The sequence below is a fragment of the Hyperoodon ampullatus genome (assembly GCF_949752795.1).
Source record: "Hyperoodon ampullatus genome assembly, chromosome: 10".
NCBI lineage: Eukaryota > Metazoa > Chordata > Mammalia > Artiodactyla > Ziphiidae > Hyperoodon > Hyperoodon ampullatus.
Window position 1 is genome coordinate 54,956,006 of NC_136923.1, and position 144,179 is coordinate 55,100,184.

At 42.8% G+C, this 144,179-nt stretch overlaps 1 protein-coding gene and 1 pseudogene across 5 annotated transcripts; one reads left to right on the top strand and one right to left on the bottom strand.

The window, feature by feature from the left end:
* Positions 1-231: 231 nt before the first annotated feature.
* TGFBR2 (transforming growth factor beta receptor 2) lies at positions 232-104,148 on the bottom strand (the record flags this gene model as incomplete). Of its 4 annotated transcripts, none has more annotated exons than XM_079713829.1 (7): positions 103,943-104,148; positions 64,591-64,759; positions 60,690-60,880; positions 28,833-29,632; positions 27,004-27,145; positions 3,092-3,216; positions 232-411 (listed from the first exon to the last, which is right to left on the bottom strand). In XM_079713829.1, the coding sequence occupies exons 1-7, from the start codon at positions 104,034-104,036 to the stop codon at positions 232-234; spliced, it is 1,701 nt and encodes a 566-aa protein (XP_079569955.1). In that variant the 5' UTR covers positions 104,037-104,148. The 4 variants fall into 4 exon arrangements, with proteins under 4 accessions (XP_079569955.1, XP_079569954.1, XP_079569953.1 ...); XM_079713828.1 differs by having other exon boundaries at positions 3,092-3,219; XM_079713827.1 differs by having other exon boundaries at positions 3,092-3,219; positions 64,591-64,819.
* An 11,501-nt stretch (positions 104,149-115,649) lies between these two features.
* On the top strand, positions 115,650-117,008 carry LOC307058921 (tyrosine--tRNA ligase, mitochondrial-like; annotated as a pseudogene). Its single transcript has one exon. The product of its transcript is annotated as a tyrosine--tRNA ligase, mitochondrial-like (transcript).
* The last annotated feature ends 27,171 nt before the right edge of the window (positions 117,009-144,179 follow it).

Sequence of the window (144,179 nt, forward strand, 5' to 3'; positions counted from 1 at the left end):
GTGCAAATGTTATTGGCTATTGTAAAAATCAATCTCATTTCCTGAGGAAGTGCTAACACAGCTTATCCTATGACAAAGTCAAAGACATAGGACGCTTCCTGTCACCCCCTCCCCAGCTCGGGGGGGAGGGAGCGGCCCCGGGGTTCCAGGAAGCATCGTTCAGGGGCAGCTTCCTGCTGCCTCTGTTCTTTGGCCACAGGGGCAGCCATACTCGGCCGGCTGCCGGAAGAGCTATTTGGTAGTGTTCAGGGAGCCGTCTTCGGGAATCTTCTCCTCCGAACTGCTCCTGCCCGAGAGTCTGTCCAGATGCTCCAGCTCACTGAAGCGCTCGGCCACACACTGCGCCGTGAGCCGGGCCTCGGGGTCGTGGTCCCAGCACTCGGCCAGCGTCTCACACACCATCTGGATGCCCTGCAGGGGGAGAGGGTCCACAGGCCTCTGAGAGGGGATGGCGGCTCCTGGGGGCAAGGCAGCCCCTGCCTTGTCTCTGCCACCATCGCTCTGTCCCCGCCTGCAGGCCAGTCCCCAGCACCATCTGACTGCAGCTGCAGGCGGCCAACGTTCCGGGGCCATCTGATCATAGGAAGTGGGGAAATGAAGACACAGCACAAGGCCCCCCGGTAGGCTTCTGGGGCACAGCAGCATCCCCAATCCTGAAAATTTCCGTGAAGTGGGCTTCTAATGCCATTTCACACCTTTCTGTTTGGTGGGGAGGGGCACAGCTTTAGGCTTTACTGTTGAGGGCAGTTTTAGGTTCATAGCAAAATCAAGTGGAAATTACAGAGAGTTTCTATATACGCCCTCCACCCTCACGGACAACCTCCCCCGCCATCAACACCTTGCATCTGTGTGGTGCACTTGTTAAAATCGGTGAACCAACACTGACACGTCACTATCAACCAAAGTCAACCAGAACACGGTTCACGGTAACGTACAGGACGTGGATTCTGGCAGATGTGTCCATCATCACAGTGTCCACAGAAGGCCACTGCCCTAAACAGCCTCTGTGCTCCGCCTCGTCACCCCTCCTTCCTTCCCCCTCAGCCCCTGACCACCACTGATCTGCTTATTGTCTTAATGGTTTTGCCTTTTCCAGAGATTCTTAAGAGCTGGAATCATGTACACATTTCTATGTAAACAGGACTGAATATCTGAGTGAAGTCCAGGCATTGGTCTGGTTGCATTTTCTGGGTTCAAGTCCCATCTTCCAGCAGCTGCTGAGGAGACCCTCTGCTAGGCCCCTCCTCTCCTGCATCAGGCTGGACCCTGTCTGTCTTTGTAGGTCCTGCAGGCTGTTTCAGAGAGTTCAACCTAACCCCATAAAGGCCCCATTCAAAAGGCCCATCCAGAAAACGCTGCCCACAATGCGTGACAAGGGTCTTCTTTCATGGCTTTAATTTTTATTTTGCATTGCAAATATTTTTGTTATTTCAAGTCATTTTTTGGAACTAAAGCAGGCACAGATTAACTAGAGAGCCCGATAGGCGGAAATAGACTGTGCTCTTGCCAATCAGGGGCCCAGCCCTATCACTGGTGTCCCCTCACACGAGTGGCCAGGTGGGATGGATCAGTCCCAACTCTGCCCTGAGAATGGCACTTTCCTGTCTGCAGTCTAACCAACAACTTTCCCCACACACCTAGGAACCTGACCCTCCCTTCCTGCCCTGTGAGTGAGTTCATGATGTTGAATTAATTGTGTAATTCACCTAATTGGTGGTATTGATTGATGGCCCTGTTAAAGAGTGGAGTGTTATTGTTGGTACACAAGTAACATTTATTTTTTTCTGGCACTGTAATTACAGGCAGTAAATTAAATAAAATATTGAGCATTAACTTGAAATAAATAGGGCAACAAATCTCATTAAGAGAAAAAAATGTATTATGCAAATTCTTTCCAGAATTTTATCATCATGAATAATGGCTTCATTAGAAGAACTGTACAGCAGAGGAGGCAACAAGAGTTTGAAAGAAGCAATACTAGTGCCTTCTGATTTCAGAGTGAGCACAAAATAGTCTTGCATTTTCAAAGTCAAAGAGGCCCTCCTGAAACCCAGGGAGAAGCCCTGGGCCACGGCCTTGTCCACGCTCTCCCCCGGCTTTATCAGGGTCTGTCCGCTGAAGTGGCTCTTGGCCAGGGCTGGCACACACCAGGCTTCCTGCTCCATCTGTCTCCTTGATTGCACCTGACTTGTGGTTTCTGTTTCTTATCTGAATTATTTGCCTTGCCCTTAGGAAACCTATGACTTAGCCCCAGCCTTCCCTGGGTAAGGGAATTCAGCCAAAGGCGGCCATAAAAGGTTTACGTCAATGGGAAGGACAGTCTTGTCAGTGAGCTATGGGCACAAGGCCCCTCTCCCTCATTCACGGCTCTTCCCTGCTGTGCCTGACAGTCCCCAGCTCTCACAACCTATGCCTCCTTCTTTTCCTCTGATTGGGGGCATTTTGATGAGGGGAATTTGGATAGGTCTCCCTGTATGTCAGAACCACTGCCCTGCTATGGATGGATGGCCTTACCTACCATTGCTTAAAAAGAAAAAAAAAAGAAGCCATTAGGAAGTTCTGGAAAGACAGATTTCCTCCTTGTTCCCTTGCCCTTTGCTCTTCTGTGCTTTCCTTTATCCCAGCCTCCTCCTTCTCGACACACCTGCCGCAGCATGAGCGCACAGCAGCCCCTTGCAGGCCAGCTGGCTGCCAAACACCCCTTCTTTCTCAGTAAGTATTTCCTGCCAGAGCTGAAGATTCCCAGAAGAAAACATTTGGAACCCAGAAGGGAACAAAACATAAACTCCCTATAAGAGGTGAGTGGCACAGGCTGCAAACTAAATATTTTAACTCAGAAGCAAGATGGCTTGGACAATATGACAAATGCCCATCAAACGATTCTGTGTGAGCCCTTTCTGAATGGTGGGTAGAACATGCAATAACAAGGTCATCCCACTTTACTGAAACTTCTTTATAAAGAAAAGTGAACAGGGTCATGGAAAACAAAGGGACCTGCCTCAGATTGATGCCCAATAGCCAGGAATTCTCTCCTACCTAAGATATTACTCTGGATGAACTTTACTTGCCCTTCGCAACAGTCACTCCTTACCTGGTGGTTGAGCCAGGAGCTGGGGATTTCGGGTCGTCCTCGATCCCTCAACACGTTGTCCTTCATGCTTTCGACACAGGGATGCTCCCGCACCTTGGAACCGAATGGAGGCTCATAATCCTTCACTTCTGTTGGAGAGAGCAGGCAAACACAGGGCCCTTGAGAAGGGTGTGCACAGCTAAGACACTGAGTGTGATGCACCTGTGATTATGCTAGGGGCAGTTTTTAATTCTTGTGGGTTCAAATATAAGGAAGGGTTGTGGAAGGAGCTTGAGAAGTATTCAACACATGACTGTTGAGTGCCCACGATGTCCTAACAGCTGGGGACAGAGCAGAGAACAAGACCAGCAAGGTCAGGGGATTCAGGTGTTAATGCAGACATCTCAATGGGGCGATCCTGGTTCTTGGGAGGTAGAAAAATCTTACATATTACAATGGTTTGTGGCCCTACAGAGGTCCACAGTACATAAATAGATTTCATATGTGGTATTAAATTTCCTGGGGAGATTCAGCCATAAAAAAAGGAATGAAATTCTGATAGATGCTACAATACAGATTATGCTTAGTGAAATAAGCCAGACACGAAAGGACAAATATTGTATGATTCCCCTTATATGAGGTACCTGGGACAGGCTAATTCACAGAGACACAGAGCAGAATAGTGGTTGCCAGGGGACGGGGGTAGAAGAGGTAGAGAGATATTGTTTAATAGGTACAGGGTTTCAGTTGGGGAGGATGAAAAAGTTCTGGAAATGGATAATGGTGATAATTACACAACACTGTGAATGTACTTAATGCTATCAAACTGTACCACTTAAGTTGTGAATTGTAACCACTTAAAAATGGCTAAACTGGTGAACTTTATATCATGTATAATTTTCCCACAGGGAGAAAAATCATGGGGAGTAGTGATTAAGAAAAAAATGTCTACAAAGGCTCCTTGCAATAGTAATAATGAAAAAGAGGTTCAGAAATGCTGTTTTAGATGACAGAGGAGAGAGACTGATAACACCAACAAACAGAATTTAAAAAGGTAACTTTCCTTCAGTGATACTTGCTAAAAAGAAAAAAAATGAAGGATGATGTAAACACTTCATTAGGACTTCAGGTTTCAACTAAGGACAAAATCTTTTCTTCTTTTTTTAAGGGAAATTCAGGTTGCTGATTTTCTTCTAATTTTTCTTATTGAAGTATAGTTAGTTGACTTACCATGTTGTATCAGTTTCAGGTATACAACATAGTAACTCAATATTTTTATGGATTATATTCCATGTAAATTTATCATAAAAAACTGGCTATATTTCCTGTGCTGTACATTACATCCTTGTAATTTATCTATTTTATACCTAGTAGTTTGTACCTCTTAATCCCCCTCACTCCTAACCCTTTTGGCAAGAAACCATAGTTTGTTCTCTGTATCTGTGAGTCTGTTTCTGTTTTGCTTGTTTTATTTTGTAGATCCCACATGTAAGTGAAATCAAGCAGTACTTGTCTTTCTGACTTATTTTACTAAGCATAATACCCTCCAGGACCATCCATGTTGTTGCAAGTGGCAAAATTTCATTCTTTTTTATGGCTAATATTCCGTTTTGTGTGTGTGTTGTGTGTACACACGTATACATTTTACTTTTGTATGTAGTATGAGAAAGTGTTCTAATTTCATTCTTTCGCATTTAACTGTCCAGTTTTCTCAGTACCACTTATTGAAGGGACTGTCTTTTCACCATTGTATATTCTTGCCTTCTTTGTTGTAGATTAATTGACCAAAAGTGTGTGGGTTTATTTCTGGGCTCACTATTCTGTTCCACTGAGCTGTGTTATATGTCTGTCTTTGTGCCAGTACCATACTGTTTTGATTACTGCTGCTTTGTAGTATAATATGAAGTCAGGGATTGTGATCCCTACAATTTTGTTCTTTTTTCTCAAGATTGCTTTGGCTATTCAGGGTCTTCTGTGGTTCCATACATGTTAGGATTATTTGTTCTAGTTCTATGAAAAATGTCATGGGTATTTTGATAGGGATTGCATTAAACCTGTAGATTGCTTTGAAGAGTATGGACATTTTAACAATATTAATTCTTTTATTCCATGAATATGGAATATCTTTCTATTTATCTGTATCATCTTCAATTTCCTTCTTCAATGGCTTATAGTATTTAGAGTACAGGTCTTTTACCTCCTTGGTTAAATTTTTTTTTTTTTTTTTTTTTTGCTTTATAACAAATTTAATCAGTTATACATATACATATGTTCCCATATCCCCTCCCTTTTGCGTCTCCCTCCCACCCTCCCTATCCCACCCCTCCAGGCGGTCACAAAGCACCGAGCTGATCTCCCTGTGCTATGCGGCTGCTTCCCACTAGCTATCTACCTTACGTTTGGTAGTGTATATATGTCCATGCTGCTCTTTCACTTTGTCACAGCTTACCCATCCCCCTCCCCATATCCTCAAGTCCATTCTCTAGTAGGTCTGTGTCTTTATTCCTGTCTTACTCCTATGTTCTTCATGACATTTTTTTTTTCTTAAATTCCATATATATGGGTCAGCATACAGTATTTGTCTTTCTCTTTCTGACTTACTTCACTCTGTATGACAGACTCTAGGTCCATCCATCTCATTACAAATAGCTCAATTTCATTTCTTTTTATGGCTGAGTAATATTCCATTGTATATATGTGCCACATCTTCTTTACCCATTCATCCGATGATGGACACTTAGGTTGTTTCCATCTCCGGGCTATTGCAAATAGGGCTGGTATGAACATTTTGGTACATGTCTCTTTTTGAATTATGGTTTTCTCAGGGTATATGCCCAGTAGTGGGATTGCTGGGTCATATGGTAGTTCTATTTGTAGTTTTTTAAGGAACCTCCATACCGTTCTCCATAGTGGCTGTACCAATTCACATTCCCACCAGCAGTGCAAGAGTGTTCCCTTTTTTCCACACCCTCTCCAGCATTTATTGTTTCTAGATTTTTTGATGATGGCCATTCTGACTGGTGTGAGATGATATCTCATTGTAGTTTTGATTTGCATTTCTCTAATGAGTAAAGATGTTGAGCATCCTTTCATGTGTTTGTTGGCAGTCTGTATATCTTCTGTGGAGAAATGTCTATTTAGGTCTTCTGCCCATTTTTGGATTGGGTTGTTTGTTTTTTTGTTATTGAGCTGCATGAGCTGCATATAAATTTTGGAGATTAAGCCTTTGTCAGTTGCTTCATTTGCAAATATTTTCTCCCATTCTGAGGGTTGTCTTTTGGTCTTGTTTATGGTTTCCTTTGCTGTGCAAAAGCTTTGAAGTTTCATTAGGTCCCATGTGTTTATTTTTGTCTTTATTTCCATTTCTCTAGGAGGTGGGTCAAAAAGGATCTTGATGTGATTTATGTCATAGAGTGTTCTGCCTATGTTTTCCTCTAAGAGTTTGATAGTGTCTGGCCTTACATTTAGGTCTTTAATCCATTTTGAGCTTATTTTTGTGTATGGTGTTAGGGAGTGATCTAATCTCATACTTTTACATGTCCCTATCCAGTTTTCCCAGCACCACTTATTGAAGAGACTGTCCTTTCTCCACTGTACATTCCTGCCTCCTTTATCAAAGATAAGGTGACCATATGTCCGTGGGTTTATCTCTGGGCTTTCTATCCTGTTCCATTGATCTATCTTTCTGTTTTTGTGCCAGTACCATACTGTCTTGATTACTGTAGCTTTGTAGTATAGTCTGAAGTCAGGGAGCCTGATTCCTCCAGCTAAATTTTTCGTTCTCAAGATTGCTTTGGCTATTCGGGGTCTTTTGTGTTTCCATACAAATTGTGAAATTTTTTTCTCTAGTTCTGTGAAAAATGCCCGTGGTAGTTTGATAGGGATTGCATTGAATCTGTAGATTGCTTTGGGTAGTAGAGTCATTTTCACAATGTTGATTCTTCCAATCCAAGAACATGGTACATCTCTCCATCTATTTGTATCATCTTTAATTTCTTTTCTCAGTGTCTTATAATTTTCTGCATACAGGTCTTTTGTCTCCTTAGGTAGGTTTATTCCTAGATATTTTATTCTTTTTGTTGCAATGGTAAATGGGAGTGTTTTCTTGATTTCACTTTCAGATTTTTCATCATTAGTGTACAGAAAAGCCAGAGATTTCTGTGCATTAATTTTGTATCCTGCTACTTTACCAAATTCATTGATTAGCTCGAGCAGTTTTCTGGTAGCATCTTTAGGATTCTCTATGTATAGTATCATGTCATCTGCAAACAGTGACAGCTTTACTTCTTCTTTTCCGATTTGGATTCCTTTTATTTCCTTTTCTTCTCTGATTGCTGTGGCTAAAACTTCCAAAACTATGTTGAATAAGAGTGGTGAGAGTGGGCAACCTTGTCTTGTTCCTGATCTTAGTGGAAATGGTTTCAGTTTTTCACCATTGAGGATGATGCTGGCTGTGGGTTTGTCATATATGGCCTTTATTATGTTGAGGAAAGTTCCCTCTATGCCTACTTTCTGCAGGGTTTTTATCATAAATGGGTGTTGAATTTTGTCGAAAGCTTTCTCTGCATCTATTGAGATGATCATATGGTTTTTCTCCTTCAATTTGTTAATATGGTGTATCACGTTGATTGATTTGCGTATACTGAAGAATCCTTGCATTCCTGGAATAAATCCCACTTGATCATGGTGTATGATCCTTTTAATGTGCTGTTGGATTCTGTTTGCTAGTATTTTGTTGAGGATTTTTGCATCTATGTTCATCAGTGATATTGGCCTGTAGTTTTCTTTCTTTGTGACATCCTTGTCTGGTTTTGGTATCAAGGTGATGGTGGCCTCGTAGAATGAGTTTGGGAGTGTTCCTCCCTCTGCTATATTTTGGAAGAGTTTGAGAAGGATAGGTGTTAGCTCTTCTCTAAATGCTTGATAGAATTCGCCTGTGAAGCCATCTGGTCCTGGGCTTTTGTTTGTTGGAAGATTTTTTATCACAGTTTCAATTTCAGTGCTTGTGATTGGTCTGTTCATATTTTCTATTTCTTCCTGATTCAGTCTTTGCAGGTTGTGCATTTCTAAGAATTTGTCCATTTCTTCCAGGTTCTCCATTTTATTGGCATAGAGTTGCTTATAGTAATCTCTCATGATCTTTTGTATTTCTGCAGTGTCAGTTGTTACTTCTCCTTTTTCATTTCTAATTCTATTGATTTGAGTCTTCTCCCTTTTTTTCTTGATGAGTCTGGCTAATGGTTTATCAATTTTGTTTATCTTCTCAAAGAACCAGCTTTTAGTTTTATTGATCTTTGCTATCGTTTCCTTCATTTCTTTTTCATTTATTTCTGATCTGATCTTTATGATTTCTTTCCTTCTGCTAACTTTGGGATGTTTTTGTTCTTCTTTCTCTAATTGCTTTAGGTGCAAGGTTAGGTTGTTTATTCGAGATGTTTCCTGTTTCTTAAGGTGGGATTGTATTGCTATAAACTTCCCTCTTAGAACTGCTTTTGCTGCATCCCATAGGTTTTGGGTCGTTGTGTCTCCATTGTCATTTGTTTCTAGGTATTTTTTAATTTCCTCTTTGATTTCTTCAGTGATCACTTCGTTATTAAGTAGTGTATTGTTTAGCCTCCATGTGTTTGTATTTTTTACAGCTCTTTTCCTGTAATTGATATCTAGTCTCATAGCATTGTGGTCGGAAAAGATACTTGATACAATTTCAATTTTCTTAAATTTACCAAGGCTTGATTTGTGACCCAAGATATGATCTATCCTGGAGAATGTTCCATGAGCACTTGAGAAAAATATGTATTCTGTTGTTTTTGGATGGAATGTCCTATAAATATCAATTAAGTCCATCTTGTTTAATGTATCATTTAAAGCTTGTGTTTCCTTATTTATTTTCATTTTGGATGATCTGTCCATTGGTGAAAGTGGGGTGTTAAAGTCCCCTACTATGATTGTGTTACTGTCGATTTCTCCTTCTATGGCTGTTAGTATTTGCCTTATGTATTGAGGTGCTCCTATGTTGGGTGCATAAATATTTACAATTGTTCTATCTTCTTCTTGGATCGATCCCTTGATCATTATGTAGTGTCCTTCTTTGTCTCTTCTAGTAGTCTTTATTTTAAAGTCTATTTTGTCTGATATGAGAATTGCTACTCCAGCTTTCTTTTGGTTTCCATTTGCATGGAATATCTTTTTCCATCCCCTTACTTTCAGTCTGTATGTGTCTCTAGGTCTGAAGTGGGTCTCTTGTAGACAGCATATATATGGGTCTTGTTTTTATATCCATTCAGCCAATCTGTGTCTTTTGGTGGGAGCATTTAGTCCATTTACATTTAAGGTAATTATCGATATGTATGTTCCTATTCCCATTTTCTTAATTGTTTTGGCTTCGTTATTGTAGGTCTTTTCCTTCTGTTGTGTTTCTTGCCTAGAGAAGTTCCTTTAGCATTTGTTGTAAAGCTGGTTTGGTGGTGCTGAACTCTCTCAGCTTTTGCTTGTCTGTAAACGTTTTAATTTCTCCATCAAATCTGAATGAGATCCTTGCTGGGTAGAGTAATCTTGGTTGCAGGTTTTTCTCCTTCATCACTTTAATTATGTCCTGCCACTCCCTTCTGGCTTGTAGAGTTTCTGCTGAGAGATGAGCTGTTAACCTGATGGGGATTCCCTTGTGTGTTATTTGTTGTTTTTCCCTTGCTGCTTTTAATATGATTTGTGTTTAATTTTTGACAGTTTGATTAATATGTGTCTTGGTGTATTTCTCCTTGGATTTATTCTGTATGGGACTGTCTGTGCCTCCTGGACTTGATTAACTATTTCCTTTGCCATATTAGGGAAGTTTTCAACTATAATCTTTTCAAATATTTTCTCAGTCCCTTTCTTTTTCTCTTCTTCTTCTGGAACCCCTATAATTCAAATGTTGGTGCGTTTAATGTTGTCCCAGAGGTCTCTGAGACTGTCCTCTGTTCTTCTCATTCTTTTTTCTTTATTTTGCTCTGCAGCAGTTATTTCCACTATTTTATCTTCCACCTCACTTATCCGTTCTTCTGCCTCAGTTATTCTGCTATTGATCCCATCTAGAGTATTTTTTATTTCATTTATTGTGTTTTTAATCAATGCTTGATTCATCTTTAGTTCTTCTAGGTCCTTGTTAACTGTGTCTTGCATTTTGTCTATTCTATTTCCAAGACTTTGGATCTGGGAAATAGAATCTTGGATCATCTTTACCATCATTATTCTGAATTCTTTTTCAGGTAGACTGCCTATTACCTCTTCATTTGTTAGGTCTGGTGGGTTTTTATCTTGCTCCTTCTCCTGCTGTGTGTTTTTCTGTTTTCTCATTTTGCTTATGTTACTGTGTTTGGGGTCTCCTTTTTGCAGGCTGCAGGTTCGTAGTTCCCGTTGTTTTTGGTGTCTGTCCCCAGTGGCTAAGGTTGGTTTAGTGGGTTGTGTAGGCTTCCTGGTGGAGGGGACTAGTGCCTGTGTTCTGGTGGATGAGGCTGGATCTTGCCTTTCTGGTGGGCAGGTCCACGTCTGGTGGTGTGTTTTGTGGTGTCTGTGGACGTTTTATGATTTTAGGCCACCTCTCTGCTAATGGGTGGCGTTGTGTTCCTGTCTTGCTAGTTGTTTGGCATAGGGTGTCCAGCACTGTAGCTTGCTGGTCGTTGAGTGAAGCTGGGTGCTGGTGTTGAGATGGAGATCTCTGGAAGATTTTCGCCGTTTGATATTATGTGGAGCTGGGAGGTCTCTTGCGGACCAGTGTCCTGAAGTTGGCTCTCCCACCTCAGAGGCACAGCACTGACTCCTGGCTCCTCAATTGGGGATGATTTGTTGTCTATTCATGTATTCCACAGATGCAGGGTACATCAAGTTGATTGTGGAGCTTTAATCCGCTGCTTCTGAGGCTGCTGGGAGAGGTTTCCCTTTCTCTTCTTTGTTCTCACAGCTCCTGGGTCTCAGCTTTGGATTTGGCCCCGCCTCTGCGTGTAGGTCGCCGGAGGGCGTCTGTTCTTCGCTCAGACAGGACAGGGTTAAAGGAGCAGCCTCTTCGGGGACTCCGGCTCACTCAGGCCGGGCGGGAGGGAGGGGCACGGAGTGCGGGGCGTGCCTGCAGCGGCAGAGGTCAGCGTGACGTTGCACCAGCCCGAGGCGCGCCGTGCGTTCTCCCAGGGAAGCCGCCCCTGGATCCCGGGACCCCGGCAGTGGCGGGCTGCACAGGCTCCCGGAAGGGTGGTGTGGACAGTGACCTGCGCTCGCACACAGGCTTCTTGGCGGCGGCAGCAGCAGCCCCAGCGTCCCACGCCCGTCACTGGGCTCCGCGCTTTCAGCCGCGGCTTGCGCCCGTCTGTGGAGCCCCTTTAAGCAGCGCTCTTAATCCCCTCTCCTCGTGCACCAGGGAACCAAGAGGGAAGAAAAAGTCTCTTGCCTCTTCGGCAGCTCCAGAGTTTTCCCGGACTCCCTTCCAGCTAGCTGTGGCACATTAGTCCCCTTCAGGCTGTGTTCTCGCTGCCAGCCCCAGTCCTCTCCCTGCGCTCTGACCGAAGCCCGAGCCTCAGCTTCCAGCGCCGCCCGCCCCGGCGGGCGAGCAGACAAGCCTCTCGGGCTGGTGAGTGCCGCTCGGCACCGATCCTCTGTGCGGGAATCTCTCCGCTTTGCCCTACCCAGGTATGTGGGGAGTTTCTTGCCTTTTGGGAGGTCTGGGGTCTTCTGCCAGCGTTCAGTAGGTGTTCTGTAGGAGTTGTTCCACGTGTAGCTGTATTTCTGGTGTATCCGTGGGGAGGAAGGTGATCTCCACGTCTTACTCTTCCGCCATCTTACCCGGAAGTCTCCTTGGTTAAATTTATCCCTAGGTATTTTAATCTTTTTTTTTTTTTTTTTTTTTTTTTTTTTGCGGTACGCGGGCCTCTCACTGTTGTGGCCTCTCCCGTTGTGGAGCACAGGCTCCGGACACGCAGGCCCAGCAGCCATGGCTCACGGGCCCAGCCGCTCCGCAGCATGTGGGATCCTCCCAGACCGGGGCACGAACCCGCATCCCCTGCATCGGCAGGCGGACCCTCAACCGCTGCGCCACCAGGGAAGCCCTAATCTTTTTGATTATAAATGGGATTGTTTTCTTAACTTCTCTTTCTGATAGTTCATCATTAGTGTACAGAAATGCAACAGATTTCTGTATATTAATCTTGTATCCTGCAACTTAACTGAATTCATTACTCCCAATAGTTTTTTGATGGTGTCTTTAGGGTTTTCTACATATAGTTTCATGTCATCTGCAAACAGTGACAGTTTTACTTCTTCCCTTCTAATTTGGATGCCTTTTTATATCTTTTTCTTGTTTGACTGCTCTGCCTAAGACTTGCAATAATATGTTAAATAGAAGTGACAACCGTGGGCATACTTGTCTTGTTCCTAATCTTAGACAAAAACCTTTCAGGTTTTCACCATTGAGTATAATGTTATTTAGCTGTGGCTTTATCATAATGGTCTTTAAGTTGAAGTGTGTTTTCTCTATACCATCTTGTTGAGTTTTTATCATGAATGGATGTTGAATTTTGTCAAATGCTTTTTCTACATCTATTGAGATGATCATATGACTATTCTTTCATTTGGTTAATGTACTATAAAACATTGATTGATTGGCAGATACTGAACATCCATAACCCCTGGAATAAATCCCACGTGGTCACAATGTATGAGACTTTTTACGTACTACTGAATTCAGTTTGCTGATATTTTGTTGAAGATCTATGTTCATCAGGGATAACAGCCTGTTAATTTTCTTTTTTTTTTATAATGCCTTTGTCTGGTTTTTGTGTCAGGGTAATGCTGACCTCTTAGAATTTGTAAATTGTAAATCTGACCTCGTAGTTTAGAAGTGTTGCCTCCACTTCAATTTTTTTGCAACAGTTTTTGAAATAAAGGCATTAAGTTTTCTTTATATGTTTGGTAGAATTCACCTGTGAAGCCATCCAGCCCTGGACTTTTGTTTGCTGGGAGTTTTTTAATTACAAATTCAATTTCACTTCTAGCGATTGGTCTCTTCAAATTTTGTTTCTTCTTGATTTAATCCTGGCAGGTTGTATGTTTCTAGAAATTTGTCCATTTATTCCATGTAGTCCAATTTGTTGGCATAACTGTTAGTAGTATTATCTTATGATTTTTTTGTATCTCTGTGATATCAATCAGTTGTTACTTCACCTTAATATCTTGTTTTTTTATTTGGGTCCTCTCTCTTTTCTTCTTGGTGAGCCTGGCTAAAGGTTTATCCATTTTGTTTCTCTTTTCAAAAAGCCAGTTCTTAGTTTCATTAATCTTTTCTATTGTTTTCCTGATCTCTATTTTGTTTCCTCTCTGATCTTTATTATTTCCTTCCTTCTGCTGACTTTGGGCTTTGTTTGTTCTTTTTCTAACTCTTTTAGGTAGAAAGTTAGGTTGAGATTTTTGTTTCTTGAAGTAGGCCTGTATCACTATAAACTTTCCTCTTAGAACTGCTTTTGCTATGTCCCACAGATTTTTGAAAAGTTGTGTTTTTATTTTCATTTGTATCAAGGTATTTTTATTACTATTTCTTTGAATTCTTTATATCAGGTAAATTATTTATCTGTGTTTCATTAGGTGTTTATCTTGTTTCTTCATTTGAAATAGAGTCCTCTGTCTTCTCACTTTGACTATTTCTGTTTGTCTCTCTTAAATTAAGTGAAAAAGTTATCTATCCTCATCTTGAAGGCATACCCTTGTGTGCATCCCTATGCAGTCTGCATGTGCCCTTTGTGGCTTTGGTGGGAGAGCTGGATCTGAAGTGAGCATGGACTGTGACTTTTCCTGGAGTGCTGCCTCTGCTCTGGGGCAGGGAGCAAGCAAATCTGTCTGTGTGCTCTTCAAGAGTGGGGTCTTGGTTTCTTACAGTCCTCTGGTAAGCCCCACTGGTTTTCCAACCAGCCAAGGGGGCTTATCTTCCAGTGCGAGACCCCAGGGCTGGGGTGCTTAATATGGGGCTCGAACCTCTTGCTTCCCAGGGAGGATCCTTGAGCTTGTGATACTCCCTCCTCTTCTAGGTCATGCAGTAGGGGTGTGGGTCTGGACAAGATCACTTGTCCTTGCCTCCTACCTGACTTTGTGTGGTTCTTTCTTTATAGTCTTTGTTGTAGAAAAGCTGATCTGCTAATCTTCAGGTCATTCTCAGAGAGATCTGCTCTATATGTAGTGGTAGTTTTGACATGTTCATGGGGGGAGGTTAGCTCAGGGTCTTCCTACTTTGCTATCTTGATCCCCCTTCATGTTCTAGGGTCGATATCTTTATAGAAGCTTCCTTGAATCTCCCCAGAGCCATTCTTTATTAGACATCTGGGGCAGAGTTCTATTTTAGGGTGTACAGCCACTGCTTATCTGTCTCACTCGACCAGACGGTGAGCATCTGCAGGCAGGTTCAGAGTCCCTTTCTCATGCTTGTATTCCTGGCACACACAGCAGGGCCTCCCATACAACAGGCTCTCAATAAATGCTTTGTTGAGCGAATGAATGAATTAATCTTAGATCCTGTCCAAAGTGGCCAACGCATAAACTCTGGGACAATACCCATGTCAGTGCATCACAGGACAATTTAGAAAATAAAATCACTCCAGTACCGAAACATGCCTGAGACAAAAGGGAAAAGTAGGCTGGATTCGCCATTTTCCTCCAAAATAAATAGGACCTTTGGCCTTTACTTCAAAATAACCCTGTTTAATGAGTGAAACTTTCAATAATTTGCCCTTCCAGGCTGAGAATTGAAGAAGCATTTAAGGCGAAATGACATTTTGAAAAGAGATGGCTTGTTCTTGTTTATTTGATTTTCCCCCTTTCCCAGAACCTTACTTGCATATTTATCTTTTTCCGCCTCACCCAACTAGAAGAGCTGGCAGGGTATTTTCTTTTTCCTTAGTTGGGATGAAGGCCTCCCCTCCTCCACCACTTTGAGACAAGCACAGACCATCCTTCTGTGTGTCTGCATTTGCCTTCAAGTGCCCATAACACTTAAGTCTGTACTGCTCTTGGGGTGAGATCTGAACTTGGATTTGCATAGTATTTATACACCTTATTTCTTTCTTCTAGTCCCTTATCTTTTACCGGACTGTAAACTCCTAAGGCCTAAGGCAGAGGCTGAGTTTTGTGTCTGCTGAAATTGTGCCTTATACACAGTAGGCTTTCAATAAATATGAGCTGGCTTGAATTCAAGCAAGAGCTAAGTTCCCAGTAGGGGTTTACTCTGACCTAAATCTTCTTTTCTATAAAATGAATGGGCTGAACTAGATGACCTCCATGTCCCCCTCCAGAGCTATCCTGTAATTCAATCTAATCAAATAATGATGCTCTCTTAGTGCCATGCCCTGAGGTATGTATAATATAATATAATATAATATAATATAATATAATGTAATGTAATATGATTTGCATATGACATAAACTGCTCCTTAGACAATGTATCAGTCCACTGACTCTCCATTTCCAACTCTTTAGGCTGCCATAGCAGATGTGGTTGGCAGCCTGCCTAGACCCCCTTTACCAAGCCAAGAACACCAGCCCCGAGGTGCTGCAAACGCTGAGTTGTAAGGGCTCACAATTTCTCCCTTCTATGGAGAATTACCCTTGGTTGATGGGAGCTTCCTGGCCTGGAGGGCAGTCTGTAGCCAATAACGAATTAATATAGGAGTTTGTTTTTTTTTTTTAATTGGTATAATTGCTTTACAATGTTGTGTTAGTTTCTACTGTACAGCAAAATGAATCAGCTATACATATACATATATCCCCTCTTTTTTGGATTTCCTTCCCATTTAGGTCACCACAGAGCACTGAGTAGAGTTCCCTGTGCTATACAGCAGGTTCTCATTAGTTATCTGTTTTATACATAGTAGTGTATGTATGTCAATCCCAATCTCCCAATTCATCCCCCCCACTTCCCCCCTGGTATCCATACATTTGTTCTCTACATCTGTGTCTCTATTTCTGCTTTGTAAATAAGATCGTATAGACCAATTTGTTCAGATTCCACATATATGCGTTAATATACGGTATTTGTTTTTCTCTGACTTACTTCACTCTGTATGACAGTCTCTAGGTCCATCCACGTCTCTACAAATGACCCAATTTTACTCATTTTTATGGCTGAGTAGTATTCCATTGTATATAGGTACCACATCTTCTTTATCTATTCCTCTGTTGATGGACATTTAGGTTGTTTCCATATCCTGACTATTGTAAATAGTGCTGCAATGAATATTGGGGTGCATGTGTCCTTTTCTCTGGGTATATGCCCGGTAGTGGGATTGCTGGGTCAACACGGAAGTTCTAACAGTCTGTCTTGCCTCTAGAGGAGATGACTACTGTGCAATTTGTGCTCCAGAGCTCCCCCTGGGATAAGGCTGATGGTGGTGGAGATGGAGAAAAATGAGACTGTTGCATTTTTCTTTTTGTGCCTTTGATCAAATAATGTGAAGAACTGCAGAGAAAGCAAGTCAAAAGATGAGTGGGGTTAGTTCAGAGAGTGCCATCTTTTAAAATAAATAACATCTTTTAAAAAATTTGGAAATGCCTCTAAGAAAAAAAAGCAAACAGCTTAGAGAGTAAGATCGAGTTTAGCACTTTTTAAAAAAAGTGCTAATGGTATGCATCATAAGTAGGGGTATTATTTGTTGTGTTTACCCCAGACCCATCATAAACCAGACATGAGGACTTGGAAAAGAGACATCAACTCTTTGTGCCTCAGTTTCTGTATCCACAAAACAAGAGAAAGCGCAAGTGCTGGCCATCATTAACAAAGTCCTCCCTCGGTACTCATGGGGCGTTGGTTCCAGGACCAGAGGCAGATACCAACATCTGCAGATGCACAAGCCCCATATTTGCCCCTCTGTATATGCGAGCTTTGCATCCACGATTCAAGCAACCGTGGACTGTAAACACGGTACAAGATCCGTGAGTGGCTGGATCCGCATATGCCAAACCACGGATGCTGGCCGAGGGCACGCTTACTACCCTAGGACGCTGGCCACAGCGCTCAGCACTCGCGCTGTGCACCCACGCTGGCTCAAGTCCAAGAGGGTCAGGCTGGCAACTGGGTCCACCCTCCCAACGTGCCCCAAGGGCAGCCCTCAATCAGCAGCAGATGGGGGTTGGAAGATAAACCAGGCTTCCTTGAGCCGGGGGTGTGATGCTGAGGTGCACGTGGGCTCTGTGCACTGCCAGGGTCCCCAGTGGGATCATGCTCTGGTTGTCCCCGTGGTGACCTGCCTGCTAGCACAGGGCTCATCAGCTCCCTCCCCTTCCTGACTCACTGCCTGTTCCTTCTCTCTGTGGCTTTTCCTGCCCTCTTTTTCCTGCAGAACGCTCAGCTTGGGCTCCTGTTCCAGGACCCGAGGCACCCAACCCAAGGCAGACGCCCCGCTCACCATGGCAGGACCACCTGCTGGGACCAGGCTCCCTCTCGGGCCTCAGCTGGCTGCCTCCCTACAGGCGCAACAGGGACCTTGGGGTTTCCTTGAGGGCCTCACACAGCCTCTGTTCTAAGAAACTTTTAGATCTCTCTGCTCTTCTTCCCACCCCCATCCCGTCCTCCCCTCAGTCCTTTCACTGAGGGCCACCGCCCCATCCCGGCCCCACAGCATCTCTTTGTCTGGCTGGAGGCTCTCAGGAGAAAAAGTCTGCGGTCTCCGGCTCTGGAGCTCAGAGGGGACCCAGGCAGCGGAGATGCTCACTCCCTGAAAGTCAGCATCTGGTCTGCAGCTGCTGTTTTGATCGTGGTTCCAACTTCATAGAGCCGTGAAGTTGTTGGCAGTTTTCCCCTGAGCACAACCCTGACTTTTATATCTGCCTTCCTTCCAAATTATCCTGCCTGGAAATGCAGGCAGATGAAGGCTGCAATCCCAGGCTCTCTTCACTCCTCTCCCACCCCTCTTTTTTTTCTTCCCTCCTTTCGATTCTTTTGCATGTTTTGTCTGCCTCACAGGCTGCAGCAAGCTGGGGTTGTGTTTCTCCTCTTGTGAAAATACTTGCTCAGCTGGCTGCTGTGTGTCAGCTGCTATTCAAAGGCCGACATGGCCAGGGATTTGGAAGTCAGCCAGCCTGGGGGCCCCGGTTGGCTGGGGTGACGTGAATATTGTGCCTGCTCTGCTCCCAGAGGGGGCCCTGAAGGACCCACCTTCCTCCGCTTCCCACACACCACACACGGTGCAAACACTTGCATGGACACCAGACAAGCTGAAAGCCAGGACAGAGACTTCTTTGTAGAAGAGAACAACTCTCCTGATTTGTCCTGGAGGGATGGTGAGTTCATGGCTTTCCTCCTTCTTTACAAAACAGTAACACACTGGCCACCTCCTTCCATTTGTTCCCTCCTCAAGCAACTCTGAAAAACCTATTTTCTTGGTTTCTCTTTTCTGTACTTTCAGATGACCCAAGTGCCTGAAATAACAACCCCTGTTATTAGCTATCCCCTAACTCTGTTTTGTTTTTCTTTCTGCAATCATCACACACACACCCAGCCCAGCCCTTAAGTTATGATTTTATATCTATTCATGCAGTACTTGTCTTTCTAGCATAGTAGTTCTTCATTAGACACCCAGTCCCTTGAGGACAGGGACTCTTTTTTTTTCCTACTGCTGCATCCTTAGCATTTTCTTTTAATTTTTATTTTAAATTGGACTACAGTTGATTTACAATTTGTGTTAGTTTCAGGCGTACAGCAAAGTGATTCAGTTATACATATACATATATCTATTCTTTTTCAGATTCTTTTCCTTTAGAGGTTATTTCAGAATACTAAGCAGAGTTCCCTGTGCTTAGTATTTTTTTTTTCCTTTGAGGTCATACTGTACATTTCTCAGGTATTATTATTATTTTTTAATTAATTAATTAATTTATTTTTGGCTGCATTGGGTCTTTGTTGCTGCACACGGGCTTTCTCTAGTTGCAGCGAGCAGGGGCTACACTTTGTTGTGGTGCGCAGCCTTCTCACTGCTGTGGCTTCTCTTGTTGTGGAGCATGGGCTCTAGGTGTGCGGGCTTCAGTAGTTGTGGCTCGCAGGCTCTAGAGCGCAGGCTCAGTAGTTGTGGCACACGGGCTAAGTTGCTCCACAGCATGTGGGATCTTCCGGACCAGGGCTCAAACCCGTGTCTCCTGCTTTGGCAGATTCTTAACCATTGAGCCAACAGCAGGTCCTTGTTGATGATCTATTTAAAATATAGTAGTGTGTATATGTCAATCCCAAACTCCCAATTTATCACTCCCTGCCGGCCAGCCTTGTTCCTTTGGTAACTATAAGTGTGTTTTCTAAGTCTGTTTCTGTTTTGTAAATAAGTTCATTTGTATCATTTTTTTTAGAATCCACATATAAGCAATATCATAGGATATTTGTCTTTCTCTGTCTTACTTCATTTACTATGATAAGCTCCAGGTCCACCCATGTTGCTGCAAATGGCATTATTTCATTCTTTTTAATGGCTGAGTAATATTCAATTGTATATATGTACCACATCTTCTTTATCCATTCATCTGTTGATGGACATTTAGGTTACTTCTGTGTCTTGATTATTATAAACAGCGCTACAATGAACATTGGGGTACACGTATCCTTTTGACCCATGGTTTTCCCTGGATATATGCCCAGGAGTGGGATTGCTGGATCATATGACAGCTCTATTTTTAGTTTTGTAAGGAACCTCCATACTGGTCTCCATAGTGGCTGCACCAATTTACATTCCCACCAGCACTGCAAGAGGGTTCCCTTTTCTCCACACCCTCTCCAACATTTATTGTTTGTAGACTTTTTGGTGATGGCCATTCTGACTGGTGTGAAGTGATATCTCATTGTAGTTTTGATCTGCACTTCTCTAATAATTAGTAATGCTGAATATCTTTTCATGTGCCTCTTCGCCATCTGTATGTCTTCTTTGGAGAAATGTCTATTTAGGATCTTTTGCCCATTTTTTTGATTGGGTTTTTTTTTTTTTTTTTTGGATATTGAGCTGCATGAGCTGCTTGTATATTTTGGAGATTAATCCCTGTCGATCGCATCGTTTGCAAATATTTTCTCCCATTCTGTGGGTTGTCTTTTCATTTTGTTTATGTTCTCTTCTGCTGTGCAAAAGCTTTTGAGTTTAATTAGGTCCTATTTGTTTATTTTTGTTTTTATTTCCATTACTCTAGGAGACGGATCAAAAAAGATATTGCTGCAATTTATGTCAGAGACTGTTCTCCCTATGTTTTCCTCTAAGAGTTTTATAGTGTACAGTCTTACATTTAGGTTTTTAATCCATTTTGAGTTTATTTTTGGTGTTAAAGAATGTTCTAATTTCATTCTTTTACATGTAGCATTCCAGTTTACCCAGCACCACTTATTGAAGAGACTGTCTTTTCTCCATTGTATAGTCTTGCCTCCTTTGTTGTACATTAATTGACCACAGGTGTGTGGTTTCATTTCTGGGCTTTCTATCCTGTTCCATTGACCTATATTTCTGGTTTTGTGCTAGTACCATACTGTTTTGATGACTGGAGCTTTATAGTATAGTCTGAAGTCAGGGAGCCTGATTCCTCTGGCTCTGTTTTTCTTTTTCAAGATTGCTTTGGCTATTCAGGGCCTTTTGTATCTCCATACAAATTTTAAGATCTTTTGTTCCAGTTCTGTGAAAAATGCCATTGGTAATTTGATAGGGACTGCATTGAATCTGTAGATTGCCTTGGGCAGTACAGTCATTTTGACAATATTGATTCTTCCAATCCAAGAACATGGTATATCTTTCCATCTGTATGTGTCATCTTTGAGTTATTTCATCACCATCTTAGTTTCTTGAATACAGGTCTTTTGCCTCCTTAGGTAAGTTTATTCCTAGGTATTTTATTATTTTTGATGCGATGGTAAATGGGATTGTTTCCTTAATTTCTCTTTCTGACCTTTTGTTGTTAGTGTATAGGAATGCAACAGATTTCTGTGTATTAATTTTGTATCCTGCAACTTTACCAAATACATTGATGAGCTCTAGTAGTCTTCTGGTAACATCTTTAGGATTTTCTATGTATAGTATCATGTTATTTGCAAACAGTGATAGTTTTCCTTCTTTTCTAATGTAGATTCTTTTTATTTCTTTTTCAGCTCTGATTGCCATGGCTAGAACTTCCAAAACTATGGTGAATAAAAGTGGTGAGTGGACATCCTTGTCTTGTTCCTGATCTTAACAGTGAAAAGCTGAAAGCATTTCCTCAGAGCATGATATTAGCTGTAGGTTTGTCATATACGGCCTTAACTATGTTGACGTATGTTTCCTCTATGCCCACCTTCTGGAGAGTTTTCATCATAAATTGGTGTTGAATTTTGTCCAAAGCTTTTCTACATCTATTGAGATGATCATATGGTTTTTATTCTTTAAATTATTATTGTGGTGTACCATACTGATTGATTTGCAGATATTGAAAAATTCTTGTATCCCTGAGATAAATCCCACTTGATTGTGGTGTATGAAAATTCTTTTTTAGGTAGATTGCCTATCTTCACTTTACTTAGTTGTTCTCCCGGGGTATCTTGTTCCTTCATCTGGGACATATTCATCTGCCATCTCTTTGTGTAACTTTCTGTGATTGTGGTTTCTGTTCCACAGGCTGCAGGGTTTTATTTCTTCTTGCTTCTGCTGTCTGCCCCTGGTGGATAAGGCTGGTTCAATGGGCTTGTGCCAGCTTCCTGGTGGGAGGGACTGGTACCTGCCCACTGGTGGCTGGAGCTGGGTCTTGTCCCTCTGGTGGGCAGGCTTTTGTCAAGGGGTGTGTTTAGCAGGAAGCTATGGGCTCAGGAAGATTTTAGACAGCTTTTCTGCTGATGGGTGGGGCTGTGTCCCCACCCTGTTGTTTGTTTGTCCTGAGGTGTCCCAGCATTGGAGCCTACAGGCTGTTGGGTGGGGCCAGGTCTTGGTGAGAAAATGGTGGCCTCCAGGAGGGCTCACGCCAATGAATACTCACCAGAACTACTGCCACCAGTGTCTCTGTCCCCGAAGTGAGCCAGAGCCACACCCTACCTGCACAGGAGACCCTCTAATAATAGCAGGTAGGTTTGGCCCAGGCTCTCATGAGGTCACTGCTTTTTCCCCTGGGTCCTGATGTGCACGAAACCTTGTGTGCACCCTCCAAGAGTGGAGTTTCTGTTTTCCCCATTCCTGTGGAATTCCTGCAATCAAACCCCACTGGCCTTCAGAGCAGATGCTCTGGGGGCTCCTGATGCCAGACCCCCAGGCTGGGGAGCCTGATGTGGTGCTCAGAACTTTCACTCGTGTGGGAGAACTTCTGCCATATAATTATTTTCTAGTTTGTGTGTTGCCCACCCGATGGGTATGGGATTTGATTTTATCACGATTGCATCCCTCCTACCGTCTTGTTGTGGCTTCTTTGTCTTTGGATGTAGTATATCTTTTTTGGTAGCCTCCAGCATTTTTTTATCGATGTTTGTTCAGCAGTTAGTTGTGATTTTGGTGTTTTTGTGAGGGGGGTGAGCTCACATCCTTCTACTCTGCCATCTCCTGAGAGTCTCTGTACCCTCAGCACTTTGAGTAATGCCTTCCATGCAGTAGGTACTCAATAAATATTGGTTTAGTGAATGAAAGAATGAATAGATATATCTTCAGAGAAATAAGGATAAGGAAGTTATCTCAGACTTCAAGGCACTGAGGCTGTAACACACTACAGCACTTAATAGCCTTGGGATTCTTTTAACAGAGACTTACCCAGAGGTGAGAGGAAAGTCAACCACTGGAAATGTTCAGAAGTGAGGCCATCACTGAATGTTCCCCAAGTGTGTGACTGTCTTGCCAGAAGCTTCCAGAAAGGCTTCGAGTCAAAGGCCACAATACACAGAGTAGCACTGACTACCCCCTTCTGTAAAAATAATAATGGTAGTCCTAGCTGCCATGGGCTATACATGCTCTCCATTGGTCAGGCCAACACTGTACTAGGAAGGTTAGGGCCTGTGGGCCAGAGCCAGACAACAGGGCTCTGATGCTTGTCTCCACAACCTTCCCACCTCCTAAGACCTCAGTTTTCCCATATGTAAAATGGAGCTAGTAACAGCACACCCTTCAAAAAGTCCTTGGTAGATGGAATGAGTTGTTCCATGAAGCAATTGCTTATGTAACAGCAGTTATCGTTTCTCGGTGGCCTTCTTCATCTGGACCAAACCTACTTCTACCAGAAAGTCTTTCCCTTTTGACGACTCTCTTCATTTATGACAACCCATTTCTTGAGCTCCTAGGTGGAATCTTGTGGTAAGGGAGCTGGACCAGCTGGCTTCCAAAGAGTGCTATTACCACCTCTGCATTTTCTCATCTGAGGAGAGTGCGGCTTCTCCAGCGTTGTGTTGTCTCTTGTTTGTGTTTCCTCTGTACTTCTTGCACAGAGAGGATACTTTGGAGCCTCATTGTTCCTTTGAGAGCTGACCTAACCCTCCTTGCCTGACCCTACTGTTGAACTCCCTTTAGCCAATCTGGGCACTCAGTCTCTTGTCCCCTGCCTCGCCTGTAAAAAAGTCTCCTTCAGTGTTCCAGGCCCAGTAAATAGTACGAGACAAAGCCTAGCACTAAGACCTGTGATAAACACAGAGAGAAGCAGGCGAGGCCTGCGGGGCATCCATGCCAAGAGTTTGGGCTCAGCCCTGAGAATAGAACAGAGTCACTCGAGTCAGGAAAGCTGAGATTTCACCTTCTCCTCCTGCAAGACCGTCCTTTGATGCCTAGTCTCCTGCTTCATTCAGTTAGATGTCCTGCTACTCAGAATAAATGGGAGAGAATATCAGTGGATCTATATTGTGAAATAAAATATCAATCTATAACTCATCACACTGAGGTAAGCATTTTCCACATTTCCTTTTCTGAAATGAGACTGTCCGTGAAAAATAGTAATTACATATGCTGTATTTTCAAGTCACAGAAAGAAGTTTAAGCTTCAGAAAAGCCCTTTTATATCCTGCCCTCTCTCTGTATAAATTAAAGTGTAATATGAACTAGAGGAATATTGTCTATTTTATGTGTAAGGTAAGAAATGTGTCTGAATGTGCAAAGCTTTTAAAAGTAAAGGAGAAAAAAAAAAGTCTGTTTCATCAGTAGACAGCAAGCTTCTTCATGGAAATACTTGTCCTTCCATCTGTGTTTGTACAACAGGTTAGAGGGAACACACCCTAACTTCCCTTAGGAGGTACTAACTTCAAGGTACCCTCTAAGTGGCTCTTTAAATATAAAAGTCTCTGTAATTAAGACTAGGCTGAAAATCTGCCTTCGTGGTTTTTGAAGCACAGACACAAAAAAACAGAAAACAAAACAGAAAAAAACAGTACTTTTAAAAGAAGGCAAAAGAAAGGGTTTAATACATGAGTTCATGCACTTAATCAAGTGAAGGGCTGTCTGCTGGACAAAAGTGAGGATAGACAAAGAACTTTGATTTTTGCAGCCTGAGCGGAGATGGGAGGAACAGTACTGTGGGCTTAAGATCAAACAAAATGAAAACCGGGATGGCCTCTTTCCGGTTCCCTAAAGCTGTCTGTTCTTATCCTAAAGGTTATGAAAGGTTTTTTGAGGCTTGCTGAACAAATGGGACCCTGTTCCTTCCTTGGGAAAACTTATTTATACTGTATCCGTTTTTAGACCTTGTAAAAGCTGGTGAACTCGGTTCTTCCCCGTTAGCCTGAATTCTTCCACACTCAGCAAATATCCACAGGAAAGGGCGTCAGGCATTGATAACCATGGAAGCAGGGAGCTCACATCGGGCCTTAAGAAGCTGGCGGCACTGCCAGAGGGGAAGACAGGGACACAGTCTCCAGCTCACGTTTATAGAATGACGGGGCTTGAAAGGATAAGAGAGATACCGAAAATGAGGTAAATTTATTCTGAGACGATGACAACAGCATCATCATCTCTTCTGACACAACTCACACTGGTCTGGTCTAAGGATTCATTTTCGAGCTGTCAAAGCTTTCAAGCACAAATTGATTCTCAGTGGCTGAAACTTGATTAAACAAATTTCACTGTGCAAGAAAAAACTGTTACTTTTGGAAGTGCTATGGGGGAAGACATCTCAGGCAGGAAACCAGAAAATAACAGGGTCAGCCAGACAAGAAGTGCCATCACCATGCAAGGACCCAGGGAAACAGGTGATGGGACAGCAAGGCTCCCAGCAGGACCCATCCTAGAGAGTCAGCTAAGAAAGTTCTCAAAAGGAGGAATTATCAGAGCAGGAAATGGTGCCAACCAGATCCACCTGGAGCAAAATGCTAGGTAGTTTGGCCCAGTGACCAAAGCTGTTAAATCTAAGCGACAAAATAAATATTGGTAATATTAAATACCCATAGAATAAGATATATATCCACAACTTCACACTCATATAAATACATAGTAAAATGAATAAATAAAAGGGGCTGGTGAGAGAAAGGATATTTTGTAAGCAGAACATCTATGAATAAATGTAGAAGGGATAAGAAAAATAAAAAAATCACCATTAGGCAAATATTACAGTAATAATTGTAGCTGGCAAGAACTACTGATGGACCCTAGAATTAGCAGGTAAAATAATGGTAAAAAAACAGGTCTAGTCTCCTTACTAAACAAGTGTTTAGTAGAAACAGGTCAAAGTGCCTTCCCACAAGATTTGTATTAATTACAAATGGAAAAGGTAGTCTTTACAGGGAGAAATGTGGAGACACCTTCACCACATGATGAGATTGGACAGCACACTGGCATCTCCACCCGCACGTGACACCCTGAGTAGGGCTCAACATCATTTCTGTGGTGTTCTTGCCTAAAAATGCACAACCTCAATCTAATCATGAGAAAACATCAGAGAAACCCAAAGTGACAGACAGTCTATAAAATACCTGGTCTGAATTCTTCCCAAGTGTCAAGGTCACGAAAGAAACACAGATTGAGCAACCATCACACATCAAAGGAGACTGAGGTGGCCTGGACACTAAGGTAACATGGAATCCTGGAGTGGATCCTGTTCCCCATTACTAGGGGCTTGGAAATACAAGTTAGTCCTATAGATTAATTAAAGACATGGTACCAATGTCAATGTCCAATCTTCCGCAGCTGTGCTTGGTTTAGGTAAGGTGTTAGCACAAGGGGAAGCTGGGTGAAGAGCGTATGGGAACTCCCTGTGCTACTCACGCAGTGATTCTGTGTGTCTAACATTATTACAAAACAAAGGGTTAAAATTGTTAGCTTGGCTTGACTTAGCATCTAGCCAGGACCAGGTTGGGATACATCAGTTTTCTAAGGTGAGACCTAAGACCCTGACGGAAACCACTGAGAGAAGGGTCAGAAAAGGATAAAGTGATGTGGACATTAGCCAGTCCCATCTCCAAGAAGATCAGGGGACAGTGCTCTCTAAAACGATGACATCCCCCCGTACCCCTGAAGAATACTGCATTCCTCAATAACCTCTCTCCATTAGATTTTTCAAAATCTAAACAAATATGTCAAACCATTTTGCTTGTTTTGTTCAACAAAGGAAAGTTATGTCCATAAAAGTAAATTTTGAGTCAAATCCAGTTCCTGTACCATATAATTCTGAAAAACCTTAAAATACAAAAAGAAACAAAAGTCAGATACTTTTCTGAATCATGGTACCCATTTGATAAGCAGAAATAATTCTTATAAATATTACTAGTGTTCATCTCTTGCCAGATATGTAAATATCTGTGGCGTGATGGGTCAAGAGAAAAGTAATTATAAACTTCAGGAAAGGAGATAAAATGCTTTATGCTCCAAACCTGGCTTTCAGCTATAAAGCCTAGGCTTTTTAGCACCATTCCGGATCGTTCTGGAATAGCTGTGTCCTACCAGCTCTCAATGAGCACTCTGTATCCCTGGAACCACGTGGAAGCAAAGAGCACGACATAGTGCTCGAAGGCACGTGAGGCACCACTGCACCACGACGGTGTCCATGCCTACCTCCCACTGCGCTGCAGCGAGACGTCATCTCCCAGAGCACCAGGGCCATGGAGTAGACATCTGTCTGCTTGAAGGACTCGACATTCTCCAGATTCATCCTGGACTCTAGGACCTCTGGAGCCATGTATCTCGCTGTTCCCACCTAAAGCAAAAACAGACATTGAGGCCCATCACTGAATTCCAGCTGCATACCTATTTTCAAAATATAGCCGATGTTTGTCACCTACACGGGTAGTGGACCTTTAAAAAGCACAATGCTTTTTAAAGTAACAAGACCTGCACAGAAAGGTACAGCTTATGTAATGATTTTTTTTAAAATAGGTGTTCTCTCCCTGAAAATCCTTTAATGAATATAACAACAAAAAAAAAAGCCACAATAAAGAAATGCCAAAACCCAGAGCTGCTTTGTTTAGCCCCGTGACATATGTCATCATATCATGTATACAATAACATCCTTGAACCTGAGTGACCACATCAGTGATATTTTTGATGTTGATTTTTGTTTTTGCAAATTAAATATTTTTTCACCCTTGTAACTCCAAGATTTGTGGTGAAATAATAATTGCCATTAATTTTTTGTCGCTTGAGAATTGTCTTAATCTTCTTTGTTTACCCCATGGCACATTCTAGTGTGCCGAGAATGTCGTATAATTACATAAAATCTCTGCTAAATTGAATTGTATGAAAGTATTACCATTAAGAGCCCAAACCTAGTCATTTTATAATTTTGATGGGCATGCTATGTAGTTTTATTTGAACGATGACTGGTAGTATGAAAACACTGCGATACATAGGAACACAGAAGAAATGCTTCTGGGGAAAAAAAATCACTTGAATGTTTGATAATGCAGCTTGTATAGACTGACTAAATGACAATGAAATCCTACCTTCCCAAGGATCCAGGGAATGTCAAGTGAGTTGATAATATCACCCCAAATAACGCTTCTTACTGGCATGCATTAGAAGAAATTTTTCTTTTTAATAGGTCATTGCATGACTTGTTACCCTGGCACAGTAATCTGTCCATGTTTCAACATGTTTATCTCTACACTTGGATGTGTGGCCATGGACCCGGAGAGCTGCCTGTGCAGTGACTAGATGCTTCAAAAGCACTCCCCTCAGCCTGGTTAGAGGAAACAACGGTGCTCTCAACACTTCACTCTAATCCACAGCCAAGCTTCTGGCATGTGAAACATAGAGAATGACGGTAATGTTAGTATCTAATAGCTCCTTAACCAAAAAGGTTTCAATTTTAATCTGTGAGATGCTTCAGAAGAGGAACTCTTCCTTCACCCAGTCCGTCACTCACTCTACAAATACTTATTGGTCACTTTCCCTGTTCAAGGCCTTGTGATGGATGTGACCAAATAGATGTGGATTTGGACTTCAAGGAGACTGCCTTCTAAAATGGTAAAAAAAAAAAAAAAAAAAAAAAAAAAACCAAAAAAACCAAAACCAAAAAAAACCAATATAAGGACCAAGAGTACAGAGTAGCAAGGGCTGAGTACAACCCTAAGATAAAGATAAGAGATACAGGAAAAAGATAGAGATACAGTACTAGCAGTGTTCGAAGCAAAGGAAAATAATGTCCAAATGGAAGAGAAATGAGGACTGACTCAAGGAGAAATGCCTGGTCTAAGCTGGTAAGGATCTACAGAACCAGGGAGAGAAATGCTGCTAGTTGGCAGAGGTACCCTGGCATGAGAGCGGGGTGCACTCAGGATTAACTGGATTCCCTGGACCAGTGTCAGAGTGCAGGCCTGATGGAGATGAGAGGGAGGAGTGCCAGTAGCAAGGGGAGGGGCCCAAGGGGGCCGGGGCTGCCCTACCTGCCCACTGTTGGCCAGGTCATCCACAGACAGAGTGGGGTCCAGCCGCAGGGAGAGGCCGAAGTCACAGAGGCAGCAGGTGAGGTCTCCCTTGACCAGGATGTTGGAGCTCTTGAGGTCCCTGTGCACGATGGGCATCTTGGGTCGGCCGCACAGCGTGTGGTCGCTGTGCAGGTGCGCGATGCCACGGGCCAGCGAGCCGCCCAGCCTGCGCAGGTCCTCCCAGCTGATGACGTGGCGCGTCAGGTACTCCTGCAGGTTGCCCTTGGCGTGGAAGGCGGTGATCAGCCAGTACTGCTTGCCCAGCTCCGTCTTGCGCTCCTCAGCTGTCAGGAACTGCAGGATGTTCTCGTGCTTGAGGTTGATGTCCGAGAAGATGTCCTTCTCCGTCTTCCAGGAGGCATATTCTTCATAGGGGAAGATCTTGACGGCCACGGTCTCAAACTGCTCAGACGTGTTCTGCCTCAACTTGGCCTTGTAGACCTCGGCGAAGCGCCCTTTGCCCACCAGGGTGTCCAGCTCAATGGGCAGCAACTCCGTGTTGTGATTGATGTTGTTGGCGCAGGTGGAGCTGATGTCAGAGCGGTCATCCTCCAGGATGATGGCCAGGTGCTCACTGAACTCCATCAGCTTGCGCGGCTTGCCCGAGTCCCAGGCCGGGCTCAGCTTCTGCTGCCGGTGGACGCGGTAGCAGTAGAAGGTGACGATGACGGCAATGGCGATGCCCAGCGGCGGCAGGAGGCTGACACCTGTCACTTGGAAGATGACCAACAGCAAGTCGGGGTTGTTGGTGGCGTATTCTGAGGTGGAAACAAAGGAGAGAAGGAGCTGGGTCAGCAGGTGTGCACTGGAAGGAAGTGGTCCACACCCCAAGCATCGTAGGTTTTACCTTCAGCATAGTTTTTGTGGACAGCATATGGTGAGTTTTTATTACAGGCATGGATGCTAGTGTGCACTTGTCCAGTCTTGCCTGCCTCTGGCCATCTAGTCAGTATCTCCTACTCTTCCCTCAGAATTCATCTCAGAAATCAAAACTCAACATCAACCAATCAGAGAATTGTGTACGAGCTAATCACATACCCTGGGATGCCCCTCCCACGCCTGGTCTTTAAAAATGGTTTGCTGGCACTATTCACAATAACCAAGACATAAAAACAACCTAAATGTCCATGGACAGAGGAATGGATAAAGAAGATGTAGTACATATATACAATAGAATATTACTCAGCCATAAAAAAGAATGAAATAATGCCATTTGCAGCAACATGGATGGACCTAGACATGATCATACTAAATGAAGTAAATCAGAAAGATAAAGACAAAAACCATATGATATCATTTACATGTGGAATCTAAAATATGGCACAAATGAACTTATCTATAAAACAGAAACAGACTCACAGACACAGAGAACAGGCTTGTGGTTGCCAAGGGGTAGGGGAGGTGGGAGAGGGATGGATTGGGAGTTTGGGGTTGGCAGATGCAAACCATTACATATAAAATAGATAAACAACAAGTTCCTACTGTATAGCACAGGGAACTACATTCAATCTCCTGGGATAAACCATAATGGAAAAGAATATTAAAAAAAGGATGTAGCTATATGTATAACTGAATCACTTTGCTGGACAGCAGAAATTAGCACAACATTGTAAATCAACTATACTTCAATTTAAAAAATGCTTTGCTGAAACCCTTCGGGAGATTTGGGGGTTTGGGGGTGGGGTGGGCATGAGCTACCTGTTCTCCTTGCATGGCCCTGCAATAAATCTTTCTCTGCTAAAAAAAAGAAAAAAAAAAAAAACCCACAAAACTCAGCTTAAACGTCACTCCCTAAAGGAAATTTAGGAAAACATTCTATTTTATATATTCTCATAGCATGCCACATTTTTCCTGTGCAACAAGTGAGCACAATTTGAGTTAAATAACTATGACTACATTTATTGGTTTCATATCTGCCTTTCCCTACTTTCCCCACCCCAGCAGACTGAGAGCTCTATGCTGCCAGGGACCATGCCTTTCTTCTCCATGACTGTAACCAGCACTTAGCACAGATGAGGGCCTTAATTAGTGTTGAATAAATGGATGAAGCATTTACTGAGTGTTCACTAAGCTCCAAGCACTGCAGGAGGTTTTGGGAATACAGAAAATGACAACTCCTGCCTCCAGAGTGCTCATGTATATGCTATCTCGTGAAAACAGAGAGACAGCCACAGTCCTGCCGCAGTCTGTGCTCTTTTGTAAACTCTAACTTGTCCTGTTCTGCTCAACACCCAGGCTACCATGAAACATCAGCTCTGGGCCTACTGGTCTGTGGCAAGGGTCTCTTTGGAAGTCAGTTACCTTATATCCCCCTAATGTTTCTCTTTTCAGTGTCACGTAATTTATAGCTTCATAGAACAGGGATATTTAGTAGCAATAATGGAAACATTAGTGAGAGAAGTTATAGAAGGGAAGTGCAGGCCAGTTTCCTGACTGGGACCACTGAGGCAGGCTCTGTGGGGGATGGAGAAGAGCTCTTTTCACCAGCTAAGTAACTACAATGTCTTGTTTCTCAAACTTTGATTCATGAGCTGGCCTTGGTTGGCTCTGGTTAAGTAGTTTTCTTCTTGGGAAGAAGAACGTGGATGGAGATGCTCAGTGGGCAAGAGTCAGGGAAACACAGTTCTAGTTCAGGGAGAGCTTTGTGCTAGCCTGTCTCCACTGGAAACGGATGCCAGAATTCTATTACTTTATCAGTCATTCATTTTCTCTCAAAGGTGCCCACTAAGGAGCAGTCCTCATGCTCAGAAGCTAGATTCATTCATTAAACACAGCACTACTGAGGTCCTACTAGGGGATGGGACAGCCCTCAAAGTGGGGATGACCCAGCAGAGAAATTAGGATGTGTCTACACCTGCCTGGCAACATCCAGCAGTCTGGGATGGAAGCTAATGCATGCCCCCATCTGTGTTGGAGTGTGGGAAAGACAGAGAGACAGGGATGGCACAGTGGTAAGGACTGTCAGCTGGCCAGTGAAGGATGGGAAGCAGTCAATGATGGAAGAAGGAATGTTATGTGAAGAAGTAAGAATACAGGATCTACCTGAGGAAGAGCAGGAGTCCCAAACTGACAACTGTGCACAAAGGAATAGAGAGGAAAGTTTGGGTAGGTGGTTTGGGACCAGACATCATGTCCAAGGATGGATTCATAATTATATAATTGGCAGTATTCACCTACTGGCGGTGTATTTTAAAAAGTGATGAGACTACAGTCCAGGTGGAACAGAGATAATCTCTCAAAGGGAACCCATTACCTAAATGGTATTTGATGCCTTCACTTAATGAAGCACAGACAGAAATGAAACTAAGACGATGTCAAGTGGCACTATGATTAACTACCTATTCTTAAGGGAAGTTCTAAGTGGAAATGCCAACTTCCACTGACTATTCTAGATGAAAGCCTTAGGTCTTACATCTATTTATGCCACTAAAAACATGAAAAGTACCCACAAACATCAGAATTTCAGCAACCAAAAGGAAAAAAAAAATCACTATTTTGGAGGAAGATACATGAATGTATTAAAAAGAATAGACAAATTCAACAAGGTAGCAGGATACAAGATTAACATACAGAAATTGGTTGCATTTCTTTACACTAACAATGAAATATCAGAAGGTGAATGTAAATAAACAATTCCTTTTAAAAGCACATCAAAAAAATAAATAAATAACAACTTAGCAATAAACTTCACCACGGAGGTGAAAGACTTAATATGCTGAGAACTATAAAACATTAATAAAAGAAATTAAAGATGATTCAAAGAAATGGAAGATATCCCATGCTCTTGGATTGGAAGAATTAATACTATTAAAATGGCAATACTACCCAAAGCAATCTACAGATTTAATGTGACCCCCATCAAATTACCCCTGACATTTTCAAAGAACTAGAACAAAAAATCCTAAAATTTATATGGAACCATAAAAGACCCAGCCAAAGCAAACCTGAGGAAAACAAAGCAGGAGGCATAACCTTCCCAGATTTCTACAAAGCTACAGCAATCAAAACAGCATGGTATTGGCACAAAAAGAGACATACAGATCAATGGAACAGAATACAGTGCCCAGAAAAAAACTCACACGCCTACAGTCAATTAATCTTCAACAAAGGAGGCAAGAATATAAAATGGGAAAAAGATAGTCTCTTCAGCAAGTGGTGCTGAGAATGTTAGACAGCTGCATGTAAATCAATGAAGTTAGAACACACCCTCACACCATACACAGAAATAAACTCAAAATGGCTTAAAGAGTGAAACATAAGACATGACACCATAAAACTCCTAGAAGAGATCATAGGCAAAAAATTCTTTGACATAAATTGTACCAATGTTTTCTTACGTCAGTCTCTCCCAAGGCAATAGAAATAAAAACAAAAATAAACAAATGGGACCTAATCAAACTTACAAGCTTTTGTACAGCAAAGGAAACCATAAACAAAACAAAAAGAAAACCTACAGAATGGTAGAAAATATCTGCAAATGTGTGACTGACAAGGGCTTAATTTCCAAAATATACAAACAGCTCATACAACTCAACAACAACAACAACAAAAAACCCAACCAAAAAATGGGCACAAGGGCTTCCCTGGTGGCGCAGTGGTTGAGAGTCCGCCTGCCGATGCAGGGGACATGCGTTCATGCCCTGGTCCGGGAAGATCCCACATGCCACGGAGCGGCTGGGCCCGTGAGCCATGGCCGCTGAGCCTGCGCGTCCGGAGCCTGTGCTCCGCAACGGGAGAGGCCACAACAGTGAGAGGCCCGCGTACCGCAAAAAAAAAAAAAAATGGGCACAAGACCTAAATAGACATTTCTCCAGAGAAGACATACAGGTGGCCAACTGGCACATGAAAAGATGCTCAACACTGCTAATTTTTAGAGAAATGCAAATTAAAACTACAGTGAGGTACCACCTCATACCACTCAGAATGCCCATCATTAAAAAGTCTACAATTAACAAATGCTGGAGAGGGTGCAGAAAAAAGGGAACCCTGTTACACTGTTGGTGGGAATGTAAATTGGTGCAGCCAGTATGGAAAGCAGTATGGAGATTCCTCAAAAACCGAAAACTAGAGTCACCATATGATCCAGCAATCCCACTCCTGGGCATATACTCTAACAAAACTATAATTCAAAAAGATACATGCACCCCTATGTACACAGCAGCACTATTTACAATAGCCAAGACATGGAAACAACCTAAATGTCCATCAACAGATGAATGGATAAAGAAGATGTAGTGTGTGTCTCACACACAATGGAATATTAGCCATCAAAAAGAATAAAATAATGCCATTTTTCAGCAACATGGATGGACCTAGAGGTTATCACATTAAGTGAAGTAAGTCAGACACAGAAAGACAAATACCATATGATATCACTTATATGTGGAATCTAAAATACGATACAAATCAACATATCTACGAAACAAAAACAGACTCACAGATATAGACAACAGACTTGCCAAGGGGGAGGGGGGTAGGGGCAGGAAGGAATGGGAGCTTGGGATTAGCAGAGGCAAACTATGGATAAACAACAAGGTCCTACTATATAGCACAAGGAACTATATTCAATATCCTGTGTCAAACCATAATGGAAAAGAATATGAAAAAAGAATATATATGTCTGTATAACCGAGTCACTTTGCTGTACAGAAGAAATTAGCACAACATTGTAAATCAACTATACTTCAATAAAATTTTAAAGAATAGGAAGAAGGAAACAATTTGGTGATTGAATCTTGAAAACCTAAGTTCTTACACTGTCAGGCTTGAGTGGGACCCAAGGCAGGTGGGACTAGAGGCTTCAGTGTGGTGGGACAAAGTGATTACAAGAAAGATTGGAACTACAAGTGAAACAGAAGATCTTGTGCAGAAGTATGGATGGTCTTTCTTGTCCAGCAAAGAATGAACCTGGAGATCAAGACTGAGGGGACAGCTGAAATGATATTGAGATGCAGCAGAAAATAAGGTTCCCCTCCTATAACTCCACCTCTACTATCTGGACTATCCAATGGGCATGTTTTCTTCAGGTGGCCACTTGTCTTTAACAACATAAAATGTCTTATAAATAAATGGGTTTGATTCTCTGATTGCTTGTTCTTCCCATGAAAAAGTAAGCTCTACAAGGGTAAATCCACACATATTATCACCAGGCTCTACCCAGCAGCTGACTCAGGGCAGGGCACTTAGGTACTCAGCAAATGTTTCCTGTAGAAGCTGAATGAATGATTACTTATGTGGGACAATATCCCTCCCATTCTTGTATAAAGAAGATGTGGTACATATATACAATGATGGAATACTACTCAGCCATAAAAAGAATGAAATAATGCCATTTGCAGAAACATGGATGGACCTAGAGATTATCATACTAAGTGAAGTAAGTCATTAAGAGAAAGACAAATACCATGTGGTATCACTTACATGTGGTATCTAAAATATGACACAAATAAATGAACCTATCTATGAAACAGAAACAGAATCACGGACATAGAGAACACTGCCAAGGGGGAGGAGGGTGGGAGAGGGATGGAGTGGGAGGCCGGGATTAGCAGATGTAAGCTTTTATATATAGAATGGATAAACAACAGGGTCTCTATAGCACAGAGAACTATATTTAATATCCTGTGATAAACCATAATGGAAAAGAATATAAAAAAAAGAATGTGTATATATATATATATATATGTATGTATAACTGAATCACTTTTCCGTATAGCAGAAATTAACACAACATTGTAAGTCAACTATACTTCAATTAAAAAAACATCCCTCCCATTCTTTATGCTCTACAGCAGGGGTTGGCAAACTATGGCCCCAGGGCCCACAGGCTGCTCTTATACAGCCTCAAGAGCTGTGAATTTTTCATTTTTAAAGGGTCGTTTAAATACAAAAAGAAACTAAGTAGTTCATACAACAGAGATCATATCTGGCCCAGAAAGCCTAAACTATTTACTGCCTGGCCCTTTACAGAAAAAGTTTACTAGCCCCTTTTCTATTGGTGTTATTTTAACAACCTGCAATGCATTGGCAGAATTTGGAGAGAATTCATTCTGGTCCAATGTGAATATTCTTTTACATGTGAGAAAACAACACAATGAAAAAATTTTAAATATTAACTGCATAATTACTCAGCTATGTCTCCAATTCATTAAAGGGTGTAAAATGTCCAAATGAACTGTTCATGTATCACTGATAATTTTATTTTCTAATTCCTGTCCATATATGTAAAAGGGTCTTCCTTGCTGATTTCTAGTCTTCTTCAGGCTAAGGGAAACAGAAAAACAGAAATCTCCTTTAATTTATTAATTGAAGAAGACTCTAGAAATCCCCCTTTCAATGTCAGAAACCAAAGTATTACTTTCCCCTCAAATTTCCTTTGATTTCTTTTTGAAAACCTACAGGTAAAAATGTGGTGAGGAAGGAATTATCTATTAACATCTGTCAATCTTGAAACTTCAAAGCGGTGGTGAAAAACCCTAACAATAGCAAATCAGGCTGAAAGGAACTTTGGGATGTGGCTTTATCTAAACCAAAGCCACCCACACACTCTCAGAGTTAACCCTTGAGCTGCTCCTAGAAAAACCAACAGCTATAGCTATAGTAGGTACAAGCTAGCTTCTCCTTTACTCAGAGACCAGCAGGAAGTATTTCTTTTTGCCAGCCCCCAGTTACACAGAAACTCATAATTATCGAATACAAATTATGTACTTCTCTGTGTGCCAAGAGTTTTATATAATATTTATATTTAATTGAAAGAAAAACCCTATGAGGTAGATACTGCTATTATTATAAACCCAATTTTTCAGATAGGGAAGCTAAGGGTCAGACAGTTTAAATAATTTCTCAAGCTCTGTTTGATTAGAGATCCCCGCTCTTAACCCCATGCCATACTGTCTCTAAACTTCACATCAGTGGGAGCTGATTAAGAATGACTTCATACAAGCTCTCAATTTGATAAAGTGGTTTTCTTCACTGGGGGCTGGGCTAAGTGATTTCACGGCCGTCCACTAAGGTTTAACTCTGAACTATGGGCAGTTCTCAGACAATGTGTCGGGTGTGCAGACTGTTCCCCTTGGCTCTTAACTAAGAACCAGAGTGGACTAGTGTTCTTGCAAATATGCATCTTTTCCCTGCCTGGGAAGGAAAAGTCTCACACAAGGAAGAACCCTAAAATCTTTCACAGGACCTAGAATGTAGGGCACTCAAGATATGGAACCCTCCATGAATTGTTTCTTGGGCACACAGGTAACCAGTGCTCAAAAGGTGATGTTCACATGACACTCCCTTGTTATGTAACACTGAGCCACACAGAGTTCTGGGGGGCATTACAAACAAGGGGAACTTTTCCAGGGTTCATACACACACAGCTCTCCACTGTTAACAGCAGGCTTTCTTAGCCTGGGCTCCAGAGATAGACTTCTGGGAGTGTGTAAATTTAAATGGGCAAAATGACATCTTTTTATTTTCTCTAACCTTTAACTAAAATTTCACATTTCCCAGCATTAGCGACACCTATGACTTTGTCACCAAGAGAAACCACAGATATTTTCATGCCGCTTTACATGTGTTGCGGAGGCCTCGGTGAATCCTTTATATTCATCGCTTAGCCATTTCAATTTGTTCGATCTGATGCTAGATCTTGTTATTTAAACCATTACTATAGAAGTAAATATTACTACATCACAAATTCATTTTTTTAATATTTGATAATTGTATTACACTATGTTTGATCTTCTTTGAACTCCTGTGTATTCTATTTTATGCATTTGAAGACATCACTGTGAAGAGATCCACAGGCTTCGCCAGACGTCCCAGAAGTACAGGGCACACACATAAAACCAGAGAGCCCTGGGCAGAGTGAAGGCATCAAGCCCTAGCCTCTCTGCCAGGATTTCCTAGAGCAGAGATTTCCAGACTCATCTGTTTCTCTGGGAAGTTAGTAAGGAAGGATACGGGTGCCAGTGACGGACCCTCCGTCATTGGTGGACAAGGGGATCCTATCATGTGTGAGGGGAGCTCTGCAGTGGAAAAGGATGGGAAATTCTCCTCTGAACTCTCTTAAGGACACCAGAGATAACTCCCCTATCATGGGCTTTATCGAACTGGGGAAAGATCATTCACTTTATCAGCAGCATCTCACTTTATTTCTTCAACAGCCAAGTCAGGTTCTGTTCATTGCCCTGGTTTATAGAGGAAGCTACTGAGGAAGGAAGGGAGGGATGAAGGGAGGCAGGGAGGGGAGGAGAGGGGTGGAGAGAGAGGGAGGGAGAGAGGGAGGGAGAGAGAGAGGGAGGGAGGGAGGGAGAGAAGGAGGGAGGGAGGGAGGGAGAGAGGGAGGGAGAGAGAGAGGGAGAGAGAGAGGGAGGGAGGGAGGGAGGGAGGGAGGGAGGGAGAGAGAGAAAGGCGAAGTCGGGGGGAATGAGAGGCAGAAGGGGGAGTGTGAGAGACAGAGAGAGAGAGGGAAGGGAAGGGAAGAAAGAGGGGAAAAAAGAAAGAGAGAAACCGAGAGGAGCCTGTTTCCCACGAGTCTGAGCGGCTCCAGAGCCCTTGTTCTTTCCAAGCCACCAAGATGTCTCCCTAGCAATGAACCAAAAGCCCGTTTAATAATTCCAAAATTTTCCAACCAAATGTGTCCCACATAGAGGAGCCAAACTGACTTGCAAATAAGGAGCCATTTGCAAATATCAGAATCTTGATAAATAAATAGCTTTTAAGGACAAATGTCAAAGATAAATGTTAGTACACCATTAAAAAAACACACACACACACACACTGGCAGAAAACCTCAAGGGGAAATTCCTTGGTATAGGTTCCTCCAGAATGACTTAAATAAGTTAAAGAAAAAAAAAGTAAATAAGTTGCCTAATCACACACACACAGGCGGGCACACACATGCAACACAATGGAAACATGTAGCTCCCAGGCTCTTTCAAGTCCTCTGTGAGGCCCAAATCCAACACTGATTACCAAAAGGAACTTAAAACTGAATCTCTATAATTCTTTTTTTTTTTTTTCCAAAAATCACATAGTAAAAAGGACATTAAATTAAGGCCAAGAGTAAAAATGCCTATGCGGGTTGGTTAATGCATCTTGATAAAAACCAAATTAACAGAGCTGAATTTGACAGATGGGATCCTACTTTAATATTTGAATTAGTTCTGCAATTCCTCCACGCAATGAAGAGTTTGGGCAAAAATTTTCCAAGACACAGAAAGGGATACAGATGCTCGTTTTCTGTACACCTCAGTGCGTTGGTGAACACTGCAAGACAACCACAGAGATGCTTGAAGTTGGCAGTGACACGCTAACCACAGAGATTTTCACACGCCAACATGTTCATCTAAAGCAACAGGCTGAGATCCAAAGAAGGAAACTGTGCTCAAGAGAGATACGCTGGTGGGAAAGGAGAATTTCCTGTCTCAAGTCATTAATTAAGTCAAGTTAATTGTAATATTTAAAAGCACAGCATTCATTTACTGAGAACCTACTAAATGCCAAACACTGGGTTTCACGTGGATTATTTTGAACCCCTGCAGCCACACTGCTAGATCTGAATCAGTTCCCATTTCCTAGACGTGCAGATGGAAGCCTGTGTGTACAGTGAGCTGCGGTCCTTGCAGAGGAGGCTGGTGTGGCAGTTAGTGGCGAGTTGGAGGGGCAGTGTGTCATCCAACAGAGGCTTCAATATGAGCATTTAGACAAAGGACAAGATTACACAACCAAAGAAAAGAGAAGGAAAGAGAGAGTAAAGATGAAAGTTGAAATCAGTGGAATAGAAAACAAAGTTACAAGAGGGAGAATCAACAATACCCTGAATGGGTTGTATCATGATCAACACAACACGTAAACCTCGGTGAGACTGATACATAGCCAAGGGCAAAGGCCCGGAGGAGAAAGAATCATGGGCACAGCCAAGACTCAAGGGATCTGAAAAACTTTTCCAATAAGTTTGAAAACTTAAAACAATATTGGTCAAAGTCCTAAAAGTTTATATGTGTAACTTACTAAAACTGACCCAAGAAAAACCTGAATAATCTTACAAACATTAAAGAAACTGAGTAGTTAAAAATCTTCCACAGTATAACCCTATTTTTTTATCTTTAAGCCTTTTACTGTCAAATTTCTTAGTATCAGTGACTGAATACACACGTCAGAATTTGATTTTTGTGGAATTGTCAACCCCCTAAAAAAACTTCCTACAATAAAAATGCCAGTGGAAATCTTACAAAAATGTTTAATCATAGTCTAAACAACTGGGAACCATCAGATAAATCCAGAATGTGCCTCTATAAAATCAATGGCCCACCTGTTTCAAGTCAGAGTCACAAAAAAAAAGAAACACACTGAAGAGGCAAAATAACCAAATGCCATGCATGGTCCTTGACTGGAACAGCAGAAACCCCACTGCTTTGGAGAAATTTGAATGTGGACTGTAATACACCCACACACCCACCCCCAGTGCCTCCCCACACACATAGAAATGAGGAGATGATAAAATGTTAACACATGGTAAATAGAGAGAAAGGGAAAGGGTATACAAGGGCTCACTGTTCCATTCTTTCAACTTTTCAGAAAGTTTAATTTTTTTCCAGTAAAAATTGGGGGAAAAAGTATCCGAAAACATTTGAGCAACAGTGTTCCCCTTGAAGCCCCAAACACACCTGTCCTAGATGAAGCTGAGAGCCACCGAACTTTCAAGAAGTAGGTTATTTCCATGTCACACAAACTCAGTGAATAGGAAAAGCATTCTCTGAAAATAGGACAACCAAAAGCAGACAAAAAGAATATAAGAAAATTACAGAACAATCTCATTGGTGTACCATGACTTAAAAAAACGAATAATAAATAAAAATGGCAGCAACCCAAATCCAGTCGAGGATATAAAATAAAAAGTATTATTTTAAATTAAAAACAAATATGCAAAGAAAACAACTCCTATCATTGATCACATTAATAATTTAAATGAGAAAAAACTGTATAATCAATTCAGTAGATACAGAGAAAGTATGTGACAAAGCTAAAGGCCTCCATAAGGAATATATATACCAACAATCCTCAGCAAACCTTACTGTAATGGGGACGTTTTAAATGCATTCCTTTGAAAAACAGTTCAGGCACTGAGGCCAATTATAGCTATCTCTAGTCAACATGAATTACAGATCCCAACCAACCAGCACAGTAAGGCAAAAGGGGGGAACCTGCCATACCAGATAAAACAGGTCTATACATCAACAGCCTCATCTTGCCTGGTCCTTTACACCTGTTCAGTGTTTCTTAGTCTCCAGATGTCATTGTGCTCGCTCATCTACTGTACAAACAGATCCACTGACAGGTGGCTGCTTTTCTGATGATATAATTTATATTTAAAGGATGATTTGATATTGGGAAGACAGGAAGTTGACAATATTAAAAGCACCCTTAGGGCTTCCATGGTGGCACAGTGGCTGAGAGTCCGCCTGCCGATGCAGGGGACACGGGTTCGTGCCCCGGTCTGGGAAGATCCCACATGCCGCGGAGCGGCTAGGCCCGTGAGCCATGGCTGCTAAGCCTGCGCGTCCGGAGTCTGTGCTCCGCAACGGGAGAGGCCACGACAGTGAGAGGCCCGCGTACCGCAAAAAAAAATAAAAGCACTCTTACATTCAGTCCCAAAACCCTATTATTTCCAAAGAGACTAACACAAAGTACATTTTTTAAAATAAATTTATTTTATTTATTTATTTATTTTTGGCTGCATTGGGTCTTTGTTGCTGCATGCAGGCTTTCTCTAGTTGCAGCGAGTGGGGGCTACTCTTCACTGTGGTGCTTGGGCTTCTCATTGCAGTGGCTTCTCTTGTTGCGAAGCACAGGCTCTAGGCATGTGGGCTTCAGTAGCTGAGGCATGTGGGGTTCAGTAGCTGTGGCACGCAGGCTCAGTAGTTGTGTCTCGCGGGCTCTAGAGTGCAGGTTCGGTAGTTACGGTGCACGGGCTTAGTTGCTCCGCAGCATGTGGAATCTTCCCAGACGAGTGATCGAACCCGTGTCCCCCGCACTGGCAGGTGGATTCTTAACTACTGCGCCACCAGGAAAACCCACAGAGTACATTTTGTTAAAAGAGCTTATTTGAGGATTTTCATCCCAAGTCTCCTGTATATCCCCAAATCATCTCTCTTTGCCACGCTGTGTTTGCTGCCGGGGGTTTAAGGTCACATTTTGTGCAGGATATTACACAACAGAGACTGCATTTCAAATCCTGAAGTCCCTGCAGCTCTTGGAAGAGGACTTCTCTTGAGCTTTCCAAGTCTACAATCTAAGTGATATACTTTCATGTTACTTCTTTGCCTCTAAACCATGATATGTCCAGACACCACATTGAGCTAAGATTCGATTTCATGATTTTCTCAATGCACACAGAGAAGTTGCCTTCTTTTACAATTTGAAGAAAAAAAAATAGTTCTAGACTCAAACAAGTAATATTTTATCAGGCAATTTGGAAAGCCCTAAGAATAATCAAAGCAGATTCTTCAATTCAAAAATTGACCGATACCAGGAATTCCCTGGTGGTCCAATGGTTAGGACTCTGTGTTTTTACTACCGAGGGCCTGGGTTCCATCCCTGGTTAGGGAACTAAGATCCCACAAGTCATGCAGTGTGGCCGGAAAAAAAAAAAAAAATTTACAGACACTATTCTGTATACTTAGAGGTAGTATAAGTTGGTTTTTAAGAACTTGGGACTCTGAAGCTTTTGCACAGCAAAGGAAACCATAAACAAAACGAAAAGACAACCCACAGAATGGGAGAAAACATCTGCAAACAAAGCAACTGACAAGGGATTAATCACCAAAACATGCAAACAGCTCATGCACCTCAATATCAAAAAAACAAACAACCCAATTAAAAAAGGGGTGGAAGATCTAAATAGACATTTCTCCAAAGAAGACATACAGATGGCCAAAAAGCACATGAAAAGATGCTCGACATTGCTAGTTATTAGAGAAATGCAAATCAAAGCTACAATGAGGTATCACCTCACACTGGTCAGAATGGCCATCATCAAAAAGTCCACAAACAATAAATGCTGGAGAGAGTGTGGAGAAAAGGGAACTCTCCTACACTGTTGGTGGGAATGTAAATTGGTACAACCATTATGGAGAACAGTATGAAGGTTCCTTACAAAACTAAAAATAGAGCTACCGTATGATCCAGCAATCCCACTCCTGGGCATATATCCAGAGAAAACCGTACTTTGAAAAGATGTATGCACCCCAATGTTCACTGCAGCAACTATTTACAATACCCAGGACATGGAAGCAAACTAAATGTCCATTGGCAGAGGAATGGGTAAAGAAGATGTGGTACACTTATAACGGAATATTACTCAGCCATAAAAAAGAATGGAATAATGCCATTTGCAGCAACATGGATGGACCTGGAGATTATCATACTATGTGAAGTCAGGTAGAGAAAGACAAATATCGTATGACATTACTTACATGTGGAATCTAAAAAAATGATACAAATGAACTTATTTACAAAACAGAAAACAGACTCGCAGACTTTGAAAAGAAACTTATGGTTACCAAAGGGGAAAGTGCCGGAGAGGGGATAAATTAGGAGTATGGGATTAACAGATGCAAACTACTGTATATAAATAGATAAACAATAAGGACCTACTGTAGAGCACAGGGAACTATATTCAATATCTTCTGGTAACCTATAATGGAAAAGAATCTGAAAAAGAATATATATGTATATATGTATAACTGAATCACTTTGCTATACACCTTAAAGTAACACAACACTGTAAATCAACCATACTTCAATTTTTTTAAAAAAGCAGGTAGAAGGCCTTGGAGGGAGTCAGTCTGGCTGCGCTAAGAGAAGGGAAGGCAGATGCTTTTTGGCTGTCTGGTTTGGATTCTGTTTTCCCAGAGACAAAATTCAGTTTTATCACGTCTAGTGAAGTGGGACCCAGTTATAATAAAGAAAATGATGAAAGTGAACAAAAGGTACAGATATCCGCTAGACGTTTACTGGCTATGTTCCAAGTATGTTCATTTGACAGACAAAGGGAGCATTACTGAGTCACAGCCCTGGCCGGGCACAGACACGTGGGGATCCCTATAGGCAGAGATACAGGATTGCTTAAGGAGCAAAGCAAATTGCCTCCTTATTCTGTGACACTCCACGTCCTACCGGCTTTCCTGTTACTGCCCATCTCTCACACACACCCCCCAATCCATCACACTGTATGCATACTTTCTAACTCAGGAGTTCCAATATTTTGCATATTTTCTGGTGGCACGGTACAAAAAGAATCTCTTGGCGCCTCCAGGCCAGCAGTATCAGCAGGCAGCACCTGGGAACTTACTGGAAACACAGAATCTCAGCCCTGTCTTACACTGCTGACTGCAGAATCTGCATTTTATAAACTTTCTAGGAGATTCATTTACACAGTAAAGTTTGAGAAGCACTGCTTTAGCAAACATCCCTTGGGATTCTGCCACAGAGTTGTTTCCCTCTTACAGAGAAAATTCACAGTGGACTCGCTTGCAAAGCCCTAGGGCAATTGTATTCAGTGCTAGCCAATGAGAAAATGGCCCATGAGAATGTTCTAGTCAAATGAACTTCAAGAGGAGTGTAGAATGAGATATAATTCCCCATCCATCATCTCAAGAAAAAGTAAACTATTAAATTCAGGCAAACAATAAAAAATCATTTTAATTAAACAACAGAAGGACAGTAGCTTACTGGGCATGCAGGGCTTAATTTAACTTCCAGCATATGGACAGCACTGTTTGACCTTCTAGACAGACTTTGAGAATACATTTTCCCCAAATGATGGAAGAATTCTTCTTTCCAGTACATTTGATTGTTTTATTCCAATTGTACATACTTCAAAACTAAGCTATTGCCTCACCTCACATCCCACTGCAGAGTCTCCTTTAGGTTATTTCCTCCCTACCTCTCTCCCCAACAAAAGGGTCTTAATGTAGTCTAATCCAGTATGACAACCTCTTCCAGAATATTCCTGAAAGGTACAGAGGAAACCTCTGTCATAAGTGTTACGACAGAGGGACTCCACTCCTCTATAAATCATCCCATAATCTAATCCCAACAGACCTATTAGGAGAAAGTCTCAACATTGGGATATTTTTTTTTTTTTTTTTTTTGTGGTATGCGGGCCTCTCACTGTTGTGGCCTCTCCCGTTGCGGAGCACAGGCTCCGGACGCGCAGGCTCAGCAGCCATGGCTCACGGGCCCAGCCGCTCCGCGGCATATGGGATCCCCCCAGACCGGGGCACGAACCCGCATCCCCTGCATCGGCAGGCGGACTCTCAACCACTGCGCCACCAGGGAGGCCCAACATTGGGATATTTTAAAATATATTCTTTATAATCAAATATGGCCTTCCCGTAAGTCCACTTACTGGCTTTTGTGCTATTCTCTAAAGCAAAAGACAATGCAATGACTCCTTCTTCTGTGGGAGGGCAGCTCTCAGACTACTGTTAGGCATTTAACCCATTTCCCTAAATCATCTCATTTTCAAGCTGAACATCTCTGTCTTCTTCAGTCACTCCTAAAAAGACCTATTTATCGGACCCTAAAGTCGGCACGTTTTATCAGACTCCCGCCTGCCAGCATGGAGCAGGCACCCCATACGTGCCGGGTCTAAGTATAAAGTGATCTGGTCTCTGAAATCATTCTTGCTTCTCAAGATTCTCTGTGACGTTTCACCAGACCCAGCTCCAATACGTGGGACGTAATCCATGTAGACAGGTGACAGTAGGACTCTCACCATTCTTACCAATGAGCACAGACTACTGCTGGTTTGTGTGCTCTCGTTCCCTTTTGATTCTCTCCACCAGGTCACCCCAATTTCAGAACAACCTTAAATCCCCTCTAACCCCCTGGGTCTTTATCGCCTGAGCAGATGCCAAGCCAGCTTTCTGATAAGCTGCTCCTTTGCCACCAACTGTGTGAACAGACAGGCCTGGCTTGACGTGTATCTGTTCAGTTTCGTACCTCGGTCATTTCAGGCAGTTAGAACCCTGATCCTGTCCCTGCCGTTAGGCATTCCTTCCCCTCTGTTGATCGTCCTTCCCACATGAAGAGAGAGCCTGAAACATGCCAGGCTTTGCCCACAACACAATGACACGTCCTATGAATATCCATCCTCCACGGGCTGACCTGTGCTCTCAGCAGCAGGATTTTTTCATTTCCTTCTCTGCGTTAGAGTCCTCTGACCACTAACTTAGCTTGGGCTTTGTTAAGATCCCCCAGCTGCCCCGATTCTCTCATTCTTTTCCTGGCTGCCTGTCTGGATCATATCTTCCACCCTGTCTAGGGGCCCTTCATGTTTTCAGGAAACCTGAAAACAGAGAGAGAGGGCTTGAGTTACACCACTATCCTCTCCAACAGGGAGACCCGCCGGCTTTAGAAAAGCACATCAATTATGCACATTATCAATACCTGTCACGTCACCGAAACACCTCCTGCCTTCTCTCTGGCTCCACCTGAACCACACTGTGGTTGGGTTTTGGCACCCAGACCCTGCCATCCACACCTTCAGGTTGCAAATGTGCCTGCCCTGAATGTGTCATTTCACCAGTTCTAAAACCTCAGATGCCTACCCAGCGAGGCCCGCGGCCTCGTTCTGAGGTCCTCGCTTGTAAAGTGTGGCAAAGCAGTGACATCCTGTATTAAGGAATCCTATTATTCTCCAGGGAGGGCGTGACCCAGGTGTGAGCTTGCTTGTTTTTCTTCTCCTCTAACCTGGAGGGCTGAATTTAGCTACTTCCTGTGGTGGTTACTGCTCTCTAATTGTTACCATCCTCTTTCAAGTTATATGGGGAACATGATGAAAAATACAAAAAGATGGGGCAGGACAAACTGCCTTGAATTCAGTGGTTCCCAACATTGGCTGCATATTAGAATATCTTGGTGGGTTGTTGTTTTTTTAATCCTGACACCAGGCCCCAGACCAATTAAATCTGAAACTGCAGAGCTAAGACCCAGTTAATGAGTCATTTTTAAAGCTTCTCAGGTGGTTCCAATGTGCAGCCAAGGCCGAGAACGACGACTTCGGCCTGACGGGAGACTGGGATGGGACCTGGGAAAAAAGAGAAGGCATGGAAGGAATTTTAGTCACTAAATTTAGGATCCATTGTTCCTGACACTGGAGACAGTGGCATGAGGTGTATGTATTTTTTTAAAGTAAAGAAGCAAATATGAATTGTTTCTTTAAAAGTTAATATTAGTTTTCATAAGGCATAATTATTGCTGGGAACACTGAGATTTTACATAATTAGCAACGTGTAAGAGTTATTTGAGGATCAGAAAAGGTTTTCCAAGAGCCAGTCAGCCAGATGTCCAACTGGAGGTAAATACAGCCTCTGGAGTTCAGGACGGGCGGAAATGAGGGTTAGCTTCCCAGTGGTTAGCTAGCTCCAGTGTTTTTCCGCTGGTGGGACACTGAGGTACTTGCAAAGTAGCAAACAATCTCCTGGACCCTTTTTGCCATCACCCATCTGTGTGTTGTTTACAGAACACGAGAAGGCCACTGTGAGAGGAGAGACTGCAGACGTTTCACCACAGCTTTCGCAGCAACGCCAGCCTTCCTGGCTCAACTGTTCTATTGGTCACTCACATCTAGGGGATGGGGTTCGAGACAGACTGTGTCCTTAATGGAGTCCACTCGGCTGTGATTCACGTCAGGATGAGGTTCCAGGGTAGAAATATTCACAGCTGGCAACCACATCTGGCCTCAGAGCATCTTTTTTACTTTGCTGCTTAGGGGGAAAAAAAAAAAAACCCCTACAGAAGCCAGTTGCTTTGCCTGAAGACACTTCAAATACATGCTAAGCCTCACTGGACTGAGTCACAGTGCCCTCTGGCATGTACAATCTTTATGATTTCCTTGGCCAGACATGGGGCTGTATTCAGGGATTCAGAGGATGCTTCTAACTCATTCACAACCCAAGTCTCCTTCAGCACTGAGTCATCCCCTCAAATAACTGATTTCTCTTCCCCGGAATGAGACGAGTGACTTTAATCCATAATTTTCTTCCTCTTCTAACAACTTTTCTCCACCAAATTTCCACACTTAGGTTTCTTTTCCTTTTGCATTGAAACCAGAAAGTAAATCTGGTTTGTTTCTCTTGAAACAAAAAAGCACAGCTGGCGAGCCAGCTATTTTGAGTCATGAGGGCACAGTTCAAAGGCAGCAGCACACCCAGAGCCCAGAGCTGCCAGAGCAGCATCGTTCTGCTGGTTTCTTGCATGCAGGAACTCAGAGCTTCCCCCAAGAAGCCAGCTGCCGCATGCTGGAGCAGAACGAACACAAAATTAGACTGGCAGCACGTCCAAGCCCTCCCCGACTCAGAAACCAAGATGAGTCCATACAGTACGCAAGGCGCGTGATCCACACCCGGAGTGGGTCTGCTGGATGGCGGGAAGCAACGTTATTAAGGTCACAACAGGTCCAGGGGGACCCAGCTGGCTGAGATGATCTGCTAGCAAGTTAAACAGAGACAGGAAACCGCGTGTCTGATATTGTAAAAGAAAAAAATCATTTGTCTTCCTGCCAGCTTTAGGCCTGCAAACCAGAGAGGCTGTTTTCATTTAAAAGAAAACTCGACAACAATGAGAAAGGAAAGAAGGAGCCTTTGTGGCTACCAGGAGTCCCTGTCTCCTCGTCTCCTTGCTCTCTGCCTCTCAGGGTCCTGTGGGGCCAGCAGGCAGCTTGTGGGTCAGCCAGGAGCATTTAACCACAGCAGGTGAACTCTGAGTCAGAATGGTTTCTAGAGTCCCGGTTCCTAAGTTAACTAGATCTAACTGACGTATTTACTGATAGTTCCATCCTGTAAAAAAAAAAAAAAAAAAAAATCTCATGCAACCTAGAGATAGACACAGTAGTGGGGGGAAGACCAAAAAAAAGTAAAAATGGGAGCCCGGATCAAGACAAATGGAAGGTAAATGTAGGAAAACAGGCAAGCAGGGGTGATGTCTGTATGCAAAGTACACGCCCACATATTTGCTAGAAGCATGACTCAAGCTTTTCTGGTAGTACTGTAGGGAGAAATACAACAAAACATGGTCATGTACATCAGGGGTTGGCCTGAAGCCTTGTTCTGTAAATAAAGTTTTACTGGAACATGGTCGCGTCCATTTGTTTACATACTGTCTGTGGCTGCAACAGGGGCTCTCTGGCCTGCAAAGCCCAAAATATTCATGAACTGGTCCTTTACCAAAGAAGCTTGCTGATCCCTGCTCTACTTGAAGCTCTATATGCTTCAAAGTGTCCTTAAGGTCAGACGCAAGTATGTCCTCATGAGGGGAATAATCTTTCCAAAGCAGAGAGCTGAGAGAAATTTCTCCTGGCTTCCTCAGCAAGGTGACAATACAGTGCAGAGAACAGCTTCCTCAACAGCGTTCTTTACAGTCAACCTGTCCCTCTGATTCACAGGACTGTTGCTGATGATGGATGGTACTTACAGACGAGTCAGCAGAAGGAATTTTCAGGAAGGAGAATGCAACACGACATTGGTACAAAGTGCCTCACTCATCTGGCTAAATCCAAAGACAATACATTTGAATCTAGGGGAACAATGGTAACTCTTTACAGCCAAAATTTATCGCATAGTTGTTCTGTGCCAGGTTCTATTCTAAGTTCCCTATATGAATAAACACACTTATCCTCACAAAAATCCTATTCAAAGTGAGCGCTATTTCTATCCCCATTTTTCAGAGGGGAAAACTGAGGTAAATTGGTTCACCCAAGGACAAACAACTCATAAATGGCTTAGCTGAGATTTAAACCCAGAAAATCTCACTGGGGAGAGCACGATCTTCTCAAAAGATGAGCATCCTGCTGAGCATCATTTATAAAGCTCGTTCCTAACAAGCCCATGAATGGTATAGCCTCTGGTTGTGCTGCTTGCCCAGAACTGGCTGAATGGGGAGTCTGGGCACAGATTAGCAACCAGGCTTGTGTCCACAGCCTCACATGGGGGTAAGACTGTTGTTAACAAGCACCCCCCACACACCTGAACGTGGAGGGTTGATGGTACTCCCTGAGAAAAGAGACAAGATTCTCCAACTCTCCTGTGGACAAATGGTGGAGAACCAACTGCGAAATCTTGGGAAATTCACACCACTCTCCAGAAATCCATTTCTTTGTCAGTAAAATGAAAAGTTTGGACAAGCTAACTGCATGGGCTTCATTTCAGCATAAAAAAAGTTACGACTCCAAAAAGACTAAGATGACAAGTCTTGGCAGGGATGTGGAGAAAAGGGAACCCCTTTGCACTGTTGGTGGGAATGTAAATTGATACAGCTTCTATGGAGAACAGTATGGAGCTTCCTTAAAAAACTAAAAATAGAACTACCATATGATCCAGCAATCCCACTCCTGGGTATTTATCCAAAGAAATGAAAACAGGATCTCAAAGAGCTATCTGTACTCCCATGTTCACTGCAGCATCATTCATAACTGGCAAGACATGGAAGCAACCTAAATGTCCACCAAGGGATGAATGGATAAAGAAGGTGTGGTGTATATGGAATAGTATTCAGCCATGAGGAAGAGGGAAATCCTTCCATTTGTAACATCACGGATAGACTTTGAGGACATTATGCTAAATGAAATAAGACAGAGACAGACAAATACCTCATGGTATAATTCACACGTGGAATCTAAAAACAAAAAGCAAACTCACAGAAACAGTAAAACGGTGGTTGCCATGGGCTGGGGTGGGGGGCGGGGAATAGGGAGAGGTTGGTAAAAAGGTATAAACTTTCAGCTCTAAGATGAATGAGTGATGAGAATCTAGTGTAAAACATGGTGACTATAGTTGATAACAGTGTCTTGTACAATTGAAATTTGCTAAGAGAGTAGAACTTAAATGTTCTCACACAAAAAGAAAAATATGTGAGGTGATGGATGTGTGAACTGCCTAGATGGAGGGAATCCTTTCACAAAGTATGTGTATATTAAGTCACCATGATGCACACTTTAAATATCTACAACTTTGTTAATTATACCTCAATAAATTTGAAAAAATGCTAGAACGTGACATCAAAAAAAAGTTATGACTCTAGGAAACAAGGCAACACACCTGAAAGCAGTTAGCACAGGTGGACCAACCACGGCAGGCTCTCACCCCAGGGCAGAGACCATCACTACTATTGTTCTAGGGCTGTCCATGGTCTGGGCCTTGGGCATGGCGCCAGCTCCCCTGCACTTCAGCTAAGGAAGGGGGTGGGACTCTGGCCTTGAAACCAAACTTTTCAGAGTCCAGGCTTGAGTTTAATGCTAATTCCCTTTCCCTCATGGCCATGGAACTTGCCATTTCCAGAAGAAGCAGTTCAGCTCTAAGTCAGGAGGAAAGGTGGGATGGCCAGGGATCCAGCCATCTGGGAGCTGAGAGCAGTCCAGAAGCACACCTCCTTCAATCTGCCAAATTACCATCCTAACCCAGCAGATGATGATAACAAACAACTGAAGAGCAAACAGATTCAGGCGAACTCCTTTTAATGCCTCCCTATTCCTTGTCCAGGGCTCCCCCAGGCTACCAAACAACTCCCTTGTATCAACAGATCCAGTTCAGAACAACATCTTGTGAAATGCTTCTTGAAGGTATTCCTACATGTCTTCTTGCTTTGGGAAATAGTAGAGTATGATCCCATAGATAAAGTATGTGAACATTACCACGGAAACCAAAGAAACGTTCCTGAAAAGGCACCTCATCTTCTCTACGTGGAGCTCCGTGCCGGCACAAAGTTTGTAACGCATAGAAAAAATGACTTCACTATCGCTATGGAAAAACACCCCCATTTCAGTGGGGAGTTCTGTGACACGAAAGGACGGAGTAAAGCATATTTAGCTCATTTCCAAATGACCAGGTTTAAGACCAAATGTATTCCTCTTGGGCTGACTGAGCAGCTGGGCAAGTTACCAGCACGAAGCTGACAAGACCCATCTTTGGTTCTCTGGTTCCATTCCTAGCTGGGTGATTCACACCAGCGCTTTCACACTTCAGTGTGAGAACAGATCACCATGGACACTGTTACAACACTGATAACGGATGCAGTGGGTCCAGGAGGGCCCTGAGGTTCTGCTCTTCTACCAAGCTGCCCGGCAATGCTGCAGCTGGTCTGTGGACACTTAGAGTAGCGAGGGTTCCCCATTCAGAGGAGGGGTTCTCCTCAGCAAGGAGTGCGCTCCTTATCTGGAGGAATGCGGGAGAATGGAGGCGCCTACTGTGTACCAGCTGCCACGCCGGCCCTCCCAAGCTTCACCTCCTTCAATCCCCACAGTATCCCGAGGCCATAGGTATCGCTATCAGCACTAAGTGGTCAACAGCGGCACAGCCATTCAATGAGGCGGCCACGTGGCCCAGAGCAGCTTTCTGCTGAGAAAAGGAAGATGGAGTGAAGCCCTTTGGCAAGAACAGAAGTGCGATCGCCCCAGCACTGACCTGAACGGCACTGTGAGTCCTCCCATTCGTATTTAGCCACCACCTCCTACCGTGATTCTGCATCAGAATAGGAACAACGTGCCTAATGTGTGATATTATCCGACGATGGAGGGATGTGGTTCGCTTTGATTACAAACTGTGGACTCGGTACGCTCCCCCTGCCTCTGTGAAGGCACGTGGAGAAGACAGAAGCTGCTCGAGGCACGAGTTAAAGCAACACAAGGGCTTCCCTGGTGGCGCAGTGGTTGAGAGTCCGCCTGCCGATGCAGGGGACACGGGTTCGTGCCCCGGTCCGGGAAGATCCCACATGCCGCGGAGCGGCTGGGCCCGTGAGCCATGGCCACTGAGCCTGCACGTCCGGGGCCTGTGCTCTGCAAGGGGAGAGGCCACAACAGTGAGAGGCCCGTGTACCGCAAAAAAAAAAAGCAACACAAACCCCTCCCAAACTCTTGCAGCGCGGTACTGACCCTTGCAGCACCACACACAGGAGGTCTGAGTGGCCTGCTGCACACCGTGGTCAAGTCTCCACCGCAGACCTCAGTGCTGCAACACACCAGAGGGCCGGGCGGGCCTGGCTTCACATCTCAGGGTGAGCAAAAGTCCCCATCGGATATAAACCCCCAAATAATACCAGCAGCTAATAGTTAGGGCGCTGTCGTAAGCACTGCATGTAACAATCTAGCCGCACCCCACCCACCCCTCATTTTAGTTCCATTTTACAGACTAGGAGACGTCAGGTAACTGGCCCAATGTGGCAAAGCGAACAAGTGGTAGAATGGGCCTTAAAATTCCGGAAACCCACCACAGACCCATCTTAACCATTACACTGGACTGTTTATTTCGTACCTAAAACAAGCAGAAATCATCTCCTTGCCCGGCACTCTGCAAATGAAGCATCTTTACTGCACTTGGAAACCATTTATGAAATGAAAAAAACTGAGTGGTGTTTTGGATTCTTCAAGGCTTAATGAGCGATTCTAGCCACATTATGATTTTGCAAAGTGGACATGTCATCTGCAAGTGAACAGGGAGCCATTAGCTTGGGGTCCCCACCCCCATCCTGGGCTCACTTTGGTCCAGGAGCCTGACAAGGCTTGTTTGACTGACAGCTGTCACCAGGACATCAATAAGGACCCAGACAAATGCCCTCTCTTCTAACCAGACTCGTAGGGCTTGGTGAGCTCAGGGAGAGATAATGACTTCATCAGAATTCTACACACCCTTCACCAAGCAGGAATCATCAGACAGGACAGGGAGACCTGATTTTTGGAGAGCAGCTGGAAGAGCGGACCCCGGCCTCATTCTAATCTACTTTAGGGAAGCAGGGAGCCACAGGGCATAGCACAAGGCACTGGGGGGTTTTGGGGGAAAAGATAGGTACTGGTTCAAAAACAAAGACAGCAAGGTCTCTTTAATTCCTTTGTTTTGAAACATTCGTTTCAAACTCATGAAAGCTGGCAACGCCCTTCTGTGATTCACATCTGCTGAAGCTTGGTACACATGGCAGGTAAAGGAGAGCTGATTTACTCCCTTCTCCCTCAGTTCCTCAGAGCAGCCCCGATGCCCCTCGGAATACAGACTTCAAACCCTGTACTAGGGACACAGACCTTGGTGAGAGTCTGGAGACCAAACCTGTAGCCCAGCTCTGCCACTAACTAGCTGAGTAACTACAGGCAAGTCCCCTAACTTCTGTGTTCCTGGGCTCTCTGCCATCATCACCAGGGGACAGTAATCTAATCATCTTTCTGGGCCTTAAGACGATTATCTCAACGAATCTTCAGTATCTTCAATACATTCTCTGCACATTTCTCAGGTATAGAACGTAAAGGTGCTTCGACAAGGTGAACAAGACCAGAGGCATACAAGCCATCACTACACACCAACCTCTGGGAACCTGAAAGGAGTGAAGATGGGAGGACTGGTGGCTTGTGTAGAGGCCCATCCTCCCCCAAACCATCTGCCAGGCTTCAGGCTTTATGCCAGGCATACAGACAAGCAACATGGAGCAGGAGAGAAAATCAGTGCTGAATAAGGCAAAGAGTTGGCATTTGTCCCCCCCACATTTTTTTTTTTTTTTTGGTAGACTAGGCCTGGGTGCCTATAGAGGCAAAGGAACACAGTGGTATCTTGTTGTCTGAGGCTGGGCTGTCCCACCTGTCCATTCTTTGGAGGGCTGAGGTCATGGCCTCGGTTAAGTAAACAGAAATCACCAAATACAGGAAGAAAGCAACCAAATTTCTAAAATGAGGATAAAAATCCCAATGATGATGGAAAAAGGGAATAAGGGAATTTACTGGGAGTCACAAAAATGTTCTGTATCTTGATTGTGGTAGTAGTTACACAGCTATATACATTAGTCACAATTCAGTGAAAATAGTATCTTCAAACGGTGGATTTTATTTTATGTAAATTATACATCAATGAATCTGACTTTTAAAAAAAATCTCAATGATATGATTTGCCAAGTTTAGGAGTTCCATGCAGAAAAATCTCTCTGGATGAATGGATGATCACAGACCAAGAGGAGGCTTTCTTTTCACTGTATCCAGTTTGTCAAATTTGAATTTTTTAATATGTACATATGTTATCTGTTTAGAAAGACAGAGATAGAGAGAGTGCAAGAAAGAAGGAAATAAAAAGAGAAGGAAGGGGGGAAAACCCTCACAGAAGTTTTATTTTATACACATTTATACATTATGAATCCTAGCTATGCCACCCACTAGTCATGGGATCCTGGACAAGGTGTTACAGTTCTCTGAGCTCGGTTTTCTCATCCATAAGATGGGGATACTAGCAATGCTTACCTCATGGGGTGGCTGTGAGATTAAATGAGGCCAGGCCATCAAAGGGGCTTAGCAACACACAGCAACTACATTCCCTCTGAATGTCAGCTATCATTCATAGTAGCACTGAAAATAAAGATCTACATTTAAAGAGTAAATCTGTGGCTCAACTTTTTTTCTCTCACATATTTAAGAAAAATGTAAGATGTAAGTAATCATTTTCCATTGTTTGTAGATCAGAAATCAACAAGTACAGAGTGCTATCCTAATAAAAATACTACACAGAACACTCCAGAGAGCTTTTGTGTTCACCATCTTATTTGACTTGGAGTAGAAAAATTAAAATTGCTTCAAGAGTTTTCCCACCTTATAAACCTGATCAAGGAGGTAAAAGACTTATATGCTGAGAACTATAAAACATTAATAAAGGAAACTGAAGATGATTCAAAGAAATGGAAAGATATGTACTCGCTTCGGCAGCACATATACTAAAATTGGAACGATACTGAAATGGAAAGATAACCCATGCTCTTGGATTGGGAAAATTAATATTGTTAAAATGGCAATACTACTCAAAGCAATCTACAGATTTAATGTAATGCCTATCAAATTACCCATGACATTTTTCACAGAACTAAAACAAATAATCCTAAAATCCATATGGAACCATAAAAGACCCAGAATTGCCAAAGCAATCCTGAAGAAAAAGAACAAAGCAGGAGGCATAACCCTCCCAGACTTCAGACAATGCTACAAAGCTACAGTAATCAAAACAGCATGGTATTGGCACAAAAAGAGACATACAGATCAATGAAACAGAATAGAGAGCCTAGAAAAAAAAAAAAAAAAACCCACACACCTACAGTCAATTAATCTTTGACAAAGAAGGCCAGAAAATAAAACGGGAAAAAGTCTCTTCAGCAAGTGCTGCTGAGAAAGTTAGACAGCTGCATGTAAATCAATGAAGTTAGAACACACACTCTCACCATACACAAAAATAAAATCAAAATGGTTTAAAGACTGAAACATAAGACATGACACCATAAAACTAGAAGAGATCATAGGCAAAGAATTCTTTGACATAAATTGTACCAGTGTTTTCTTAGGTCAGTCTCCCAAGGCAATAGAAATAAAACCAAAAACAAATGGGGCCTAATCAAACTTACAAGCTTTTGCACAGCAAAGGAAACCATAAACAAAACGAAAAGAAAACCTACAGAATGGGAGAAAATATTTGCAAATGATGCGACTGACAAGGGCTTAATTTCCAAAATATACAAACAGCTCATACAACTCAACAACAAAAAAAACAACCCAATCGAAAAATGGGCAGAAGACCTAAATAGACATTTCTCCAAAGAAGACATACAGATGGCCAACAGGCACACGAAAAGATGCTCAACATCGCTAATTACTAGAGAACTGCAAATCAAAACTACATACCTCACACCAGTCAGAATGCCCATCATTAAAAAGTCTACAAATAACAAGTGCTGGAGAGAGTGTGGAGAAAAGGGAACCCTCCCACACCGTTGGTGGGAATGTAAATTGGTGCAGTGTAGAAAACAGTATGGAGCTTCCTCAGAAAACTAAAAATAGAATTACCATGTGATATAGCAATCCCACTCCTGGGCATATATCCAGATAAAACTATAATTCAAAAAAGATACATGCACCCTTATGCTCACAGCAGCACTATTCACAATAGCCAAGACATGGAAACAACCTAAATGTCCATCAACAGATGAATGGATAAAGAAGATGTGGTACGTATACACAATGGAATACTACTCAGCCAGAAAAAAGAACGAAATAACGCCATTTGCAGCAACATGGATTCAACCAGAGATTATCATACTAAGTGAAGTAAGTCAGAAAAAGAAAGACAAATACCATATGATATCACTTATATGTAGAATCTAAAATATGACACAAATGAACCTATCTATGAAACAGAAACAGAATCACAGACATAGAGAACGGACTGGTGGTTGCCAAGAGGGAGGGAGTTGGGGGAGGGATCGACTAGGAGGTTGGAATTAGCAGATGTAAGCTTTTATATATAGAATGCATAAACAACAAGGTCCTACTATATAGCACAGAGAACTATATCTAATATCCTATGAGACCCAGCAATCCCACTACTGGGCATATACCCAGAGAAAACTATAACTCAAAAAGACATTTGCGGGACTTCCCTGGTGGCGCAGTGGTTGGGAGTCCGCCTGCCGATGCAGGGGACGCGGGTTCGTGCCCCGGTCCGGGAGGATCCCACATGCCGTGGAGCGGCTGGGCCCGTGAGCCATGGCCACTGGGCCTGCACGTCCGGAGCCTGTGCTCCATAACGGGAGAGGCCACAGCGGTGAGAGGCCCGCATACCGCGAAAAAAAAAAAAAAAAAAGACATTTGCACTCCAATGTTCATTGCAGCACTATTTACAATAGCGAGGTCATAGAAGCAACCTAAATGCCCATCAACAGATGAATAGATAAAGAAGATGTGGTAAATATATACAATGGAATATTAGCCATAAAAAGGAATGAAATTGGGTCACTTGTAGAGATGTGGATGGACCTAAGGACTGTCATACAGAGTGAAGTAAGTCAGAAAGAGAAAAACAAATATCGTATATTAACACATATATGTGGAATCTAGAAAAATGGTACAGATGAACCTGTTTGCAAGGCAGAAATAGAGACACAGAAGTAGAGAACAAACATATGGACACCAAGGGGGGAAAGTGGGGGTGGGATGAATTGGGAGATTGGGATTGACATATATTGACATATATATACTAACTAATATGTATAAAATAGATAACTGATGATAACCTGCTGTATAGCACAGAGAACTCCACTTCGCTGTACAGTAGAAACTAACACAACATTGTAAAAGAACTATACCCCAATTTTAAAAAAATCCCATGATAAACCATAATGGAAAAGAATATATTAAAAAATGTGTGTATATACACACACACACACATATGTACATAACTGAGTCACTTTGCTGTACATCAGTAATTAACACAACGTTATAAGTCAATTATACTTCAATTTTTAAAAAAGTTTTCATTCCTTAATATAAAGAAGAGATGGTGGCAGTAAGAGAAATGGACCCCAAAGTGTTCTTCCTAATACCTGATGTTGTAGGGGAGGAAAATATGCCCCTACAACAAATAGAGAGAAGAGAGATGGTTATTTTTAAGCATACTCCCTGGAGCATTTTAGAAGACTCTGAAATCACTCAAATATCTGAGTCATCAGCTGTGCTGGATTTCTTGAGTTGTACAATGAGAAACCACCTTTATGCTGATTATCTTACCTCATAAGGAAGCAAACAGTCTGATAATGAATAAGAGGGAAAACATGAATGTGGGCCCATGATTATCACATGAGTTGAAAATACACTGAAAACTGAAGTCATAAATCCCTTAAGAGCTTATAGTAATATACATATATATAAAATATATCCAACTTGCAAACCATTTATCAACTTTTGTCCCCTTTGAATGAAATAAATTCTTCCATTCTGGATAAGCCAGTATGAAAAAGGAGAGAAAAGTTTCATAGGTGGTAACAAACATGTCTGGACATTCCACTATTAGGGATTAATTCCTTTGGCTTAGCCTGGGCCTTGTTTTTAAAGGTGAAGTACTTGGGGAAGGTTAACATGGTAAACCAGGATATCAAGGTTACCATGTTTTAGTGTGGTTTAATCTAGTTACAGTGTCCCTCCTAACTCAAATTACATAAGGAAAATGAGAGACATGGAGTGCTTGTAGGATGAAAAAACAGGAGAGGGGAGTGATTTTGGAAAGTGTTGCGCTGACAAGATGTACATGCCTGCCTTTGTACACTGAGAACTTGGCACAGGTGGGGAGTGGAACAGGAAGGGAGGGAAACTGGCTGAAGGACACATGGAGAGCAAGAGGTGGGTCTGCAATGCCCATGAGCACCATACCCAAAGCATGAGACTCATCACTTTCCATATTTGGGACACACACAGTAGCAGGGATAGTGTGTCGACCCAGCACTTGTGTTCCAAAAGGATTTTTTATTGAATTGGACCTGTTTGGGGCTAAAATAACCTTTCCCCATGCTGAATTTATATTCCTAAAACCAAGAGAATATTATTTGCATCATCAGCCTGGAAAAATTAAAAGGCTTATAATCTCCAGTGCTGGAGAAAGTAGATGGAAATTCATATGCTTATATATCTTCTGGGGGAGGAGAACAATTTAATAGTGGCTATCCAAATTTAAAATGTGCATACCTCTGATCCAGAAATTTCATTTCTAGAAATCTATCTTGCAGAAATACTAGCACAAATGTATAAGATGTTTTTACAAAGACAGTCAATGTAGCATTAAGTGGAAAACTGGAGACACCTAAAATAAGCTACCAACTTATTTGGGAATAAGTTAAGAATGGTTAAGTCACTCATAGAAGATATGCCATATTATGCAATTCTGGACAACAATTAAAAGGTGTACAATATATCTACATATATTGTCTTGTTTAGAAGAGAAGTAGAAGTGGGTGGGTGAAAAAAATATTGCCAGGTAATATTTATAGTATGATCAACTGTTTGCATGGAAAGATGGATGAGTGGGTGCAATGAATGGTTGGACAGATGGACAGATAGATGGACAGACAGATGTACAGATGGATGGTGGATGGACAGATGGACTGGTGTTTGAGTGGATGGACAGATGGACAGGTGTTTGGATGGACAGATGGACAGATACATGGATAGATGAACAGAGAGATGGATGGACAGATGGACAGATAGATGAATGATGCATAGACAGATGGAGAGATGGATGGGCAGATGGAGAGATGGAAAAGTGGGTGGATGGATGGATGGGCAGATGGATGATGGATGGGCAGATGGAAGATGGGAGGGAAGGTAGGAGGGAGAGAGGGAGGGAGTAGGGAAAGAGGGGAGGGAAGGAGGGATAATATTGGGTTGGCCAAAAAGTTCGTTTGGCTTTTTCTGGAAGATGTTACAGAACCCGAATGAACTTTTTGGCCAATAAAATATGCATGATGGATAGAGACAAGTGTGCATCCAACAGGCTATCATTACTGAGGTTAATGTACTTTCCCCTTTAGACAAATCCTTGGGAGTATGTACACACAATAACTTGAGTTAAAGCAAGTCTCCCTCCTGAATCATACAGCCTCCTCCCAACTCTGGACCAGTCGTTCTCGAACTTGAGCTGCCTCAGAATCACCCTGGGCCCGCACCCAGAGTTTCTGGTTCCACAGTCAGGGGTGGCACCCCAGAATCTGCATTTCTAACAAGTTGTCAGGTGATGCCACTGCTGCTGTTCCAGGCACTGCACTTTGAGAACCACTGCTCTGGGTGACACAAACTATTTCTCAGTGACAAATCATAACGTGGGCCCCGGGAGCCAGATTTGATACAGACCAGAGCCAACCCTGATACCCCTTAAGTCCCTCTTTCCAACAGGTGAAGGGGGTCTGATCCCCAGTGTGAGCCCACCATCCAGCACCAGCCAAGAAGGGATGTGCCCTGAGCCTGCAGACCATCCCGAGAGGAACACTCACCTTCGGAGAAGATGATGTGGTCGTTGCACTCTTCGGAGCTGCAGGAACACATGAAGAAAGTCTCTCCAGACCCCTTCTTTTCCTTCATAATACACTCTGGAGAAGCAGCGTCGTCAAGGACAAATCCATGGTAGGCGATCTTGGGGTCGTGGCAGACCGTCTCCAGTGTGATGTTCTCATCATTCTTTCTCCTGGGGTACAGAGAAGGAGGGGGTGAGTGTGGACCCACAGGGAAGCAGTCTGGGCTGTATCTCCATCAGGACATTGTTTCTAACAGCAGCGCTGCCTCCTGTTCTCCATCACTTACAGGTTGTCCCGTCACATCCTGTGCTTTTCCACGCACTTCAGTTTTTCCTTTGCTTATCTCAGAACCCACTTAGGATCATAACATGAGGGCTTTCCTTGGAGACAAACCTGTCAGAGAACTTTACACGTTATGCCTTAATTAAATCATTAAAGGGAGGGCGTGGGGAAACAGGAGATCGCTAGGTCCTCGGGGTGACTCCAAACCTTCCATCCTGACTGCACTGTGAGGCTAGCCTTGCATCTCTAGTTTGTTGGACAGAATCTAGCTAAATATTACTCAGTCATAAAGAGAACAAAATTTTGCCATTTGCAGCAACATGGATGGACTTGGGGGGCGTTACGCTAAGTTAAATAAGTCAGATAGAGAAAGACAAATACTATACGATATCACTTAGATGTGGGATCTAAAAAGTACAACTAGTGAATGTAACGAAACAGAAGCAGACTCACAGATACAGAGAACAAACTAGTGGTTACCAGTGGGGAGGTGGGGAGAGTGGGAGGTACCAACTATTGGGTATAAGACAGGCTCAAGGATGGGAATATAGCCAATATTTTGTAATAACTATAAATAGAGCATAATCTTTAAAGATTGTATAAAAAATTAAAAAGTAATACATTTTGGAAAAAAAAACCACAAAACCCCTACCTATCCTTAACCCCCAAGCTATTGGAAAGTCTTGGCAAAAACAGTGGCCATGAAACAAAAGGACCTCCCTCCCTGCCCCCATAGTTGTGTGCCCACCTGTGTAGGTGGGGGTTTGTGTTTGGTTTTGGTAACAAAATAAAGCCGTGCTGAGTCCTCCGGGATCCCAGGGAAAAGCATGGTGTCCCTGCCTTGTGAAGCCTCCAGAGGCCCCGGGATGGGACAAGGAAGAAACTGTGAGCCACGAAGGAAAGCTGCTCTGCAGCCCTGGGGCAGCCCTTTCAGAGCCCCCTGCCTTCCACCCCCCACTGCCTATAGAACTAGAATCAGAGGGAGGAAACTCAACCACAGTACTTGAGGCTCCATAAGGTCCTCAACTGCTTCCTCCACTCAGTGCTGTAACGGTGTCTCCTGGACAGGCAGGGCCCACTGTGCAAAACATCTGTGGGTACACTGGAGCACAGAAAGGGAGGATACAGTGAAATAAATACAGACTTCTTTGTCCTGCTACTGAAGAGGCTGTCAATATCTGCGACAAAAGAACCACAGTTATGAAATTAATTTTGGTTCTAAAATATTTCTATCCTTGGAAAGGACTTAAGCATTTCACGTGGTAAGAGTGCACAACTGGCATTAGTTCAATAAATGAATGAATCAGCGAGTGAATGAAAAGAACAGTAAAACTGATCGTGAGAGAGTACCACCACAGAGAGCAGAGTCTTTTATTCCCCCACTGGGCTCTTCCTAAGATAGCCTAGTGTCCGAGTGTGCGTGCCCTGGACACAGACTCGGAGGCTGTGAGATCTCTGGATCTCTGTGCAGGAGCTCTAGGGAGATTCCCCCGCGGGGCCAAAGGGAGCAATGCTGCACAGAGAGGGGAGGGGGGTCGCGATGAGGCTTCTGCTGACCTCTGGGCAGCTGGGGGCTGGGATGGCCCATCAGAGCTGTCCCAAGCTGAGGCAAAGCGGTCAGGCGTTTGGGCCCCTGCACCAACCAGTCCTGGGATGCTGGCTGCTGGTACAGAGAGGCTGAACCTGCCGGACTCCAATGAAGCAGCTCGGGAAGCAGAGGGGAGGAGCACCCCTGGAGGGCTTGGGGTGATCCCTCAGCCCAGGGTGAGCGCCTCAGGGCTGCATGGGCAGGGGTGCAGGACAGCATCCCTGGCACCATCCAAATGTGTCTTTGCCCAGAAAGGTAAAACTAACGTTCACTGTATTTAATCTTTAGGGCTGAGACACAGGGGGCACAGAGAGGCTTCCCCACAGGCCCGCATCTTCTGAGACAGCAAAGCTTCAATGCCAGGGATGTGTGATTCACACTCCACCCCTTGGACTTGTACTGGGGTAAGGAAACTATCTTTAATGAAAAGAGCCTGTTTGGGTGCAGAAGTATGTTCTCACCTCCAGTGGATATTTAAGTAAAGACAGTCAGCAGAAAACAGAAATGAAGAGGAGCCTGGGGTCACCTGGTCTAGGGTCTGAGGCTTCCTGCCCCAAACCTGACAAGTGGTCCTCCATCCTCTCGAACTTGGTCTGACCCTTCCAGAGAAGGAAGCCTCTCCCACTGGCAGGAAACCACGACTGAGAAAATGTTTCAGCTGACCCTGAGTGCAAGTCTGTCTGTCCCCTTGTAAATGCTGTGGGTCTCCTTCTGTCCTGCAGACTTCTGCATGACAAGTTTACTATATTTTCCACTTGAGAGCCCTTCAGATCTCTCAGCAGAGCCCACGTCCTCTTTACTGGACCAGCCGTGGCTAACTGCCCCCAGCAGCCCTCAGATGGCACGCTTCTGAACCTCTGATCACACTCGTGCCTCTGCTCTGGACACCATCTCTGTCAAAATCCCTTCTTCAAAAGCACCACTCAGAGCTGGACACAAGTGCAGCTGGCAGGTATGGCAAGCTGCCGTGACAGATCTTCGCCGTTAACATTCCCTTAGTTCTTAAGAACCTAATTCATGTCCTGGTACGTAGGGAAATGTGCCAGGGTTTCAGATTTATCATCAAGGCTGAGTATACACGGTCTGGAGAAAGACTCAAAAGACTCCTTCCAAAAGGAGCGGGCAAGATATCTGGGTTTACATTCTCATTTGCAAATGGCCAGGAGACACAGAGGTTACTTTAAAAAAAATAGCTGATAAATTGAAACCATCAGAATAAGGCTTCAAAATGTTATATTTCATTAATGAATGTGTAGTTTTTTTATAAAATAAGGACTCTCTTAATGATCTCTATTTTTTTTTAATCTCTGGCTTATACTCCCAATTCATAACTATGAGTTAATCAAATGATTCATGAGCACCCACTGTGTGTGTGTGTGTGTGTGTGTGTGTGTGTGTGTCTGTGTGCGTGCATGCCTGGCAAGACGGGAGGATGAGGGAGGGAGGGAGGGACGGAGGGACGGAGGGAGGGGTGGTGAGAGCGAGGGAGAGAAGGGAATGTGCTCCAAGAGGAAGATGTGGTCCTACTCCCAGAGGCAGACGCAGTGTTTGGCCCAGCAGTGGTGTGAGGCACTGGCCAAGGCTTCTGACTAAGGAATAGGTTGTCTCCTGATGCCGAGTCGCTTCCCCCATTTTTGACAAGTGCGTCACTCTTGCAACAGCCACCTTTCATCTCCACGAAACAGGACTCAGTTTGTGTCAGAAGAACAAAGCTCCTGGCGTCACTACGGGGATCCCAAGGGGTCTCAATTAAATGACTAGTAAGTGGCAAATCCCTCTCCTTGACACAAGGAATGGTTTCTGGACTTATAAATAGTCAAGGTGCATGTGTGTATTTGAAAATGTATAGAGTATCTCTAGAAATTACACTGAAAGACTGAAAAAGAGATGGTCTAAAGGGAAGGGAATTGGACAGATGTCGAAGTTTCGGGCATGGAGACACACGACTACGTACCACAAACGCACACTGCTTATAAAAGGGGAAAGAAAGGTGTTACAGGGCAACCTTACCAGACAGCCACGCAGACCTCTTGCGGCTTCTCACAGATGGCCGTGATGCTGCAGTTGCTCCAGCAGGACTTCTGGCTGTCACAGGTGGACAATCTCACATCACAGAATTTACACAACTGCGGCAACTTGACGGCACCATTGTCGTCAGTGACCATCATGTCACTGTTAACTGGGAGGGAGAAGAGATGCATTACATGATTAACCAACATAATCAGCTGCCAGTGGATTCCTGATACGATGCAATTTCAAATGAACCTGGTGTCAGAAGAAAGAATGCAGAGAAAGGCCACATAATGCCTCCACATCAGATGAGAATTTGGTAATGAAAGCCAGGGCAGGGTGGAGATGGCTGGGATGGAGGAGGTTTGGTAACTTCTTGCCTTTGTCAGTGAGTGTCATAAGGCACTCTTTCTACAAAACCCTCCTCCTTCAATCCAGAGACAGAGCTTGCGTCGCCCCACTGCATGGTGCTGGGTGCTGGTGAACGTGCCCTTAAGGAAACTATAGTTTAGCTGGTGGATGGATACGAAAACAGACCAGGGCAGGACAACCCAAAATAAAGAGAGGCATGGAAGACGTGGGAGCCAGACGAGTCACCACCACGTGGGCAGAGAGGGGTCCCGAGGAGCAGAGCTGTGATGTGGGGAAAGGGGGTCAGCCAGCTCGGAGGAGACCCTGGGGGTGAGGCGGGACCTTGCCATCGCTTTCCTGACCTACACCCGACAGAGCTATCCGGGCCTTCTTTGCAAGAGCCTGGCTCTGACTGCTTCCTGTTGCCTTGAGGCAACTCAGTTGATAAAGTGTGTCTCCTAGACACACACACACAGGTGAGGCCTCGAGTCCCACAGGTGAGTGCCAGCAAGCTCCATCTCAAGGGTCTGCTGTCGGCAACCTCTCTGACCTCATCCCTCCCACCGCCACCAGCCGCCCTCTTATTCTTCACTCACTACCTTTTAAGACACACGGGCCTTTCCTGGAAGAAGCCAAGCTCCTGCCTTCCTCAGGCCCTTCCCTCGCTGTGCCCTTTGCCTGCCTTCTTGTCACCTTCCTGATCTCCGGTTAAATGTCACCTCTTCATCCTAAAGCAGCCCACAAGGAACCAACATAGGGTTTTGTTTGATCTTCTGCACAGTCTCCATCACTCACTGGCTTCTGCTCCACCCACCAAAATGCAAGCTCCATGAGGCCTTCTCTGCCTTGTTTCCACACTGCTTCTCCAGGGCCAAGAAGAGGGGCTGTCACATAGAAGACATCCAAACAAGTGTACTGAATCAATGGTGACTAGCTAATACACGAAGGAATGAACACAAGAAGTTCACATCTGGCCTTGGCGCCAGGTGGGAAGGGACAGAGAGCTTCCTCCCTCCCCTTGGGGGAGTGTGATGATACATACAGTATTCACTCACATTCACCAGTAACACACTGAAGACAAACTGTCCTCGGCAACACATACCTGCATGCTGAGAGGTGCTAAAAAGGTATAACACCCCTTCCCTCTTTTTTTCCCTCAATGAGATCCTTTTCCATTGGCAATGGTGGTAACTAAAGGCATGAGTTTGGAGAGTGAGACCAGGCTATTGTCAACAAACGTGAACTCAAAGACACTTCTTTGCTAGACTAGGAAAGATTAAGCACCCAGACATCAGGGGGCACTAGACCAGACTCCATCAGGGAGCGGGAGGGTGCTTCTCCCAGGGTCACCATTGGAAAGGCCTGAGCAAATCCTCCTCGTCCTCTCCTGTGTTAAGGACGCTCCAGCCTAAGTCCCGATGCACAGCTTCCAAGACCTCCCATGGCCGCTCCCTGCCCGTGAACTCTAGTTTCTGTCACTGACACTTTGCCACGCAGACGTCTTTGTTGCTTGGGCATAGCACCTGTTTCCTGGGTCTCTAAAAATATAAACCTATATAAATTTAAGATTTGCTTTCTTGTGGTACATTAAATATAGAAGCAAAAAAATAAACCCATTCATCCCTCTCAGGCCTCAAGTTCATTTCAGGAAGTGTATTTTTAGGTAACGAACTATTTTGAAATTCTCAATGTCTCCCAAACCAAGAGCTCTAACTAAGCTTAGCTAAAAATACAGGCCACAATGCTCTCTGAATCTTGTGTTCCATTTGGGACTAAGACAACAATGAATATATATATATTTTCTACAATGGTTAGATTTGGATCCATTTGTGAAACAGCTAATTTAACCCTTCAGGCTTCCCTACAAGACATGGGCAAGGCAAAATAAAAAAAAACAAGCTAGGCCATGTTCTGTTTATTTGATTTTTTTAATAGAGTAGTTTCAGACAAACATCTATTTGCTGGTTAGAAAGTTGCTGTTTTTAAATATAAAATCAAGCCTCCAAGACTTGGAATTCAGCCTTCCAGCATTTTAGGATTTTAGCCTCTATTAGTGGTTATCAACTTTGGGGCCATGTTGGAATCCATCACTTAGAGCGCTTTAAAAACTCATGAAGCAGTCCCACCCCCCGGACATGCTGATTTAATTATTCTGGAGAGTGGCCTGGGCACCAGGTCTTTTAGAAGCTGCTCAGACAATTCTCGATTCTCACGTGCAACCAAGGCTGAGACCCTGACCTGGAATTAGTTGGAAACGACATAACTGGCACAAAACAAATCAGCACAAAAATACCCTCCCTGCCGCCAACACACAAACACATATATAATGTAGGTGACAGTGGTGGGGTAGCCTCTCAATAAAGCTGGAAGATGTTTCCTTGTGAAAAACACACACCTAAAGCCACGTGACTAGCACTTTGACACACTGCTGATGGAAAGGAGTCCTTCCCTGGGCTGGCAGATCCTTTTCTAACAAAAGCTAAGAAGTGTGACAAAAGTGGCAGAGTCAGGAGTGATGGGAGAGAAAAAAAAAACAGATGTGACTGGTGCTGGGAGCTGCAGCGGCAACCACAGATGTGTTGACAAGTGTAAGTGCTTTAGATCTGATGCTTGCGAAACACAATCCACAGGGAAGAGACAAAAAAAGGGTCATCAAAAAAAAGAAAGAAGAGAGAAAGAAGAAGAAAGAGGGGCCAGTAGGCTGCAGGGCTCAGGGGGCTGGGAGACAGGCAGATGCACAGCCCTGCTGCCAGATGGAGAGGCCAAAAAAGAGAAATCTCACGGCTGAATTCCGGGGGAAAGGCAAAAGGACAACTTGACTCACACTTGGAGGCAAAGGCATGTGGAGGGAGGGAGACGCATACAACAGAACTTGTCCATATTAAGCACCTACTATGTGCTAGTCAAGGTGCTAAGTTATCACATAGAGCCTCCTGAGTACCCAGCGAGGGGGCCCCATTTTTCCCTTTGTTACAGTAAAAGCTACCACTGCTAAGGTGAGCAGACTTTTTAGCTTGACCAGCTTTTTTTTTCATTGGAAAAGTTTGAAAGCCTTGACACAGGGCATAGTCACTGCCATGCCCCCACCCCCACCAGGCACTCCATACTAGCGGACCCAGGAGGCTCCTGATCTGGATGATTCCACCAGCAAATAGCATCCAGGCTCCACTTAAGGCCAGTGTTGTCCTTTGTGAACAGGTGCAGTGGTGGGATAGAGAGACAAGTGCAGGAGCATGGCTCCCTTCACCTTTACTGGGGGTCACCTAATCTTGATAAAGGCTTTAAGTGCTCACTTTGGGGCGAGGGGACAGCGAGAGATGCATACAAGCTTTTGCTCATGGTTTCAGAGGCTGGTTCACAGATTCCCTGAAAGCCCATAGCCCCAGGTGAAGAATCTGAGGCCCACCCCGGAGTCCTCGCAGGTCACTGAGAACATGCTGGATAGTTCAAGGCTAATCAGAGTGGGGGGCAGAGCCCGTGGGGCAGAACGTGGGGGGGATGGTGATTCACTCCACTTACAACTGCCTCTTGTGCATTCCAGTCCACAGAAAAAGCTACCGTCATAGCAAACAACATCGTATGCTTAATACATAATTTTTGTGAAGCCAAAGGAATGAAGAGTTAATGCATGCACCTAAGTAGCCAGGGACAAAGATATTTCTCTAAACAATAGCATAACAAACACCACCTAACGAACCCTATAGCCAACCCCAAACAACTTCAAAATTCCTTCCAGCGCAGGTTGGAAAATTACTCTCCTAAGTGTCTTCAGTTAAGATGATCTCATATTAAGGTGTATTTTCCTGCCTAGGGATGCTCTGTGAGCAACTGACCATCCTCAGTGAATTTTCTACCTATAACAGACAAATGAGCTCTTTGTAACGTTCTCCAGAATGAGAAGATCTCTCACCTGGAAAGCCATCCAGTAAAGGAAGTGAATGAGGACGGCCTCCTCCAGCATATGACAGTATCACATGGCCCATCACATGTCACTTCTCTTCAAACAGACCCATGAGTAACAGCAAGACCTTCAGTCTAGATCACACTGCCTTCCTCATTTTAGGGCACATTTTCCCCAAACTCACTACCTAGAGACAGAGGTTCCGAGTCTTGAGAATAAGAACTAAGTAAATGCTTAGCTATGTCTATTTCTGGAATAGTACTACTGTCTTTGAAGGTCATAGATGAGCAGCCTAATAAAGGTTAGATTATCCCAGATAAACATTAGGAATTTTGCATACAAATTGTTACTCCATAACTTTGGAATGGTGTCTACTATTAGCTGAACTATTAGGTAAAGTCTCAAAATTCCACATATAATCCCAAACTTTGGCAGAAATGCATTCATGTATCTTTGAATTCCTGCATCTATCTACTGTTGTTTTATGGCATGTTTTGGGGGCATTTAGGAATTCATTTATTCCACAAACACCTGTGGATGTCTTGCAGGATCAGTAAAATTGATATAACCAAGTGCAGCATCTCAAAGAATAATCCACGGCAACTGGTAAACAAAACTCACTATGACTCAGAGCAGTGCTCCTCAGATATTAACAAGCACACAGATCCCTTGGGAACATGTTAAACCCACTGGGGTATGTGTATGGAGTGTACTGGCTCATGCAATGGTGGGGCTGGCAAGTCTGGAATTTCTAGTGCAGGCCGGCAAGCTGGAAACTCAGGCAGGAATCAGTGCTGCAGTTTTAAGGCAGAATTCCTTCTCCAGGAAACCTCAGTTCTTGCCTGTAAGACCTGCCAACTGATTGGAGGAGGCCCATTCACATTATTGAGGGTAATCTACTTTCTAGAAAGTCAACTGATTGTAGCTGTCAATCATCTACCTTCACAGCAACCCCCAGATTCGTGTTTGATGAAAGAACAGGGCACTAGAGCCTCGCCAGGCACTCGCAGGTACCATCCACGGTAGGACAGCAACTCTGTCCTGAGCTGATACTGATGCTGCCTGTCCATACTTTGGGCAGGAAGTTTGCAGAGAACCCAGTTTGTGGCTGGCCATGATTTCCCTTTCTCCACTCATTCTGGATCTAGCAAAATCGAATACTGATTCCCCCTCACCATTTTTCCAGGCATGGTCTCCTCTTACAGTTCTTGCCACCTGCTCTTCTCTTGCTCCTGGCCTTGTCAACGGTCGTGGACCCAGAGGCTCTGATCACCATATGGGCCACAATGGAAAGACTTGTTCTCGGCAAGGTTTCTTTTTTTTTTTTTAACATCTTTATTGGAGTGTAATTGCTTTACAATGGTGTGTTAGTTTCTGCTTTATAACAAAGTGAATCAGTTATACATATACATATGTTGGCAAGAAGGTTTTTAATTGCAGTTGGCATTTCAGAGTCAGACACAGAGACAACCATCTGGCAGCCAGCCGCCATGGTCTGCGATGCTGGCAACAGACACCCATGGCCCCTGAGACCCGGTGGGACCAGTATACTGGCCTGTCACACGTGCCATCCCACCCAGAACAAAGAAGCCAGTCAAACAATTCACAGGACCCTTCATGACTCGTCATGAAAGCAAGCCATTCCCCAGCGAGTCAAATAAATTGGCCAACTGCTAAATACAAACAAATAAAACAAAAAAAAAACCCTCGTAATTAAGTCAAAGATAGTTTAGGAAGATTTCCCTTCTCTGAACTTCTATTGCATACTTGGAACTTCTAATACAAGGCGATACTTTATTAGTTTTTAAGTTGTATTTTAACCCTCATCCCTTAAATAATTATAAGTAAATTGAAAGCAGGAAAGGAGGGGCTTTTCTCCAATGACAGTCCCCCAAAGTCTCTGGGAACCAGGATCAGTACTGGAGAAACCACCACGAAGGTAACTGGGAGGCCAGAGCCTGGTTTTGAGAGGCACAAGAGGACAGAAAGGCATTTGATTGGGAACAGAGCATAGACCAGGAGAGGCTGAGGAGAATGGGGGATCTAAACAATCTAGGGGCAGGATCTCTGAAGACAGCGAATTATTCAACAAACACGCATCCTCTGTTTTACAGATGGACAGAAGGTGAGGCACACAATGTCTGAGGTGTGTACGCAGGTCACTGCATGGCTTGGCCAAAGCTGGATTTAGAACAGGCAAGAAGATAGACGAGGCATAAAAATTGTCCCAGCAGGAGCACAACAGGCAAGAACAGAATCCAATTTTGTCTGTCTAATCTCATAATAGGACTATTCCCTTCTAAAAATGAACTGAAGAAACTCAATGCCTAGTTTAAAAACTTAAAAGTCAAGGGCTGGTGAATAAACCACTGAATCTGGACAGTTGTAGACCCTCTTAATAAAACTCCAGCCTAAATTCACTGTTATGTAGGTAACTGTGAATGACCTGGAAAGGAGGCAGAGGTGTGTGTGTGAGTGTGAGAGTGTGTGTGTGCACTTACGTGTATCATTCCCCACCCTCTGTGACTTGTTCAACTGACGGAACTTAGCTTTGAGGGTTTCTTTTTTTTTAACCTTTTTGGCCCATAAGTTTAACACTTCACTATGGATGGTTTTAAGAAGAACTGTATAAACATAAATTTGTAGCAAATTAAGGAATTAAGGGATGTTTCAAAGGGATTAATTCAATACAGTACTTTAAATGGAAAACTTGACTGTTCCTTTTTTAAAATTTATTTATTTATATTTACTTCTGATTGTATTGGGTCTTCGTTGCTGCACACGGGCTTTCTCTAGTTGCGGAGAGCGGGGGCTACTCTTTGTTGCAGTGTGCGGGCTTCTCATTGCAGCGGCTTCTCTTGTTGCGGAGCACGGGCTCTAGGCACACGGGCTTCAGCAGTTGTGGCATGCGGGCTCAGTAGTTGTGGCTTGCAGGCTCTTGAGTACAGGCTCAGTAGTTGTGGCACACGGGCTTAGTTGCTCTGCGGCATGTGGGATCTTCCCGGACCAGGGCTCGAACCCGTGTTCCCTGCATTGGCAGGTGGATTCTTAAGCACTGCGCCACCAGGGAAGTCCCTTGATTGTGCCTTTGAACTAGGATTTTTAAATTTTGATTTACAAGGAAATATTAAAGGAGTTATATATAGTATAAAACAAGCTGCAACTGAATGGAAAAATAATTGCTTTTTCCAGTGACAAACATAAAATAACTGAGCAGGAGTTCCACCTGCATCTTCCCTATTTAACGCTCCCCGGCCCCTCTAATTCCAAATAGCTCCCAAATAGGCATGCTCTGTTTTCTTACTTATCCCTGAATTTCTTGGATCACTAAGGAATGAAATGCAGTTTGAGTTCTCAAACAAGTTGAATTTGCTTTTTTTTTTTGATATATGTCCCAGAATCAGGTCACATATCAGGTAACAGAACCCAACCATTTAAAATGATTCTTGCAGATGGAAATATCTATATTGTTGCCAGAGGCAGCATTTCAGAATACAGGCACTTCTGCCCTGTTCAAAGAGTTGAAACACTTTTAGCACTCTCAACTTTAATAGAGATCCTTCATCTTTAACAGGGATCTCATGGATAAAACACCCTTCTGAGAGCTGGACAGAGGTGAGCAGTCTGCAATAAATACCACCATCCACACACTGCCAATTTTAGTTCATCATTGAGAAAGTTGATTTTAACAGTGCATTTATCTGGCAAATCCTAACTGTAGGGTTTTTGAAATGAGCCAAAACCCAAGAGCATGCAGGGCTGGGGCTGAGGAAAAGAGGAAACAAGTTGAAAAAAATGAAGCCATATCAATGCACATAGGATAGTTCATCAAGTGAAGATTAGACTGTGGCGCTAATTCATAGTCTGTCAAAATCATAACTTTCCTGCTAGGAAGGGCTTTAAAATTGGCCCTTTACATAAAGTAATAGTAACTGAGAGAACAATTCTGCCTCAGTTGATATGACTTGGATGATGGACTGTAGCAACAAGGAAAATAACCCAGAGATTATTGAAAATAAAAGATGATTAACTAACTCTCTTAGTGACAGTCAAAATAACATTGGTAAATAGTCTGATAGAGGCAAGATAATGAGCACAAGATTTATGGAGCATTATCGCATTCCAATTCAGCTAAAATCATTTGTTACTTACCAAAAATATTAGCCAACATAAACAAACATGCATTATTTATCTGCTCTGGAAGAGCCTTCAAATTAACCCTTTATGGAAAGGATGGACAGATAGGGCATGGTTCTTTTTTCAAGATGCTTATGATCCTACAGGAAATAAAAAACTTGCACAAAAACGATTTTTAGCAAAAGAACTTTGGAAACGGTTTACCCAAAGATATGCTTTTCCATTAAGTTATTTATTTAGGAATTAAACAATACTTTAACTCAAAATGCTGAGGCAACTGAATGCAAAATGCCAGAACTAATACAAAATCCGATAAGAAGGGATTTTTTAAAAGGTAGCAACTATTTGAGAATCAGAAAAATAGGCAACTGGGTTGAGCTGTTTGCTTCAGCTGAGCAAGGAATTTGGTCGGAATGTCAATCTCCTGTGAGATCCAGCTTTACATTTCTAAATTTCTGTGGTGGCTTTTCCCTACCTCTCTTCCAAAATGGGCTGCAGTGTCCTGATGCAGGCCCGGTGCCAGAAAGGTTTTTCAATTACAGTTTTATGAAGTATGTGAAAATATCAGTCAGAGCAGATGATTCCCATATCTGTGATCTGGAAAAGGACTGAAACACTACTGCACTCGGGAGAGATACTCCTTCAGATGCTGAGTCTCAGAGGCTTGGTTTCTGGCAACGAAGGAGCCTGGGGCTGGACCAGGCTGGGAGATGCTGCAGCCCAGCCAAGATCGCTACGCGGGGGTGGTGGGCGCGGACAGCCCCCAGATGTATCGTTTGGCTTAACTTCTCTTCTTTTTCAAATGTGAACCAAGTTTGAAAATGAGGCGATGTCACATGAAAAGCTGGATTTCCAACTCCACTTAAGAAAATAAAAAGACTGGGCAACAGTGGGCAACATCATCCCATGACAACCATATCTGGCGGGGAGGGGCGGTGCCCCCTCCTTAAGTCGGCCTCATCCCCGCCGCTCCTCTGTGTCTCCTACCCCCTGCCCCTTTGGCCACCTGAGCCTACCATTAGTGAGTATTTAACATGTCCATTCAATTCTCTCTTCCCGTATTAGAGGTTTCACAGGAATGTAAAAATGCATGATTAACTCTTTACTATGGATGTTTTCCAATATGCATTTTATTCTCTAATGTGGATACTCACATTTCAGTTCAAGGAAAAGGAAAATTTTATACTTTAGAGATCAGATCTGTGTGGGATAAATGATAATAACAACAACAATGATCATTTCTATTATCACCATTTATTGGATGCAAACCAAATGCTTAGTCCGGGGCTAAGTGCTGTAATGATTAGTTCATTTACTCATCACAAATGCCATGTAATTTTGTCATCATCATTTTATAGATGATTAAGGGTCAAAGGGGTGAAATAACTTATGGAATGTCAACGAGAGACGGCCAAGGAGAGACAAAGCCACAGGTCATATGTAAGCCCTCATCCCTCCTGATACGAACAAGAAAATAGAGATTCCCCTCGAGGTTTAAGAGCAGAGCTGTACACTCATTCCAGGTGAAGGCAAAGACTGAGCGTGGCCAGCTGGAGTTGAGGGGGGCAGGTGGGGTGGGGGAGCGGTATGTTTCTTAGAATTCTGACAGCTTTGGTCCTCTGCAATTACTTCACTTATTTTATTTTAGGATACGTCTGTAATAAAGGCAGGTTAGTGAAGTCCAAGAGTTCTCAAGTCAAAGCCTTGAGTGAGAGTTCAGGTTTAGGGGCCAGCCAGCCACTTAACTTCTCGGAACCTCCATTTCTTGATCTATGAAATGGTACTCTTTAGGGTCAAGACAAAGAGAAAACATGCTTGACGTACATGTGAAAACTGTCTAGACGGTAAAAAGGGCCACACAAGCACTCCCTGGAGGGAAAAGGAAGAGGGCAGGCAATGCTCTCTCTCCCAAAAGAAAATTACAGGAAAGGCATGACAATGACAAGACAATTAAGAGGCTGGTAAATCTATTCCCACTTATCAATAGAATGCAGCCATTTGATGACTTCTAGGAAATCTTTCAGGACATCTGAGTAAACAGACAAACTGAAATATAATAACTTTTGTTACTGCGATGATCCAGAGCTTTCAAAGAGATAGAATGAAATCAGTCATTGTTACTGTAAAGTTCCCAGGAGTGCTTAGGGTCTTTAAACAACCCTTCTAGAACCAAATAACCTGGTTTTAAAATATTGTTCATAACCAGCTTAGGTCTCGCAAATGGGCAGTAAGCTGAAGCTCAAGTTCAGTTTTCCAATCCTCTGCTGACCTTTGCACAACATGCAACAGGCCAGAGCGGATCTGCTTTGGCTTTGCTACACCTAGTATGTTACCTGACAATGTGCTGATAAAATTAGTGAGTTTTGACACTCAGAGACGGGGAGGCAAGGAGGTGCCTTAAGACTCTGGAATTCTAACATGTTGAAATAAGCTTATGTTTGGCTTTCTTTGAGAAAGAAAGAAAGGAAACAAAACCAAGACACTTAGATTCACAGCTGACCAGAAAACTGGAGGACACCGGCAGCAACTTTACTAGATTTTTAAGCGTCTAGTTAAGAAAGAATGCCATTCAGATGTATGGAAAGCAACAGTCCTTAATCTCTTCTCCTTGAGGCCATTTAGTCTCCTAAAAATGAATGAGGGGCTACTGCTCTCCGAGTCATACTGGAGAGCTGTCCAGGCTGGGAGTGAAGAAAGCTCTAGGTGACAGTCAGCTGGCTCCAGGCTCCAGGGCAGTTAGTCCCTCCTCTGCCAGTCAAATACTGGGTCGAACACCAGTTCGATGATTTTTAAGGTCCTTTTCATTTTGGAAAATATTCACAATTCCACCCCCAAAGTCATGAAAGCTGAGTAATTCAAACATGTCCCAGCACTGACCTGGCACCCCTACTTAAATAGCATGAGATGCCGTGATTCCGTTTATATAAGAAAAATGGCTTCAAGACTATCATTTTGTTTTGTTTTCTCTGCTAATGAAGAAATCCACTCTGTGCCACTTCTCAGCACGCTGATGAAGGACCACATCCCCCCTTCATGTGCACAGACTTAAACCTGATCAGGGCAGCTGACCAGTCTTCCAAGAACAAAACTACTGTGTCATTCGTGCATCATAAGGTTGGAAGGAAGGAAAATGCTGTCAGGTGACAGGGGATCACTTTCCATTCAGCCCCCATAGGCATTTCCTCTAACTTTACAGGGGATGTGGAGGAAATTCTGATTTAGAACAGACACTTTAAAGTTTCAAACAACAACCTTCAGCATTAGAAACATCTATGGTTACCCTGGATCCCTTCTCTGGGATCAGCGTGAATGATAACCATGAATAACAGGTATGGTTGTACAAAAACAGATGTTTGCTTGCTCAATGCCTTGATTACGTGTGACAAACAGTTAATGAAAGATTGGTATGGCTGTTCCCATTTACAGAACAGGGAAGTGTTTAAATAACTAGCTGAGGCTGGCAGGCAGAGGCTGGCAGCTTCATGAGGGCAGGACTGTCACCTCTCTTGTTCCAGGACTGACATCCTCAGCCCAGGTCGGCCACATACTCGGGGGTCCATAAATGTTGGCTGAGTTAAAGGCCAAAATTCAAAATCAAGCTCCTACCATGATGCCATCTATTTAAGGCTGATTCTCCCCAAAATGCAAATGAAGGAAAAGAAATACAGTCAATTTTAAGGAAATGAAAGTAAAAAGCACTCCTAGTCTCAGCATTATGTTAACAGGGACCCAATTCTAGAACTTGTGTGTAGGGGGTACTTTTAATGGATTAGGAGCAGCCAAACGACCCTTGACTCGCTGGCATAAGAAGAGCAAAAAGCATGCAGAGATTCAGTTTGGTTTCTAAGATAACACCGCCCACTTTTAAACCTCCCCCTACATGTTGTTCAAGCAGAGGAAGTGAAACGAAAAAGAAACAAGTTTCAAGCATTGTTAAGCCTTCAAGAAAGGACAACAAAGTGTAGGAAATCTGAAACAAAATCTGAGAATCTGCCCTTAAACTGGGCAACTTGGCTTGTTTTCTCACAGTGCAGCTGGATGAGAAAGTGAGGGGGTCTCTGCCCTTCCTGGGCGTCACGTGTGGCTGTCATGACCTGACTGTTATTTGCAGTAAACAGTGTGAAGGGCTCTGGGGAGGTAAGTGGCTGCGATCTGTACGATGCTATCTTCCAATGAGTGAGAAGTCAATAGCCCTCCCAGCCCTGACAGTCCCACTCACGCTGTTGAGAAGAGAAAGCAGCATTTACATGATGATGTTTGATTGTCAACAGGCTGCAGTAGGGTCAAGATAGATCCCAGCACTCATTTTATTTTATTTTACTTTTTTTTTTTTTTTTTTTTTTTTTTTGCTGTACGCGGGCCTCTCACTGTTGTGGCCTCTCCCACCGTGGAGCACAGGCTCCAGACACGCAGGCCCAGCGGCCACGGCCCACGGGCCCAGCCGCTCCACGGCATGCGGGATCCTCCCGGACCGGGGCACAAACCCGCGTCCCCTGCATCGGCAGGCGGACCCTCAAGCGCTGCACCACCAGGGAAGCCCTATTTTACTTTTTAAATTCATTTTAACCAAGTCTAGTTGATTTACAATGTTGCATTCATTTCTGCTGTATGGCAAAGTGATTCAGTTATATATATATAAATTTTTTTAAATATTGTTTTTCGTGATGGTTTACCACAGGATACTTAATATAGTTCCCTGTGCTATATGGTGGGACCTTGTTGTTTATCCATATTATATATAATAGTTTACATCTGCTCATCCTCAACTCCCACCCCTGCCTCCCTCTTGGCAACCAAAGTCTATTCTCTATGTCTGTGAGTCTGTTTCTGTTTTGTAGATAAGTTCATCTGTGTCATATTTTAGATTCTACACATAAATGATATCATATGGTATTTGTCTTTCTCTTTCTGACTTACTTCACTTAGTATAATAGTCTCTAGTTGCATCCTTGATGCTGCAAATGGCATTATTTCATTCTGTTTATGGCTGAGTAGTATTCCACTGTATATATGTACGTCTTCTTTATTCAGCCAGCAGTCATTTTAATACGGAAAAGTGAGAACCACAAAGCCCTGGAAGTGCGTCTTCTCACTTAGTACTGGAATCCAATGGGCTGCTCCCAGCTATGGGCGATGGCCACCTTTACATACTGAAATACCATTCAGTACGAGGGCTAAGGGTGGAGTACACAACTTCAACTATGAAATGCTGTGAATTACCTTTGATTAGGAAGTCAAACTACAATACTTTCTAGTTCTTCAGAAGACTTTTTTAAGCAAGCTCTTGTGTGCAGCTAACTTTGGCATCTTTGATTTGCAGTCAAATAATCTCATTCATTAAACCTACCCAGTGCTGGAGTGAAGGCCAAGATGTGTAAAAAGCTGCATAGCCCCAGAGGTGACCGAGAAAGTACCTTCTGACTCCATTTCACAGTCTCTTACCCACCTTAGTCCTATCTTTTTACCAACACCAATGGAGCTGCAGTCTGGCTCCTTTTCTTGTGGAGTCCAATATAAAAACGTGTGTCTATAAATGTAAAAAGAGAGAAGTAAAGATGAGAGATGGTGGGCGTGGGGAGGTGAAAAGCGGCCTCTAGTTTTAGGGCATTTGAACTTGCTGTTCCCTCCAACCAGAACGTTCTTGCCCCAGGCATCTGCCTTTTTCCGACAGGGGTATGACAACCATCACTCTCTGCTCACTTGTACACACGGACTTCATGCTCCAGAAGCGTGAACACTGCCTGGCACGTGGTAGTTGGTCCTCCATAGACACTTACTGTTTCCAGTTTTCTGTTTCCCTTAGTCTTCTAAAGTCAAGTTTCATATCCCTTCCTTAGGTTCCAAGAGAAACCTTCTACCCTCCTGATAAATTCCTCTCAGTCGCAAAAAATTAATACGTATTTGCTGGAACAGGAATAAAAATATGCTCACAGAGGAAATAGGGGAAAAAGATGTATTGGACCCAGGCATGGAGGGTATAAATAGTCATGGCAGAGTTTAAAGAAAATGAAAACCTCGAGGATTGGTTAATCAACATTAGCTGTATAAAGAAGTCAGTTCAGAAGTCAAAGAGCGATAAACAACAAGGTCCTACTGTACAGAATGGGGAACTATATTCAACATCCTGTGATAAACCATAATGGAAAAGAATATGAAAAAAATTGTATATATACGTATAACTGAATCACTTTGCTGTACAGAAATAACACAACATTGTAAGTCAACTATACTTGAATAACTTTTTTTTTTTAATTATTTTTGGCTGCATTGGGTCTCCGTTGCTGTGCGTGGGCTTTCTCTAGTTGTGGAGAGCGGGGGCTACTCTTCTTTGCGGTGCGTGGGCTTCTCATTGCAGTGGCTTCTCTTGTTGCGGAGCATGGGCTCTAGGTACGCAGGCTTCAGTAGCTGTGGCATGTGGGCTCAGTAGTTGTGGCGCATGGGCTCTAGAGCACAGGATCAGTAGTTGTGGCACGTGGGTTTAATTGCTCCGCAGCTCGTGGGATCTTCCCAGACCAGGGCTCGAACCTGTGTCCCCTACATTGGCAGGCAGACTCTTGACCATTGTGCCACAGGGAAGTCCCTTCAATAACATTTTTTAAAAAGAAGTCAAAGAGAGTTTCTTTCCCAGGAAGAGCTGGCTCACAAAGATGGAGGACCAGGGGCAGCCATGAGAAGGTGCTTCTTTCGGACGCACTGTTCTGAAGTTCAAGGACATTATACGGGGCTGCACTGTGTAACCTGGTGCCAGGAGCACACACGGCTGCTGACATTTTGATTTAAATTAACTAAAGTTAAATAAAATCACACCTCCAGTTTCAAGCAGCACTAGCCATTTTCAAAGGCTTAGTAGTCACATGTGGCCAGGCTAGATTTAGAACATTTTTCATCACAGCAGCAAGGTCAACTGGACAACACTGATCTAAAGAAATCCAAAAACACCTGGGTTCCTCAGCTTCCAAGGAGTTCTGAAATCAAAGGCTCCAAGGGATATGGAAGGAGAAGCAGGGCAGAGCCAGCACAGAAGTCCCCCAGGAGAGATGTGCATACCGGCTACGATGTCCTTGGAAATTAAAGCTCCATCCTGACTACCCTGACTTCATAAGGAATGTGTTTTATATTAAACGACTGGCCATCTGCAGTATTACAACTGAGGGAGGGACAGAAGACAGTCAGGGATAGGGACTAGAGTTCCAGAGTAAACCCATAAGCTGTGAGTGGCAGCGCAGAAGGTTCCAGAAGTGAGAAAAAAATGGACCAAACTAGGTTTGCAACAAGCTGGCACCTGGGAGGGCTCGAGTCAGCTGGCGCCACCTCTCAAGATGCAAATCCCTCTACCCAAAGACAATACACTGCTCACAAAATAAGGCCCATATGACTCCTAAGGTACCAGACAGTTCTTATTAAATCCCATTTCAATGGCTGGAACCAAATGCAGAGCGAGGCACACAGATCATGTTTCCATTCAAAGCCCACATAAGCCTACAGCAAGGAAATGAACATGTCAGGAAAAATACTGGCCTTTTTTTTTTTTTCCCCCAAGGTTTGTGGGAGGGTGTAAGTCACAGCACGCCAAAGAAGGGTGAGTTCCCAGAAGAACACAGCAGAGAGGTGACCAAGCAGGGAGAATTTATTCACAGGGGAAAAATCCCAGTGCCCTCCGGGAAGCCACTTCCACTGGACGCTTTTGAAGGAAGCTGAACCCAATGAAAAACATTCCTTCAGAGCAAGTTTTCTCCCTGAGATTTCTACCTGCCTCTTTAACTTCTCTACCTGGTTTTCCAGCAGGAATGGTTTATGATCCCTACCTCTCCATGGGCAGAGACCTTAAGCATATTTTTCTCCTGCAAGACAACACTATTTGTCCAGCCCTTTAAAGATTAAAACTAAAAACACAGATAAAAGAGCGTATTATAATTAGAGTATATTGAAAAGATGGTATTATAATTAGATTGTATTGCTATTGAGTATTTCCATAAACATTAGGATATCATGGATCCAGGACAGAGACAGCCTCTAATTCCAAAGGACAGGAATGCAAAGGTACGAATAATTCAATCTGTTCCCCTAAGAAATGACCTGATTATCCTCACTGGAAGACTTGAGGAGAATGGGAATTTCAAGGATATGACTGTCCTGTCCATTATGGTAGCCAACAGCCCCATGTGGCTATTTACATTTAAGTTAATTGAAATAAAATAACATAATTCAGTTCCTTAGTTGCACCTGCCACATTTCAAGCCATATGTGGCTAATGGTTACCATGGTGGGCAGTGCAGGTATAAGATATGGTCACCACTGCAGAAAGTTCTACTAAACAGTGCTGCTCACCAAGACAGCTAAATAATTTGTCCCAGTAACATCATGGAGATTATGAAGTAAAAAGATCCCTGAATACCAAGTTTCTGGGCTATTGGCATCCTTCTCTAGTGAATTCCTTGCAGAGGTTTATGTATATTGTACAATCAAACCAACCTCCCTGGGCTCAGGCCCATTCAAATGGCATCAGATATAATAAAAGGATTCCATTGAGGCTCTCCTCAATTGAAACTCTAAATTCTTTAGATTTCTAAAAGTATGAAGTGCATGTTTGAGTTACCCGTGGTGCGGACATGCCAGGAAAATATCTATGAGTGAGACTTGGTAAAAGAAAGTGCTCTCTTGGAATTAATGAATCTGTGCCCTTGTTTGTTTTTTCACACCATATTTCAGAGGAGTCAGCAGGCTGTGCGTGGAGTGAGGTCTAGATGGAACCTAAGGATAGGTGGGGATACCAAAGGTTCTGGGACTCTTAAGAGCTTCCCTATGTATCTTTTGAGGTGCAATGAAGCAACTATTGTTTTAAAAAATCATGAAGTGTTTGGGGAAGGGAAGGATTGGGAGTTTGGAGTTAGCAGAGGCAAACCATTACATATAGAATGGATAGACAACAAGGTCCTCCTGTATAGCACAGGGAACTATATTCAATACCCTGTGAAAAACCATAATGAAAAAGAAAAAATAATATGTACATGATAACTGAATCGCTCTTCTGTGTAGCAGAAATTACACAACACTGTATATCAACTATACTTCAATAAAATTTTTAAAAATATATTTTTAAAAATAATCATGAAATGCTACTGCTGGTGGAACCCTAGCCCCACCATGGGGTCAGAAATAAGGGTCCAGGAGCTGACTCGATGCGTAGGGAGGTTGTGACGGGCTCCCCTGCCTTCTGCTCATTGCAGAAGCATGATGGGAAAAGAAGAAAGGGGTCCACTGCCTGAACATCACACACTCCTGGCCTTGCAATGGTTTTAGGATGACATGCCCCTACTTATGATTTGCTAGTGACTGGAGAATTAAGCCTAAACAACACGGCCTGGCATTGAAGGCCTCCATAATCTGATTATCTTTCTGCTAAAAAATCCATTATTAGAAACCCTTTGATATGTTAACGCCTTCTGCCTTCCTCACCGCTGGCATTTCTACCTTCTCCCAAGATCTACTTGTGCAAGGCCAAGGGATCACCCCCAAGGTGCCTGCCCAGGCCCCGGAAAGAGTTCAGTGCCTCTGCCAGCAGCTGTGAGCTTGACTGTGACCAGGAGAATGGCTTCTCCAAGGAGGCCTGGTGTCCACAGCAGGCTGATGCCCACTTTGGCTGTGGTCGGGGAGCTGGAGGACGGCCTCTGTGTGTTCGGTGGGCACACATCACAGGCAGGCGTCTTCCCAGCTTCCCCTGTTTCCTTGCAGCAAACGCAGACGTGTGACCCTGGCTAACAAATGGACAGTGGTGCCACTGAGTGGTACTCAGCCCTTCAGATGCAGGTCAACCATTTCCCCCTTTGGAAGGTCATTGATCTCCAACCCAACCCAGAGAGTTCTGCCTCCTTTGGCCTTGACTTTTAACCACCTTTATGGTGAGGTAGGCCTGTATCTACCCCACTCTGCAGGTGAGCTTCCAGAAGTAAAGGGATTTTGATTCTCCTACAGCTCTATAACAAAACCTTGCTCTTGTTATACAGGATTTAAAGTCAGAAGATGTGAGCTTTTGAACCTAAAAAATGGTACTTCTTTGCTAGGAGACATCAAGTAAGTCCCTTGGTCAAATTCTCCATTTGTAACCTAGCTGAGTGGTTTCCACATGAGAATCATCTGGGGGATCTTTTGAAACAATACTGATACCAGGGCCCGACCCCAGGGCAAATGAATCGAAACTGTTAGGGGTTTGGCTCAGGCATCTAAAAGCTCCTTAGATGATTCTAATGTGCAGCCGGAATTAAAAAAATAAATACCGGTCAGGGAGGATTTCTTCTATATAGAGTGAAGAACTCACTGGGGACAAACGTAGGGCGCAGAGACGGAGGCATGGCAGTACCGGACAGAGGTGCCAGGCCTACCAGCCATGTTTCCCCACTTGGCCTGCTGTTAGGAAAATCACAGACTGCACTAATACTGTACCTTATTATAAATATATACAGGTAGGGTCAAGTCCAACCCAAGCAATCTTATGTGACTCATAAAAAATCTTTTGGGGATGAGGCAGGGATCATAAACACAATGGCCCCAAGGCATTCGTTTGCTATTGTGCAAATTCCTTCCAGGAAGGTCATTTTTAGATTAATTTTGAAGCACAGATTTTACAATTTACTATCATTTAAAGGGTGGAAATCCTCTGCCAATCACCAAGGGGACAATAAGCTTAAAGGAAGGTCTGTTTGAAAGATCTGAGGAGCAGGCTTCCTGAGAAAGCTGAATTTCTCAAGTGTTCTGACCCCGGGAGGCAAAATGAATAGCGAGTTCAAGGAGACAAACGTGAGAAAGTTTATCTCCCTTTAGAGAAACTAGCAAAGAAGTTAATAAGATACACAGTTCCTTAGATCAGAGTTAACAGTTGTAGATAAGCTTTTCCTTCAGAAAATCACAAAGCTAAGTAGATAAAACACACAAAAAAGATAAGTTTTAAGTCAATATGTTCCTGCAATGTAATTTCTCTTCCTAATCTTTGTGATGTTTTTCTATTTCATTCTATTTAAACAAACATATATTGAGCACCATCTATATGATAGGTCTAAAAAAGGATCATTTCTGAAATGTTCAAAATGTGAGTATTTTCCTTAGTACAATTACATTTGCATTCACAGGAATCAGTATGTAAAAACAATAATTTTTAAAAGGATTATATAAAGGGTATTATTCCAGAGGATTTACTACAAAATCTCTTTAAAAAAGAAAGTGCAGGGCTTCCCTGGTGGCGCAGTGGTTGAGAATCCGCCTGACTATGCAGGGGACACAGGTTCGTGCCCCGGTCCGGGAGGGTCCCACATGCCGCGGAGCGGCTGGGCCCGTGAGCCATGGCCGCTGGGCTTGCGCGTCCGGAGGCTGTGCTCCGCAACGGGAGAGGCCACAGCAGTGAGAGGCCCGCATACCGCAAAAAAAAAAAAAAAAAAAAAAGAAAGTGCATAAAAGGTAACTCTGAAATGTATTATAGTTTGAAGAAAATCTCTCCAATTTTAATACAAATTCATGAACCCAGTCATTATGTAAAGAAGCTCATCTGTTCTAGGAAACATTCACTGAGGAGGAAGGATCAGAATGATCTGTGGTCCCGAGTCCAGGAAGTCATCCTGATGGATCCAGTGGGGGAGAAAAAGAGGTCCATGTGACAGACGGGGCTGCTTTAATGCGTTTCCTTAACCGAAATTAATTAAAACAACAACACAACCCAACTTCTTTTTTTATGTTGTGGGGGAAATAACATTTATATAGAGCACGGTGCAGGAAGCAGGAATCTAAATTAGCTTTGCGTGCTGGCAGCCTGAATAATGCTTCTGCCAAGAGGTCATTTTTTTACCAAATCCTTTCAAAATGTCACAGTCACAGGCACAGTCTTCGCTACTCCTCAAGGTATAACTTGACTAAACATTACATGTCTAATGTCACTCGTGTTCTGCCAGTCTAAACAATCCTGTTGTTCTCTCCATCTTTTTCAGACATCCATCTTTATGAAGATCTGTGAAGGATCCCCAGACAGTCCTTGACCTCTGGGCCTTCCTACATAAAGACCCCCATATCCCTGACCATGTCATGCACCTCGAAGCTCTGGGGAAGAGAAAACTTACAGGACTGGGGCAATGGCCACAGGTTTTTATAAATGGCAACATCTGCCTCCTGACAATGGTGACATAACCCTCAGAAAGCAGACCGCATGGTGTTTAAAAGAGAAACTGTCCCCACAAGAAAAGGGGAAAAAGAAAATGACTCACGACATAGTCTGAACTCCAGTAAGACTGGTGGACAAAACCCTCAAAGAAATGTCTGGCAGAAGGTAATGCTCCAGTCCTAAATGCGGCTTCTCAGGCTCAAGGCAAAACAACGAGGCTTCCGATGCCAACCCTTCCATCCCCTCTTTTGCAATTCAGTTACGGAAACATAAAAACACAATGGGACCAGAGTTTTGATCTTATATTTACTTAGAAATTAAGCGGCGAGGGAATACAATGACTAAAAACAGTAAAATGATGAAAAGACAAATGATACTTTATGATGCCTCAGGTGGTTTCACCTTTCTGGGCCTCCGTTTCCATGCATGTCAAATGGGATGACTAGACTCATCTCAGAGGGTTGTTTCCAAGGTTACAGGTGACAAGGTTACAGGTGACAGGCAAGGGAAAGTGTTTTAGAGATAACAAAGCACTCTATGAATGTATGGGATTATTAAAAAAACTATTATAATCAGACATGGTCAATATGTTTTCTTCAAAGTTATCTGACTAGATTTTTTCCACTGGTGTTCTTTCCCCCATCAGTCTCAATGACAGTAAAGTTATTCAAATCACTTCTCTTTTCTGTTTCCCTGGCACCAGTTTTCCATCTGCCTGGACAAGTAAGTAAATGACTAGTTTTACAACGTTTGTTGTGCTTTTAGTTTTCATTTAACAGCTATTTTAACAATGAAAGACACAGTATATGTTCCCAAGAGATATGCACCAGAGGGCAGTTGGCAGAAATGTTCGCTGAAATAGGGTCCTTCCACTGCAGCCCTGGTCGCTGCTGATAAAAGGCATGCAAGCCCATAGTGTCCTGAGGTTTATGCGGCTGCTTTCAACCAGCACAATCCTCAACTATCCACCCTCATCTCTTGGTTTTCTTATAACTTCAAGACTCTTCAACTGAGAAAGCATGATGGCCATGTCTGCTTCCATGGGCTTCTTGTGTAACCTGGGAAGATGATTTAAGAAAAGTGCCAAGACTTTTCGGGGGCTTGCTCCAAAACCTCTCCTGAACATAAATTATTTTAGAGTATGGGTCATCATCAAAACAGACCATTGTATCAGAGGTCAGGTATTGTCTGGGGCTTCATTTTCCAGAACTTAAAGCTAAATGTATAAATAAAGACATACAGAGAAGAACAAAACTGCTTTGACTGGCAGAACACAAGTAACATAGACACCTAACATTCAGTCCATTCCTTTTACACAAAAGAAAAGCAAAGCCAATAGGCTTAGAGCAGAGGGGGTTCAAGTTCGTTGGAGCTCCAACAGTTATTCAAGAAGTAACCACTGAACTGTTAAGCAACCAGATTCCCTCCTGGGCCCTGAAGACACGAGAAGCATCTCATTCACAAACTGGTAACAGAAAACACTCTGAGTTTGACAAACTGCTTTGCAAAGTGCTGAATAAATGTAAGTGATTCTATAATTGCCACAAACATCCCCACCAACACCACCATCAAAGTCTTGGAAGATTCATGTTTTCAACAGTTTTGAGAGCTCACCAACCGTACATCAAATTAAAAGTATTCTCTGCCGATACAGATGTAGAGAACAAACGTATGGACACGAAGGGGGCAAAGTGGTGGGGTGGGAGGTGGTGGTGGGATGAATTGGGAGATTGGGATTGACATGTATACACTGATGTGTGTAAAATAGTAACTAATAAGAACCTGCTGTATAAAAAAAATGAATAAAATAAAATTCAAGAAAAAAAGTATTCTCTGCCTAGTCAGTGCCACAGAAATATTAAGACACAAATTTCTTATTTCGCCTCCTTTTCCCCCATGGATAAAGCAGAGAGGGCATTGCTAATGCATATCTACATAATTTTATGAAGTCTGCCCCAGAATTTCCAGAGGAGGGTACAGGGGTGGTGACTCGGCTGGAAAGGAGGGGAGACGTGTCTGGAAGCCGTGCTGACCCAGGAAGCACACTAGCGATGGAGCCTAGACAGCAGGGGGCTGTGGAGACCACAGTGATGGAGGTGCTGAGACCTTCCAGGCCTTCTTTGGAGACCCATCCATATTAAGCGCCCATCTAAGGCAGCCTTCTTACCTAAGTCTCCTGAGCATGTGCTGTTTTACCAAGGCTTTCCCAAAAGTGCAACCAGGAGTGCCCCTGTATGTGGGATGTTTTGCATCAGGCAGGTGGAAGGATGTCTTCAGCCACTCTCCACTGCCCCAATACCCCTCTATTCAACGGCCCCTTCTCCAGCCATCCCAACACAGGAAATAACCTACGAGTCAGAAAATGAAAGACAGGACTGGCAAAAAAAAAAAAAAAAAAAAAAAAACCATCCTAAGTCAGGTGGTATGATTTGCTTTCTGACTTTTCCTGGCCTCTGCGGTCATAACACCTCTAAAAGATGCACACAAGAAGATAAATGAATCAAAGGCAGGCTGTGATGGATGGAAAAACAACAGCCCTCCACACCCACAGACTGCAGCTCCCCTGAATTCAGAGAAAATAAAGGCTGAACACACAGAAAACCTCCACTGTAAAGAGCAACTTACACAAATCAGAACGTTCGAGATTTCCCACAAGCCCATGGTTCTCTCACACACCACCACACATGGCTATAAATAACAAAGCCCTTGATGACACACTTGGGGGAAAGGCAGGCAGTCTAGCAAAAAAAAAAAAAAAAATCTTGTCACCCCCATGTTGGATTTATAAGCACTGCCCCTGGCCTTTAAAATCAACGAATTCCAAATAGCAACAATCTTTTACTGACAACGCCAGGGAAGAATCAGACAGACTGTTCTCCTTCAAAGAGCTTTCCTTCTAGGAAGGGAGTTAAAACACACACACGTCCAGCCACAGGGAGCCACCCGAGAGGAAGCCAGGCCTGATGGCGGGGCTGTGAAGGGGAGAAACAGGACAAATCCAACTGCAGACCTGACAGAAGAAGTGGGGTTCGGCCAAGCATTGGTTCAAAGGAACAAAGGTGCTGTAGGGCATGAAGAGAGAATGGGAAAATTGTGGGGAGCAGAAGCGTCACAGGTTAGAAAAGCTGAGTAAAACCAGGGCCTGAGGATGCACGAAGGCAGAAAGGCGGCTGGCACCATCCAGGCCTCTGGTGATCTAACTTATGCTGGGGCCTTTCTCTGTGTCCTAGGAGCCAGGGATGCAGCCCTGACCTCAAAAAGGAAGCAAGGGCCACGCAATCACCTAGGATCCATGGAGAGGATCCACAGAAGGCTTCCAGCAGGTCACCTATTCAACATGACGTCTGAGGGGCAGTTAACTGATGGCGACGTATTGTGTATTGAAGAGATGAAGGGTGTCCACAGGCAGAAACCAACGAGGAGATCCCTACAGATGACAGAAAACAGGAGTTCAGACTTGCACTGTGGTAGCATAATTTAAGAGCAAAAATACATTTCCTGTAACTATGTTCCTGTTGTAAATAATGTCTGATTAAGAGATTCTAGGTATTAAAATTTGAAAGTTATTCTGATAAATAAGTTGAGATCTGATGGAACAGGAAGCAACATGAGACCAGGTTGCAATGGGAAGTGTTTTCTGTCTTTGTTTTTGCCAAGTAAGGTGTCAAAAGAAAAAAAAAAGTCAGAAAATAAAATTATTTGGAGAAAGCAGTTGTGAGAACCGGTTGTTGCAACTGACAGGGACCCATACTTCTTGAAGACAAAAGTAACTGAGGGGCGAACATGGCCTTATGTTGAGTAAAATACAGAAGCTCATCAGTGAGAAAGCCAGCCGTGGGGCTCTCAGAACAGCCTAAAATTAATGTTGAAAGATTCAAGAAAAACTGAGTCCTCACTGAGCACTGACCAAATAACTTTCTCAAGACAAAAGAAGATTTTTTTTTACATGTTGAAAAGTAGAACCACTTCCTGAAAAACCTGACATTAATTCAGTAACCTAATGGAGACAAAATTTGTATACAAGGGCGTGCAACATATTTTAAGCAATGCCGAGGTGTAATAGCTCCAAACTGATTTAAGGCCTACATATGTCAAAGTGGTCTGTGATTAAACACCTAAGGAGTAAACATGATGAATGGTGTGAGTTCAGCAGCAGAGAAAAGGATTCCTGGGAGCTACACTTGGTGGTCAAGGGACAGTCAGTGGAGGAAGCAGCCAAGAAGGATGCTTTGGGAAAAGAGATGGGTTAAAACCCACTCATTAACTGACTTGCCCTCAGCAAATCTCTCTCCTGCTAGCCTTAGAGCATTACTTATCCCCAGTTAAAATGGGCCCCGTAGCTGAGGAGGAGTCGAAGCACCTTCATAAAACGGGCAGCTACCCTTCCTTGAATCCTTCTCTTCCTCAGTGACAGAAACAAGTCTGATCTGGCACACTGAAATCTCTGCACTTGACACCCCTGTGGAAAGGTTTTCGTGCTGTTACAACAGTGCTTCTCAAACTTCAATGCACACACGAATCACTTGGGGGTCTTGTTAAAATGCAGATTCAATGCAGTAGGTCTGGGGAGGGGCCCAACATTCTGCATTTCCCATAACCCTCAGTGATGCTGATCCTGCTGGCGGCTGGACCACCCTTTGAGTAGTAAAGTACTGGAGCATCTTTAGTTGCTGTTATCAGGGGATGGTAGAAAGGCATCATTTTTGAGCTCAAGGTTCGGGCCTCAAGGCATACTATAAGTCATAAAAAGTAGATGTGAAAAGGAGAATGAGGCTCCTGGAGAGTGAGAAAGTAGAGCCAGCAGGGCTGCAAGGGGAGGGGATGGAAAACAGAAGAGGGCAACAGAGGAAAAGGCTGGCTGGCCCGCTGCTCATTAGAGTAAATAAGAGGTGACAAGAAAGAAATTATAAGAATAAAAGTAAGGGTGCCCAGGGTGTGTTGAGAGTGTTAGAAGGTATTTTACAAACAATGAACGTCAAGGGATTCCAAAATAGTGAATACAAAATGTTACTATTGGGTGTTTTTGTCCCTATTCACATATGGTCTTTCTCTTTTTTTTTTTTTTTTTTTTTTTGCCTAATACTATGGGTTTTAGAGAATAAAACATAAACGTGAGCTGTAACAACAAGACCGTCATTCAAAGCAATAGTTAGAAGATTTCTCCACTGCTGACTATACAGAAATGCGATTACAGGACTCACAGCTACTCCCCTGCTTAAAACAGCAGTCTGAAATCTGCCAATCTGGAGCAAGTTCTGTCTTTTCTGAGAATATTTTAAGAAAAGAGGTGGAGAAATTTTTGAAAGACAAGACTATATTCAGACAAGTTTCCTTTCTTTTCCCCAAAAAACATAGAAGCTCCTTTAGGGCTTTCTTTCTTTTCCTAGACATAGCAAAGCATTTCATAATTCTCTAACTTAGGAAAACCCTTCACAGACATTCTCACCAGCTCAAAGAAAGGAGAGGATGCAAACACTGTAATTAACCAGAGGGAAATGGTATTCCCACCCAAACCAAGACAGCCTTTCTTCAGCAAGGAGAAAGTGGGAGCTGCAGTAAACATGCTCTTTAGTGAGGATGTCTGCTCAGGCACCTGCACTAGGGACATTTCAAAACAAACGTGGCTTCTGTTCCTTTTTTAAACAGCAGTTGTCTCCAACAAACTCCAATTGGATGTTTGCGGTATTTGTTAGTTCCAACCTGTGATGATGTTCGATAGTTTTCTATTTTGATTAGCTAAGGATTATGTCTTCTAAGCCAACAACAATGATTTCCTTTACTAACATACAGAATGAAACATTTTGGAACATAAAAAGCTAAATCTCATCTAGTTCAGTGCTTGTCACTATACACAGAAGAAAAATGAGACCTAGAGAGACCAAAGGAGGTAACCAGGTCCCCCAGACACCTTGATTGCCAGTATGACAGGGTTTAATCTTCACCAGCTGTCTCCGAGGCAGATTCTTAATCTCAAACTAAGGGTCAGAGCTGGATTAGATCATTCAAGGTCAAGGTTTTGTGATCATTACATATTTGCAACTTCTTTTCTGTTTGGTATGGGGCCTCTAAACTAGGAAAATGATGAAGAGTTTAGGGAAAAAAAACGTTTTGGTTTGGTGATGTTACAATGCAGACTCCAGAGTATTTGGATGGGGTTGGGGGTGAGGAGTACTTTGAATTTATTTTCTAAGCCAACCAGCAAATCCCGCCATTAGGCATGCAGTCAGGTCTTGTGGAAGTCGAAGCTTATAAATTTCAGGGGCACTCGTTGAGAAAAAGAATATAAAAATTAAGAATAGAAATTTATAATGAACCCAAAGCAATTAAGGAAATGGGAATAGGAACATACATATCAATAATTACCTTAAATGGAAATGGATTAAATGCTCCCACCAAAAGACACAGATTGGCTGAATGGATACAAAAACAAGACCCATATATATGCTGTCTACAAGAGACCCACTTCAGACCTAGAGACACATACAGATTGAAAGTAAGGGGATGGAAAAAGATATTCCATGCAAATGGAAATCAAAAGAAAGCTGGAGTAGCAATTCTTATATCAGACAAAATAGACTTTAAAATAAAGACTATTAGAAGAGACAAAGAAGGACACTACATAACGATCAAGGGATCGATCCAAGAAGAAGATAGAACAATTGTAAATATTTATGCACCCAACATAGGAGCACCTCAATACATAAGGCAAATACTAACAGCCATAAAAGGGGAAATCGACAGTAACACAATCATAGTAGGGGACTTTAACACCCCACTTTCACCAATGGACAGATCATCCAAAATGAAAATAAATAAGGAAACACAAGCTTTAAATGATACATTAAACAAGATGGACTTAGTTGATATTTATAGGACATTCCATCCAAAAACAACAGAATACACATTTTTCTCAAGTGCTCATGGAACATTCTCCAGGATAGATCATATCTTGGGTCACAAATCAAGCCTTGGTAAATTTAAGAAAATTGAAATTGTATCAAGTATCTTTTCCGACCACAATGCTATGAGACTGGACATCAATTACAGGAAAAGATCTGTAAAAAATACAAACACATGGAGGCTAAACAATACACTACTCAATAACGAAGTGATCACTGAAGAAATCAAAGAGGAAATTAAAAAATACCTAGAAACAAATGACAATGGAGACACGACGAACCAAAACCTATGGGACGCAGCAAAAGCAGTTCTAAGGGGGAAGTTTATAGCAATACAATCCCACCTTAAGAAACAGGAAACATTTCGAGTAAACAACCTGACCCTGCACCTAAAGCAATTAGAGAAAGAAGAACAAAAAACCCCCAAAGTTAGCAGAAGGAAAGAAATCATAAAGATCAGATCAGAAATAAATGAAAAAGAAATGAAGGAAACAATAGCAAAGATCAATAAAACTAAAAGCTGGTTCTTTGAGAAGATAAACAAAATTGACAAACCATTAGCCAGACTCATCAAGAAAAGAAGGGAGAAGACTCAAATCAATAGAATTAGAAATGAAAAAGGAGAAGTAACAACTGACACTGCAGAAATACAAAAGATCATGAGAGATTACTATAAGCAACTCTATGCCAATAAAATGGACAACCTGGAAGAAATGGACAAATTCTTAGAAATGCACAACCTACCAAGACTGACTCAGGAAGAAATAGAAAATATGAATAGACCAATCACAAGCACTGAAATTGAAACTGTGATTAAAAATCTTCCAGCAAACAAAAGCCCAGGACCAGATGGCTTCACAGGCGAATTCTATCAAACATTTAGAGAAGAGCTAACACCCATCCTTCTCAAACTCTTCCAAACAATATCAGAGGAAGGAACACTCCCAAACTCATTCTACGAGGCCACCATCACCTTGATACCAAAACCAGGCAAGGATGTCACAAAGAAAGAAAACTACAGGCCAATATCACTGATGAACATAGATGCAAAAATCCTCAACAAAATACTAGCAAACAGAATCCAACAGCACATTAAAAGGATCATACACCATGATCAAGTGGGGTTTATTCCAGGAATGCAAGGATTCTTCAATATATGCAAATCAATCAATGTGATACACCATATTAACAAGTTGAAGGAGAAAAACCATATGATCATCTCAATAGATGCAGAGAAAGCTTTCGACAAAATTCAACACCCATTTATGATAAAAACCCTGCAGAAAGTAGGCATAGAGGGAACTTTCCTCAACATAATAAAGGCCATATATGACAAACCCACAGCCAACATTGTCCTCAATGGTGAAAAACTGAAACCATTTCCACTAAGATCAGGAACAAGACAAGGCTGCCCACTCTCACCACTCTTATTCAACATAGTTTTGGAAGTTTTAGCCACAGCAATCAGAGAAGAAAAGGAAATAAAAGGAATCCAAATTGGAAAAGAAGAAGTAAAGCTGTCACTGTTTGCAGATGACATGATACTATACATAGAGAATCCTAAAGATGCTACCGAAAAACTACTAGAGCTAATCAATGAATTTGGTAAAGTAGCAGGATACAAAATTAATGCACAGAAATCTCTGGCATTCCTGTACACTAATGATGAAAAATCTGAAAATGAAATCAAGAAAACACTCCCATTTACCATTGCAACAAAAAGAATAAAATATCTAGGAATAAACCTACCTAAGGAGACAAAAGACCTGTATGCAGAAAATTATAAGACACTGATGAAAGAAATTAAAGAGGATACAAATAGATGGAGAGATATACCATGCTCCTGGATTGGAAGAATCAATATTGTGAAAATGACTCTACTACCCAAAGCAATCTACAGATTCAATGCAATCCCTATCAAACTACCACTGGCATTTTTCACAGAACTAGAACAAAAAATTTCAAAATTTGTTTGGAAAAACAAAAGACCCCGAATAGCCAAAGCAATCTTGAGAACGAAAAACGGAGCTGGAGGAATCAGGCTCCCTGACTTCAGACTATACTACAAAGCTACAGTAATTAAGACAGTGTGGTACTGGCATAAAAACAGAAAGATAGATCAGTGGATCAGGATAGAAAGCCCAGAGATAAACCCACGCACATATGGACAACTTATCTTTGATAAAGGAGGCAGGAATGTACAGTGGAGAAAGGACAGCCTCTTCAATAAGTGGTGCTGGGAAAACTGGACAGGGACATGTAAAAGTATGAGATTAGATCATTCCCTAACACCATACACAAAAATAAGCTCAAAATGGATTAAAGACCTAAATGTAAGGCCAGAAACTATCAAACTCTTAGAGGAAAACATAGGTAGAACACTCTATGACATAAATCACAGCAAGATCCTTTTGGACCCACCTCCTAGAGAAATGGAACTAAAAACAAAGATAAACAAATGGGACCTAATGAAACTTCAAAGCTTTTGCACAGCAAAGGAAACCATAAACAAGACCAAAAGACAACCCTCAGAATGGGAGAAAATATTTGCAAATGAAGCAACTGACAAAGGATTAATCTCCAAAATTTATAAACAGCTCATGCAGCTCAACAGCAAAAAAACAAACAACCCAATCCAAAAATGGGCAGAAGACTTAAATAGGCATTTCTCCAAAGAAGATATACAGACTGCCAACAAACACATGAAAGAATGCTCAACATCATTAATCATTAGAGAAATGCAAATCAAAACTACAATGAGATATCATCTCACACCAGTCAGAATGGCCATCATCAAGAAATCTAGAAACAATAAATGCTGGAGAGGGTGTGGAGAAAAGGGAACACTCTTGCACTGCTGGTGGGAATGTGAATTGGTACAGCCACTATGGAGAACAGTATGGAGGTTCCTTAAAAAACTAAAAATAGAACTACCATATGACCCAGCAATCCCACTACTAGGCATATACCCTGAGAAAACCATAATTCAAAAAGAGACATGTACCAAAATGTTCATTGCAGCTCTATTCACAATAGCCCGGAGCTGGAAACAACCTAAGTGTCCATCATCGGATGAATGGATAAAGAAGATGTGGCACATATATACAATGGAATATTACTCAGCCATAAAAAGAAATGAAATTGAGCTATTTGTAATGAGGTGGATAGACCTAGAGTCTGTCATACAGAGTGAAGTAAGTCAGAAAGAGAAAGACAAATACCGTATGCTAACACATATATATGGAATTAAAAAAAAAAAAATGTCATGAAGAACCTAGGGGTAAAATGGGAATAAAGACACAGACCTACTTGAGAACGGACTTGAGGATATGGGGAGGGTGAAGGGTAAGCTGTGACAAAGCGAAAGAGAGGCATGGACATGTATACACTACCAAACGTAAGGTAGATAGATAGTGGGAAGCAGCCGCAGAGCACAGGGAGATCAGCTCGGTGCTTTGTGACCGCCTGGAGGGGTGGGATAGGGAGGGTGAGAGGGAGACGCAATAGGGAAGGGATGTGGGAACAGATGTGTATGTATGACTGATTCACTTTGTTATAAAGCAGAAACTAATAAAAAAGAAAAAAAGAAAAAAAAGAAAAGAAAAAAAAAAAAGAGTTCACAGATGATCTCCATAAAAAAAAAAGAAAAGAATAGAAATTTAGGGGCTTCCCTGGTGGCGCAGTGGTTGAGAGTCCGCCTGCCGATGCAGGGGACACGGGTTCGTGCCCCGGTCCGGGAGGATCCCACATGCCGCGGAGCGGCTGGGCCCCTGAGCCATGGCCGCTGAGCCTGTGCGTCCGGAGCCTGTGCTCCATAACGGGAGAGGCCACAACAGTGAGAAGACCACGTACCGCAAAAAAAAAAAAAAAAAATAGAAATTTAGGTATGAAAGAGAATATTAAGAATTTAGAGTGGCATCTTACATATTACAAATTTTAAGAAGCTGCAGATACCACAAATATAAAAGTTAAAAGAAAACAAATATTTTTATTAATTAACTGCCTGATACACCTCTGAAATATTATTGCTACATTTTTTGGTTACATTCTCTTTGATCACCTCTTCCAATGATATTTCACGATATTCTCTTTAGAGAAAATTTAAAATAATTCAATCTTTCCTCTAGAACTGTTGATCAGAATTTGTAAATTTATTCTTGAGATAACTTGGAAGTTTTTTCCAGCTTCATAACTCATTATAAGTAATGTCATATAAATGTTTTGGGTTGCCTCTAAATTTGGGAAAACCTCTATGAAGTTGCTTTTACAGGTGAGCTGTAATATTCAGGGCATCGCAAGATGTCTTAAATATTCTCTACCTTGATAACACTCGTTAACCACATTGCCAGGGCCCCTCCCAGAGCCAGGAGGGGCGCCTGCACCAGGGAGAAGCCTTGAGGTTCCATCCATATCATGGTAAATCCACCTTGGCACACCATATATAACCCCCACCTACTTATGCATCATTGAATTCCCCTAATTCTTCCAAATAAAGTGCCTGTTCTATTCAGCATACCTACTAAATTCCTTGATGGCATAACTATGCCATGATTCAGCCAGGACTGTATCACTTGATGTGTATATTTCATTTTCCAATCAAGGTCACAAGACAGGCCTAACGTTTGACTACCTGGTGTATGGATCAAACGCTATTTTATTTACCTAAAGAAATTACATGGGATAATATACGAAAAACTCCAAAGCCTTAGAAGAATGTTGGATCTTACCATTATTTCTCTTAGCCCCTAGAGTCTCCCAGCACCCACGCTATAATGGAGAAGTGGTTTGTATCAATCGAGGCGGTCTAGGTCCCCAAAGCAGACCATCTCGGGTTCAACCCCAGCCTAATCATTTGCTAATTGAGTGGCCTTAATTTCCCTGATCTCTAGAGGACTTACAATGAGCATTATAAAGTCGACCTTGTAGAGTTGTTTGGAGGTTAGATAATACACGTGAAGCGCTCAACATGGTCCAGGCAGCAGCAGTTAGTGCAGCTACAATCATTACTATGCATTATCAGGAAACCTGCCCACAAAATCTCTCGAGTGAAGCTTCCTCGAGATATTAACACCATTCAGAGCGGCACGAGCCACTGTCATCTCCTTCCATAGGAAACTTCTGCAGAGCTTTAGGATCACCAGCCGTCATCCACAAAGCAGCAGAGTGAATTTCCTGCCACAGCCAATGAATCCTCCGTGACGATTTACAACTTTAACAGATAAAGTGGCAAATATTGAAAATATGAACCTGACTCTGTATTTTCCTTCAAAGACACTCATGGTTGTTCTGCCAAGCCCCCAGTTCCCTGCAATGCACAGTTTTCACAATCCTATACCTTGTATAGTATCTTAACAGCTTTTTACTTCTTTATCTGTTCTGATATTCTTGTTTCCTTAAAAAGGATTGAGAAGGCCATGGATCACTCAAATAAAACATTTACAGTAGGAGAAGAAGACATCCAGATAAGCTGCACCTTCCTCACCCAGAGGAAATGCAACCAAGGCACTGGGAAATCTTAAAGAAACTGTAAGTGAAATCCTGGATAGAACAAGTCAAATGAATACAGCTGAAGTTTCCTGCAGGAAAAGACAAGCCATGAAAAACTGAATTTCCCCAAGGAAATACACCACTATGATTACAGCCAAACTCTTAGCTTTTTCATTAATGAGCAATCTCTCTACTCCAGGGAAAATAGGATATAATCAACAATAACTAATTTTGTACCTAACACCTCTGCAAAGGCGTGTTGTTGGTGCAGATCAATCCCCAGCGTTGGAAGACCCAGGGCGGGGGGACAAATGGTGGCCCACAGACCACAGGTCAGAATATTGAAAGTTATAAGTCACACTGACAAACTGTTCGATAAAGTAGGTTTTATCCTTCTACCTTGATTGACAAATGCACCTCCATAACGTCTTAGAAAAGACCAAGTTCAACTTCAAACTCTTGCCCTGCTCAGAGACCAGCCCTGGAACTGGGGAAACTGTCCCAGACCCGGCCAACAAGCTACCTTCCTCTTTCCACTGGCTGCTCCATCTGGCACCAAGAGAGACCTTGTGACATGTCAAACACCCAAGTTTTAACACTCACACCCCCCCACACCCCACACATACACGGCTGTCCCTTCGCCACCCCTCAGGCCCATAGACCAGTGGCTACAAAGGCCCTCCGGAAGATGGGTCCAAAGGTCCATGTAGGCTGTAAAAGTTGGTCCACAGCCATCCGAGCAGCATATTTTGGGTTTCCAGGTACCTGAAACTGATCTATAAAGGGGAGACTTTGGACTCAGAGGCCCAGGAGTCTCCTCACCCCATAGACGGGGGCTGACCAGAGAACAATAAAAGTAGTGCCCTCTAAATCCCAGGGCAGAGGCTCCTTTTGCCCGTATACTAGGCCTACATTTTAACTGAGCAGAAAAATTGGGGGGAGGGGGGGAATATCTCATCAGAAAGGAACAAAAATAAAAAAGAGCCGCTTATCTTGAGAGCAGGCAGCCTTCCCCAGATACAATCTCACCCATCACATGCAATTGCCCTGAGCTAAGTCCATTCTAATGATCTACAGCTTCAGCCCTGCGAACAAAACACAGACGCTAGGAAACCCTAAAGAGGCCAAGCAGGAGATCCTAAATTGACCACAGGCAAGGAGGCAGTTACTCCATGTTGAGTGCCAAGACTTAGAAAGCTGATTATGGCAAATAAAAGACAGATCCTTTTGGGAGGAGAAGAATATTAACCACCTACAAGTTTTCTAAAAGTCAAATCATCCCCCTTTGTGATACTGGATAAATTCTACTCTTCCCACCCTCCCCAGCAGCTGTTCGAGGTCTGTACACAGACACTGGTCCTACATGCCTGGAATCTGGGGTTGCCAGTATATATCTCTGAAAACAGCGCATGTCCAGCTGCTGTCAACGGTCAAGGCACAGGTCACCCGCAGTGGGTCCCACCACCAAGACGCCATTATCAGACTAGGAACAGCAGAGTTTTCTTGGGCAAAGAGACTCTACCCTATCCTGATTTTCTGTAGGACAATGACAATCAGGTGACAATCAGGAAGGAGGCAGATCATGCAAGCAAAGCAAATCATGATCTCAGGGGCACTGAATGCATATTAGATGGTAAGTTCCCCTTTCTGGAATATGATATCCCTTTACTCACTCCCTGACTTCCATCCCAACACACATACACACAGATACACCAGGGAAAAGGGCCGAGCAGAACACACGGAAGACAAGGTTAGAAAACACACACACACGCACACACACACACACAGGCAAACATCAAGTTGCCTTGTACAGACTCTATCTTCTCCATTTATAAAATAAAGGTAATGAAAATTATCTTGTCGGTTTCTTCTGAGGATTAAATTAGGTAATAATGTCAGGCGGCTGGCTCAGAACAGGTTCTCAAATGTTACTCCTCCCTTCTCCCCACTTGTCCTTGAGATGAGCCAATTCACCTGCTTGGCTTCCCAACCCTCATGACACGCCAGGCAAGAAGGAGAATCATCGTTATCCCACCTTGGTCAGAAGCCACAAGTAGGTAGGAAGCAACATATTACAAGGGAAAGAAGGAGTGCAGAACAAATGGTGAGCATTCGTGCTGCTGATACCTATCTGCTAAATCATTTCTACTGAAAATCATGAGTTAATCTGCTGAAGCTGTACAGAAGGCCCCCGAGGGCAGACGCCAACAAGGTGACAGAGTTATGCTTTTCTGTGGAAATTGGCTAAATAATGCCATGCTGTAGCCAGGAAGGACTTTTCCTCCACACCCTATTTTAAACTGTTTCAGTGGTTTGCATCAGACCTAAATAATAGCCACACTGCTCTTCTGCAGATAGCGGCTGCCCCAGAGCTGCATATCCCTTAGACCAACTCACTTCACTGCTTATAAACCAAAACAGAAGACCCTGATGAAAAAAGAAACTTCAAAGCTAAGTTTAGATTTCGGCACTTCATTTTTAATGAAAGTCTCCTTTCAACAACCTTCTAGAAAAAAAAAAAAAAAGAGAGAGAAGATTCATTATTCACTGGCAAATGTCTTTGGTAAGACTTTGAAAACGTTTTGCAATGGCTTTGAATGCCCTACATGAATTCAAATGTACAGCTAAAGAGGTTGGATGAAAACTTCTAGCAGCTTTCCATCATGTCTGTCAGAAGCTGACATGTTTGTCATCTTTTTCCATAGGTCATCAGAATAAAAGAACCAATAACACGGTATAAAACAGCCAAATTGCCTACTGAGATCAAAGCCAAACTATTCTCAATAAAGATTTTACCATTCAGACCAAACACCCAATAAATAGTGACTGCCTGGTTGTGGAAATGCTCAACTGACTTGCAGTGCCTCTAGGAGGATGAATGGAGGTTCAGCTCAGCATTTCCTGGGTGCTAAGTGATATGCCAGGCACTGCCAGAGACCCTGGAGACAGAGAAATGAGTGGGACAAACCCAGTGCCTTTGACAGAATGGGTAAGGGAGTCTCATCAAGAGCTAATTCTGCCTTACTATTGTTAGCAGCGAAAAGAGAGGCCTGTCCGCGGGAGGAGGGAACCTTTAGCTCCACCCAGGGCATTGAAAGCAGGTTTGCTTAAGAATAACACTTAAGTCAAGTCTTAAAAGATGAATCTAAATTATCCAGGGTAGCAGGAGTTCCAGACAGACAGCAGCTTGAACAAAAGTGAGGTGGCCCAACTGGGGGCCCGGAATAAGGCAGGCACAGAAAAGAATAGATCAATGAAAAACACGTTCAGAGGGACAGTGGAGGGAATGGAAGGAAACACTCAACACCCAACAGAGTGGGCTTTTGACAAAGGGGTCTAGAGTCAATAATGCTTCCAAGTACACAGGGTTAAAATATACATCCTTCTCTGGGCCTCAACACAGCCCCCATATGTTAGACTCAATGGAGGCAAAGACCAGACCTGTCTTATTCACTCAGAATACTGTTTCCAGGACTGAGCCTCCTGCCTGGCAAAAAGTGACATTCTATAGATACTGTTGAGAAGAAAGAATGGGTAATGGCCACTTTCTGCAATGGCACCAATGAAGTGTCATTCTTAATTGGAAAACTACGGTTATAAAAAAAGAAAAATTTTTAAAGTTGTGTTGAAAACTGAAATGAAGACCATGTAGCAGGTATGCTGGCTCCACAGACAGCAATGAGGACTCATCATTTCAAGGTGGGGTGCTACCTTGAAAAAAAGGCAAGGAGGGACTTCCCTGGTGGCACAGTGGTTAAGAATCTGCCTGCCAATGCAGGGGACATGGGTTCAAGCTCTGGTCCAGGAAGATCCCACATGCCGCGAAGCAACTAAGCCTGTGCACCACAACTACTGAGCCCGCGTGCCACAACTACTGAAGCCCGTGCGCCTAGAGCCCGTGCTCCACAAGAGAAGCTACCGCAATGAGAAGCCCGCGCACCACAACAGAGAGTAGCCCCCGCACTCGCCGCAACTAGAGAAAGCCCGTGCGCAGCAACTAAGACCCAACGTGGCCAAAAACACATAAATAAATAAATAAATAAATAAAGGCAAGGACTCCAAAATGAGATGAGTATCTTATAGAAACCATAACTAGTTAAAAATAAATTGGCCTAGAGGTGAAAAATGTGCTTTCTGGGAACAAAAGCAAATAGACCAAAGATCAAATTCTGGACCTAGTTTCCAGAGCCCTGACAAAATCAGCAGTGATTTGGGGAAAGAAACTTATCCGTACAACACTTTTACCAACATTGAGTCCTCAACAAGGATCTCCTGTTAGGTATTCGAAAAGTAAAAGTTATATTTTTCAGATCTGAAGAGTTTTCAAACATTTAAAGTTTTCCCCCAAAGAGCAATTACTTAATTTCGGGCATTTAGGAAGAGTGAATCTACTAAGTCAAAAACAAAAACTAAAATACCTTTAAGTATGTATCTTAGTGAAGTTTGCTCTCATACTAAAGTCCTTGGCTCACTTGTCAATATACTAAATATAAGATGGATTTTTTAAGTAACCTAAGAGAAGGCTGTGAACAATCTCATTTCTTCTTATCTTACCGTGCATTAAGATATTTTGAAAAATGTAGTGACAGATTACCAATTACGTTAGGAAAATCCTGAAACCATTTACTTCCATAGAAAATTAAATGCAAGTGGAATTAGGTTTCCCACCTCCATTATAGCTACCTTTGACCTTCAACTATCTTCAAAATGTAATTTCACATGAATACCAATCCAAAATGATTCCTTAGTTCAACCATTTTGTGGCTTTAATTCCATAAAAATATGAAATCTGTGGGTTTTGTAACACTGTTTAAAAGCCCAAATAAAAAGCCAGTTGGCTTTTAAGCTAATTGTTTAAAAGTGTGTATATAGATGAACTGAGACTGACTCATGAACTACTGAGTCTGGAATTTGCAAATCATAAATCTTATCCTCCTAAGCAAAGACTAACAGAATCAGGGCCCGCTAATTTCCTTCTTTCGTAATCTGAAACAAAAGTTTTAACGATTTTTAAGGTACACTGAAAATTAAGGGTGCCGTTTAAAATATTAGCAAAATATAACTCAGTTTTTAAGAGTTTGGTGTATAATCAGAGAGTCGAACATTCTGGTACTGCAAAGTAAGAAAGCATCCAAGGATGAAACAGTGGAACTTTATTAAACTGTAGAACTCAAATCTGTGTTAGAATTTTTTTGTTTACAATAGTCCTTCCTCATTATCTTAAAAACTCCCATCTCCATGCCACCTTCAGTAAAAAAAATATAACTTTAAAAAATTTTCAATCCACTTCAAGAACTGTGAAATGTCCCATGTAGAAACTAGTCCACATTTCTTTTAGACAAGACCAAAGGTAAGTCTGCCTCTGGCCCTTGGTAAACAGAATGTGTGCCTCAGAGTGACGGGGACTGTCAGATCCTCCACATTTCATCCCAAATCCACACAGGGCATCTCCAAGTTACCAAAAAGGAGTAGAGAGACAAAAGATGTTAAAGATGAAGGGAACGTAAAATGATCCAAATCTAACCATGTCCTTTCACAGATGAGGAGACTGAGGCCCAGAAAGGTCCAAAAACTCCAAAGACTCCATTACCAGACCCCAGATGCAGGTGCTCAGTTCTGTAGCAAAGAGCTAACAAAATTTCTAACTTTTAAGGTCTCATGGGTTCGGTACTTTACATAACAAATACTTAAGAGTTCAATTCCTGCATTTTTCTACCCTCAAAACCTCCAAGACACCAAGATCAGGTGGGCAGGGGGATTTACGATTTTAACCCTTCCGTTTCATTTCCACCAGACAATTGCACAGAACCTTCAAGCCCGCAAGACGGGGCTGTCCTGCTCCAGGCAACATCTCCAGCACCTAGCACCTAGCAGGCACTCAGTAAATACTCCGCCTTCCACCTGACAAGCCCCACTCCCTCCGCATCCACGCCAGCCCGCAGTGGAGCGAGACAAGTTTCCTTTGGCAATCGCCCTTCTCCTTGAAACTTTGCTACAGCAACTCCGGCCCAAAATGCAGGTCCGGGGGCATGTGGCCCTGGGCAAGAGCTGAGGATGGGGGCCCTGCCCTTTCGGGGCACTGGGCGATCCCGGGCCGGGGACCAGGTGTGCCCGCCGCTCGCTCGGAGGCCGCCCGGGCCGCGTCCTGCCTCCGCCGATTACCAACTTCTCAAACTTCCCTTTCCGGGGGTGGGGGCGGCCCGGGACGCAGCGCCCTTCCTGCCCGCACAAAGGGGGCCGGGCGCGCCCCGCGCCCCCGCCGAGACCACTTTCCTGGTCTTTGGAAAGAAAAACGCACCCGTCCCAGCGCAGGGTGCTGGGGCGCGGGCACCGGGGCCACGTCCCGGCTTCCGCCCGCCTCCCGGGCCGACTGTCAAGCGCAGCCCGGCGGGGCCCCGGGGACCCCGGCGCCAAGCCCGGGCGGGGGCCACTCACCCGACTTGGGAACGTGCGGCGGGATCGTGCTGGCGATGCGTGTCCACAGGACGATGTGCAGCGGCCACAGGCCCCCGAGCAGCCCCCGGCCCATGGCAGCCCCCGCCGCTCCGCATAGACCGGCCCGAGCGCGCACGCCGCGCCTCCGCGCCGCGCCCTGCGGACCCGCGCGGGGCAGCGGTGCGGCCAGATGTGGCGCCGCAGAGGGTGGCAGTGGGCGAGGCGCGGGGGGCCCGGCGGCCGAGGGGAGCTGCGCGGGAGGCCGGCCCGGCCGGCGGGTGCGCGCGCGGAGTGTCGTCGGGCCGGGCGCGCGAGTGACTCACGACTTCGCCCGGGCGCCGCAGGGGAAACAGGAAACTCCTCGCCAACAGCTGGGCAGGACCTCTTGCCGCCCCGAGCCTGCTCCCCGTCTCGGCTCCCGGTCCTCGCCCTCCCTCGCAGCTGCCAATCACGTCCCTGGGACCGGCCCCTCCGGGGCTTTGGCAAACTTTCAGCGGCCTCGCGCGTTCCCGCTCCGAAGATTGACTACGGAGCACTAAGTGCAAACGTTCCAGAAAGTCACTGAACGCAGAGAATGCCTGCGCTCTCCAAAGCACACCCACCAGCATCCTCCCCTTCCCCACAACCCTCTTCGGGCTGTTCCTAAGTGCTTCAGAGCTGGTTTTCAAACTCCAAGTGGCGACCCAAGAGTGGATGCTGAAATCTGAGTTGTGAGCACTTTTTTTTTTTCAAGTAAAGCAGTAGAAGTATTTCCTCATTAAACTTTGTTTCAGTTGTGTATGCCTAAACCATCACATTGTAAAATGTTTATTTTACTGTAGGTGGAAGTCCAGAAGTCTGTTCTCAAACTTTAATGTGCTCATGGACCCCCTGAAAATATTGTTAAAATGCAGATTCTGCTTCAGTACATCTAAGAGGCAGCATTTATGATAAGCTCTTGGGTGGTGCCTCCCATTTTGAGCTGCCTCTTTCTTCCTGGGGGGTGACTCAGTGAGCAATTATAAACAATAAGCCATCACAGAGTGATAATGGTAATGGGAAATGTTATCTTCAGAATGTATCAGGTATGGCAGAAAGTGTGAAAGTAAAAGTGGCCTGGGAGTCAGCTAAGTGCCAGAGTTTGCCTTCCAACACTGCCTGTGAAGGGACACAACTCTGAGCCCCTCCCCCGCAAAAGGGGACATCGGTGGGAGCAGAAAAGGACGAACTTTCAACTTTCCCTTCTTGCTAAGGTGACCAGGTTTGCCCCCAAACTATCCTGGTGTACATCTGTTTCAAAGTTGAATTATTAACAGAACCCCCTGTCTCTTTCCCATGTGCCTTAGTTGGATATTGACTCATATGCTCATCCTACTTCCAGCCCCCTCAAAGAGTTAGATTCAGTATAGCCCTCTCTCTGGTCAGGAGATCTTCCAGCAGGTTACACAATAGACTCCTTTATCGGAGACAAAGCTTGTTTGCAGAGGCAGGTGGCCAGGCTTACTGGGAATAAAGGCAACTAGCTCTCCCTGGAAACCCAACCCCTGAAATCTTCCCTGTCAATCTGAGAGTTCTTTTGCTTGATCCTCGAAGTTAAGTCTTGTCACCATTGTTCCACCCAGCACAGAAGCTGACTTTTAGGAAAAGACCACTTCCTAGCTCTTGAATTTAGGATGCAGGAAGTGGGGTGAAATCATCAGAGTTGGGCATCTTCCTTCCCACCAACCTCCTTGCCAAAGCCATTTGAGCAAAGGAGGAAAGTTGAGTTCAAAATCTGTTTCTCTCCATTTCCTCCACAGGCCCTGCCCATGCCACCGCCACCCCTTGAGCAGGAGTCTCCCAGCCACTCACCCCCCATCAGGGCCATTCTGGGCCTTTTCACTCAATTTCTCAAAACCTAGCGAAAGTCAAATTTTCAAAAGGCAAACCTGATTATACCAACCCTTCTATTAAAATCATTTGATGGCTTCCCACTGCTCTTGAGACAGAGGATAGAAATGAGATCCTTGAAGGTGCCTTGAGCCCCTCTTCTCTTGTAACCTTGGGTTTCTCCTCTCCCAATGAGAGGATCTCCACATTCCTAGAATGCACCCGTGTTCCTCCCACACAGAGCCTTCCCCCTTCCCCCAGGGCGTACTTCCCTTCCTCTGTCCTGCCTTCCACCCAGCGCTCTCCTGGTCTTCCTTGGGTGAATCATGACTTCCTTGATGGGCAAGCTTTCCCTGACCTCCCTGAATAGACTTTTTTTAAAAAATAAATTTATTTATTTACTTATTTACTTTTGGCTGTGTTGGGTCTTCATTGTTGCCCACGGGCTTTCTCTAGTTGCGGCGAGTGGGGGATACTTGCAGTGCACGTGTTTCTCGTTGTGGTGGCTTCTCCTGTTGCAGAGCATGGGCTCTAGGCACTCAGGCTTCAGTAGTTGTGGCGCACGGGCTTAGTTGCTCCACGGCATGTGGGATCTTCCTGGACCAGGGCTCGAACCCATGTCTCCTGCATTGGCAGGCGGACTCTTAACCACTGCGCCACCAGGGAAGCCCCTGAATAGACATTTTATTATGGGTTCACTTGGCACCATATGCCTCTCCTTTTTAGCACTTACTACACCTCCTTTCCCTTCTCCCAAATCAAGTCCAAATTTCTTGAGGACAGGAATTCTATCTTTTCCTCCATTCACTATTGTATTCCCAGGACCTAGCACAGAATAGGTGTTTAATAGACATATGTTGGATGAATGAATGAATGAATGAGGTAATCAAGATTCAGAAGAAATTTGTACTTAATCATCCTAATTATTTTATAACTTGAGAAAAGGCATTCTATTACCTAACAAACTGAGATATAAACAGGCTAGATTTTAGCGGAGGATGATGTCATACTACTTCCTTTTCTTAAAAATGGAGAAGTCTGTGGTTTTGTTTTGTTTTGTTTTCTAAATTCACCCTAGTTCCTCTGGACAGTATACATACACTTCCTTACTCCCAGAAACACTGAGGCAAATAAATGCCCAACTGATTCCGAAGGCCTTCTTTACTATATTTATTGCAAAGAACAGATATTTTACATTGTTAGAGGCCAGGTTTGAGGTATTTGATTCCAGGGTGGAATATTTAACTGGTGGTCTCTGTCATCATATATGACTAATGTTGATTTTAATTTTGCTTGCCTTTAATATTTCCGATTTCATCCTCAATCTCCTGTGAAACTGAGAGTCTGACTTTGGCATTGCCAAGTGCAAACTCATCTTTCAAAAAGCATCGAAGTGCAATCAGAGACACGTAAACTTGTGTATACTGCAATTTGACAATCTTACAAATTTGTCAATATGAACTTCCTTTAGGAATTCTCACTGAAAGAGCAGTCTGATACCCTTAAGCCATGGTCTTCACATATAATTGTATATTTAACGTAATATAATTTTCTGTGTATTCACATAGGCAGTTAAGATACAATCACAAAAACGGGGCCTTTTGCAGACGGAAACAAAAAGATAAAAGTGTGACTCAGGGTTTGAAAAACAAGGAAGGTAATTTTTAAGTTCTCATCAAATTGAAAAACAATAAAAACCAACTGGAATGAAAGTTAAACAGCTTGAATATCTTCGTTTTTCCAGTTTTACAAACTCTGAACACACACACAGACAACAACTGGACTAGATCAAAATGTGATTACTGTAAGCCCTGCATCTGCCGGTTGTGATGAGGCAACAACTTTTGACTCCCCTGTACTTTCTGACATATGGCTGTTGAGGTTACTGGCAACTAAAGCAGTGGACAGGGAGATTCCTCTCCATGTGAACTGGTCGTTCTGCACCCTTATCTCTTATCTCTGGGCCAATTTTCCTTCCATCGTGAAGCAGACCAATAGCACTGAGACAACAGCGAATTTGCGAGGGAAACTTCCCCCCCGCACCACCTTTCAGGTCATCCGGGATGCTACCTCTTCCAGGGAACATTTTGTGATTCCTCCAGCCTAATGTCATCCCTCCTCCCCCAGGGAGAACCCCAGAAGCATTTAGTTTATTTAACCTATTTTTTAATGTTTGTCCTGTTCTGGCATGGAGTGCATTATCGTTACTCATTTATTTGGGGGAATTCTACCTCACTAATTGTAAAGTCCTTGAAAGCACAGATTGTTTTCTCAACTGTGAACCCCATTCTGTGCCCTGCAGTACTCAACGTATGTTTCTTGTCTTCAATAGAGGGAAAAACGAGAGTCTTTCTCTAATCCATTTCCTTGTTTGCAATTCATCACAGATATTCATAGAAACTGCAATTCTGCCACACGTTTACAGAAAGCATGGTTTCTTTTGGAGAAAACATAACTTTTTTAAATTACAAAAGTAATGTATGTTAACTTTAGGTAGAAAAAATCTGAAATACAGATAAGCCAAAGGCAGAAAATAAAAAGGATCCTTAACCCTATCACCCAAAGATAATCCCTTAACATTTTGGAGCACGTCCTCACAATACTACTCTACTCTTCACCTCGCGGCTAAGAAACTGAGGTCTAGAGAGATTAAGTATTTGGCCAAGGTCATAGGGCTAGTAAGGATCAGAACCAGGGTGTAAATGAGGCCTGTCCAGCTCCGGAGTCTCCACTCTAGGATTAACTGATCAGGTGGTTGATGGGCCTGGTCACCCTAGTATTTTGAGATGACTCTGGAATGATCAGGCCACCCTTTGCTGTTGCTTCCTCATCTCTTACTCATTAATCAGCCACTGAAGCCCCCTGTCCAGTGGAAAGTCCTTTTGTTTAGCTCACACCTTGTCTGCAACCAGCAAAACTCATGGGCACATTTCAATCGGAAGCTTGTCTAGCGCCTTGGATACTAGCATGTCACCTCCTTCCTTTGACTGCCATGTTGCTATTGTATGCCCATGGTATGGACTGAACTGTATCCCCCAACAAGCACAGGTTGAAGCCCTACCCAACGTGACTATATCTGAAGGTAGGACCCTGACCCAATGTGACTATTGTCCTTATAAGGAGAGGAAGAGACACCAGGGATGCTGCTGTGAATACACAGAGAAAAAGCCATGTGAACTCACAGCAAGAAGGAGGCCACCTACAAACCAAGAAGAGAGGCCTCCGGAGAAACCAAACCTGCCAATACCCTGACTTTAGACTTCCAGCCTCTAGAACTGTGATAAGTAGATTTCTGTTGCTTAAGCCACCGAGTCTGTGGTATTTTGCAATGGCAGCCCTAGCAAACTAGTCCACCCCATTTCCTACATGCTTATCCAGATGTTCCTTCTCAGTATCTTTACAGGTTTGTTTTCTTCCACTCACTGGTCAGTGCTAGTTCTTATCAGGTTTGTTCTCTGCCCCTTCTCTCATTCCTCCTGGGGAACACAGCTATTTCTATGGCTTCACTGATCTATGATCATTTCCAAATCTAATTATCAAGCTCTGATTTCTCACCTAAGCTACCATTATTCCAATTGCCTACTCAACCCTCTTCATGGGTGTTCCACTGGTGGTACCACATGCTCATTATTCTAAAATTGGATTCCAGAATACCCGCCCCTTGGTACATTCCTGACATCAAGAAAAGGCTCCATCTCCAATGGGTAACCCAAGGCAGAAACATAAAAATCAGCTAAGAGTTTGCCTCTATTTTACCCTCCAGAACTAACTGGGAATTAGGATCTATCTCTTTACTTTTTAAATATCGCTTGAGTCTGCTCTGTTCTCATCCTCAACACTGACATTATTTTAGTTTTATCTCTTGTTATTTCATATAGTCTTATGTCAGTTTCCTGATCTTCTTGCCTCTCTAATCTCATCCCTTCTACTACATCTTTCACTGCTACCAAAATGTTCCCCTTCAAAAATACAAAAATAACAATCACATTTAAAATTATCCAGTGGCTTCCCACTGCCTTCAGGATAGAATGTCAAGCTACTGTCCATCCATTTATTTAGTCAACCAGCATTTGATTCTCTACTGTGACCCAAATACTCTTTAAGTGCTGAAGATATGAGGACTCAGAAAATGTACTCCTAGCCTTAATTGCAGGGCATTAGGCTGTCCTTATGATCTAATGTGAAATATATAAGTAAACGAATAATATTAACAAATCTGATAATATGATTATCACAATAGTGACGAGCTCAGAGTACCATGGGAGAAGGCAGGGAATAGAGGCCATTAACCCAGCCTGAGAATAAGAGAAGGCCCAGGGGAAGAAATGCCTTTTGAGCTGAATCTTGAAGGATGGTCAGGTGAAGGCATGAGGAAGGATGCTACAGGTACACAGATCAGCAGTTTAAAGACAAGACGTGCGAGCTTGGAGTGGGTAAGGAAATGCAAAGGTTTTAGAATGCCTGGAGTATAAATTTGAGGGGATTTTAGACGGAATGTTTTGGCCCCAATTCTGCACCCCTCCCTGAATTCACGCTCTTTGCCTCATGTCTATGTAGTTTCTCCCACTAGAGGCAAAGGGTTCTCATAGTCAAACACTAGCATGGGGTTTGTTATGCGGACAGTCGATGGTAAATATCTAATGTGGATATTTCAGTGTTATCTGAAATTATATACAATTATATAATTGTTCTACAATTTTGGTTATATATGCAGTTACAGAACATGGCCAGCATCGTTACTTGCTTGCACAAAGTCTATTCTCCCCTTTCCATATTGCTCTCAGAAGTCCAATTTTGTTTAGGATGTAAATTTAACTACATCTTAGGGAAAGGACCCAACCTTTTAAGGGTAGATATACGATCCAATTCTGCACAAAGAAACATAAGAAGAAATCTGATCGGGGCTTGTGAGAAAGATTTTTTTCTCTACGTGGTTAGAAAGAAGAGACCAAGGAAAGTCACTGTGTCCCTCACTACTTCTGTTTCCTACCCTTGAACATGATTAGGGGAGGCTGAAACAGAGGAGATACAATGAACTTTCAACAATGAGAGGGAAGCCAAAAGTATCAGAGTCGACCCACTGAATCAATACAGTAACTACCTCCATGCGGACATTATCTGGGGTGGAAAGTCCTCAGAGATGGCTGTGATCCCTTCCTCCCCTCACCGTACTCACACGTTGCTTCCCGCATCCAGAGGTGGGATGGGATCTATTTTCTATTTTCCCTCTCCTTGAATGGACTGGCTTCGTAACTTACTTTCACCAATAGAATATGATGGAAATGACACAGTGCCAGTTCTAGGACTAGTCTCAAAGAGTGACTTCCTCTCTCAGAAACCAGTTACCAGGTAAGAAGTCTGCATACCCTGAGATCTTCATGCTGTGAGGGAGCCCAAGGTAGCCACATGAAACCACATGGAGAAAGAGACAGCTGGTCAGCCACCAGATAGCCCAGCCGAAGCACCAAACATGTGAGTAACGAAGCTATCTTGGATGTTCCAGCCCCAGCAAATGCAGAGGGAACAGACTCAGCAAGGTGAGTCCAATCCAGATGGCAGAATCACGAGATGTAATGAACTGATACTGCACAACTCATTAGTTCCAGTCAAAAATCATTTCTAACTAATACAAAGAAGTTCACTGATCATTTGGAAAGAGGAAGGTGCTCCAGTCACCCTATGGCTGTCAACCTGTGTACTAAATATGAACCACATCAACTATGAATTAAGATCTGTAAGGTTTCTCCAATTATCTTGTGAATTACACAATTGTATGTTTATGTATTTGTCATAAATAAATACATATTCATTTGTATTTGCTTATTATATGTTGCAAACATGTCAATGTACCAAAATTTTGAGATTTTATTTTAGCAGTTCTCCATTTTTTACACATTAATAAGGCATCTCAAAACCCAAGAGGGACCCAGGATAACTTGAGCTCTGGGAGGCCCTGTTTTTCATGTCAGACTGAAGAGTCAGTATTTTATACTCAAGATGATGACAGACATTGAAGGAGATTTTGATCAGGGGAGGGAGACGATCAGAGATAATCATATAAGATTTTCACATTAGTGACTGGGAAGTCTGCAAGATACATCTGAGGGCATAAGACTCTGTCAGGAAAAGAAGTGTGAAATAACAACTCTTCCCAGAGTCATGACCAGGAATGAAGGGAAATCCTAGATAAGAAAGGTAACGAGAGTTCAGTTTGGAAGTAATTGGTGTCTGAATTGACTTGGATGAACCAGAGGGACTCTTGCGGAAGCAGATCCCCAAGTACCCTATACTTAACAATAATTGTAGCCAACACGTGTTGTCCACACATTCATTACTGTGTGACAGATCCTGTTCTGAGTTTTTAATATGAATAACTGCCTTTAGTCCTGACAACAGCCCTATGCAGTTGATAGTATTATCGTACCCATTTTACAGGTGGGGATACTGAACCCCAGGGAGGTTAAGTCATGACAGAGCCAGAATTCCAGCCCAGCAAGAGGGCTGCAGAGCCCAGGCTCTCAGCAACTTTGTCATCTACTGCCATCACACCAGCTACCTCCCGGTCTCCCCACTAGACTGTGACATTCTTGAGGCAGGGACTGTGTTTCTCATAGCTTTAGCTTCCTGTGCCTGATCCATATTTGTTGCTTAATAAATACCTGTGAATGAGAGGATGATTCATTGAATAAACTCCATAATATGTAATATTCAAGAACCGAGAGTCTGCAGATTGTGAATTTGGGAAATAAAATCTGTGGTGCCCTCAATGCCTGATAACCAAATGAGGCAAGAAATGCTTGTCAAGGGATCTAAACACCAGCATAAACTTCCTCTTAAAATGCTGAAAACTGCTTCCCGAAGTAAAAATGGTACAAATGAGGATAGATTTCACCCAGGAGAAAGGATTTATGTGTTTGACAATTATGTTAATCAGTTTTATCCTAGTAAAACGTCCATCTCTAATTCTTAAGTTTTTAAGAAGGTAAAATTAAAACAAAACAGCTTTAAATCTTTTTCTCTAACAATACAGTTGTCTTTGGTATCCATAGGGGATTGGTTTCAGGACCCCCTCAGATACAAAATCCTCAGATGCTCAAGTCCCTTATATAATATGGCTTAATATTTGCTTATAACCTGTGCACATCATCCCTTATACTTTAAATCATATTTAGATTACTTATAATACCTAATATGATGTAAATGCTATGTAAACGGCTGTAAATACAATGTAAACGCTATGTAAATAGTTGCCTGAAGCTCAGGAAAATTCAAGTTTTGCTTTTTAGAACTTTCAGGAATTTTTTTTCGAGTCTTTTAATCTGTGGTTGGTTGAAATCTGTAGATTTGGAACCTGTGGATACAGAGGGCTGACTATACTTGCTTCCTAAGAAATGCTGGACAACTTCCCTATCATTTTTTTTTTTTTTTTTTTTTGCAGTACGCGGGCCTCTCACTGTTGTGGCCTCTCCCATTGCAGAGCACAGGCTCCAGACGCACCGGCTCAGCAGCCATGGCTCACGGGCCCAGCTGCTCCGCGGCATGTGGGATCTTCCCGGACCGGGGCACGAACCCGCGTCCCCTGCATTGGCAGGCAGACTCTCAACCACTGCGCCACCAGGGAAGCCCCCTCCCTATCATTTTGACATTATTTTCCAATCTTCAAAATCATTCAACTGAATAGTTATTAACTAAAATATATTACAAGACTTGAAAGTTAGAAACTTAATCAAACAAAAGTTATTACTTTAATTACAACAAACTGTTCATTTCACAAAAGTACAAAATCACTTAACAGTACAGGTTCAATGACTTAAAAAATATAAGTATCTTAAGGTGGATTTATTTAGCTGTTGTCAGAGAAATGATTAGTAACCATTTTAAGAGCTACATTTAATTTGTACTTCAAATTCATGCTATTTCACAGCTCAGAGCATAAAACATGCATGTGTGCTAATTAGATTCAATGACTATTTGAGATTTTCTGGTAAAAATTTTGTACCCTAGTTAAAGATAAGTATCTGGAGGGTAATGGTAGCTTTTAGGAAGCCCTTATCAAAAGACTGTACCCCCTAAGCAGCTTCTGCCATTATTTAAGCCATCTTTACCTTTTTTTTTTTTTTTTTTTTGCTGCACCACGTGGCTTGTGGGATCTTAGTTCCCAGGCCCCCGGCAATGGAAGCACAGGGTCCTAACAGATGGCCAGGGAATTCCCAAGCCATCTTTATCTCTGATTAACTCCAGAGGGTTTGTCAATTGACAGAAGATCAGAAGTGAATTTTCATTGGTGAAATAATTGGTGCTCAGGATATGGAGATTGGCTTAAAGGAGTGGTGCCCTAGACCTCACCCAGTATCCTGTGTTCAGCCACTTTTGGGAGAGTCCGACCCCTGATCTCAGATTAACTGAATTCCACTGCTAGAAAATGGTCACATTTTCCTGAAGTAACCATTTCCTGCAAAATACTTTCAGAATATATGAAAGGACCGAGAGCAGAGTCTTTGCCTCCCCACAGAGGAAGCCAAATGCTGGTTTGCTGACAAATATTTGTACACGTACCAGAATTCAGTCTGAGACCCACTTTTATCGTGAAGTGTTACCTGTTAGTGAGGATGTGGCAAGACCTGGGGTTCTGATCCATTTCCAACTTCTCTCATCAACCAAAGGTAACCAAATATTTGTCAATGACAAATTGGTCCGTTCACAGCAGTTCTACAAACACAGAAACTTTAGATTAATGGTTAAGAATGATTGCAGAGAGTATTTGGTAACAAAACACCCGGCCCGAGTGTATCAGGGGTGAAGAATTCATAGTGGGATGCAGTGCTCTTGTGTAATCATTTGCACAAGTCTCAGATGTTATTAATTATTAACCTGCTGAATCATTGGGAAAGCATGGGTCACTTGCGCTGCAGGCATTTCAAAGAGCTGCCTCCTTCCTGAAGTTGACAGTAGACTCATTGGTTCTTGTCTAGAGTTGCCAAGGCATATGCTTATCTCCAAGTCATAATAACATTCAACCATCTGCTCTGGGTCCTCATTCCTCACCTAGAGGCTATCAGAATGCTACCAGTCCTGTAGGATTTCAGAGGAAGTCGTTCAGAGAGGCTGCCTTTGAAATTTGTTATCATTTTGCCTGCACACACAGAACAAACTCCTGAAAGACAATTAAAACACTGAGCTATTTTTCCAACACTTAATGTTTTACTTGACTGATTTTATAGACACCTTTTATTATGCTTGCCTTTTTTCCATCTCAGCCAATTGCTCCAATGAAACATATTGCTTCTCTTACAGGGAACACCCATAAGACATTTTTCTCTAACTAGAGAAAATGAGATTATCGTTTTACCACAGAACTTTTTTAAGTTTTCAAATCACATCTTCTACATGAATATTTCACAGAAAAATAACAATTCTGTACATAAAATTCTACTTCTGGGCGAAGTGTACAATCTTTAGTCGGACCTCAAAATAAAATTGGGGTAGCATTTGCCAATTTGCAAAGAGTCTCTACACATGTGATCTTATTTCTCATCAAAACCACATGATGCTGGGGGGAGGGATAAATCAGCAGTTTGGGATTAACATATACACACTACGACACATAAAATAATCAACAAGGACCTACTGTATGGCACAGGAAACTATACTCAATATCTTGTAATAACCTAAATGGGAAAAAAATTTGAAAAAGAACAGAAATATATATGCATAACTGAATCACTCTGCTGTACTCCTGAAACTAACACAACGTTGTAAATCAACTATACTCCAATATAAGATAAAAATTAACAAACAAACAACAAAAAAATAAACCCACATGAGGCAGCATTTCCTTCCTGCTGCTGCCAGGGTGGCGATGCCCCTGTTGCGGTGCATTTCCTGGGGCCGGTGGTTTGGGAGCCCAGGCCGGTCAGGAGTCTTGCCCCGGGGCTGTGTAAAGCCCACTTGGGCGCCCAGGGGTTGCTGGAGGTGCAGAAGGCTCGGGGTCTGTTCAAGGAATTCTCCCCAGAGAGAGGAACGAAGACAGAGCTCCCCCAGCTCTTTGACCACGGCCTGGCAAGCAGTTTTCCCCAGGCCATCCACCGCCGCTTCGACCGCACGGCGCACTGGCTTCCTGTGGGCCACCTGCGGGCGTTTTGGGGCCTCACTTCCAGCGAGCGCGCCACCACGTGACCACGCTGGTGGGAGGAGCCATGGCGCCCCGGCGAGACTAAAGCTGCGTCACCGCAGAGCACTAGGCGCTGGATGCGGAGCCTGTGTGGAGAGGCGCACGCGCCTGCTCCAAGGGCTCGAAGCTCATCAGCAGCGGCTGTTCACTAATGGGCAGACCTGGGGCAGCTTCATGGTGCTGCGCAACCCCGCCTGGTACCGGAAGCAGCACCTGGTGGACTTCCTAGCGGCAGTGGTCGGCCACTTCCGCATAGGCACGCAGCTGAACCTCAGGAGCCTCCAAGGCAGGAGTTTGGCCGAGCTGTAATACCAGGTGCTCCAGGCCTCTGATTTCTACTACATGTTCCATCGTTATGGATGCCGGGTCCAGCTGGGTGGATCTGATCAACTAGGCAATATCATGTCCGAATCTGAGTTCATCCACAAGTTGACTGGAGAAGATGTATTATATTTGGAATCTCTGTTCCTGTAATTACAGCTGGAGCAAAACTGGGATAGTCTGCTGGCAATGCTGTTTGGCTTATGGTATCGATTTTTTGTCGGGCAGCAAGATAATTGCGTATAAAGGTCCCTGAAGCTCTTCACTTTTCTGCCACTTTCAGAGATTGACCACATAATGTAGCTACGTGTCAAAGAGCCAGAAAAGCGGGGTCCTCAGAAACGACTTGCTGCATAAGTCACAAAGCATGTTGAGGAACAGAAGGGCCGGACTCTGCTAAAAGGTTCACACAAGCCCTTTAGCAGCATAGATGCACTGGAGGTCATGTGCGATCAAGGGTTATAAGAGTTGTTGAAAGAAGCTTCATTTCTGAATTAGTTCTTGACACTGGAACAAGCGTCCTAGATTTGCTGCAAAGTAAATGCCAGTCCAGATGGTCCCTGAGGGTATCAGATGATCACAGAAGGCAGAGTCAGTATAAATCACAGACAAGTAACAAATCCTGAGAGTATGTTAGTTGTCGGACCACATATTCTTAAGAATGGCCTTTCGTTACGTAAAATAGGAAAAAGGAATTTCTACGTGATAAAATGGCTTCAGCTATGATGAAAAACCCTTCTGATGGTTCAAACTTATTCATCATTCATTCCCAAGACATACGAACTTATACCTTCGCTTTTGCAAATCCAAAACAGAGAATGGAGTATACTCCTGGCCTCACAGGGTGAGTAATTTCATTATTTATATAGGTTGGTTATGTTTGTGGAGTAGTGGGCTATTTTATTTCCTGATCCATAAACATTAAGGACTACCATAGAAAAGCATGATTTCCAGGATTAATCTCTTTTAATAAGTATACTTCATGAAAAACTAAATGCTGTCTTTCCTATCCTGTCCTTGCTCTTTTGGAGATGAGTAGGAACACTGAAAAAGAGGTACTATAAGGACTTGTGGATACTTTTATATCAGGTGTGTATCTCACCGGAATTTTTTGTTGTTTGGGAAGCAAGTACAGTTCTCCAGAAAAAAAGGAGAAGAGTTAGAGGAAGCCATAGTTGGCATTAGAAATTGCAGTAGAAATAGTTTCTTATTGATTGATTGATTGATTGATTGATTGATTGGCTGTGTTGGGTCTTCCTTGCTGCGGGCGGGCTTCCTCTGTTTGCGGCGAGCGGGGCCTACTCTTCAGTTGCGGTGCACCAGCTTCTCATTGTGGTGGCTTCTCTTGTTGCGGAGCACGGGCTCTAGGCGCACCAGCTTCAGTAGTCGTGGCACGTGGGCTCAGTAATTGTGGCTCGCGGGCTGTAGAGCGCAGGCTCAGTAGCTGTGGCACACGGCATGTGGGATCTTCCCGGACCAGGGCTCGAACCCGTGTCCCCTGCATTGGCAGGCGGATCCTTAACCACTGCGCCACCAGGGAAGTCCCCAAAATAGTTTCTTTTCAAGGAAAATAAAAATCAGTACTTGACTTTTCAGAAAGTTTCTAATCAATTTTCCAGTCCCTTGCCTGTATTTCCATATAATTAAATTTACTCATAGCCTTGTTTTTTTATTCAGTAAAAAGGTAGCAGTGTCTTAAAACTGATTTAAAAGTTGATAAATGTACAAGTTTCAACTTCTGTCCCCAATCAGATTGCAACTTGAGATGAACCAAAAAGTTAAGTAACCAACAATATGAAATAGAGGCAAATATTATACTAAATATCCAACCATATGAGAATACCAAAAGATATTCCAGTAAGAGAAGTTTTCAGGTCAAATTTAAAGGATTTGGAATCAAGACAGTTCAGTTAAGCTCTGCATTCATCAGGCAAGTTGATTCTCCAGAACTATTTCCAACATCTGAAAAATCAAAGTATTAACACCCATATTTCCCCTGAGGATCAAGTAAAACACAAACATACACACAAAATAGTCTACAATCAGATTTGTTCTAGAAAAACCTTACAGGCAGTATAAAGCATGGCTTTAACAGTTCAAATTCTAGCCATTTACTACCTGCGTTACTTGGAGCAAGTCATTTATCTTCATATGCAAAAATGGAGATGTAATAATACTTCAGTCAATTACAAAAATCTAAAAGGAAAAAAGTCATAAGATTTTCATACAGTATAAGCTCTATTGCTATGTTCCAAAGTAGATTTATATGTTAAAAAGCTATAGCTTATCTAAACTTCCTTCTGGGAGTAAAGTTAGGAAGAATTCATTTACTGACAAACTTTAATGTCACTTCATACCAGCAACTTTATTTACGTAGTAAGAACATACAGGTATCCATTAGAAATGTCAGAGATCATCTCTACATTTCAAAACTTCACTCAGCCTAAGGGCCAACAAAAGGAGCTTTTCAGCTATTGAAAGTCATCTGTGTTATTTCCAGTTTGGGGCTTATTATGCGTGAATCTATACATTCTTGTTCATTTTTCGATGTGAACAAGTATCTTCATTTTCCTGGGATAAAATGTCTAGGAGTTGAATTGCTCAGTTATATGATAGTTGTATGTTTAGTTATTTAACAAACTGCCAAACTTTTCTAAAGTGGCCACATCATTTTATATTTTTACCGGTAACATATGAGTGACCCAATCCCTCTATGTCGTCACCAGGATTTGGTGTTGTCATTATTTTTTATTTTAACCCCACTCATAGGTATGCAGTGATATCTCTTTGTGGCTTTACTTTAATTCTCCAGTGAACATTGATGTTGGACATCTTTTATGTGCTTATTTGCCACCCGTATATCTTCCTTCATGAAACATCTTCTCATGTTGCTGGCCCATGTCCTAACTGCTTTGTACGTTGAATTCTATGAATTCTCTCTGTGATCTAGACACTAGTTCTTTTTTTTCTTTTTTTTTTTTTTTGCCGTACGCGAGCCTCTCGCTGCTGTGGCCTCTCCCGTTGCGGAGCACAGGCTCCGGACGCGCAGGCTCAGCGGCCATGGCTCACGGGCCCAGCCGCTCCGCGGCATGTGGGATCCTCCCAGACCGGGGCACGAACCCGTGTCCCCTGCATCGACAGGCGGACTCTCAACCACTGCACCACCAGGGAAGCCCAAGACACTAGTTCTTTATCAGATATGTGGATTGCAAATATTTTTACTCACCTGTAGTTTGTCTTTTCATCTTCTTAAAGTGTCTTTCACAGAGCAAAGATTTTAATTTTGGTGGTCTAATTTATCCATTTTTTCTTCTGTTGACTTTCTTAAGACTAAGAACTCTAATCTACAGCTAGATCCCAAAGATTTCTCCTCCTAGGTTGACTTTTCTAAAATCCTTGTAGTTTTACTTTCTACATTTAAGTTTGTGATCCATTTTGAGTTAATTTTCTTATAAAATAAGAGAATTAGGTCAAAGTTTTGTTTTGTTTTTGTTTTTTGCATGTGGAAGTCCAAATGCTTTTGCACCATTTGTTGAAAAGGCTACGTTCCCTGTGTCTGGGAGCCTCTGTGCTTTATCTCAATTTATTTAGTGCATCGTCATCAAGATGTGTCCTCAGGTAATCACTTCTTTGCTTCACACCATTTCGGCTTATGAGGGTTTCATAGGAATGCTCTACTTTTGGAGAACGGGAAACCTGTCAATAACATTCCTAAAATGGCAAAAGTATTAAAATGGAGAACAGGTTAGTGGTTGCCAGGTGTTAAGGAGGATGGAAGTCAGTAGGGAGTGGGTGTGGCTACAGGAGAAGGCAACATGAATGTCAGTGTCATGGTTGAAATATTGTACTATAGTTTTGCAATATTACCACTAATGGAAAAGTGGGTTTGGAGTACATGGAATCTCTCTGCTTTATTTCTTGTATCTGTATGTGGATCTATAATTACCTTAAAATCAGAGTTTAATTAAAAATCATGTATAACTATATTTCCTTGAGAATCAAACATGATCGTGTCTATGAAAGCTCTTTATGACATATATATATACATATGTATAGGTGTGTGTGTATATATATATAATTTATTATCAAAGTAGCATCAATATTAAGTGTTTCTTTACAGGCACATGAATGTGGGTTTTCGTCAGTGTATTGCACTCAGTGCATTTTCAGGCATTTAACTTTCAGGTTCTTGAGTGTATATGAAATGAGAAATAGTTAATGAGCATGCAGGTCAGATTCTAATGATAATTAGAGATAGATAACCTCACTCCTGAGTTTGCACACACCTGTCTCTCTAGCGCTTGAGGATGCTGCTGCCAACGGTGTAATTAACAACCAATGATGTACCAGTGATCCTGGGGAACTGATTCAACTTCTCTGAATGTTATTTCCAATATATGAAAAAATATTTCTCCTGCTTAGATAGGGATAATATAACATAATGAATCAATGGATATAAAAGTGCCTTATTAAGTATATGCTCACATATTTTATGATTTATTTATTATAGTATGATTACAACAGGGAATTGATTTGGGGGATTCTGATCTACAATATTTCTGGAGATTAATATTCCAGGTGTGAGGCTGATGCTTTTAAATATAACGTGTTTTAAGTACAGTACCTGTGTGTCCTCCCCTTGAGTCTGAGAGAGCAGGGCATGTTCCAACCCACAGAGCTCAGTGAAAATAACACTGCATGATTTCCAAGGCTAGGTCCTAAAAGACCATCCAGCTTCCACCTTGTTTGCTGGAACACTTGCTGTTGGAATTCTGAGCTGTGGGAAATCTGACCATCCTAAGGTCGCCATGGTGATAAGGCCTTTTGGAGAAATCACTTGGAGAGGCCCTAGTGCTACACTGAGAGAGATCCGGTGAGCCCCAGCCATCCATATCATCTCAGCTCAGGCACCAAACATGCAAGGGAACAAGTCTTAGGTAACACCAGGCCTCATCTGCTCAAGTCAACCTCAGCCATTTGAGTCTCCCCAGCCAAGTTTCCAGGCAGAACAGTGCAAACAAGCCACATTGGCTATTCCCTGTCCAAATTCCTGAGCCACAAAGTTCATAAGCAAAATAACATGGTCATTGATATATCACTAAATTCTGGAGTGGCACATTATACAGTAATAAATAATCAGAAGTTTGTTAATCAGTTTCCACAAAACCTTGCATAATCCCCATTTTTCTGAGATGGAAACTGAGAGTCAGAGAACTTAAGCTACTTGCGGATCTACCTTAGATAATGGCAGATCTAGGATTGGACCCCAGGTCTGCCTGAAGGCAGATTCTTTGTTCTTCTACCCACAATCAGGCTGACCTCCGAGGGCCCATGTATGACCAGCTTGCTAAGTCCAAAGGATGATGGGCAGAAGGAGAAACATGTATTCTTGCTCTGGTGCTTGTTTGTTTCTGGGATGTCTGCAGGGTGATCATTTGTGGAACCAAGTCCTTCATATTGTTATTATCTGCCTCAGACATCTTAATTAAACGCTTTGGAGACTAGTACTATACAATCAAAACTCGAAGCACTTTTCTCTCTCAGGGAAAAAAAAATGTAAACTAAAATTTCTGTTCACTGTTCAGATTCCAGCTACTGATTTCTGCTCTTGTTTTTAATCTGTTTTCTCTCTGAGAGTGCAAGTCCCCCAACACGATAAGAATAAATAAAAGCAAGTTGGTGTCATTTGGGTGAAAGGTGTCGGTGTGGGGGGCGTGGATCAGACACCTGATAAGGGCTTGGGCTGGTGGTTCAATAGCAGAAGGATTAAGAGAGCTTCAGTTAAAACTTGTTTGAACTTGAAAAATCCTTTCCTGAAACCCCAGTACAAGATCTTTTCACTTTTATAGTCACATTTGCTCTACATATGATCTCACAATGAGAATAAGAAAAAGGCAAACCAAGAAAGCAAAGGGATGGTGTATCAAACAGTGAACATTTCACCAACTAATGTTTTACATGGAAAAATAATTCACTCCCTCAGTTTTATTAGATAAAGAGCCCAAGGTCTGGAGGGCCCACAAGCAGTTTCCGAGGTGGCAGAGAAACATGGAAGTGGTGTCTGACGGAGTATTCTCCATTCTCCACTCTTGCTCCCTGAGAGCTGTCCATATTTATTTTTATATTGTTCATATTTATTTTTATTATATTTATTTATTTATTTTGTATTTTTTTGCGGCACGCGGGCCTCTCACTGTTGCGGCCTCTCCCGTTGCGGAGCACAGGCTCCGGACGCGCAGGCTCAGTGGCCATGGCTCACGGGCCCAGCCGCTCTGCGGCACGTGGGACCTTCCTGCACTGGGGTACGAACCCGTGTCCCCTGCATCGGCAGGCGGACTCTCAACCACTGCGCCACCAGGGAAGCCCTGTTCATATTTATTTTTATTCGATGCAGTTGCTATGACTGACGCTTGTTTTGCATAAAATTGGACATGTTGGTTCTATGAGGCTGTATTTAGCCTAAGAATGGTCAACAGATTTTTAGAGAGAGTGAGAAGTGCAGAAAGAAAGAATGGGTTTTGTTTAAAAAGTGAAACATCAACACCATTGTAGCAGCTGACTGAGCACCTAAATAATCTGTGGAAGGCTCCTACTGGGAGATCTGCATATGTTTTTCATTTAATCGTCACAATTCTGTGAGGTTAGTTTCCTTACTCCATATGTATGTGAGGAATTGCCTTTTAATGACATTAAGTTACATTGGAAATGATAAAGCTATGTCTTGAACACCCATTCATCTTATCCCAAAGCCTATGTTCATTCCACTGTGCTGGTATCTAGATCTTAGTTCTAAGATGGACTGGATATGTTTCAATATTTATGTGCTTATTTAAAAATGCATTAGAAAAATAACATAAGAGGCACATAAAGCTGAAATATACATGGGTATTATTTCTTATAACAGAATTAAGGTATTAAGATAAGTTTTACAAAAGCAAAAAGCAGATAGAACTAAACAAAAATATTTACTAAACAATCACATAAAATAGTTTGGGCAAAAAAGATGAAGTAGTATGCAATAAAGTTGAAGTTTGAGAAACTCTGCGCTATGTTTGGCCGCCATATCATTGATTGGCTATTGGCTTTTAAGGATTTCAAAGAACTTGTTCAGATTTACTGATACTTAACACAAGTGAGGTGTAGTTTTAAAGTGATATCAGTGATATTAGGGTTAGCGTATGCTCTTAAAGAAAAAGTCTTACTCCTTTCAAAAGTATCTGTTTAATTTAGTAGGAATGTAAATCTCATATATTTGCAAAGTGTTGTTCTTCAATGAGATACTAATCATCTATCCATCTATCCATCCATCCTTCCATGCATGCATGCATGCATGCATCCTTCCATCCATCCATCCTTCCATCCATCCATCCATCCATCCATCCATCCATCCATCCTTCCATCCATGCTTCCATCCATCCTTCCATCCATCCATCCATCCATCCATCCATCCATCCTTCTGTCCATTGATCCATTCCTCCGTCTACTCATTCAGTGGAGTTTATTAGGTACCTGAAATGTCATAGAAATAGTGTAATTAATGCACGTTCCCTGTGTTATAAGAGCTCATGTCTTCTGGGGGAGATGGTCATGCAAACATTTATTCATGACATATATATTTGTGAGCAAAGTGCTGTGGAATCAACTGAGGAGTAAACTGCTCTCCAGGTCTCCAGATCTCTGAGAAAATTTCACATTGCAGCAAATTCTATTGTAGATAATAAGCTGGTACTAAATCCAGTCCACATGCAGGACAGGTGAAAACCTGCCACCTACATCTGAGAACTCATGGGAATCTAGTTTGGGGTAAAGGTGGAATATGGCACTTCAAAATGTGAGAACTCTGCCATAGTCATGACCCAGAGTTCATGCTATTTGAACGCTACCCTTCTTTATTAGATAAAATTACGATCAGTAATAATGCTCATAATAATGGTCAGAAAAGAAACACAGAGTAATGGTTTAAAACTTTTAATTACATTAATGTATTCTTTGAACAAAGGGGAAGTTGTAAGCCATCATATTGTTCACTCATAGTAATGAATAATAACATTACAGTTGGCTTTTGAGGCTTCATTTCTGCCAATTTGTTGATAACCTCATCAAAATTAATCTTAACACATTCCTTAAGAAAAGGAGATAGCTAGATCTTTGAAATCAGTTTCACTCGCAGTTGATCAGAGAACATGTTTTATTCATTTTAATTTCAAAATGTTTCACATTAAGCAACGTATACAAAAATAGTTATGTAAAATCTTAAACATGAGGATAAATTTGGCAGAGATTATAAAAATTCCATTTTATGATGAATCTCCCCAAACGCAACTACCCATGTATTTGTTTCTTCAAGATAGTGTGATTGATTGTAGGGGCTTTAAATAAAGGTTTTTGCAGTTAAAGGATTGTAAACACAAATTAAAACACCATACAATGACAGAATTCATTACTCAAGTTCTGTTTCTTGCCTCTACAATCACTGTGCCATCATTGTTTATTTCCAAGCTACTGTTTAAACACAGGAAGATGTAGCACAGCAGGGGTTAGAAACAGGAATTTAGCCTGAAGTCAGCTCAGAGGATTTCGAACTGTCACAAAACTTACTGTCAAAGTGAATTCATATAGCTGGATCTAGGTGTTCTGAGGCAGGATGTCTAACTACATGAGTTTCATGTAGAAATAATATGCTAATTTTCTGCTTCTGCATTTTAAAAAATTCAATTACAACCACAGCAATTGCTTAGAACTTAACAGCATACTTTTTTAGAGAGGAATATCTCAGTATCACTGGCATCATTCAGATTTGCTAGCATGTGCTATTAATAAAAAGTAGGCTGACTTTTAGTCAGTTTTATTACTGTTTTAGCATTGTCTACATGCACTACTTCCCTGTCTTACCGACTGCAGTGGGGGCCAGCCACTCCTGGGCTTCCCTTGGTATGCCCTGGGTCTTGGGCAATCTTTGCTAGATGGTAGAACTAAGTCATGTCTAATCAGGTCCCAGGAATTGGGCCTAGCCTTTCCAGCAAGGTTAATATTGTTAGTAGCAGTAACAATAAACCTCTAATCCCTGGTATGAGACTCTAAGTTTACTGGGAGAAAGCAGAAGCATATCCAGGTGTAAGGAATGCTGCCCACACACCTGCCCTCTGGGATTCCCACTCCCTGGTGTCTGGAATGACACTCCATCACCTGCTCAGCACAGGGGAGTTTGACTCACTGTGTTCTGCTCCTCTTTACCCCACTGAGGGATAAGCTGGCTTCAACTGTGAACTTGCAACTTCAGTCAAGGCTTTCAGTTCTTACGATCGTGTCTCCTCACCTGGAAAAGTGCAGATGCTGAGCTGAATCAGGAGACTCAAATTCAGGTGTCAGTAGAGGCCAGGCAGGCAGTAGCTGTGGGTGAAGTAGGCAGGCCATGGGCAAGAGGTGGGGGTGGAGACTGAAAACTGGAAGGAGGGCACCCCTTCTGTCCAAAGGGAGGAGCACCTACTTTGTTCTTGCTAATCACTGCCACGCACAGGCTTGGTGCTGCCAGATATCTTAGTTTTTCAAAAAACACCAATGATCTTGCTTTTCTACGTTAAATCTCATGTTTTTAAATGCTGACAATGAATTTAAAATATTAAAAACCTATATGAGCCAAACAACATATATCTGCAGGCCAGTTGATGGTCTCCAAACTTGGTGAGCTTTCTGATCCTTGGGTCTCCTTAATGATTCCACCTTGCGGGAGAAGAAGAGGAGGGCATCCAAAGAATGGTTTCTGGTGTGACACCAAGGTCACAGCTCGGACTTTCATAAATCAAGGAGTGCATTGTTGGTTTGGTCCGAATCTGTTTAATCTATCCAGATCTCATCCACCAGGCTGGGAGCAAAGGGGGATTACCTTTTATCAGTGATCTCCATTCTACATCATGGCTGTGAACTCCATTTGGGATCAGGTTGACTTTTGCTGTTAAGACATAAATACAAATAGAAATGGAAATGAAGCAAATGGAAACTCCCAAAGTAGACAGACAGAATGAAGGGACAGAATCGTTTCATGCTCATAAGCCTCTTTATTTTCATGATGAAAGGTAGGGTCATACCCTTTTTAAAAGGGCACATTAAGTAAGAACTATCTTTACTCTTTGCTTTTAATATACTCGTGTGTGTGCGCGCGCTTTTGTGTTTGCGCATTGTGTGTGAGTGCGCTTGTGTGTGTGCACATTGTGTGCGCTAACATTTCCAACTTGAGCGGTCAATTATTAGGGACCCTTTTTTGAACTTGGATTTACTGCAGCTCACTCTGCCTGCGCGTTTCAGTTCTTCTTCTTCTCTTATTGCCTTGGTATTTTTCTAAAATATACAAAATATAATTTTGAAGAAACCCTACAAAGAACTTTTAAAGCTGAACAAGAGATGAGTAGTCACTGAAATTAAGAAGGGGAAAAGGGAAGCAGGGGATCAGGAGGCAAAGGCAAGGAAATAAAGCCTGGACAGAATTATTACTCGTTTTAGTCATTAATCAAAGCTGTTACTCTTTATTACTGTGCTGGGTCCTGGTGTGCTTGCCTTTGCGACACAAACCTGTGCTCTCTCTCGTTCTTTGGGTCCATGTTTCCATTGTGATGGAAGAGGGCACTTATTCAAATATAAAGCCATTTCTGGAGAAATTAGAAAAACATATTGAAAGTCAACGTGTGAGAATTCTCTTATCCCCCATTTTCCGTGCTGTAAAGGACATTTTCATTTGCATTGTTGTGAACAATTAAAGTGGGGGAGAGAGCAAGCTCAATTGTAAATTAAACCTTTTCAGAAGAGGATTAAAAATGATCCTATAAACAGGCTTTTAAGTGTGAAAGCATAAGCTTAACTCAATTGAAAACCAGTACCGTACAGAAACTGAAGCAAGAGCATTTTATTAATCTACAGTTGATCCTCTCATACTGGGATAAGCAAAAAGAAACTAATTTTCTTAGGACCTTTCTGTTCTATTTTTAGGAACAATTGCATTAACTGAGAAGGGTAATTATTAGTACAAAGGAATGCCTGTGGACGCTTTGCAATCACAAGAACAATATTGAAAGTCTCCATGCTTGAAAATTAATCTGTCTCTTGCTGCTGTGATGTAATGAAAGGGTACCTGAATTTCAGCCATTCACAAAGCACTGCTTGCATTTGTCTGTACTTGCCTGTTTTTATTTAACTCCTGGAAAAGAAAAAGTCTGCATTTAAAACAATTACTCTAAAATATTGCCTCATTGACGAAATGAACAAAACATTCCTGGCAGGAGCCAAAAAGTGACTTATATATAACACTGTCAATGAATATTTCACTTTTTAATTTGCATACATAGACACAAGCCAAGAGAAACCAGGAATGTAATTTCAGAATCTGTATGAGAATTTCAAGGCTGAATGTCAAACACAAGAATTTAGGAAAGAAGAAAAAAAAATCAACTTCAAAGACAAGGGGATAATCATCTTTGTAACTTAATCTTTGCTCACATCCCTAATTATTGAAATAGGTGTCTTTTTAAGGCATTATTGGTTATAGGGAATCTCGGTGGGTTTCCAACTTTAGATTTTGCTTGAAATACAGAAACTTTGTCCCTGCCCCAAATCAGTGAATCAGAATATCTGATTTATGGGCCTGGAATAGGATCTGGGAAACTGAATTTTAGACAAGCAGGCCTAGGGGATTCTGATGCAGACCACATTTTGGGAAACCCTACTCTACAGCTGCAACAAATTACCCGTGTTTATCAGACATTTTGTGAGCCTCTAAATGCTTTTTAAACTCTGTGTAGAAAGATAACAAATACAGAGCTGCTCTGACAAAGGCAGGTGATCATTCTAAGAACCGGCAGCCTTGACCTGCCCTTCAACCTCCAGAGGTGACCCAGGAAGCATCCCCGGGGCTGCTGACAACCAGCTTACCTCTCTCCTCAAGCTTGATTCCACAAAAGCCCTTCTATCTCTTTCCTGGGAAGAACTACACAGTTAACATGAACATTCTTGTGAGAATTTCGCTAATGTTTTGGGGGACTTTATCTAATGGAGACTACTATGTAAAGGGCAACCCCATTTCAGTCTAACCTGCTGTTCAAGGCCACCTCTGTTCTGATCACTCATTGCCCAAGGCTATCCCCTTTAGTAAATATTCTATATAATCAGTGTTTTTTATTGAATTCTTGTGGCAGAAGCAATATTTGGCTTCTTAACGACTGTTCCCAGCCCCATTTCTGCTTTCTTGCTTTCCACTCTGAAGGATGGAAAAGTCCACATTGCCTTTCCCAGCTTCCTTTGCAGCCGAGAATGCCCACGTCAGATAGTTTTGAACAAGGAGGTGGAAGAGGCCGTCTTCTGGAGTCCTTCTAAGAAGCGTTGCACCTCCATGATGGAAACAGGAGGGTATCCAAGGAGAGGTTTCTTGCCATCCTGGCTTGCCCTGGGAAGCAGTCACACGAGGAAGTGATGTAGGAAGTGACAGAAGCCACCTTACCACCTCAGGGCAGGGTCCGAGAGAACAGCCGACACCAGTTCCCCACGCATTCATGGAGGAGCTGATGAAATGACTCTGGAAGGGCTGCTCCAGACTTCTTGGTAAATAAAGATCAATGGGCTTCAACTTTGTGTCTCCTTGTAGTTTAGGATTTTCGTTTCATTTACCTGAGAGCATTCTAACTGATGTCTGCAGCAAACCTCTTCCTTCTTCTCTGGCCCAGGACTTTTTTTTTTTAGTAATATTCCAGAGTTTCTAACTGGGCGACGTATGGTATAATTTACACACACACACACACACACACACACGCTTCAGATTCAAGATGAAAATATCAGAGCATCCTAATTTAAATTCTGTAACTTACACAAGTGCTTAAAACTATTTTCTCACCCATCATTTTATTAATGGATTGATATCTACCTTGTCTTACTCTAAAATGTGTTTAGAAAAACTTACAAGCATTCACAAATTGCAGACACATGAAATAAAAAGAATTAGGACGAAATCTAAACAGAAACAAAGGTTAGGGCGACCAACAGAGCCTGGAGAGAGGAAGAGAGAAAATGCATAACCTGAGATCCTCTATTGTCGGGACGTATATTTGTTTTTAAACCAAGTAGTCGTTTATTCAAAGCCAACCAATTGTTCAGAACAATTGTAACTATTCCTGATCCTAATGTCAGGAAGAATATTGTTCTCAAGATCTTTGTAAATGGAGCATTGTAACAGAGTCAGGCTGTTCGCAGAGGCTCCCTTTGACAGTGGCCATCGCACCAGCCTGCCCAGTCCTTCCTGGAGCTGGTCAGCTTGGCCCAAAGCAAAGTAGAGGGGAACAGATGGTCTGCCTACACAGACCACCTAAAAAGGATTTAGGGCGTACATTCCCATAATCCTTGCTTAGCTCAAATAAATGGAATCTAATTTTTAAAAAAGAAGCATTGTGATTTTAGTATAAATGTTAAGAGCACAAACTCTGAAGCCAGGCTGCCTGGCTCTGAACCCTAGCCTTGCTGCTATTAGCGGAGTAACCACGGACAAGTTCTGTAATCCTTCTGTGCCTCAGTTTCCTCGTAGGGATGATAACACTTAGTTCATAAGGTTTTTTGAGAACGGCATGTGTTACAGTGCCAGGCACACAGTAAGTATTATGTAAATGTTATTATCCTATGTAGGGCTTTGAACTAAACCATCTAAAATGTTCTACACCCAATTCCAATGTAGATGGGTAGGGGGAAGGTGTTTCCCACCCTAAGCAGTTGTCCTACAGCAGCCAGGTGTCCTAAAATTCACCTCAATTCCGACACTATCTACCCGGAGATAATGTCAGATCCCACAGGTGAAGGGCTCAGTCCTCCAAGACTGCCCTCAGTGTCACATGCCAACTGCAAATCCAGGTTGTCACCTGTGCTTCTGACTATTGGCGATAGATCAGAGGTTCCCATGTCCCCCTCCTGAAGTTCAATTAATTTGCTTGTGGCTCAGAGAACTCAAAGGAACATTTTACTTACTGGATCACCAGGTTATTATGAAAAAGATAGGACTCAGGAACAGCCAGATGGAAGAGATGCATAGGGCACAGTATTGGAAAGAGCTAGGAGCTTCCCTGCCCTCTGCAAGTCACTCTCCCAGAATCTCCATGTGTTCACCAACCTGGAAGTTCTCCAAACCCTGTCCTTTTGGGGTTTTGTGGAGGCCTCATTACATAGGCATGGCTGATTAATCACTGGCCATTGATAATTTATTCAACCTCCAACCCCCATTCCCCTCCTCAGAGATCAGGGGATTTCAACCCTCTCCTCATTGTTCGTTCCCCTGGAAACCAGCCCCCATCCTCAGGTGCTTTCCTAAAGTCACCTCACTAGCATAAACCCAGCCTTCATGGAAAAGGCTTGTTATGAATAATAAGATACCCACTTTGCCTTTATGGCTGTGAAAAGATTTCACTAACTAAGGACAGGACACCAAATATTATAATGAAAGATGTTCCCATAGCTCTCATTGGTAAGGAAATTGCACGGGTGTGGGGAATTCTGATCCAGGAAACATGGATGAAGACCAAATATATGAGAAATATATTTGGTCATCTAAATGATCATATATATTTCTTATCAATTACAATATCACACCATGGTACATATTTTTTTAGGGTTCAGTTTATTCCTCATAAAAAAATTCACCCCAAACTTAGTGACTTTAAAAAGCAAACATTTTAAGTTGGGAGATTGGGATCGACATATATACACTATTGATACTATGTATAAAATAGATAACTAGTGAGAACCTACTATATAGCACAGGGAACTCTATTCAGTGCTCTGTGGTGACCTAAATGGGAAGGAAATCCAAAAAAGAGGGGATATATGTATATGTATAGCTGATTCACTTTTCAGTACAGTAGAAACTAACAACACTATAAAGCAACTATACTCCAATAAAAAATTTTTTAAAAGCATTTTATTACATCTCACAATTATATAGGACAGGAGTTTGGTAGGGCTCACATGGGTAGTTTCTCGCTGCTCTATCTAGGCATTGACTGAGATCACCCACTGGGACTCAACTGGTGGCTGAGCTAAGTTGACCAAGGGCCCAGGATGGCTTTATTCACATGTTTTGCACCTGGGGGTAGTGACTGGAACTCTGGGACTGTCCTGCAGAGACCTTACACATGACTTATCCAAATTAGCAGCCCCTGTACAATCAGCGTCCTCACATGGTGGCCCAAGTTTCTCAGAGCGGCTAGTCCAAGAGACCCAGGTAGAAGCTGCAAGACATCTTAAGAACGTGCCTTAGAAGTGCCAGAATATAACTTCCACTGGATTCTGTTGTTCAAGCAAATGGAGAGACCAGTGGAGATTCAAGGGGAAAAGGATCAGACTCCACGTCCCAATGGGAAAAAAGTAAAGAATTTGCTGTCATCTTTATCTCATCAAGTACATACCCTCCTGATCCAGCCCAGGACATGTCCGCTTCATCACTGCCTGGAAACACATTTCTACTTCAGCCTCACCAGTGCTGCTGATGCAGCACAATTTAAACAGCGTTAGGAAACATTTGTGTTTGGGGACTTTTGGCCACACAAACCATTGAGCTGTTAATCCTTTAATATTTTTGTAGTATCAATAAAGCTATTATATTTTGTACTATAAAGCATGTGCAGGATTTCTTGATTTTAAGATGGGCTATCTCGACTTTCTCTTCTGTGAATTGAACCACAAGAGAATTCAAGCCCTTAGAACTTGGCAATTATGTGCTTAGACATCTGTCACGTCCATAAAGCTATTGGATGCTGCCAGAGATCCTCGCTCAGCATCCAGACTGCAAGACTCATCCATCAGGGGCTTCCCTGGTGGCGCAGTGGTTGAGAGTCCGCCTGCCAATGCAGGATACACTGGTTCGAACCCTGGTCTGGGAGGATCCCATATGCCACGGAGCAGCTGGCCCCGTGAGCCACAATTACTGAGCCTGCGCGTCTGGAGCCTGTGCTCCGCAACGGGAGAGGCCGCGATAGTGAGAGGCCCGCGCACCGCGATGAGGAGTGGCCCCCACTTGCCACAACTAGAGAAAGCCCTCGCACAGAAACGAAGACCCAACACAGCCATAAAAAAAAAAAAAAAATTAAAAAAAAGAAGAGCCGATGACACGTACGTGCGCTGAGACAGTGCAAATTGGAGAGGAAAAAAAAAAAAAAACCTCAATAGGTTACCAGAGTAATCCAAGGTAAACTACAAAAAAAAAAAAAAGAAAGACTCATCCATCATCCAATTTTCAGGCTGAGTAGGTCAATTGAAAGGTGAATCAACTGACTTAGAGATGAATAATCAAATACCGAGGTTTAACTTATTGAAAAATGCTTATGAATGAAAGAAACCATGAGGAAGGCAGAAAATTGGCTTTCAGCTTTGCAATAAAGGAAAAGTGGAGAGTGTTGGAAGAACCCAACTGGTCTCATATTTGTCTTTTACTCAGAAGTCTCATAGTGGAGCATCCCAGATTGAATTTGTCCCTTACTATCCAGGGAGCATATCATTGTGCTTGTGTTTGTTTTCTTTGTTTGTTGTTTTTTGTTTGTTTATTTGTTTGTTTTGCTGTACGCGGGCCTCTCACTATTGTGGCCTCTCCCGTTGCGGAGCACAGGCTCCGGACGCGCAGGCTCAGCGGCCATATCTCACGGGCCCAGCCGCTCCACGGCATATGGGATCCTCCCGGACCGGGGCACGAACCCGTATCCCCTGCATCGGCAGGCGGACTCTCAACCACTGCGCCACCAGGGAGGCCCTGTTTGTTGTGTTTTTATTGTGTTTTTGAACGTGCTTTGGTCGGGTATTCATGCTACCTTTAGGCATGGTCCTCACTACTCCTTATGGGAATGCACTGATCTGCTTCCCTTGGGGATGTTACTGGTGTAGGGGCTGAAACCTGAGAAGGCATTATTAGCTCTGTGGCCTTCTCTGGTCTTTCAGGTCTTTTGGTTAAGAAGGTCACCTCTATCATGAAGGGAAATGAGTACATAAAATATGTATCACTCACCCTTAGCTGCTAACGGTAAGTCCTAGAACTGAGGCCCAGGTGAGCTGGGGTAGGGTTGAATGCCACAGGCATCACTCTATCTTGAGGGAGCTGGCACGTAACAATGGTATCACCCTCTGGTTACTCTCGCTGGCTCTCTGGTAGTTTGAACACTAAGGTTTCAACCCAGTATTGAGTCGATTGACCCTTATTTTCTCACTGCTTACTCTGGTGTCTTACATCATCCATCTAAACCTCCATCACAACCTCAAAAATGGTGGAAAAGGCAGCATTTTAAGAGGATGTGCTCAGGGTAGTAAACTGCTTTCCCCGTTGCTCTTTCTTTACTTGGGTGGGGTCATTCTCCCCAGAGTCTGAGAAGCCTGTTGCTAATTATATTAGCCGTGGTTGCAGCAGACCCCTCATAGCTAATAGTTACAGGGAGGACAAGTCTTGTCTAAGTCATTAGAATGTCCCCAAGTTGCCTTTGTTCGTCACCAATCAACCACATCACATCAAGCTTGCCCTTGTTTTGACGAAGCAAGTTCAAAGTGCTCTCAATAAACAATCCTATTTTATTAGATACATGTGTACTTTCTGGAAGATAATTTTTTCCTATTATGAATGCGCAAATTCTCTACATGTTTCTTCATATTCATTTCTCCTCATTATTGGCACTTTAAGAACTTTCATGTTAGTCAACAAGATTGAATGTTCCTCAGGTCCTGGGATAATCAAATTGCTGGATTTCACTTAGGAAATTCTGGAATTGAACAGCAAATAATGGTTGGTTCTCTAGTTAAGAGGTCACCCTTACTCCCAGCTCCCTGTCCAAACATGATGCATTTTGAGAACCTATTGGTTTTTCATTTCCCTATACTTGTTGCCTTTTGGTCTTGTGTCAAGGAATTATCCTCATTAGAACAATAACAACAAAAACCCTTTGTACTTTCATTGGTCTCTTGGGTGGTTTTAGTGGTATTGAACTCAGACATATATTTTCTGTTTCTTGAAACCATGAATTCCACATCTCAGTGGGGTCATTACAGCCCTACAGCATGAGATAAATCAAATTGAATGGCATTTGTTTGAGAGATTTCTAAAGAACAAAAGGAGTGTATGTGTCAGGAGGAAGGATGAGGGTGGACAGAATCTATTCATACCTCCAAGATCATGGAAAACTCCCTCTGCTTAAAATAGCTGCCCTTTGTGGCAGGTATTGCTTGCTGCCTACCCCAAATCCATTTCCCTTCTTCCTTCCTAGCAGGATCCCTGATTTTGTTCAGGGCTGCAATGTATGTAGTTAAAAAGACCCATCTCCTGGAGTTCCTTTGTGTTTGGGAACTTTTCCATATCTTGATTGTGACCATAGTTAATATGAGTCTACACAGGTGATAACATGTCACAGAACTACATACACAGACAGAAAAAACAAAAACAGAGTTCATGAAAAAAACTGGTGAAACCTTAATGGGGTCAGTAGTCTAGTCTCATTAATTGCAATCTGTCAATGTAAATTTCTTAATTTTGATAACGTACTGTAGTCATGGAAGGTGTTAACATTGGGGGAAGCAGTGTAATGGCTACACGGGATCTCTCGGTATGATTTTTGCAACTTCTTGAGACTATACTTCCAGATAAAAACTTAAAAAAATAAAGATACTGACCCAGACTTCTTTGCAAATATGAATAACTCTGTGACCCAATTTTGACCAGTGACATATAAGCAGAATTGCACAGGTCAAGTTACACAGTATCTTCTCCAAAATAGGATAATAAACAGGATTGAACTCAGTGGTTGGTGTACAAGGCTGCTTGATTAAATGTATGAAATGTATGAATACACAGCATTTCAGTGTTTTGTCTCTATTACACATTCAATATTTAGCTGGTATTAATGTAAGAACCCAGCCACCCACCCATTAGGCCACATTACTCTGCTTTTGGTGAAGACAGTAAGAAAACTACCAGAGCTGTGAACATAAGCACAGACCAATAAATGAAGGTCTAGAAGGAACTGGGGCAAGACAAATGAAGTCAGAAAAATGAGTTCAATGGGAAATGCGTTATCTTTCTATCCATCCATCTATCTGCCTTCTCTTCCTTTCTGTTTCCCTGTGGATTGGCCTCTAATTAAAAATGTATTTACCAAAGGCAAAGGCAGACTTTTGCTTTTTAGCTGAATGCTATTATTTTATTACTGAAAAATTTTAAGCATACATAAAACTGGGGAGAAGTATACAAAAGCCCCCATGGATCCAGCACCTAAGTATAAAAATCATCAACTCGTGACCATTCTTGGTTCATCTATGCCCTCTCTTCCCCTGCCCCACTAGATTATTACGAAGAGAATCCCAGATGTCATAAGCATTTGGTGGAATAACTTTGAGAAATCGTTTGCAATTAATCTGTTTCTAATAAAGTGTAGCCTGTTTGGGCTGTTAGAGTAGTCTCATTCTGAGTTAACGTAGCATCAGAAAATTAGAGTATAATAATTAACTGGTGGGTGGTTTATCAGCTTGTTAAAATACAAAGTGTGGGCTGTGATCGTGGTCTGGAGCCAAGAGTCTGCCAAACATGCTTCCCACATGGTTTCAGGGCACTTCTTTTTGTAGGGCAGTGGTCTGAGAGAGATTTGTAAAAGTGGTGCTTTATAAACCTTAAGAACAAATCAATGCAAAATATCAATTCACTTTATTGCGATATATATTTAAAGACCACCAAGAATGCAATATGCTTTCGTATTTAGGAAAGTAGGTGATTCAGGAAGAGCCCTGCCATTCCAATTTAGTGAGGATTAGACATATGTTAGTAGATTATAACCCAAAGCCACTTGAAGACTTACAGTATAGAATTCCAAACCAAGGGCTATATCATCAAAGAGGGAGTGCGAGTAATGTTGTATTTGAGGAGATGAGACCAAGAGGGACAGTTTTATAGAGGAAGCAAATCTTAAATTTAGCTTTTAAAGAAAAAAAATTAGCATTCTGACAAGTGGACTAGGAGGTGGGTGGGTGAAAGCCACCCCCCCAAAAAAAATAAGAAGAAAAGAAAGAAATGTTTAAAAGAAAATTTAAAAGGTGTGAAAATATACACACGCCTTAACCCAGAGATGTGTGACATTTGGGATCCCAATTCTGGAAGTTTCCTTCCAGCATTACATAAATCCAGTCAGTATTCTAGAAATTTGTTTTTTAATAGATGTCATTTGCTGACATAAAACATTTTCTACATACTGATGAAATTTAATGAGCAAATCACATAATATAACATTTATATTAATTTTAAATATTCCCATAAAACTGCAGTCAGCAAACTAGAGCCCTCAGGTCAGATCTGGCCCAGTGCCTGTTTTTGTCAATAAAGTTTAATTGGAATGCAGCCATGCCCACTCATGTGGCATTGTCTATGGTGTGATGGTGGGACAATGGCTGAGTTGGGTAGATGCAGGAGCCCATCTGGCCTGCAAAGCATAACAGATTGACTTGGGATCAGGAGGAGGGTGAGGTGAGGAAGGGGCCTGGGGTGTAAAATTTAAGTAGGTACTCATTCCCAGGGGCACCTGCATGACCCTGAATGAGAGACAGCTTCCTTAAATTTGTGCCTTAGAAGCCTCACTTGCTTTACCCTAGTCCTGGCTGTGTATTTACGCTCTAGAGCACAGTTTTTCCAATCCTTGTTATAAAATAAAAGGATTTGCAGCACACTATATTCTTAAATTATTTAGCAGTTTTCCTGAGATGAAATGAAGCTGTTCATTATCCAATAGACAAGAAGAGTGGGAAGTGATGGATTTCACCTTCGTTAATTTGTGGTAATATGTCCCTGAAGGGAACCAGAATGGGGCACCCCGAAATATGACACTTTGCTGTTAGGAATATTTTGAGCGAAAGGCAATTGAGAGCCGGCAGACACTGGGAAAGCTCTTCACCTCCCCCTGATTGTCTACAAATAAAGTAAATATAAATGTCCCTTTTTATAAATTAAATAAATTTACTTATTACAAATGGAAATTTCCATTGTAGAGATGTCTCTGTATCAGAGAGAAGACTCTTATCACCTGAAAGACTCTAGTCTGCATAGCAAGACTACCCTTACTGATCATGCTTTTCTTGCCCTGGACTTCCCAAAACTTGCCTCTCCTGCCCAGAAGCCCAAAAGCCCTTTTCCTTTGTTTAGCCATATGGCAAGCCTCAATCACCTGGCTGCCTCCTAGAGCCTCATTTTTCATTGTGAAGTCTAGTGCACACATTTATAATTAGAACTGTGTTTTCTCTTGTTAGTCTGTCTGTTACCAGTTTAATTTGCATGCTGCAGTCACTGAACCTAGAAATGCAGAAGGAAAAAGATTTTTCTTCCACTACGTTACTACATGGAAACTATTCCACCATTTCTGCAAAGTATCCTGGGACCAGGACTGTTGATTGGAGCACGGATGATTCAGTTAAACAGGATTCATTTGTTGGTCTTTTCCTTTTCTTTTATCTCGTCTGTTATAATTTTCTTTTCTGGATATCTCCCCAAGGTGTTTGCATTATTATAAATTTCAGGTTATATGGGAAGATTACTTTGTATTTTATGCATCTTGAATCCGTGCATGCATTGAGTTTAATAAAATTACTTCTCATAAAATGAAAATAATAAAAATTTTTAAAAACAAATTTATAGAACCAGACAATAGGAGATGGGTCAGAATAAGTGGAAGCTCAACAGAATGTGAATGGCTTTTGCCCTTTCATCCTCTACTGATTTTTCATCTACCCCCTGTGGGCTGCTCGGAATACACCCCAGTTCCTAGTGCTTCTAACGGAGCATTTTCCCATATGAGTTCTATTGTCGCTTTGGTGAGGGCATTCCTTTCAGAGAAAATTGCTTTGGAATAACGTTTCCTGTGAGTTTTTATCCATCTTCTTGTAGCTCTTACCGTATAAAAAAGTTTTCAAGTTGTGTAGTTTGAGGGCATCACATCAGTAGTGCTACAGTGGACAGAACCAGGGACCCTGATATAATGAGGATGTATTCTGAGACTTTGATGTTTCTTCTTATAAGAATACACAACTACTCAGTTAAGAAATGAAAATTGTTGGCATATTTTGAAACTTCATGAACAGATATAAAATATTTAATAAAAATTCATTGAGTAAACATTAGATTCTAAAAAAATAAGGCAAGTAGTAGGAAATGCAAGGATGCATTTGGGATTTTCAAAGCATTCCAGAGTGAAAACAGTATTTTTTTAACAGCTGTGTAAAGAAACAAACCAAGTAGAGATAAATAGAATAATTGTCTTGATGCTCCAGGTAAAGTTAGAGATCATACATTTTTAATGGATCTAATCAATATGGATTTCTAGAAGTTATTAGTATTCCATAGGCAAGAGTGGAAAATTGAATATGTAACATTTACCCAAGGTCAAAATAAAAAGCTTAGAAAAGGTGGCAGTGTGATCCTCTTAGAGATCAAAGAAGGTGAGGCACGGAGAAACCAAGGAGTGATTGAAAATAATACAATATATAGTGGTGTGTGTGTTATCACCATTCATAGTATATTTTTTGCAGCTCAGAAATCCTGCTCACCAAGGTCCCTAGAAATCCAAACTAGGAGGACAGATGATTGGATACTGTTTATACATCCCATATGCTTCAGGAAGAAAACCACCCTTCACATACTCCCCAAAACGCCCCTCCGCACTCAGGCAAGTGGTACACAATAGGTGCTTATGCGGTGTTTAGCCTTTCCTCAAAACAACCTGGCATAAGTCTCAGTAGGAGACAGGATATCAGAATAAATAAGTCATTGTTCTGTTCCATTAGGGTAATTCTGGTGTTCCTGTCGCTTGACAAAGACCCAAGTGCCAGGAAGGAGGTTGATTATTCCATGGAGCTCACATTTTAAAGTTCTCCTCAGTTGCTTGTTTGGAGTAGTTCCTCTGCTGCAAACCCATCTAGGAGAAAGGTCTTGGTAACAGTGCCATGGGGAGATAGCTTTTTCTTTTATTCTACTTCTCCTATTCACCATCTGTTATCAATTACTTAGTCCATTTGCTAAGCATTTTAAAAGTAGAAAAATGAGCAAGCAGCCCCAGGTCTGGGGAGGATCCGTGTTTAAAAGTGGAGTGGGAAAGTCTTGGCTTCAGCACCAGTAGACCAGTAGAAGTCAGATCATGGGTTGATGGTATTTCTTCTTTTCGAATCGTGAATGAAAAACATTGTCTGCCATATCAGCAAACAAAGGATACAGCGGCCATCAGGCCATCAGCCACTATAGCCACCCTGATGAGCCCTGAGGGATGGGAATGAACAGGACACTGGATGTAGGTAGCTAAGGTGCATATCTAAGGAAAGATTTCAATGAGCTCAGATTTTTGCATCTTCTCATACATAGAGAAGTGCTAAAATTCATGAACTTGAGATGTCTGGTTTTCTTTAGTTAATAGTTTTGATGTTCAGACTACTGGTTTTTGTTGCAAAAACTCCTCTATATCCCAGCTCCTCCCTTACCTCTTCAGAGCCGTTCCTCAGAGCTGAGAGCCTGCCTCCTGGGCTTGAGTCCTCAGAAAGTCCAAGGAATAAAACGTGTAATTCTCAACTTTAAGGTTGTGCTTTTTCTTTTTTTTCAGTCGACAGTAATAAGGAAACATCTTAACTACTCTTCTGTGTGTAATCCGATCTAGGTACCAACTGGATTTGGAAATTTTGAAAAGGTGCCTATATTAGTTTGCCAGGGCTGCCATAACAGATTGGGTGGCTTAAACAGCAGAAATTTATTTTCTCACAGTCTGGAGGCTAGAAGTCCAAGATCAAGGTGTTGGCAGGTTTGGTTTCTTCTAAGGCCTCTCTCCTTGGTTTGTGTCCTCAAACGGTCTTCATTCGGTGTCTTCATTCAGTGTCTCCAAACGGCCTTCCCTCCATGTGTGCTTGTGTCCTAATCTCCTTTTCCTGTAAGGATACCAGTCATGTTAAAAAACGGCTCACCCTAGTGACCCAAATCCACAGGCCCAAAATGGTGTCCCTTGGGCTAAAAGCAAACCTAGATTTAATACCTTAATTAATTGCAGTTTCGACCTTCCCTAGAAATGTAATCTTAATCAAACTGTTTGGAATTTTCTGTCCCAGAACAATGCCTTTTCCACTTCTTACTGGCAGAGAGTCCCTTTTTGGCTCTGATTAGACGAACATGTATCTGGTTTGTAAATCTCACCTATGTTGCTGAGGGCTCACCTCATGCAAGAGAAACATGGTTAACTTGGAGGTCAGAGGTTTCCTTCCTCCTGAGATCAAGGCTCTAAAATGGAATTTTTCCAAGTTCCTTCAGAATGAGGTTGGGGCCTGAAGGGCTGGTCTCTGTGTAAAGTGCTAGTGAGACTGGACAATTTTTTTTTTTTTTTTTTTTTGCGGTACGCGGGCCTCTAACTGTTGTGGCCTCTCCCGCTGCGGAGCACAGGCTCCGGACGCGCAGGCTCAGCGGCCATGGCTCACGGGCCCAGCCGCTTCGCGGCATGTGGGATCTTCCCGGACCGGGGCACGAACCCGTGTCCCTTGCATCGGCAGGCGGACTCTCAACCACTGCGCCACCAGGGAAGCCCAGCTTTTTCAATTTTTAACATAAAAAATGGTCCAGTCTCTGGGCTTCCCTGGTGGCGCAGTGGTTGAGAGTCCGCCTGCCGATGCAAGGGACACGGGTTCGTGCCCCGGTCCGGGAAGATCCCACATGCCGCGAAGCGGCTGGGCCCGTGAGCCATGGCCGCTGAGCCTGCGCGTCCGGAGCCTGTGCTCCGCAGCGGGAGAGGCCACAACAGTTAGAGGCCCGCGTACCGCAAAAAAAAAAAAAAAGAAAAAGTTGGCACATAGCTTACAATCATATATATACTTTACTTTTTTGACATCATCATTTTCTACTTCCCCCTCCCTACATAACTTGTCCCTTTTCATCTTTCTTTTGACATCAATTAAAAAAAAAAGATTTAACTGCACTTCTTGCTATCTTTTATTATATCACCTCAATCTAATTAAGGCAGTGACTTATATCAAAATTTATTTCTCTGTTAATATTAAGTTTATCAAAATGTGGCCTTCATTTTAATTCTCACTGTTAGTGTCCCATGAATATTAAAAGAGATTTAAAATATCCCTCTCAGGTGTACATATCAAGCATTAATTTTCTATTAATCCTAAGAATTTTATTTTAAAATTTTAAGTATATAAGTTTGAAAAGAATTTAGAATACAGACAACTGATAGTATAACATGGCAGCCAGTGAGTGGCAGCAAGGTGTCTGAGTTACAGCTACCCTGGGAGTTAAGCCAGGTCTGGTGGGAGCCACAGAGAATACTCCTTATACTTTGATAAAGGCATGCAGCTCCCTCTCTCCCCAGGCTGGACTCTGGCTGGAGAAGTCACTTTCCCGTGTCGGGCTGTGATGACTCTGTGTAGGGTCTACCTGTAGGAAAAGCAGTGACGTAGCTAATAAGAAGGGCGTTGAAGGGTGTGGGCCAGTTCTTTCCAATTCCTTGTTGAAATATAACAATCTCTCTAAAACGTAAATGTGACCACTGGATGAAAATCAATACTACGTGGTGGACAGCACATTCTACTCTTTAAAACTCTTTAGAAGACACAGTCATCTTTTCCTCTTGATGCCAAAACCTCCGCCTCTGTACACCAGTGCTGGTGCCGAATTGAATCTCAGAGACAGAGCTTTGAGTGAAGTAGAAAATAATAGCTTTATTGCTTTGCCAGGCAAAGGGGGACACAGCAAGCTAATGCCCTCCAAACTGTGTGTCCCAACCCAGGGGGCCTTGGTGAGGAGTTTTATAGCAGTGGTTCAAGTGCAGGGTTGCTGATAAGGATCAGGGTGTGTGCAAGGCCTTTGCTCCTTTAATCTGGCCTCAAGTGGTCTCCTGATGAGCTTTGAGGTTATCAAACTGTGACCCTCTCTCTGGAATGGTTTTAGTTCTGTAAAGAGCTCAAAGATATTGTTAATGTTTATCCCTTGAGGGGGAACCAGGACCCTGCCCCAAGGCTGCTCTATTGTTTCTTGGCTGCTCCTCCCTTGTCTCTGCATCCCCTCCCTTCCCTGATTAGCAGCTGTTTGAAAGGCTTTTGTGCCCAGGAGCCCTACAGTATCCTGCTCGGTTTCATTCTCACAACTGCCCAGTGACAGCAGGCAGTGTAGCCCCTGAGTTCTGAGTCGTGGGGACGCCCCTCACATGTTTTATCTCCATTGGAGAGGAGGAAACTAAAACTCAGAAGACAAAAGAAAATAATTTCCTCATGTATGAGTCAGGAAACTCATTGACAAGATTTTGTTTTGGTGGCCGATTTGTGAGATTTACTCACTTTACTCATTGATGGAGTTGACTTGATTTTTTCTCACATTATCCCAATAGACAGACACAGGCCTTTACTTAAGAAAAGTTAAAAAAAGTCCAGGGTTATATAAATCTTTCCATTTTACAGATTTTCTAGAAAGTCCTTTTATTAGTCAGTCTTGTCTTGCTACTTTTTTGTCTGCTTTTATAAAATAACACTTTCATTGTGTCTAATAACTTGGACATCTAAGGATTGTACACATGAAACCGTGCAGCTCAGATTGGGACTTGAACCCATGTGCCGGGCGGGACTCAAACCCAGTCAAAACCCAGATTGGGACTTGAGCCCATGTTCTTTTAACTGAGATCACACACCTGGTCTCAGGACTTAATGAAGCTCAGGTTCTTGATGTCTTATCGAAGAAAGAATTCAGTGAGAGACAAAGTGATAGGTAAGAAGTAGATTTATTTAGAGAGAAACACACTCCACAGAAGAGTGTGGGCCATCTCAGAAGGTGAGAGAGGCCCCAGGGTATGCGGTTGTCAGTTTTTATACGGATGGGTAATTTCATAGGCTAATGAGTGGGAGGAGTATTCCAGCTATTCTGGGAAAGGGGTGGGGATTTCCAGAAATTGGGCCGCCACCCACTTTTTGACTTTTATGGTCGGCCTTGGAACTATCATGGCATCTGTGGGTATATCATTTAGCTGATGTGTTACAGTGAGCATATACTGAGGCTCAAGGTCTAGTGGAAGTGGACTCGTCCACCATCTTGGACCTATTTGGTTCTAATCAGCTTATGTCGTGTCCTCGGGCTGTGTCATTCTTTTGAAGGTTGTGCCCTGCCCCCTTCCCTCCTGTTTCACATGTACACAAACAAAATTGGAATCATGCTAGATAATCAGATATTTACCAAGATGATGTTGTAAGGGTTTCCCACAATTTCTAAGTGAGTTTTTCAATCTTAACCTTAATGATTAATTTTTTTCTTAAAAATTTGTAGTATTTATCTCTGGACAAAACTGACTAAAAAAGTCTTTGGGGAGAAGACACTGTCTCAGTACTTTCTGCTTTGTAATTTTTTGCTGAATTAATTAGAGAAGTGATTGGAAGAAAAGAATTTCAGAAATGGGACACGGGATAAGTATGTTTTGAAGGATGAGAGGTAGTGAGAGGTACAGAATGTACCTGGCAGGTTTCCTACAATGTTAGGAAACATCTTCTAGCTACAATCCATCAATGTCACTTATGGAAAACATCCCCAGCCTTCCTCTTTGCTCTGAAGATAACCTGAAACCTATTTGATATAGAACCTGTGATTCCAGTGTGGTAACTGTTAGCCACGTGTGGTTATGTAAACATAAATTTAAATTAATTTAGATAGAACAAAATAAAAAATTCAGTTCCTCAGTGCATTAGCCACCTTCCAAGCCCTCAGGAGCCATGGGTGGCAAGGGGCGACCATGTGGGCAGTGCAGATATGGGACATTTCCAACATCGCAGTACTGGCCTTGGCCAGGGGAGGAAAGAACTCCATGAGAAGGTAGATAGGTGCTAAACGAGGAGCAGGACAGGGATTGAAAACAACCTACG